Source organism: Onychomys torridus, chromosome 13 (assembly GCF_903995425.1).
Source record: "Onychomys torridus chromosome 13, mOncTor1.1, whole genome shotgun sequence".
In the NCBI taxonomy this organism is placed as follows: domain Eukaryota; kingdom Metazoa; phylum Chordata; class Mammalia; order Rodentia; family Cricetidae; genus Onychomys; species Onychomys torridus.
In genome coordinates, this window is record NC_050455.1 from 44,921,635 (window position 1) to 45,045,373 (window position 123,739).

At 44.6% G+C, this 123,739-nt stretch overlaps 3 protein-coding genes across 5 annotated transcripts; 2 read left to right on the forward strand and 1 right to left on the reverse strand.

Annotated features, from left to right (window-relative positions):
• Positions 1-17,143: 17,143 nt before the first annotated feature.
• Positions 17,144-76,341, reverse strand: Aldh7a1 (aldehyde dehydrogenase 7 family member A1). Of its 2 annotated transcripts, XM_036204262.1 has the most exons (20): positions 76,232-76,341; positions 63,258-63,437; positions 62,814-62,934; positions 61,589-61,642; positions 59,420-59,485; positions 49,367-49,447; positions 48,489-48,612; positions 46,870-47,002; positions 45,763-45,807; positions 41,615-41,692; positions 39,062-39,159; positions 29,846-29,887; positions 28,226-28,320; positions 25,098-25,182; positions 23,562-23,668; positions 21,903-22,019; positions 21,668-21,765; positions 21,450-21,523; positions 18,831-18,906; positions 17,144-17,393 (listed from the first exon to the last, which is right to left on the reverse strand). In XM_036204262.1, exons 3-20 carry the CDS (start codon positions 62,919-62,921, stop codon positions 17,339-17,341), a joined length of 1,536 nt encoding a protein of 511 aa, XP_036060155.1. In that variant the 5' UTR covers positions 62,922-62,934; positions 63,258-63,437; positions 76,232-76,341; the 3' UTR covers positions 17,144-17,338. The 2 variants fall into 2 exon arrangements, with proteins under 2 accessions (XP_036060155.1, XP_036060154.1); XM_036204261.1 differs by lacking the exons at positions 63,258-63,437; positions 76,232-76,341 and having other exon boundaries at positions 62,814-63,073.
• Phax (phosphorylated adaptor for RNA export) lies at positions 76,209-93,191 on the forward strand. Of its 2 annotated transcripts, none has more exons than XM_036204263.1 (5): positions 76,209-76,552; positions 79,063-79,643; positions 83,722-83,842; positions 88,339-88,422; positions 92,128-93,191. In XM_036204263.1, the coding sequence occupies exons 1-5, from the start codon at positions 76,301-76,303 to the stop codon at positions 92,395-92,397; spliced, it is 1,308 nt and encodes a 435-aa protein (XP_036060156.1). In that variant the 5' UTR covers positions 76,209-76,300; the 3' UTR covers positions 92,398-93,191. The 2 variants fall into 2 exon arrangements, with proteins under 2 accessions (XP_036060156.1, XP_036060157.1); XM_036204264.1 differs by having other exon boundaries at positions 76,490-76,552; positions 78,883-79,643.
• A 156-nt stretch (positions 93,192-93,347) lies between these two features.
• Tex43 (testis expressed 43) lies at positions 93,348-100,806 on the forward strand. The gene is made up of 3 exons (XM_036204265.1): positions 93,348-93,807; positions 96,244-96,352; positions 100,495-100,806. Exons 1-3 carry the CDS (start codon positions 93,722-93,724, stop codon positions 100,702-100,704), a joined length of 405 nt encoding a protein of 134 aa, XP_036060158.1. The 5' UTR covers positions 93,348-93,721; the 3' UTR covers positions 100,705-100,806.
• Positions 100,807-123,739: the final 22,933 nt, after the last annotated feature.

Genomic DNA, 123,739 nt, shown 5'->3' on the forward strand with positions numbered 1-123,739 from the left:
AGCCTCCAAGAATGATCTTTGAAGCTTTCTGGTAGCAGAACAGGTTTTGTTTGTTTGTTTGTTTGTTTGTTTGAGACAGCGTTTCTCTCTGCAGCTCTGGTTGTCCTGGAACTTACTCTGTATACCAGGCTGTCCTCAAACTCACAAAGATCTTCCCTACCTCTGCCTCTGCCTCCCGAGTGCTGGGATTAAAGGCTTATCACCACCACCGCCCAGTTTAAACAGTTTTTAAGAAAGGTATATTGTGGAATGATGCCATCGTTTGCACGCCTCCCTGTTAGAATTCCTGCCATCTCACCAGCCCAGAATATCCTTTTATGTACTGCTCCCCACCCCACCCCCACTTTATTACAAGTATCTCATTGGAGGAGGGGGGGATATATACGATGGCACATGTGTGACGATCAGGTGACAACTTGTGGGAGTCGATTCTCTGACCACATGGATCCCAGGAGTCAATCCAGGTTATTAGGTTTGGCAGCAAGCCCCACTTTCCCCACTGAGCCATCTCAGCAGCCCCTCGTGTGCTGCTTTTAAGCACGTACCCTGATACAAATGCTGTGGCCAGATTAACTGAGAGAGCCGAGGCTGCCATCACTCTTGCCATCCCCCACCACGGCTTCCCTGGTGCTGGGCTTTCAGGCATACACTTCCTCATACTGCTTAGTGCAGCATGCTTGATTGCCCGAATTTCCAGGCCATCTTTGTTGCGTCTAGACGCAAAGCCTTTTCTAGAGTGGGAAGAAAGATTCAGTCTTTTTATCTTTTGTGTTTCTAACCACTTAAAGTAGTCTTTCTCTTTTTTCCCCCTCTGTACACACACACACACACACACACACACACACACACACACACACACAGCATCCACCACACCAATAGTCTGTCTACGGTAATGACAAATGGGAGATGAAAGCCTGCAGATAAAGCCACTGTATAAATGGGTCCTTATGACTCACACAACTCATTATCCTTTAGGTCTTTAAGAATCTGGCCCGAAAGCCTCACTTTGACAGGTCTTTCTGAAAGCAGCCTCAATACACAAAAGTATGAGAAAACACCGCGTGAGTATGCATCCATTTGTCCTGCCATCACGCTACCTAAGTTTTTAAAGATGTGTTTATCTTATTTTGTACGTGAATTGTTTTGCCTGCAAGCATGTACGTGAAAGGATGATAAGCAGAGTTACAGAGAGCTTTTTTGGGAAGAAGGAGGGGATAGGAGAGAGGAGAGCCAGGCCTGGAGCGAGAGGGAGATGGTGGAAGCAGAGCAGAGCAGGAAACAGAAAGCAGGAGCGGAGAGAGAGCATGGGGTCTGGGCTCGTATATCCTTGCCAGTGCCTCCTGATGACTCAACATGCCTCCCGAGCTGCGCATGTACAGGAGTGAAGGCAGGATCCTAACAGTGGGCGCCGCTACTTTTTACAGAAGATGAAATCCACACACAAAACAGCCAGGTAACTTTCCCTAGAAATCACATACCTAGTTAAACCTCAAAGCAAACTTTCTCTGAAACCTGTGAAAGTGTCCACTTGAACTGACAACAAATGACGTTTATTTTGTGGGTGAGATATCAGGACAACTGCAGGAGTTGGCCCTGGGGCTGAATGGGTTGTCTGCTCGGCAGCTGAGTGCCTCCTTAGCAGCTGAGCCCCCCCCCCCCATTCTCTGTTTTTCTCTGAGAATTGTGGGGTTTGCCCTCTTCTCAGAGTCCCAGGTACTGGTCAGTCCTGGGCTGCAGGACTAGAGCTCTGCAGTAACTCTCCTACAGCGGCCTCTGCTCTCCCAAACTCTCATGACTTCATTACATGCTACGGACAGAGCTAAGCTGTATCCAGTTCTGCCGGCACCCCGGGACCCTAACCAGTCTCCTTTCTCTCATGCCAACCGGGCTTTCGTTCCCTTCCTCCCAAGGACCTCAGCCCTTTTTAGCCTTAGCTTCCTCAGTACCAAGTCACATACATCCCCTTAGAGACTTTCTTGCTTTTATTCACAGGTTTCATCTGGATCTCTGTAAGTTCGAGACCACACTGGGCTGCAGGAGATTCATCCAGTCTAGGAGAGAAACAGAGTCAGGCTGTGGTGGCACACACCTTGAATCCCAGCACTAGGAAGGTTGAGATAGGAAGTGAAATGGCTGGGCAGAGAAAGATATGCAAGGCGTGAGGAGACAGGAACTAGAGGCCTTTCCGGCTGAGGACTCCGAGGCATTCAGTCTGAGGATTCATGGACATCAGCTGAGGAGCTGGTGAGGTGGGAAGTGGCTGTGGCTTGTTCCTTTGTCTCTCTGATCTTTCAGCATTTACCCCAATATCTAACTCCGGGTTTTTATTAAGACCATTTAGATTCGCGCAATGTTCTAGTACAAGTCTGTATGGGTACTCGCACTTCTCCTGGGAAAACAGCTAAGAATTGAAAGGCTGCATCTCATGACAATTATATGATTAACTTCTTAAACTAAGAAATGTACTGGAGAGATGAAAACATACCATTTTTTCCAGGGGACTTGAGTTCAGTTCCCAGCAGCCATGTCAGGCAGCTTACAACCATCTACAACTTCAGGACATCCAATGCTCTCTGGCCTTCTCAGGCATCTGTAAACACACACACACACACACACACACACACAGAGACAGAGAGAGAGAGAGAGAGAGAGAGAGAGAGAGAGAGAGAGAGAGATGCATACACACACAATAAATATCTTTTAAAAAAATTAAAATGAAACTATATTATCCTAAATATACATTCCCATCATCAGTGTATGGACTAATTCATCCAATCTTCACCCACATGAAGTGTTCAGTCTTAAATTAGTGTGTTAATCCAGTCACTTGATCTCTCTGTCTGGGCTCAGATGGTACCCCATGACCAGAATCCTGTTAGCACACTTGACCATTTCAGGCCAGCACATGATTCTAGGGAAACCTCAAAGGCTACTGTCAGTGGTGACTCATACCCTTTTGTGGATCAGTAGGCAGGGCAGAATACTGATCCCTCTAAGCTCTGCTTCCACTGCCCCTGCACCATGGAATTAAGCTGAGGCAGGTTCCTTTTGCCCAGATGGATTTGTGTTTTTGAGACAGAGTCACATGTGGCTCAGGCTGGCCTCAAACCTGATATTTTGCCAAGGATGACCTTGAACACCTGATTTTCCTGCTTCCACCTCTCAAGACTGGATTACAGGTGTGCAACTCCCACATCCAGTTTACGCAGCATTGTGAGTGGTAGACAGGTACTCTACCAACTGAGCTACATCCCTAGATCCTAAATGGATTTGCAATGGAGTTTTTTAGTTACATTTTCTTTATTTCATATGCATGTCTCTGTGTGAAGTTTTTAAATTGTATTTATTTAGTGTATGCCTATGCACGTGTGTATGTGTGTGTGTGTGTGTGTGTGTGTGTGTAGACACACATGTGCTATGGCAAGTGTGTGGAGGTCAGAGAACAACATGTGGGAGTCATTTCTCTCTTTACAGTGTGTACCATGTGAGTGGCCCGGATTAAACTCAGATCAGGTCATCAGCTACAGCTGTAGGTACCTTTACCTGATGAGCTATTTCTCCAGCCCCTTGAATGAAGATTTTTAGGAAAATGACAGTATATATAAATATTTCGAGAGGCTTGAGTCCCTCAAGTATTCACCTTCTTATATCAGTACTTCAATATCAGCAATAATCATTCATTAAAAAATGGCCCATTTTGGCCGGACGGTGGTGGCGCACGCTTGTAATCCCAGCACTCAGGAGGCAGAGGCAGGTGGATCTCTGTGAGTTCGAGACCAGCCTGGTCTACAGAGCTAGTCCAGGACAGGCTCCAAATCTACAGAGAAACCCTGTCTCAGGAAAAGGAAAAAAAAATGGCCCATTTGCTGGGCGGTGGTGGTACACGCCTTTAATCCTAGCACTCAGGAGGCAGAGGCAGGCAGATCTTTGTGAGTTCGAGGCCAGCCTGGTCTACAGAGCGAGATCTAAGAAAGGCACAAAGCTACACAGAGAAACCTTGTCTCAAACAAACAAAAAAAAAACAAAAAAAAAAATGGCCCATTCAGCAAGGGGTTGGCACACAATATGAGGACCTAAGTTGGATCCCAAATACCTACACAAAACTCCAGGCACAGTGGCATATGCCTATAATCCTGGCACTGGGGAGGTGTAATTAGGGGACCCCTGATGCTTGCTAGCTAGCCAGTCTAGCTGAATCAGTAAGCTCCAGATTCAGTGAGAGACTCCATCTCAATAATAAGGAAGACACACAACACTGACCTCCAGCTTCAGAGCACACACATATACACCTGCGTGCGCGTGCACACACACACACACACACACACACACAAACACATATGGTACCCATGAACACATACAAAAAAATAAAATAACAAATAATACGAAAGTGAGTTTTTTTTAATTTATTTATTTTAAACAGTAAAGTATTTTCTCTATAGAAAATAGTATAAATGATAACATTTCCCAAGAAGCCCTTTTAAACCAAATGATAGCTGAATTATACATATAAATATTGATTAGACTCTGGGATACAGAAGAGACCTATCTTCATCTGTTCAGAGAGCTATGTTTTACTTAAGTTGTGTATCCGAGATTCCTGTTCATCTTCCCCTTCACTGCTTGATTTACAGCAGACATTTTTCTATAGGCTAATCCATAATCTAAAGGAAAGTGCGTTTTTAAAATAAGAATTTGGTAGTCATTTGGGACAAGTCACATGAAAAACGAATTGATTTCCCCTTCCCCGGGGCTCTGTAGTAGCCAGTGGGAATCCCACCTCTACATCAACTCTGGCCTCAGGAAGAAAGGCCTTGGGAATGTCCCCTGCCCTGATTTAGTCAAAGACGGAAAGAACATCACTGGAGAACTGGAACCTTTCACTTGTACGTGGAAATAGTTCAATGTCCTAAATTCTGTCTAGGAAAGAGGTGGTATAAATGAAGGAACATAGCTGGGTGGTGGCGCATGCCTTTAGTCCAGCACTTGGGAGGCAGAAGCAGGCAGATCTCTGTGAGTTCGAGGCCAGCCTGATCTACAGAGGGAGTTCCAGGACTGCCAGAGCTACACAGAGAAACCCTGTCTTGAACACACACACACACACACACACACACACACACACACACACACACACATACATACACACTGTGAGACACTGAACTGTGGCATCAAATTCTGATGGGGATCTGGGGGTGTGGCACCTTTTTCTCTGAGAGCAAAGCTGAGAAGCTCTCAGCTTTCCTCTTGGGTCTCCTCCAGGTAAATATTCCCACATGGCCACACGCCTGCTGTTACAGGGGCTACATAAAACCAGATACATGGTCTTCCTGGAAAAATACAAATCCATGTTTTTATAATCTTTTGTTCTGGCACCGTCAGGCTCTCTGTATATGGGCCACTTCCTGACATTTGGGTAAACTTCAATGAATCAGACCATGACATTTATAAAGGACAAAGTATGCCACCCCCGTCCTCTTCTTCCAGCTTCATGAACAGTCCTGGAGGGCCGGAGAGATGGCTCCATGCTTAAGAACACTGGCTGCTCTTTCAGAGGACCGTGGTTTGAGTCCCAGCACCCATGTAGCTGCTCAAAACCATCTGTAACTCCAGTACCAGGAAATCTGATGCCTTCTTCTGGCCTCCTTGAGTAACTGGCATGCACATGCACAGACATATGCCAGGCACAACACCCATACACGTGAAAATAAAAATTAAAACATTACATAAAATAAACAGTGCCTGAGCTAGCAGAAGTGACCAAACAGCTAGGGTCAGCTAATACTAGACCGACCATTCTGCTTCCTTTCAGGTCTGGAAGCTCTTGATCTTAGATGTTTGTCTTTATGCATATCCATGCTGGTTAAACCCTGGCTATGAGGAAATGCAAGAGCACAAGCTTTGTCTCTTTTCCTGGGTCAGAACAAAGTCCCTGAGAGAATAGCAGGAATGGTCATTTGGGCTCACCAGCTCACCGGGTCCAGTCCATGGTTTCCTGGCCCCACACATTTACACAGAACATCGTGGTGCTAAGAGCATGTGCCAGAGGCTGTTTACCTCATGGCCCAAAGAGAAATGCCAGTCCCCCAGGTATAACCTTCAAAAGCATACATCCAGGAATGTGTACGACCCCCACCAGCTGAGGATAAAACAGTCAGTACATGAATCTGTAGAGACCATTTAGATTCAAATGGCCTAGCTCATGGATTTGGTTTTCATGAACTCTTTAGTATCTCCCAAATACTCCTTATTTGGCATTTGGTAATTATCATTTTTTAATTTTTTATTTATTTTTATTTTATTTATTTATTTATTTATTTTTTTTTTGGTATTGGGTACCAGCCATAAACATCGTACCTGCAGTGGTTTGGATGAGAATGGCCCCACAGACTCACATATTTGAATGTTCAGTCCACGGTTGGTGGAACTGGTTGGGAAAGATTAGGAGGTAAAGCCTTTTTGGAGGAAGTATGTCACTGGGGGTGGGCTTTGAAGTTTCAAAAGCCCAAGACATTCCCAGCTAACTCTCTCATGCACTCCCCCCCCACTCTCCCTCTCTCTATCTCTCAATCTCTCTCTCTTCCTCTCTCCCTCCCTCCTGTTTGTGGATCAGATGTAAGCTCTCAGCTACTACTCCAGCGGCACCATGTCCGCCTACCTGATACCATGCTTCCCACCATGATAATCACGGACTCACCCTCTGAAACTAACGCATACATATCTCACGGTTATTTTAGACTCAGGGACAGAAGCTGAAGCCAGAGGTCCTATCCTAGATCTTAGAGGTAACAAGGTGACTGGAAGAGGAGTTCCAGCTTGGCTGGAGTTGAGAGCCAAGCTTCCCTCAGATTAAATGGGAGAAAGGGCTGAGGTCTCACTTCTCGCTCCCAACCAAGCAAAGCCTTCCAGTAAAACAACCTGAAAATAATTCATCTTCTCTAAGATTTCTGCAAACCCTGGGAAGCGACACACTATGAGTTAATCGGCCCACGATTTGTTTTGTTTTAGGTAAGAACCTGCCACTAAAGTATGCCAAACTTGCCTCTCAAAACATTGCAGTGGTTTTTGTTTGTTTGTTTGTTTCTCTTGAGCCTATGGAATCTGACAGGACGAGACTGCTGCTGTGCCTCTCAATATGGAAACAGCAGCCCATATCCCAGCACGGGCTGGCACATTCCATAGCCCTGAGGTCATTCAGGGGTCAATTGGAAACTGTGACCAAAGGAAAGCAGTGATGTGAGGCTAGGCAAGCACCCCCCCCCACCATGTCTCTGATCTACCTGGGAAGTAAGCCTAAGCAAGTCCCATACACATCCCTATCTACCAGCTGCAAGACAGAAGGCACACTCACGCCAGTATGGAGAAGACTAGACTACTGTTGTGTGGAAATGTGAAGTTATATGACATTCTAGAGGCAACAAGAAACAGGTCGGTATCATGCTTTTAAGGTGTTGTAATTGAATTGATGGTATTAGCATTAGGTACAGATTAGGTTTTGTCTTCTGTGAGTACTTCAAACAGGACAGCCAGCAACAATAACAACAAAAGAATCATTTCCTATAAGTTAAAGGCCCATTTATGAGCTTTCACTGAATCCCAAAGGAACTACTTCCGAACGTTCAAGGACATGCAAGTTTGCTCCCAGTTTGCAGTATGTCTGTGGAGACACCAAGTCTAACTACAAATAACCCAACCCTTTGTCTCTAGGGTTCAGGGTCATTCAGGGGGAAATGTTTTTATTTTAATGACCCACAACTACAATGACATTAATAAAACTCCCAATTATATGATTGTACTAAATGAGAATTCTCATGGGGGGGGGGGATGTATATTCACTTAAAAATCAAGAAAAGCCTTTTCCCATTAAGCTGAGGCTGGGCAATCAGTTCATTTACCGGATAACTCACAGATCGAGCGCCGCCCCGCCCCCCCCATCACCCACAACATTCAGTCACCACCCCTTAAGGAAGGGCATGGCTCAGTTGGTAGAGTGCCCTAGGCTCTGGTCTCCATTCCCAGCACCTCATAAACTATGTACAGCGGTGCACACCTATAATCCCAGCACTCGGGAGGTGGAGGCAGGAGGATCATCAGTTCAGGTCATCCTCAGCTACATAGTGAAGCTGAGACCAGCCTGGGCTGCATGGGATTCTGTCTCCAAAAAGTAAATAAGGGCTGGTGTGTGGTGGTGCACACCTTGAATCCCTGTCCTTGGAAGGCAAAGGCAGGTGGACCTCTGAGTTGAAGGCTAACACAGTCTACTCAGAAGCTACAGGCCAGTCAGGGCTACAGAGTGAAATTCTGTCTCAAAACAAACAAATAAATGAAACCTGTACCACCAACACATCTGTTCCAGTCCGGCCTCATGGCAGGCAATAAACAGAGTGCCAGAATCACAACAGAGACAAGACTGCAGGTCATCTCTCAGGTCAGGAGGGCCTAGGGGTGGGCAGTCCAGAGCTGATGCCCATGCACCTCAGAGTCCTCAGAGCAGAGATTCTTCCTGCTGTTTTCACATGGCCATCCAGCCTAAGGAGCTGGCTTTTTTCTAGCTACGCCCCTACCACAAGAGATGGGAGAATGAAGGCTGAGAGAGGAAATGATCTGTCCTCAACACAGACAGAGTCTATGGCAACCTCCGTGGAGCACCGATTTGTCCCACTAGCCAACAAAGGTTAACCAATTCCAAGTCCTGTGCCAGCCACCTTCTGAAACACAAGGAAGAGGGTAGGAACAAGCTAGACAAGGGTCTGCCCCTGTCCTAGATCAGTATAACAGAAGAGAGACTGGGTCTCTCAGATGATGAAGTCTCCTCTAGAACCACTGTTTAAGAAATGACCCTTGAGCCAGGCAGTGGTGGCAAACGCCTTTAATCTCTGCGTTTAGGAGGTAGAGTCAGGCAGGATGGATCTCTGTATTTATTCAAGGCCAGCCTGGTCTACAGAGCAAGTTCCAGGACAGCCAGGGCTTGCACAGAGAAACCCTGTCTCCAAAAACAAAAGACCCTTGAATCAGGGATGACCCCACCTGCCCAGACTGTTGAGTCTCTCTTGATTGAATGAGTGCCTCTGGGGTGCTCCAGCCCAAACCTCGCTCTACACACAACAGTCTAGAGACCTGTCCCCAAGTCCTACTATCCACCTACTCCACTTCAGACACAAAGCTCTCATGCTCAGTATTACATCTCTGCTCAAACACCTTGAAGATGTGTGGTAGACAAGACTACCACATTTGTAGAGGAGGATACTGTGCCTTAAAAGAGAGATGGTTTCCTGATGTTACATGTATGACCTGGTGCTGGGAATTATAACACAAATCCAGGGCTCCTAGAAGCCAGGGTCTGTAAAAGAAGAAGCACTGGGCACAGCAAATGAAGCAGAGGCAGCTGGAAACAGTGCTAGCCACGACCTTGTTCCGGTTATCCACTTCTCTTTAATCAGCCAGTCTTTTCCAGGAAACCAGGCCTTCTGGTCTACCCAGTAGCCACCACAGGGTTTCCGGCACAGCCAAGCCCTAGCCTCAGCTGCCCACCTTGTCCACAATCCTCTCTTCCCTTTCCCCTCTTTCCTAATTGACCTTGAATTGTCCATGATGGGCTGCTTCTATAAGCAGATGGCTCTGATTATCCTGGGAAATGACAGAAGAATCCAAGTGAATCCAGAGTTGGTGGGCAGTCAGATTGCGTGGCAAAGGTACTCCAGCACATGGCAAAGGCTACTTCCCTCATTCCCACCCTACCCTCTCAACATAAAACAGAGTTCTTGACAAATGGGCAGTTTCCATAAATAAAGTTGGGTTCATAAGGCTGCATGTGCTATGTGACCGGGTTCTGCCCATATGTAATAGTGGAAGAAATGTGTCCATGTCTGCTCATACTCTGAAACAGGAAGTCTGTGCTCTGCCGCATCCACCCACAGAAACACAGACATGGCAGCGAACCAGCCCCAGCTATGCAAGACAGCAACTAGAAGCCAGAGGCCTGGTACAGGCTCACCCCGGATGGTTTCTACCTGGACTAGTTAATAGGGAATAATCCTGTTTCCCCTTTATTTTCTCTGGTCTGTGGGAGCAGTTAAAATATATCTGTATCATATGAAGGTTCTGCCCAGAAGTGCACAGTCTGTTTCGTTCTTCTCAATGGAGTGGCTGTCTAAAGGGAAGTTGGAGGCATGCCTGGCTCATCGGTGCCTGAAGAATAAAGCCATTGAATCGTTGTGTCTGGAAGAGACTCCAAATGTCAGTTGGCATGGAAAAAAGAAATGGGTGCGATTGGAAAAGGTGAACAGAGCTGTGAGCCCCCTGTTGTCACTGGGGGGACAATAGCCTCTACCCAAAGAAACTGAAGTGTGACTTTTTGCATTTTATTCATTCATTAGTATTGTGTGTATGGTGTATCAGGGAAGGTGCTGTAGCTACGGCCTATGTGTGGAGGGGAGAAGACAACTTTATGGAGTGGTTCTCTCCTCCCACCTTTACATGGATCCCAGGGACTAAGTGCAGGCCGTCAGGCTTACTTGCCATGTGCTGGCATGCAGGCTGATTTCCACCCCAACTGACTTCACAGCCAGCCCAGCTCACCTGGATTACAACAAGAAACGTGAGATAATGATGGCAACAGTGATGATCGGTGTACGGGCTGGTTTTGTGTCAACTTGACACCAGCTAGTCATCAGAAAGGAAGGGACCTCAGTCAAGGAAAAGCCTCCATGAGATCTAGCATAAGGCATTTTGTCAATGAGTGATCAATGGAGGAGCACCCAGCCCATGGTGGGTGCTGTCATCCCAGAGCTAGTGGCCCTGGGTTCTATAAGAAATCAGCTGAGCAAGACAGTAAGCAGCACCCCTCCATGGTTCTGCATCAGCTCCTGCCTCCAGGATCCTGCCCTGTTTGAGTTCCTGTCTTGATTTCTTCAATAATGAATGGCAATGTGGAAGTGTAAGCCAAATAAACCCTTTCCTCCCCAACTTGCTTTTTGGTCATGGCATTTTGTTGGAGCAATAGAAACCCTAACTGAGACAATCATCATCATGATTGGTTTTGTTTTGTTTTTGAGACAGGGTCCCTTCATAACTGGCTGTCCTGGAACTCACTATATAGACCAGGCTGGCCTTAGACTACAAAGATCCATCTGCCTCTGCCTCTCAAGTGCTAAAATTAAAGGCATGTGCCACCACACCTGGCTATAAAGTGAGACTATTTCTCTAAGATAATTCAGCCTCCTTTTCTTTTTTAGGCAACTGTACCTGGAACATGGGTGTCCCATCTCAAGGACTTGTGCCCACTATCACCTGGCCCCCTCTTCTTATTGAAGTTACAAGCATCTTGCTCACTGTCACAGCAGACAAGGGACAATCTGACACTATTTTGATTCTGACTCAAAAAAAAAAAAAATCTGTAAATGCCCTACATGATGGTGCACTCCTTTAATACAAATACTCAGGAAGCAGAGGCAGGCAAGTCTCTGAGTTCAAGGGTAGCCTGATCTACAGAAAGAGTTCAGGACAGCAAGGACTACACAGAGAAACCCTGTCTCAAAAAACCAAAATGTGTGTGTGTGTGTGTGTGTGTGTGTGTGTGTGTGTGTGTGTGTGAGTGTGTGTGTGTGTGTGTGTTTGCCTATATGAGTTCATGTCCACCATATGTGTTCAGGAGCCTGTGGAGGCCAGAAGGGGACATCAGATTCCCTGGAACTGGAGTTCAGGTGGTTGTGAGCAACCATGTGGGTACTGAGAACCCAACTTGGGTCCTCTGGACCAGCAGTAAGCACTCTGAATCATGCAGCCATCTCTCTAATTCCTTAATCTTTTTTTTTTTTTTTTAACTTTTTTTTTTTGAAACAGGGTTTCTCTGTGTAGCCTTGACTATCTGGAACTCAGTCTCACAGAGATCCGCCTGCCTCTGCCTCCTAAGCACTGGGATTAAAGGCGTGTGCAACCACCTCCCGACTTGTCTGCATGCATGAACACCAGAAGAGGGCATTGGATCCCCTGGGACTACAGTCAAAAGGGACTAGAGTCAGACAGTTGTGAGCCACTATTCAGGTGCTGGGAATTGAACTCGGGACCTCTGAAAGAGCAGCCAGTGCTCTTAACTGCTGAGCCATCTCTCCAGACCCCATAATCATATTTTTGACTTAAAAGACAGAAACCCACAATTTCAAACATTGTGTTTCTCTTTGGGGCTTATTCCATGGAAGCTCTGGTGATCACCCTGTGGCTAACAGAGTGTGTTGGAAGGTAAGGAAGCTGGTGGGAATGGGGTGGTGAGCTCAGCATTAGTCTACCGACTGGGAACTTCCAGAATGACTTCTAATAGCTCAACACACCCGCTCAAACACAGCCCGAACAACAGTGACACCTACAGGTCAACACCCAAACGACAACTGAGACTCTCCCACTCTCAGCCGCCGGAGGCTGGAATCCAGTTTAGAGTAACTGAAATCATCTCACATGTAGAAATATTTAAAAGTTAAGACATTGAGCTGGGCATGGCGGCACTCACTTGTAATCCCAAGAATTGGGGGGGGGGTAGAAGCCAGCTTTCACTACAAAGTGTGAGGCCAACCTGGGATATAAAACAAACAAACAAACAAACAAAAAAAAAAAACCCTACAAAAATTTTCAAGGAACCTTAAAAATTGGAATATAACAAGGTGCATGTATACAGATTTTTTTAAACACAAGTCTTCCTAGTTCTTACTAATTTATAAAACATCTGCACACCCATGTTTAATAATTCACTATCACCATAGCCAAGGTGATACAATTTAAATGTGCACCAGTTGATGAGGAGATGAAATACGGTACACATACACAATGGAAAATACCACTCAGCCATTAAGGATGGGTAGAATTCTGTTATCTGCAGCAACATGGATGAAAGGTAAGATTTGGTTAAATAATCCAAACTCAGAAAAGGTCTCACTCCTGTGGAATCTAAAAAAGCTAATCTCCTTGAAATTAGGGAATCAAAGAGTGATTTTAAGAAGCTAGGGAGAACAGGAAGAGGGATGTCTAGAGCAGTGGTTCTCAACCTGTGGGTCATGACCCCTTTGGCAAACCTCTATCTCCAAAAATATTTACATTATGATTCATAACAGTAACAAAAATATAGTTATGAAGTAGCAATGAAAGCAATTTTATAGTTTGGGGGGGGGGGTCACCACAACATGAAGAACTGTATTAAAGGGTCAAAGCATTAGCAAGGTTGAGAACCACTGCACTAGAGAGAGATGAGCTATTGCCACTGGCTACTAAGTTATAGGAAGAATAAGCTCATGTGACTACACACAGCAGGCATGTACTATGGATTTTACTTATTTTATGTGCACTGATGTGTTATCTGCATATATATCTGTATGAGAGTGTTGGATTCCCTGAACTGAAGTTAGAGCCACCTGTGAGCTGCCAGGTGGGTGCTGGGAATTGAACCTGGGTCCTCTGGAAGAGCAGCTAGTGCTCTTATTCCCTAAGCCATCTCTCCAGTCCCTGTACTGTGGATTTCAAGCAGTTAGAAAAAAGGACTTTCATATTTTCTCCATGAAGAAGTGATAAATATTTGAGATGTTTGTCCTGATTTAAGCATTGTACAAAGCATGCATGTATCAAACAGCATATGTAAAATTTTTTAAAAAAACTTTTTATATGCTAAAAATAAATGTAAGAAGCCAGGAATGGTGGCACACACCTTTAATCTCAGCACTTAGGAGGCAGAAGCAGGAGGATTTCTGAGTTAGAGGCCAGCCTGATCTACAAATCGAGTTCCAGGGCTCTGTTACACAGGGAAACCCTGTCTTGAAAAACCAAAATTAATTAATTAGTCAACTAAATCTAAGAGGTTGGAGAGATGGCTTAGCAGTTAAGAGTACCCGCTGTTTTTGCAGAGGACCCGGGTTTTGATTTGAAGTACCCACAGGGAGGCTCACAAGCATCCATAACTCCAGTTCCAGGGAATTGAACACCCTCTTCTGACCTCCTTGGACAGGAGGGAGGCACATGGTGCATGGACATAAATGCAAGCAAAGCCCCCAGAAACACAAAACAAATCTAAAAGAATAAAATCAATCTAAAAACATGATGGCAACGAGCATCAGGAAAGGTGATGGTCAGTTGCTCTAGAGAACTGGGAAACGGAGTACAGCTATTGGCCTCTATGGTGGCACTCTCAGCCTTCCTAAAATTTTACTTTCTACCCTGATTTTAAAAAACTCTCTTAAATAAAAAGCAAAGGAAGGGGCTGGAGAGGTGGCTCAGCATTTAAGAGCACTGGCTCTTCTTCCAGAGGATCTGGGTTCAATTCCCAGCACCCAGATGGCAGTTTACAACTGCCTGTAACTCTGCCTTCCAGGGATCCAACATCGACAGACATACAGCAGGCAAAATATTAATGCACATAAAATAAATAAATCATTTTTTGTCCTTGTCTTGCTTTTTTTCATTTTTATTTATTTTTCTATTATCAGCTTGATACAGTAATAAATCATTTTTTTAAAAGAAGCAGAGGAAGACTTCTGACTTGATTCTCTAAACTTGGTATAACAATATATTAATAGATTTAACTCTATAAAAATTAAAGGGGCTGAGAATGTAGCTCTAGGGAGATTGCTTGCCACTCAAGGCCTGGGTTCCCATCTCCAGCACTGCATCAAACTGGCAAGGTGATGTACACCTGTAATCCTAGCATTAGAGAGGTGGCAGTATGATCAGGAGCTCAAGGTCATTGTCAGCTACACAGTGTGAGTCCAAGGCCAGCCCAGACCCCGCATTTAAGGGTCAGGGGTAAGGCGGGGGTGGAGAGATGGCTCAGCATCTTCTAGAGGATCCAGGTTCCATTTCCAGCACCCACACATCAGTTCTCAACTGTAACTCCAGTCCTGGGGATCCAACACATTCTTCTGGTTGGTCCAGACATACATCTAGGCAAAAGACCCAGTCATGTAAAAATATATTGATAGGCAGGGCAGGGGAGATGGCTCAGTGGGTAATGCCCTGGACACACAAGCATGAAGGATGAGTTTGGACCCCTGGCACTCACATAGACACCTGGTGGGGACGGACCTGCCTGTCTTCCAGCAGCTCATGAGGATTACAGACAGGGGATTCCTGGTCGGCTATGTAGACTAGATGAGTCAACCTCAGTATGGAAGGTGGTGAATCACATGCATGTACCTGCATGTGCTTGTGCACACGCATGCTCAAACACACATCCACTCACACACATAATCCTTATTTCTTAAACGAGTTAAAAAAAAAAAAAGTACAGAGGACAACTTAAAAGCCAAAGTTTTAATAAAAACACGACAAAAAAATTGAGTCCTTGTGCTATAAACACATAAAAATTATGGAGTTTCAAAGGAACCTCTGAATCAGTTTTCGTCAATTTCTAGCACCCTATCACCTTCTACACACTGTACATAAATGCCATTGTCATGTGTGGCCACATCATCATAGCTCCTTAAATGTTTAACTGGAGTGTAAGGTATCTTAGGGTGCTGTGGATATCTCTAACTACATTAGGGGTTTTTTATTTTTAGCAAACTGAGTACTGGTCAGGTGTGATGGTAGATGTCTAATTCTAGCACTTGGGAGGCAGAGGCAGGTGGGGCTCTGGGCTCAAGGCTATTCAGTTACAGCACTAATCTTGATTGTATTTTTTTGATTTGTTTTGTTCATCATAACATGGTCTCTGGTTTCCAAGGATGGCCTAGAACTCACAATCCTGTCTCTACCTCTTGAGTGCTGAGAGTCCAGGTGTGCACCGCCACACTCATTTACCTGGTGTGGGGACTACATTCCAAGTTCTTGATTCTCCAATTTCATTTTCCTCTTTAATTTTTTCAAAATTACACATTCTCTTGCTTCAAAGAGTCAAGCTGGGTGGTGACACACACCTATAATCCCAGCTCTCAGGATGCAGGGGGGGGTGGGGGGGCTGTCTCAAGAAAATAGTTCTAATGTAGGGAGTAGAAACTGGCTGGCTCACTGCACACATTCTGTGTGCGCCATGAAAAAGAGCAATCTATGTCTTCGTGGCCACAGCAATGATTGAGACTCCACCTCCGCCTCTTAGTAAGCCATGTCAGTTCTTTACTTCATGTCAATTTTTCCTCGAGAAACAAACTGTCTTTATCCCCCTCCCCTCAGCTCATGCCAACACCCTCTCAGTAGCTCCATCAGTATCTGGCTTGGCTTCTATCCAGTGATGGTAAGATCATGCCACTCAGTGCTATCGCCAGGGACAACGGAGCAGTATGAGCACACATTTGTAGCGGTTTAGTGTGCCACCTGACGCTTGCCCACACTGAACTCAGTCCCCCAAATTCCTTACTATTGTCCCAATCCTTCCACACCATGATGACTCAGGCTCCCCACAAATGTCCTGTTCTCCAGAGGTTCCCACTTGGGCTGTTTGATGGGAGCAGGCCCAGTGGTGGCTGCTGTGCAGTACAGTGACAGCACCGTAGAGCAGGGACGCTGGGCCTGTCCACAGCTTCCCAGGGAGCCCTTAGACACTCTGCAGGGAGGGCACTGTGGCACTCAGACCAAGAAGAAACTCATGAGCAGCTGCACAGACTGTGGCTCTGGCATACGGTCTGAGGTCACTCAAGGCATCCAGATGTGCCTTCATGAGCGGCTTCAGTCCCAGAGTTCCCGGCAGGTGACAGGTTCCGGGACAAGAACAGAGGTCTGTCTCTCCAGACACATTTCTTTCTATTAGACACAGTCATGAGCAGGAGTCATAAGCGGGTGAACACACTTTGTCGTTACAGCATTATTTGTTGTTGTTGTTGTAGCGCTGGGAATTGAACCCAGGACTTCACACATGGTAGACAACCATTCACAAGTGAGCTAAATCCCTCACCTCCCCCCACAATGGCCCACTGTCATTTGGAACACTCCGAGCCATAGACACGAAACTGTGCTGTGGTCCCTAGCGTGTGAGGGGTTCCTCTCTGCTTCCATCCCCGCCAGAGGAGGGGACCACGATATTCACTGCTCAGAAGACAGCCTTCAGCTTTCTACTGCAAAGACCCTTCCCTTGTTACTCCGTTCCCCACATCCCCAACCGCCTATGATGGCACGTACTTAACTAAGAGACAGTTAACTGTGATAGAAAAAGGTAATCAGCCACACAGATCCACCAAACCCATACTTTGCTAAATGTAACTAGGTTGAAAATATTTAATGTGAATTTTTGAAAACTGAGTATCTTGATTTAGTCAGGTTTGGGGATCACTGGAAATTAGCCACTGTTGTACTCGGATGATCAGGGCAAACCAACATTTTCTTGGGCTTCTTCGGAGCAGCCGCGGGAATGGCTAAGTTATGCCAAACTGAAGCATCATCACTCAAACTTGATGCCTTGAGCCAGAGGAAGGTCCCTGCTGTAGTTGATGGTACTGGAGAGAAGAGAGTTGAATGAACGACAGTGCATACAGAATACTTCTGTAACATAAGACATAGGTCTATTTATATTAACAACTTATAAGTTAGTAAAAAAAATATTATATAAAACAATGTCAGTGTGATTCCTTATAAAAGAAAAAGAGAAACACAAGAGTCTGGGAGACGCACATCACCTATTACCCATAGTTTTTCTTTTGATCATAATGTAACATGGGCAATTTAATTTTTTTTCTAAATATCTTATACTGCATTATCAGGGGGGAAATGCAAATATTCCCAAATTAGTAGGAATGTAGTAATTTTTAAAGTTTTTTTAAATTTGTTTAGTTTTTTTTTTTTTTTCCTTTTCCCAAACTAGTCACCATGAGACACCTGGATTTTCTCCCGAGAGGCAAAGCACCCTGAGTCAATGGGCTCTGAAAAGCCAGAATGAAGTGTTTGCCTGCATAGCTCTGAGGGCACAGGAAAAGACAGAGGTCACATGGAAATGCCATGAAAGAGAAGCCAGCATCCAGCATGGCAGATGGCAGAGCTGGAGATGTGAGGGCACCAGCTGAGGCCTCAGGAGCCTCACCCAGAACTCTTCCCAACTGAGCACGACAGTTACTGGGCATCCTAAGTGACTGTACACACATACTAGCCACTTCCACCCAAGTAGGCCAGAGAACACTCTAAAGATAAAACAAATCCCAGGCAGCATCTCCTGAAGCCGCCATGTATGTTCAGGCAAACGCCCTAGTCAACTTGACCTCCAGAGTCCTGCTCATACTTCCCAGCTGGTCCCTAAGCTTGCAGGCCAGACCCCCATGCCCCTCCCTACTTCACTATGCAAGAAAACTCCATGGCAGGAGAAATGGAAGGATGGCTCCTTCCGCCTCCTCATGCTGAGTGACCCAGTGTTCTAATCCTCCCTACCTCACCTCTGGGGTAGAATCCAACAAGGAAATTTCATAGACAGTTGCTAGGCTAGACAAGGAGGCTAGCAGGGATGATTAAAGGTGAGTATCTTTCACTGCAAATGTGTGGGAGTCACCTTTTTAGACCTTTTTCTGATTTGGGAAGAGTTGCATATCCAGGAGACATCTTGAGAATGGGACTCAAGTCTCGACCTGAAGTCCATTCCTGTTTCATGTTCCTCTGTACACACTGCCTGAAGTCAGTTTTTTACATTCCTAGTACACCTCCATATGACTGCCACTCATCATGTGACCAGCTAGGGGAATTTTCACGTGTCGTGCTCCGAAGAATTTTTCAGATTTGGGAGCATTTGGGATTAGTGGTGCATAACCTCTAGTGCAGCACACAACTACAGAGTCTGGAAAAGTCAAACCCAGAGAAACCCAGCACAGAGAAAACAGGAAGACAGAAGGGCAAGAGCCCACTCCCAAAGGCTTCAAGAGCAACCCTCCTCCCCCAGAGCCTTCCCTTACCACGTAGACCTCCGCATGTACTGCTTCCAGGCGTCACTGCCAGACTCCCGGCCTCCGCCAGTGTGCTTCTCTCCGCCTACGGAAATGCAAAATCATCTCACACGTCCCCTGGGGCCCTCAGAGGACACCAGAGCTGTCGGATTACTGATACTGTATTCGGTAGGGTAGTACACACCTATAATCCCAATCTTCAGAGACTGAGGCAGGAAGATTATGAGTTCAAGACCAGTCTGGGGTAAATGAGATATATGAAGTGCCTCCCTCCCCAGAAAAAGAGAAGCAGGAGGAAGTGGAGGAGAAGGAAGAGGTGGGGGCAGTGGCAGCGGGAGAGAAGAAGGCTCCGTGGTTAAGAGCACTGTCTACTCTTGTGTCGGACCCAGGTTCAGTTCTCAGCACCCACGTGGCAGCTCACAACCATCTGTAACTCCAGTTCCAGGGTACCTAGCACCATCTTTTTGGCCCCGGCAGGCACCAGGCATGCAAGTGGTACTCATATATACATGAAGACAAACACTCATACACATAAATCTTAATTTTTTTTTTTTTAATTAAAAAGGAAGGAGGAAATCAACACAGAGACCCAGAGCTGAACAATGAATGTGCAGAGTGACAGACTTTGGAGCACTCGGCCTTAAAAGGGGCATCATCAGAGCCCTTCCCTCAAGGCCCAGGGCTATATGAGGAAGAGGAAGCAGAAAGACTGTAAGAGACGGAGGTGCTGGGTGATAGGCAAAGTGTCTTCCAAACACACAGAAGGGATGCACATACAAAACCTTCACAGGTTCAAGCCTGGATCCCAGCACCAGAGGGGAGAAGTGAAGACTGGGCCCACCCCTCACCAAGCAACTCTTTGCAAGGGATACCCAACGGCAAAGGGAAAATCAATGGCATGTCAATGTGCACATCAACTACGCTCCACATCAGGCCCATGCTCAGGAGTCGGGAGCCAAAACAAAGTGAACTCCATGGGGTTTTTCTGGAATTTTTATTTAGTTTTGACATTTTTTATTTTTATTTTTTTTGTCTTATTGGTCTTTTGCTTATTTGACTTTCATGAGTGTGTTTAACGAGAAAGAGAGAAAGCACAAAGTTCGGTGAGTAGAAAGGCGAGGAGGTTCTGGGAGGCTACTTGTGTTTACTATACTTGGTGTTTTATTTTGGCTTTTTGTTGCCATTTTTCTTTTCTCAGACTGGGCCTTTCTGGCCTGGTACACAGTCCAGGCTGGCCTCAAATCCACAGCAATCCTACTGCCTCAGCAGAGAGCTGGGATTACAAGCATGTGCTACCCCACTCAGCCATTCTGGCTAATTTGTTTCTCATTTTTCTATCACATTAATTTATTCTGTATATGTGTGTTCATGAGTGTTCATGCCACAGTGTGAGTGTAAAGACCAGCAGACAATCTCCTGGGTCTGTTCCTTCCTTCTGCCATGTGAGAGTTGGATCCACATTCTCAGGCCTGACGGCAAAAACCCTTACCCACTAAACCATCTTGCTGGCCCCACTATGAATAAGGTTTAACAGTTAAGCTTAATATATGGAAAAAAAAAAAACTACCACTAAACCATCAATAATTCATAGGGCCCAGGAAAAAAGAATGACTTAGTATTTCATCTAGTGAAAGATAACATGAGGAGGGAGTAGATAAAGTCCTGAATGAATGCATACTGTTGATACGGGCACAGCCATTCCAAGGACCAGAATACCTCATGCCCATGAGAACAGCCAGGCCTTCCCTAGGTCCAAGCATGGGTGCCCATCAACAGTTGACCTTTAGCTAAAATCTGTGTGTGCAGAACATTCAAGCGCAACTCCTTCATCCTGAGGACGGCAGTCTGAGACTGTTCCCCACGGGGCTTCCTGTGGACATTAGCTAACCTCCTCCTGTTCACACTATATATAATAAATGCACTGAGTCCCCAGGCTGCTGCTCGTGTGTCTCCATCAGACCGCAGAGCCCACCAGTTCTCAGCTTGTCTGTCTGTGTGTCTGCCATCTTGATTTCTTAACTCCCACGTCAATTTCTAAGTCCACTCTGCAAGTGTATTTGCAAATGTTTTGTATTTTAAGTTTCCTGGCTTTGAAGTAGAAGTTTTTTAACTTTTCTTGGTCTGGGACCTTCTTGCCTAGAAAAAAACACTGAATTTCCAGGTTCATATATCTTGAGCTGAAGCCCCTCCTCCAACATAAAGCAGAAGATGAGGACCCTGGTAAGAATTTGAGTTGGAGCATAGGCTCTTTCATGCATGCTAGATCACAGGTTATTACAGGACATAAATTGTGTTTCCATTTTTATTTATTTATTTATTTATTTTTTGGTGTTTTGAGACAGGGTTTCTCTGTGTAGCCCTGGCTATCCTAGAACTCACTCAAAGTCAGGAGATTCACCTCCCTCTGATTCCCAAGTGCTTTGCTGGGATTAAAGGCGGGTGCCACCACTGCTCAGCTTGTGTTTCCATTTCCTGACAAACTTCTAAAGGAAAACACTGCTGTTCCTTGGCTGATCCGTGTGGAGAGGGGTAATGAAGGCAGAGGCCTAGCACTCTTGACAGCCTAGGTTTGGACCCCAGTACCAAAACAAACGCATCTTTAAAAAGGAAAAACGAGTCTCTACATACCAAATGCACCGCCAATCTCAGCCCCGCTGGTGGGAATATTGACGTTCACAATGCCACAGTCAGAACCTTTGGGTCTGTGGGTGTGAGGAGAGAGAGAGGGAGAACACAAAGGAAATCAGAACAAACGAGAACAAAGTCCGCACATTCGGGCTCTCACCGTGAACACACTCACTCACCACTCAAACTTACATAAACGTTCAAAACAGACAAAGTCATACCCAAGCCAGCGGAAGATTCTGCCCAAATCCTTGGTAAAAATACTACTCGAAAGTCCCTGCTTCACTTCATTATTCCAAGCAAAAACATCTTGTTCATTCTAAAAGGATAAGATCAGAGCTGTTAGTGTTACTGGTGTTACTGAGCTCAGGTCAAATCTCACTTCATAAGAAAACCAAGAATCAGTGCTTTGCTATATCTGTTTTCTTTCATGGTTTGTATCTTTTCTTTGTTTACCTTGAATTTGAAGACATAGAGAATTGGGGCAAATGTCTCTGTGTGTACAATCGGTGCATCATGGGCAAGACCGGTCACAATGGTGGGTTCTACGTAATTGCCAGGGTGATCCATAACCTTAAGTAGAAAGAAAAATAAAGAATGGATGGAGTTCCTTTTCCATGACTTGGGGTCAGAGGACATCATCCCTGCCTATATTTATGAGGAGAAAAACAAAACAGCATTTACAGGTAAGCTATTTCTGCAAAGCAGCATCCTGTTTGGAATGAGAATTGTCTCCTGCTCCTATCTGTCAGAGTGGAAACAGAAAAGGGCGTTTGGAGAGGAAAACCACGCTGTGTGCCACAATAAAGTTCTGTGGTGGGGCAGACTGCTGAAATGCTATGTTTAAGTGTACTGATTTAATAGTATTCACCCAAATTCGTACACTGAATGTGACCAACACTCCAAGTGATGGCATCTGGACACAGGACCCTCAGGGAGGCCACCAGTGGATTCAACAGAACAGGCCTAATCCAACCAGCCAGTATCCCTTGCCCTTTGGGGGAAGGTCATGTGAGGACTCATCCACAACCCAGAGGGACTTCACCAGAAACCAATTCCATCTGTACCTGCTACTGGTCTTCAATGTCCAATGTTTCTAAACCAGTTTCTGATACTTTGTTATACAAGCCCCAGGGAATTCATACACATTACATAAACATCAAAAATGTGCATTTGTAACCAATCTCCACAGAACCTCTCCACTTAGTGGATGACTGTCTTTTCTCTTGAAGCCCTCTAGCCCTCAAAGGTCTGCATCAACCCTGCACTTGAAATTTTGGTTCACATGCAACTCTATCTGTTCCTCCATGGGTGGACTGAACCATGAACTTAAGTCTCACATAAGGGTGGACCCCACTTCTGTAACGATTGGGTTAAATTCTGTACAGAAAGCTCAATATAAGAAAAAACGTGTGTAAATATACACCCGCATGGTGTCCAGCTGGATGTGAGTGTCTCTACTCTGGGGATGGGAGTATCTCACTCACTCCAATCTGCTTTCAGACTGCCTTGCAGGAACTGGGTCTCCATGAATTTTAAATTAAATGAAACCAAGCAGACTATAAATGAGGTGTACACCTTTTTCACAAATGAAGGCAATAAATCCATGAAGCAAAGACCTTGGCTATACATTGAAAGAACTGAAAATGTAGTTCTCAATGGATGTGATAACACCTGCCTTTAATCCCAGCACCCAAGAGAGGCAGAGGCAGGCAAATCTGAGTTCCAGGCCACCACAGTTATGTAAGATGGCGCCTCAAACTACAACAAAAAACTAGTTCTCAGATGTTGACAGTGACACTATGTGTTTTTGTGATTTCTTTCCTTAACTATCTCAGCCAGTAAACATGAATTCTAACTACCCGGAATATAGTCTTGTGCACACCCGGATCCCTTCACACAAAGACCTAGGGCCTAACTCCGAGGCAACCATGACTGAGTTTCTTCTGAGACTCATGCGATTTCCATCATTCATTCCTCAAACCCCTTTCCCCCTCGTAGGGGCTGCGGAGAAGAAAAGCGTCCATCTGGGACCCTCCCCGGTCCTTCTCAGCACTCTGTTTGTGTTCAAGGGAGAGAAGCAGGCCGCCACGACCCACACACAACTCTCATTACCTTGCCCCCGTAGACCACTGTGCCCCCTTCTTTCTTGGCTTCTTCCACGGCTCTAACAAACATGTCCACTGCCTGTTTGGTATGGAGTGGTCCATAGAGAATATTCGCTGGGGAGAGAAAAGGGATGCTCTTCATTCTGCCCTCAATAGCATCATTTTATTATATAAGTGACTTTCCAAATTAACAAGCTAAGCCCTCCTCCCTAGATCCTCAGTTAAGAGTAGGAATCAGCAACTTTTTCTGTGAAGGACTAGATGCTTAATATCTTACGCTTGTGTGATGGATGTAGTTTCCAACACAACTACTCAACTGTGAGAGCTGCCACCCATGATATGCAAATGAGTAGGGGTGGCAGTGAGGAAGACATAAGCAGACAGTAAACCAAATAGCTAACAAAGTGATACCCTAAAAACACGGGAGTGGCGTGTTCACGACAGTGTGCCCACTCTGGAAGACCACTATAATCTCTGTGGCTACTGTGCATGCAGTTCATGGGGTAGACTAACCAGCTGCCAGAAACTAGAGCATTGAAGTAACCACAGGGAGGGTTAGGCTCCCTGCAAGGATGTAGCAGTCGGCCATGCGAAGACCTCGCAAAGATTGTTTCTAGCAGAGAAAATAGCAGCGAAGAGTCAGGAATGCTTGAAAACACCGAGAGTCGGACAAACTGCAGCTCAGGCCAAGTGGACACGGGTCTAGTGGACAATAAGGAAGGTGGGAGGCAGGTGCAGCATCATAAAAGCCTGGGAGTCTGCCACAGAGGGAATCTTGATTTTAGTCTAAGCACAGTGAGACTCACTGGACTGTCCCAAGCAGAAGGGTGAATTATGGTTCTCTGGAGAGATGTCTCAGTAGTTGAGAGCACTGGCTGCTCTTGCAAAGGACCTGGGTTCAATTTCCAGCACCCACATGGTGACTCACAACCATCCAGTTTCAGGAGACCCAATGCCCTCTTCTGACCTCTGTAGCACCAGGCATGCACATGGTATATATACATACACATAGGTAAAACATTCATACATGTAAAATAAATAAATCTAACTTAAAAACAAAACAAAACACTCTGGTTGATCTGGAAGGCAGCAGTGAAAGCAGGCAGGTCTGGGGACTCTCACACTTTCCCTGCAGATAGTGGTGGCTTAGAAAGGATAATAGCAGTAAAAAGAAAAATAACTCAACCATCACCCCATCAACCAGGACCCCATCCAACCAGGACCCCATCCAACCAGGACCCCATCCAACCAGGACCCCATCCAACCATCACCCCATCCAACCAGGACCCCATCCAACCAGGACCCCATCCAACCATCACCCCATCCAACCAGGACCCCATCCAACCATCACCCCATCCAATCAGGAACTCAACTCTTACATATGTCAAGTACAAGAGCCTAAGCTAGGAAGATGTCATTGAAGGTCCCTCAGACCTCTCAGAAAAAGGCATCCCACCACCACTTCCAACTCAGAAGGTCAGAAATACAGGGAACACCAGCTGTCAAAAGGTAGTAACTTTTAATAAAAGAACCAGCTACTCACGGTCCCAGGGGTTCCCAACACGGATCTGTGAGTAGGCACCTTTCAGTCTTTGTACAACTTCGTCATGGATGCTTTCGTGCAAAAACTATGTAAAGAACAAGCATTCAGGAGAACGGCAAAATGAATATACAAGTCTTGAGACAGTAAATAAATTCTTAACAGTACTGATTAGTAACTACCGAAATACTATAATCTCTGAAAACAAACTAAAACCATGCTCTTAATCATATATTTTCTGGTTTTAATATTAACTACATAAAAATACACCATCTCAGACATACACATAGGCAAAACACCAATGCACACAAAACTAGAGAAGAAATTTAAAGAAAAAAAAAAGTGTGAAAAATAAACCATCTCTTCTTGGTGGATGTTGAAATAGAACCACAAAGCAAAGCTGGGATGCAGGTTAGTTGGTCAAATGCTGATTTTAGCATTCAGGAAACCCTGGTTTTGATCCCCAGCACCACATGTCAGGTGTGGTACGTCACATGCCCATAAGCCCAGTGTTACAAAGACAGAAGCAGGAGGGTCAAGAAGAAGTTCAAAGCTATCCTCAGCTACACAGTATGCTTGAGGCCAGCCTGGGATCACACAGGAGACCCTGTCTCAAACAAACAAAGCACCCCAAAATGCAACCAAACAAAACACCATAAACCATGTCTGTTTCAAGTTTCTAAGAACTTGACCTGCTAAGCCACAAAACTCCACTGTTCCTGTTTTTATACTACAGAACTCATCTATTAATTGACTTGGGTGTATCTGTCCCACACTGTAGCTGTGAGTCAGGTAAACACGGGACTCAGCATAGCTGAGTCACCAGAAGCACTGAGCCTCGGGTTTTGAAGGTCTCCAACCAGCATCAGACTAGGACATCGATGTACTTCATGCTCTATTCCTAGGGACAGAAGAGGACTTACCCAACCACCCAGTCTCCCGTTCTCAGTTTCTCCATGTAGCAAGTGAACTGTCATTCTGGGAACTAGTCATGGAAAGGCTGCTAAGTGACTGTAATTTCTTTTTCATTTGAATCTCTGTCACCATGGAAGTCAATCTATTCAACACTAAACACAGAGCATAGTTACATATATTTGCTCCAAGATTAAAAAGTGAGTCAAGCAAAGAAATGGCTAGCTTTTACAGAATTGTGCATTTTACCATGTAATTATTTATTTTTGAGACAAGGTTTCACCATGTAGCCCAAGCTAACCTCAAACTTACAATCTTCTTGCCTAAGCCTTCCCAGTGCTGGGATTACAGGAATGACCCACCACATCTTCCAAAGGGTATCATTACTTCTAATAATCCTTGTTTGTTTCTTCGCTTGAATGTGTTTCATGTAATTTATATATGTGAGCAAGTTAAATTATAAGTTTATCATATCTGAGATTTTTTAAATTCAGGAAACAATATAAAAAGTATAAGAAAGGTTAAGACTGTTATAAAGATGTGTTGCTGTTTCACTTTGCCTGCCTAAGGCACCTGATTGGTCTAATAAAAAGCTGACTGGCCAATAGTGAGGGAGGAGGTTTGGGTGACCTTCCAGACAGGGAGAGTAAGTAGGAGGAGGAATTTAGCCTCGAAAAAGAAAGAAAGAGACAACAGGGACCAGCCAGCCAGACTCGAAGGGAGCAGAAAAGTAAGGCAAACAGAATGAAAGAAAGATAAAAACCCTGGGGGCAAAACATAGATGAACAGAAACAGGTTAAATTAAGTTAAAAGAGCTAGTGGGATAAGCCTAAGCTAAGGCCAAGTATTCATAATTAGTAAGTCTGTGTGTCTTTATTTGGGAGCTGGTTGGCAGCCCAAAGAAAATGCCAACTATAGACTATTATCAGAGCTGGAGAGATGGATCAGAGGTTAAGAGTACTACTAGCTGCTCTTCTAGAGGACAGAGGTTCAGTTCCCAGCACCCACTTGGCAACTCCCAACTGTCTGTAACTCCAGTCCCAGGGATTTGACAGCCTATTTTTGCTTCCCTAGGTACCGATCATACATGAGGTGCATAGATATACATACAGACAAAATATCCATACCCATAAAAATAAATTACTTTTTTAAAGATCATATTGTCACTTCTTCATCTTGGTCTGATTTAGAAATCAGTCTCACATAACATCTGTTCATAATAGTTGTGAATGAGGGAAAATAACACAAAGTCAGTCCCCCTATAATTCCGCAGCAGCTTTTTAATGTAAATTCAGCCACATTTTGTACCTAAAACTTATTTAGTTCTAGTCTTTCACCATAGTGAGAGCCACAAAATAAATAAGGATGTATTTCTAAATTGAAATCCAACTCAATCTACCTACATTAAACTACCTACATCCCCCACACTGAACACACTGAGGCTAGACAATACATCCTTATACAGGGAGGTGTGTGTGTGTGTGTATGTGTGTGTGTGTGTGTGTTGAAAACACCACCCAAGCTAAACTCAAACTCCTGGGCTCAAAGGACTCTCAGAACTCAACCTCCCAGGTCCTAGGACTGCAGGTGCACAGCTCAAACATATTCTAAGGAAAGAATGGACATGACAGTCATTTGCTTTTCAATAAGCCATGTCACATTAGATGAGGCCCAAACTTAAAATACTGGAAATGTTTATGCAAAAGCAAAGCTACTGTTAGCTAACAGTTTTAGGACTTAACTTGTCTGATCCCCTAGAAGACACTGGGCTTAGTGCACGTTAGCCATGGAGTGTACCTCAAAATTGGCATCACCTCTGCATCCAGCTTCTCTTAACAGGTGTGAGCCCATTGAAGCTTAGGGTGGTTTAGCATCTGCCACCATCGCAGGAGTGGAGGAGGACCACACATCAGACACTCATGTTTAGGGAATATATTCTTCTACCAACACTTCAATGACTCCTACTCGACAGAATCCATTAAACTGGGGTGTTCAGAAAGCAGGAGAGATGGCTTAGCAGTGAAAGAGTTCTTGCTGCTCTTCCAAAAGTTTGGTACCCACACCGGGCAGTTCACAGGCACCTGGAACTTCAGCTCTAGGAAACCTGATGCCCCCTTTGGCCCTCTGAGGGTACACAGCACACAGAGCACACACAGACACATACACACATTCACAGAAAGCAAAAGGACAGTCTCAAGCATGTATGTGGACACACTCACCAGTCGCCTCACACTGGTACACCTTTGGCCGGCTGTTCCCACAGCGGCAAACAGAGCGGATGGAAGAACCAAGCTGAGGTCCGCGTCCTCGAAAGCTTAAAGAAGCACAGTGTGTGCCATCAGTGTGCAGTAGGCAGACAGGGCACTTGTTAAGCAGTATAAAACAATGCCTTTAGAAAATACAGTAACATCAAAATAATCATTGCAAAACAGACGATTCATGGTACGGAGACACATGTCCAAGGGGGAGGTGTGCTTTTCTTCTAGGGAAGTGTATATGATGATAGACAGAGCAATGGAATCTACTATAACCTTTGCCCAATGCACAGGTAAACTGAGGCTCAGCTGGATCACTTCACCTCTCATCTGTTTCAGAGACCCCCGACCACTGCTCCATGAAAACCCATGCTCTGCCACCATCAGGGTGCTCGCTTGTCCCAGGCCACTCCCCACTGCCACAAAGCTTCCTGCTGTCCCCTGCTGCAGGGGACAATCAGAGCCTGTTCCAGCTTCCCTGGAGATGTCCAGGTAAAGTCCCATCATTCCCTTTTCTCCATTCCTCTTCCTCCGCCCTCAGAAGAAAAGTGCAGTCTTTCCAAGGCTAACCTTTACGGAGCTAATTTATTACTTACAATCCCTGCTTCCTTGTGCCTTCTGGACTCTGACAGCCACTGTCTCCTCCTCTGCTGTCACTGACATGCTTCCAACCTGAGCATGCTTGGATCAGGAGGATGGAAGGCAGGCACCTCACACACAGGCTAGACTTCCTATCCATCTCACCACTCCTATTGTCATTGTCCCCCAGTTCTGGGGACCAAATCCGGGGTCTTGACCATGTGAGGTTGTGTACTAGCTGTGTCCTTGACATCAGATCTCAGAGCACAGCACAGTGCTTCACGTCCTTCCTCCCATCCATAAAGGCAGAGGCGTAATTACCCTGTGTTACACACGAGCAGCTGGGGAATCCGCTCAGCAGTGTAAGGGCATGTCCTGCTCTTGAAGAGGACCCAAATGTGGTTCCCAACTCCCATGCCAGGTAGCACACAACCACCTATAACTCCAGCTCCAGGGAAGCTGATAGCTCTTCTGGCTCCTCAGGTACCTGCACTCATCCTCACAAATACACACACACACACACACACACACACACACACACACACACACACACACTTAAAAGTAAAAATAAAATCTTAAAAAACAAAAAAATGGAAGTGTTCCTTCCTAACATGAAAGCCACCATTAAAGGCCAACTTTGTGTGTCTGAAGCCTAAAGAAATCAGCAAGTCACTTAGGAAACAAATGATTATTCTAGAAAAGCACATAGCCCGTTCCTAGAAAACAAGAGGAGGAAAAGCATGAAGTAATGCTATGTTAGAGACAACAGAAGTCTCATGCCCACATTCAAGACCCCAGGTAACATTTTCCCAAAATTACCCTGCTTCTTCTTAGCTCCCTCTTCCTTTAAGCCCAGTGCATGTCCTGACTCCTAAAGAAAATTCCTCAAGATGGCGACTGAGCCCCGAGCACACAGAGAAGGGAGAGGATGAGTCCCCATGGAGTTCTATGTATTCAAGGTGACTGCAGACAATAGACTGAACAAAGCGAAATGGGCAGCCTTACCAATGATGGCATTGTTTCCTCCGAGCTCTAACAAGCTTTTCCCTTTAAAAGAAAACAGACACAGTTATTTCCTATTTCAGTACTCAAGGCACACCCCTCACATCCCAGCCACCCCATCCCCACCCTAGTTATCTCTCCATTTACGTTCTGGGAAGCAGCTTGCCAATGACATTGATTACTGACAGCTACAACACTGTACCACAGTTACATATGATAATGAGTTCTTGGGAAACACACTGAAAAAGGGCTATGCATTAAATACGCACACTGCATGCATGTGAGATCATGCATGTGCATGCTTCTAGAGAGTAAATGACAAAGCATTATGCACATAGCTGCTGCTGCTACTGTCTGCTCTGGTCAGAGAAGCTTCCTTCAGCAATGACTGGAGAGACTCATGACTGGTCAAAGTACTGAGAATTAATGACAACTGAACGTCTGCCAAGAATGGGATTGGACATCTCTAGCATGCCCTTCAAAGTAGTGGGAACAGTCCCGTCCAGGCAGAATGTGGCTATGGTAATCAGCTTAAAGTAGCTGTGTGATTACTCAAATAAGATGGAGCCCATCTCCAGGCAGTGGTGGTGGTGCATGCCTTTAATCCCAGCACTCGGGAGGCAGAGGCAGGTGGATTTCTGTGAGTTCAAGGCCAGCCTGGGCTACACAGTGAATTCCAGGACAGGCTCCAAAGTTACATAGAGAAACCCTGTCTCGAAAAACCAGGAAAAAAAAAAAAAAAAGATGGGGCCCATCAACACACTGCCATGGAAAAAAGAGGAACCCATGGGACCCACAGCTCCCTGGGGAGTTATACATAGTTAATGGTTGATGGGTGAGAGAGAGAGAGAGAGAGATTTTCTTCAGTGGTATAGCAACTGGTAAGGCCCCTGTGAGCCCATAAACAAACCCATCCTTTAAGGAACCCTTAATGAAATTCACTAGGGGTTGATAAGATGGCTCAGCAAATAAAGGTGCCTGCAGCCAAGCCTGAGTTCGATCCCCAAGACCTACATGATTAGAGAGAGCTGACTCCTGCAAATTGTCCTTTTACCTCCACATGTGCACGCGAACACACACACACACACACACACACACACACACACACACACACACACACACACACGAATGAAAACCAAAGGGGGCTAGTTAGGCGGCAAAAGAAGCAGATGTGGGAGAGGAACAAAAGATAATGGGGTAGGTAATCCCCAGAAGTGGGAAAATGAAATCAATGCATGTTATTCTATTGTGACAACACACCAAATTTTATTTATTAATCATTCAGTGTTGAATATATTAGTTGTTTGTTATCAGTGTTATTCATTATCTACTTAGGTCACTGCCCAGGTGTAAGACCAGCAGGACTTCTGACAGCTAATGCCAATTCACTCACATTCCAGAGGACTCACACAGAACTCTCTGAATGCCTGGCTCACCTCACTCTCCCCTGCATAAAGACTCTCTGAATGCCTGGCTCACCTCACTCTCCCCTGCATAGACTCTGAATGCCTGGCTCACCTCACTCTCGCCTGCATAAAGACTCTGAATGCCTGGCTCACCTCACTCTCCCCTGCATAAAGACTCTGAATGACTGGCTCACCTCACTCTCCCCTGCATAAAGACTCTGAATGCCTGGCTCACCTCACTCTCCCCTGCATAAAGCCTAGAGAGCTAACTCAGTGTTACAGACATGTGTTTTGTTCTACTGTTTTGAAAAGGTTTCCTCTAAAGTATTTTCTTTGAAGTAGCAGGGGCATGATACATTGTCACCCCGTGGCTCCGAAACAGTAAGCATCCAGTGGAGATTAAGTAGGAGAGATATGGCTGCTATTGGCAAAGCCTCTGAGGACTGTAACAGCTGCAGCTCCTGGGGCAAGAACTGATTTAAGCCGGCTCACTGCCGACACATGGCACTATGCTAGGTGCTCAGAAGGAAACAGAAGATTCCTCTGTACAGACAAGGGCAATTTCCCCTTCCTGACTGTGAGGGATACCTGGCAAATAGGGGAGGCCCGTGCCTTCCGCTTATGCCCATCAACTGCTCTCTAACCTCCCTCCTTACTGCCAATCCCCAAGCCCCTTCCAAACGAAAGTGCCTATCATTCAAGAGATTGCAGTCCTACCACGCTACTACTTACGCAACAGCATCTATTACTGCTTTGTGTAGAAGAGGGTGAGAAGGTAAACTCTGCTCCCGAGAACAGAGACACAGTGAAGCTGAGTGTCTTTTCCTATTTATTGCACATACGAGGAGCTTATTTGTGGGAGCCCGTTTTCGGGTTCCTCGTGGCTTTACCCAGCAGGTCCGCATAAGAGGATGATTAGGGCCACGGGCCTGAGTGCAGGTGTCTGAGATGGTCTGCACTTGGCTGTGCTGGGGGAGGAGGTCTTTTGCTCCACCCCTTGGCATCTCTATAAATACCCTGGGGCAGAGACAGTCAGGGCCCATTGGTAAAGGTTCCAGGTCCTTTCGTGTTTATCCTTTATTTTCCATCTGTTTATCTCCGCACTATAAATCCTTCTATCTAATATTTCCTGCTGCTCACACTCAAGAGAACTCTGGGGAGCTGTGGGGTTGGTGGGTAAATGTCCCACAGAATGGCACCATGAACAGGGACTAAAGACAAATGAACAGGGACTAAAGAAAAAGAAAAATAATAGTTTTATTACAGAGTTTTTGGTGAAGTGTGAGTCAGCCCTGCCAGTGGAAAGTGGCATGCCAGTGTTATGTAATATATATATATGTATAATATATAATATGTACTATTATATATTACATATAATGTATATATATGTATATACACACACATATATATGTATGTGTGTGTGTGTGTATATATATATATATAGCAGGGGTTTTATCCTCGAGAGAAAAGGAAAATGGACTGGAAGGATGTCCAATGCTGCAGCGCAAAATTCTCTTCTGTCAATTTCCTATCTTCTATCCCTTTTTCAATTTCTGTGAATAATATAAGGTATAGTGTAGTAATATAGTGTAGGAAAAACTTAAAAGTGAAAGATCGTGTAGAAAAAAAGGCAACTAGAAAGAAAAACTCTTCAATCTTCTAACTTTGGGGGCTATGAATGCAAGCTGGGAAATATCTTTCTTTGAGCTTTACAGGTAGTAAAAAAGCTCTTCTTTGAGCATATGGGGAAGAATAGGTTTCCTATGGAAGCTTCTGACAGGGGGACAGCCGAAATGCTAAGTCCAAGCGGCAGGAGAGAGAGAGAGTTCTCCCTGAGGCAAAAATGCAGGTGTAAAAGGCCAAGAAGTTTAAAGTTCTGAAGTTTAAAGTTCTGAAGTTTTGGGGAAAACTTTCTCTTTCTTGGGGGGAAAAATCTTTCTCAAACTATAAAGCTTTTGTTGGAAAAATTTGGGGGGAAAATCTCTCTAAAAAGCCTTAATCTTTCTTTTTTCTTTTTTTTTTTAAAGAAACTTAAAAACTAAAGCCTTTCAGAATTCTCAGAACAAAAATTAGAATCCCCTGAAGATATTAGTATGGGGACCACCTGTGATTAGTTCTAAGGGAAAACAACAAACCTCTTAAGACGGCAAAACCTCTCCAAGTTCTCTTTCAAGCTTTAAAAATCCTCCCTGCAACGCAGGAGGCAGGGACAAGTTCCTAAAAACCTCTTCTAAGCTCTGCCTCTTCAAGCTAGTAAAAGACAGTGGGTCAAAGTCCCCTGAGGAGAATGCTTGGGAGAGTGTGGGTAAAGAGCTACAGAGAGCCCAAAAAGGCAGGAAACTTTACCTGAGAAAAGCAAAAAAGCCAAGCTTTTCAGTTACAGCTGAGCTGAGGCATCAAGGGTTTTGTTTCTGAGTGAGCATTTCAGAATGAAGAGGTGCTCCTAATTGCACTAACGCAACGATCCCCTGAAGTGATACAAACTGTTAGCATTGTATCCTCGCTTTTGAGCAAAAACTCAGAGGCGACTGGCCAGCAGTGTCTCTGAGTTGGAGTGCATTTCGGGGATACTATGGTTCCTGCAGTTGTAAACTTCCTGGAACACAGAGCTGAGGCAGGAAAGTGCAGGACCCAGGGGAAGGATGCTAATGAACAGACACAGCTAAAGCCGGTGGGAACGGCACAATTGTCTGCTTTCCTACAAGTCCCGGGTTGATAGGTCCACAGCTGCAAAAAATCTGAGAAAAGCTTTCCTATCAGAGGAAGGACCTTTCTGGAAAAACAGTAAAGCTGAACTGTGTCTGCAGCAGTTATGCTGCTGAGTCAGAAGCTGTCTGGGAAAAAGACTCTGAAGAAACAGAAGGGACATAATCCTCCCCAGAAAATGCATGACCTGAAAAAGCTCCTAGAATTTGAGGCAGATTTGGGGGGCAAGGGGGAGACCCTACCTCCCAAGGCAGCTAAGCTAGCAGAGGTACAGAGCCACAGATAGATACCTGAAGCTCTGCATCTGGGGGGAAGGAACAAGCAAAATGAGAATAAAATCAGTGGGAGAAAAATCTCTCCGAAGGAGCTATGGAAAAGCTGTTGTACATGTTTTTGCTTATCACTGACTGGCTAAGGCAAAAACAAGCCCAGAGAAAAGTTACTATCAGGAATGCCAGCCTCAATGCATGCTAACGAGGCAGGTGCAGTTCTAATTCTGGGGCCAGTGTCAAATGAAGGAGAGACACCTGTTGAAGCCAGTGCAGAACAGAAATCTCCTGATGTCCCATAATTGATAAACGTAAAACGCTTGGTTCAAATCTCTTGTTGGAAAAGCAAAACTTCTAAAGTAAGCGCAGTAAAAGAGAACCAGTTGACTCCCAGACCCAAAAAGAGCTATGGGAAATGGAGTCCATAGGCTAGCTGATGAAGAGAAATGCATTCTGGGAAATGTAGTATTTCAGCTAAAGATAGTGTTACTGTCCAAAAACTTTTCAGCTCAGAATGAAGTTTCTTCTCAAAGCAATGCTAGAAAGCTTAATCTTACCTCTTGAGAACTCAGATCAGACAAAAAAAAAAAAAAAAAAAAAAAAAAAAAAACCTACCTATAAGAGCAAACAAGCCACTTTAAAATCCGTAAAACAAGGGAAAACAGTTTATACACTGAACGTTGTCTTAGATATGAAGAAACTTATGTTGAAATTAAAAAAGTTCTTTGCCTTTTGAACAAATTGCCTGCAATGAGTAATTCCTTTGCAAATCTAATGAAACAAGGCATTCAAAAAGAAATGACTGCTTTATAGACTGGGAAAAAAACTTCAGAAAATCTAGCTGTCTTACAAAAGAGTTGCTTCACCTGGAAGTTCCTTATAAGAAATCAATGCTAAATATCACAGCTGCTAATAATATCAGGAATTAAAGCTAATGAAGGGAAAATACTAAATCCTGAAAATGCTTTTTCTCAAAGTAAGCTAATAAAGGCTATGTCTCATGAAAGAACATCTATGTTCTTGACTCCTTTGAATAATAACAGTTTTGGTGAAAATATTGGAACTAACAACAATCAAGTCAAAATTTAAACAAATTCAAGACGGTATTCCACAAAAGAAAACTGCCATGCTTTGTGGGCCATATTAGAGCTCACTCCAATCTTCCTGGTCCTTTAGCTGAGGGTATTCCAATGGCTGATAATTTAACAAAGATAGTAGCATTATCCCAAGTGGAAATGGCTCAACAGTCACATGCTCTTCATCATCAACATAGCAAAAGTTTAAGAAAGCAATGCAATCTTACCAAAGAAGCAGCTCATCAAATAGTTAAACGATGTGGGATATGTCAAATATTTTCCTGTCCCTCGCTTAGGGGTAAACCCTCGAGGTCATCTTCCTAATTATCTATGGCAAATGGATGTTACTCATATTGCAGAACTTGGCAAATTAAAATATGTACATGTGACCATTGACACTTATTCAGGATTTTTAATGGCTAGTGCACGACCTGGGGAAGCTACAAAACATGTAATTGTGCATGGCTTGAAGTGTTTTTCGTATATGGGTATACCAAAAATTATTAAAACTGATAATGGTTCTGAATATAGCTGTAAGGCATTTCAACAATGTTGTACCCAATAGGAAATTGTACATAAAACACGTGTTCCTTATAATCCTCAAGGACAAGGTATTGTGGAAAGAGCTCATAGCAGTCCTAAAATACAACTTCAAAAAATAAAAATAGAAAAGGAAGAAATTTACCCTCAATCACCACATAATGCATTAAATCATGCTCTTTTTGATCTGAACTTTTTTAATATGGGTGTCCGTGAGCAGTCTGCCACAGATAGATTTTGGCAGAGTGGCATCCAAGTGACTTTTGCTCAAGTGAAATGGAAAGATCCCTGCTCGGGATTATGGAAGGGTGCCGATCCTGTGCTAATACAGAGTCGGGGACATGTTTGTGTTTTTTCACCAGAGGATAATGAAGCTTAGTGGTTACCAGAGGGGCATTTGGTAAGGAGCCTGGAGCTAAGGAAGGTCAGCCCCAATGACGTTCCTATAAAGAACCAGAATGAAAGTGGCTGGATTAGTGTTTCTGAGGTTTTGTCACTGGAAATAGAGTTCGGAGCTGTGCCGCTTTGGGCTTTACTAGTTCCTTTAAAAAATACTTTATATCACCTAATAGCTGTGCAGTATTTTGCAAATAGCTTTACAGCAGCTAAATACGATAATCTCACCCTCAGGGTGAAGTGAAGTTTTTCAGTAGAACAAACCAAAAGTACTGCTGCAGTAGAAACATTTGTCTGAATTGAAGCACTTAGAGGAGCTATTATGAATTTGAGTGAAGGGACCACCTCTAGTTAAAAACCGTTTACCACTGACAGTGCATCTCTGATGGTTCCCAAACAGCTGAGGGAACTCGGCAACTTTGGGGTGTGGCTTCATCCCGAGAATGTTACAATCCCCTAGCAACAAGTATCAAAACTCTAACGACAACACTCACTAAATCCCAGTGTTGTATAGCAAAGCTGACTATAAACTCTAAATTTTAGAAATGATGGATGTACTTCCTGTCTAGTTAAGAGAATCTTTCTAATAAGGATAGTGATAATAATTACTAGTAAGAAGTAGAAAAAGGTGAAAATAAGATATGTGAGTTTGTAGAAATTCTTCTGTTAGATCTGTGTTAAGAAATCTTTAGGTGTTTGCTAAGTTAAGATATAGGCTAATGGTAGCCCTATATAAGTTTGTAAAATAGATCTACAGAGTTCCTTTAAGAATATAAGCTTGTAAGAAGTATCTAAGGGGGCTGGAACAATAGCTCAGAGGTGTGGCTGCTCTTCCAGAGGTCCTGAGTTCACCACCATCTATAATTCGATCTGGTGCCCTCTTCTGGCATGTAGGCAGAATGCTGTATACATAACAAATAAATAAATTTATAAAAAAAGAAGTATCTAAGGTAGTCTTAAGAAGCTTGTAAGAAGATGCTAGTTGTAAATGTAAGTTTAAATAAGAAATAAGATGGAATGAATATAAGGATATAAGAAGTAAATAAATATATTTGCTAAAGTAGTTCTATAGTTTCCTTAAGGAGTACAAATAAGCAAATGTTAACGTTATATGTGAGTTTGTAAAAAACTGTAAATATTGAATGTGAGTCTAAATGCTTTGCAAGGCAAAATATGTTACATGTGAGTTTGTAAAAAAGGAAAAAAGTGTAAATGTTAAGTGTGAGTCAATGCTTAATGTACATGGTGAAAGAACCTGAGACACAGAAGGTAGTGTCCTAGTAGACTGCAAAGCAGGCAGTCTGAATGGTTTCAAAGGCTCCAGAAGCCGCTGAGAAGCTAAGAAATGAAATGAACAATAGTGATTTCATTGCAATGGGATAATTGGGTTTACTTATAGTAATGACCTGGGAACTGTTTCCTAGAGTTATTTGTGTTAAAAATGGAACTGTTTAAATGAAGAAATTTATTGTTTCTACCTAAAGTCAAGATGCAATTTTGTGTATGCATATATGCTTTATTAACTGGTGAATCATGAATTGTTTTATGGAACTGTTTATGTAAAAATGGAATTACTTTTGGAACTGGTTTTGTGTTGCAAACAGAATTGTTTAAATGGAAAAGTTTGGGTTTTCTAACTAAGCTTGAGACTTTGCTTGAAAAATTATAAAGAAAGGGGAGAATTAATATTCCTTAGTCTATTTAATTTAAAAAATATTCTCTTGTTGTTTGAGTGGATGTCATGTTTTGTTAGTAAGAAATGCAAATGGGGTATATTAAGAGACTACTTTTAAAGTGTAAAGAGTTTTATTAAGAAACTGCTTTTGGATGTTTTGCTAAAAGCTTTCAAAGTGTTAATGGTTAGATTGAGACTATTGCTTTTCAATATGGGTTTGTAGGAATTGTATAAGTTTGGGTTTCTTCTAACTAGAAGAAACTTTGAGACTTTGTTTAAAAAATTTTAAAGAAGCCAGGCGGTGGTGGCCCATGCCTTTAATCCTAGCACTTGGGAGGCAGAGCCAGGTGGATCTCTGTGAATTCAAGGCCAGCCTGGGCTACCAAGTGAATTCCAGGAAAAGGCGCAAAGCTACACAGAGAAACCCTGTCTCAAAAAAAACAACAACCAAGTTATAAAGAAAAGGAGGAGTTATGAGTGAATTAAGGTTGAATTATGTTTGCAGAAATTATGTTAAACCTTTTGGTATTAATGCACCCTAGTTTTGTGGAGTTAAGAAAATATTTAAGTTTGATGTGAACACATCAGAAGTTTTTCCTATGTTCTGTTAGCAAGAAATTCAAATGGGGCATGTGTCTAGAATATAGGAAGGGTTTTTTTTTTTTTTTTTGGTTTTTCAAGACAGGGTTTCTCTGTGTAGCTTTGCACCTTTCCTGGAACTCGATTTGGAATCTAGGCTAACACGACTTTGGGTTTTTGTGTCAGTGTTTTATTTTATTTTTTTTAATGTCACCATAAGTAGAATTGTTTCCTAAATTTCATTTTCAAGTCATTCATTGTTACTATACAGAATTATAATTTTTTAAAGCTAAATCTTGCATCCTACAACCTTACTGACCTTATTATTTATTTCGTTGAGTTTTTTGTTTGGTTTGATGTTTGTAAGTTTTTGGGGATTTTGGAGACAGGGTCACAATATAGTCCTGGCTGGCCTGGAACTCATTACATAGACCAGGCTGGCCTTCAGTTCACTGAGGTCCACCTGCCTCTGCCCCTCAAGTGCTGGAATTAGAGGAGTGCATCACCAGGCCCAGCAAAAATGTGTAAATATCATGAGCTGATTCAACCCCTCATCACAAGCCGGCACTTACCAAACCTCTCCTGCACCATTAGGGCCACCTGCTTGCCCACCTGAGTGCTCCCAGTGAAGGACAGCAGGTTCACACGTGCATCTTTGGCCATTGCTGTGCTGCAGGGAACAGAGAGGGTCACCCACGCAGAAACACCTAGAAATGACGGCTCCCAACAGTACCAGCAAGAAGCATGCTATGGGCCCGTGGCAAGACAGTCAAGGTTACAAGGAATTCTATCCCACGGGCATGAGGTAATGAAACAAACTTTTCACAAGTAGCAGCCCGGGGAAAACAAGCTGACCTGCTCTGTGAGCTATGACAGCCCTTCAGGGAACCTCCTTAGTTCATGAAGAAAGTTCTTCCTGTACTGAGAAGGAGCCGAGACAACACGTTCCTAGCGTGTCTTTCATGAGCACCATCTGCTTCCGGGCTCCTCACCTGCAATACAATTCCTTTAAGAACAGCCAGAGCTGGGGCTGGAAAGCTGGCTCAGCAGTTAAAAGACTAGCTGCTCTTCCAGAGGATCCAGGTTCAATTCCCAGAACCCATATGCTGGCTCACAACCATCGGTAACTCTAGTTCTGGAGGACCCAACACTCTTCTGGTTTCTACAGACACCGGCATGCATGTGGTACACGTGCAGACAAAACACCCACACACATAAAACTAAATCTTTTATTTAGAAGGAAAGAACAACCGGAGCTATGGCACAAGCCTATAATCCCAGCTACTTGGGAGCCTGAGGTGGGAAGAGCACATATTGAAGGCCTGTCTGTGCTAGCATGAGTTCAAAGCCATCCTGGACCACTTTGTAAGGCGCTATCTCAAAAATCCTCAGGATTAACACTGCAGGTCCTTCCAGGACCCAGGTAACAGGCTTTGCTCTTAGGGTTGGGGATGCAGCTGGCTTCATAGCATTCAGGAGGCACCACACAAACTGGATGTGGTGGTGTATATACACAATCCCAGCAGCAGAGGTGGAAGGCAGGAGGATCAAATGCTCAAGTCATCTACAGCTACCCTGAGTTTTCCACAATCAGTCTCTCCCTTGAACCCCCCCACCAAATAAACAATTTTTTAAAAATTAAAAGCTGTTCTAGGATTTCCGGTTGTTTCTCAGGAACGTAGCTCAAACACTACTGATTGAACTTCTTTGTCCAGTTGCTGATGCTCCCATTCAGTGTGAGCAACGCAGGACAGCTGGAGCTAATTACTCAGGTAAAACTCCCCAGGTTCAATCCACAAGCATGAGTGCCTGCATGCCAGGTGGCCTGCTCAGCAAGGTCCTATGTAGACTACTGAGCTATGCCAAGGCCAACAGAAGGACAGGATATCCAGAGTGCAAGAACCGAGTAGGCCAAAGAATACAACACTCATTGTTTCAATGACATTTAAAAACACTTCACTGGGTACTATGATGGTTTGGGGGGGGGGGGGGAGCAGAATAGGGAAGCAGGAGGATAGGTTTTCTATTATTCTCATCTAAATGATCAAAGAACTAAGAGCCTGACATCTAGACCAGCATGGTGATAGACTTGACTCCTAGGGAACCTCCCTGGTCAAAGGCTAAGCTGGTGAAAAATTGACCCCAGCTCTCCTGATGGTTTGGAACAGTATTAGCCAATTCCAGGTTCAAGTGGCTGTGACCTTATGCTAAGCAAAAGAGGAGCCATAAAAGAGCATCAAAAAGGAGCTCACATTCTGATTCCAGTTATACAAAGGGCACCAAAGTTCACAGAGACAAAAAGTATGTCAGTGACAATCAGAAGCTCGGGGAAGAGAGTGGGAAATGGGTGTGGACACATCCTGGAATAACACAGCAATGGTTACACAACACTGAATATTCTAAAAGCTACTCAGCAAGGGCTGAGGGTGCAGCTCGGTGGGAGAACCCTTGCCTGGGCTGTACACAGAGTACCTGGGCTCCCACTCCAAGACCAAACTAAAACTAACAAAAACCCACGTGGTACAGTCTCAAAGGGAGGGTTGTATGGTATAGGAATCTTGTGGCAGTTAAAACAAAACCCAAAAAGCCCTTTTTTTCTGGATAGGGCCTCAAACCTGCCACGTAGCTGCAGATGACCTTGAACTCTTGATCTTCCCGCCTCCACCTCCAGAGTTCTGAGATTACAGGCCTGTGTCACCATACCTGGTATACCCAGTGCTAGCAACTGAACCCAGAGTTTCATGAATGCCAGACAAACACCCTACCCTCTGGGCTCCATCCCCAGCCTCCTTTTATGGTCAGCTAAGGAAATGACCTACGCTAAGTCCTCAGGCATGGAGTGTGATGCCACAGGTTGGCTTTATAGGTCCCTGGATAAATCAGGTATCAGGAAATTATTATCTGTCCAAAATATAAACACTGAAAATCTGTAGGTGGAGAACTAAGAAACAAGTATTTCTCAGGAAGGTTGCTCACTGATAAGCACACAGCAGGACACAGTATGAATGCCCACAGAAGGCAGCCTCGCCTCTTCAGCCATACCAGGTTTGTTATTATAGTAGAAGAGTCCCAGCGATCAACCCAGGGTCCTTCAATGGAAGGATGCTCTTCCTCCCTTCACCTACCCAATATCTGCTCCACCACACGTCAGGGAACAAATGGCACCAGGCAGCTGGTTGTCCTCCAAAACCTTGGCTACGATCCTAGGAAGCAGACAGCAGACACTGCTCAGCCAACCATTTCACTCAGAACATTTTTATGAACGAGGGAGAGAAATCCCTCTCACGTGACCTTCCTTTTCAACCCCCACCCCCACTCCCCCCCACACACACACACCACACCACACCACACCCACACCCACACCCACACCTCTCTCTCTCTCTCTCTCTCTCTCTCTCTCTCTCTCTCTCTCTCTCTCTCTGTCTCCAAACACTCAGACCTGGGTTTTCCTCACAGATTATAGATAAGATTTGCAAACACAAGAAGTGTGGGTTTAAAATACAGTGTTAAAGGAAAAAATGTATGGAACATGAGTAGGAGGTGGGAACACTGCATGGGGGGTTAAAATCGCATTTTCATCAACTATGAAGACACATCGGAGTCAACATGGCAGACTGGAGGCTGGGGCGGAGTCGGCATGGGAGGACATGGAGTCTGCTTTTTCTTTTGTCCCTAACCACACATCCATAAAAACAAGAGTAAGGGAATTACAAAGGAGTAAGGTGCAGGAAGGTGAAGGAAACTAAAGAGACTCCAGAAGCAAACAAGACATCTGAACATCCCCCTGCATCTGCTCACAAGCAGAAGCAGGAAAGGAAAGCAGGGGATGTTTAGCCTGGCTCAGAGTATTTGCCTAGTGTGCATGAAGCCCTGGACTCAATCTCCAGCCCTGCATAAACCAGGTATGCTAGTGTGTGCCTGAAATCCTAGCTCTTGGGAGGTGGAGGCAGGAGGATCAGAACTTCATGGGAGATCAAGGCTAGCCTGGACTACAAGGGACCCTGCTCTCCCACATCCCCTCTCCCCAAAGACAGAAGCAGTACAGGATGAAAGGAGAGCCAGGCATGGTGGTACACGTCTGCCATCCCAGCACTTGGGAGGTGGAGGCAGGATGGAGAATTCAAGGTCAGATTCAGCTGCATAATGAATGTAGGGCAGTCTGACTACATGAGAACAGGCTCAAAAAAAGCAAAAATAAAACAAAAAAGGATGGAATGTGGAAGGAAGAAGTCTCCAGAGACTAGAAGTTTCCATGGAGGTACGCTGGAGAACAGGGCCTGCCTTATGTAACCCTGAAGTAGTGCATGGCTTGCATCCACTGGCTCCTGTCAGAAAACGGCAGTATCCTTCCGTGCCCCAAAGGCTCTTGGACACGGAAATATGTTCTTCAATTTGAGGGCTGCAGTTAAATGAGACCATGGTTACACAGTATCTAACTCTGGAAGTGAGTTGTGAAAATTGGCTGAACTAGCCAGGTGTGGTACACGCCTTTAATCCATGCACTTGGGAAAGCAGGGGCAAGCAGATCTTTGACGCCAGCCTGGTCTTCAGAGAGATTTCCAGGACAGCCAGGGCTACTCAGAGCAACTCTGCATTGAAGGAAGGGAGGGAGGGAGGGAGGGAGGGAGGGAGGGAGGGAGGGAGGGAGGGAGGGAGGGAGAGAGGGGAAGGGGGAAGGAGGGAGAGAGAGGAAGGGGGAGGGGGAGAGAGAGAGGGGAAGGGGAAGAGAGAGAGGGGAAGGGGGAGAGAGAGGGAAAGGGAGAAAGAGAGAGAAAGAAAGAAAGTAAGAAAGAGGGGGAAGGGAAGGCAGACAGACAGACAGACGGCTGAACTGACTCTGCATTTTCAGAAGCATGATTCTTCCTTCCCAGTTTCCAGTGGAGTGTTATGGTTCATGCCTGTAATCCTAGCACTCAAGAAGCTGAGGCAGGAGGCTCACCATGGATGAGAAACTAGCCCAGGCTACAGAGTGAGATGCTATTTCAAAACAAATAACTTTGAGGTTTTAGAGGACAGACAGAGCAAAGTGCCTTTGCTATCAATCCTAACTCGCAGCTCCTTTCCAACGAGGCCAGGACCACTATCTGTGGACTCTACCCACAGGAATGGCATGCCTTCAGCCTAGAGCATGGCGGCCCCTGACTCTCATGGCATCTGCGCGCTGTGCTTCTAGATTTGCTACAGGAGACGGGGGCTCCCGCGGGTGTTAGGCTTTTAAACTCAGGGTGATAGCTAATCTGGATGTCAGCCGGACTGTACTGAGAAGTGCCCGAGAGATCAGAACGCACCTGTGTGTGAAGTGAGCTCCGACCAAACTTAATGGCTTAATATCCTGAGGGATTTGTCTGGTAGTTACTGGGAGGAGGTGAAAGGAAAGAGACGGAGCTAAGCTGAAGGAAGCAGGCCACTAGGGAAGGAAGGGGTCCACAGGACCATCCAGACTCCAGAACTGTCTGAAGAAAAGGAAAGGGCTGAGACCAAACTAGTACCCAAACCAACGCTACTTTACTCAGGAACTCAGTAACAACCAGCAAGCCATTCTCTCACTGAAAACAGCTTACATTTTAAAAGCTGCCTGAGGAGTCTCATCGTGCTCATATTTCCATTTAACATTAATTTGAAAACCCTAAGAAGACATTATTCCTTTTAACTAAATACTAAAATATAATATCTTACCTCTTTTGGTTTTGTTTAATGTTTTGCAGTGGCAGAGATTTTTTCTTTTATAATTACTTTTTTGTTGATAAGCTTTTGTTTGAGACAGGATCTCACTATATAGTCCTGGTTGACCTAGAACTTGCTATTTAGGCCAGATTGACCTCAAAGTCACAGAGATCTGCCTGCTTCTGCCTCCTGAGTGCTGGCATTAAAGGTGTGCTACACCACCACATTCAGCCTTAATTACATTTTTATCTATTTGTTTTGTGTGTATTTATGTCTGAAGTGTCTGTGCACATGTGAGCCATGGTATGCACATGGATCAGAGGAGTCTGATTAAGGGAGTCTGATCTTTCTACCATGTGGGTTCCAGGAACAGAGCCATCTTGACAGCCAAGTTTTTTTTGTTTGTTTGTTTGTTTGTTTTGTTTTGTTTTGTTTTATTTGTGTGTGTGTGTGTGTGTGTGTGTGTGTGTGTGTGTGTGTCTAGTATGTATGTGTGAGTGTTGGTGTACTCATACCATGGTGTATATGTGACGATCAGAAGTCACCTTTGTACAACAAGCTATCAAAACTTCTTAAATCAGAAAGATTATGCAACCACTGGACTGCACGATCCACTCATTAACCATCAGGATTAAATAGGCCAGAAGAAACCAATGAATCTAAATTCTAGATTCCTAAGTTGATAGTATTGATTTTATGACCTCAGAGATGTAAAGGTCTCAAATATAAATAAAAAAGGACTTACAATTTATTTATTTATTTTTTTGTTTTTTTGAGACAGGGTTTCTCTGTGTAGCTTTGCGCCTTTCCTGGATCTCGCTCTGTAGACCAGGCTGGCCTCAAACTCACAAAGTTCTGCCTGCCTCTGCCTCCCGAGTGCTGGGATTAAAGGTACACCACCACTGCCCAGCAGGACTTACAATTTTTAACAAAAATGTAATTCCTTTTACATAGTGTTAAACATTGTACTAATCGGTTCTGTTTTGTTATTGGTCTGTTAACTTGACTGATACATCTCAATGGCAGAGCACTTCCCTAGCATATGTAAAATCCTAAATTCAATCCCCAGCATAGCGGGCAGAGGACTTCTCAGCCATAAACCTGTTGGATAGTTATCAAATACATACAGTCCCTAAAGTGCCAGGGACTGTATTCTTCTTACTGCAGAGGGTTTTATTTTTCAAGTGATAAAATGTCCAGAAGAGTTCAACATGCATGTCAATATCTGGTATCCTTCCAAAGAGGTAAATTAAATGACATGGCTCAGAAAGAGCCATATAAACTGTGAAGTGTTACTACAACCAAAGAGTAAAGTTATCTGATCTCTATGCTGAAACAAACAGGACACTTCCCACCATTAAAAAACCCAGCATCTGGGGAGCTGGACGTGGTAACCCATGCCTTTAATCCCAGCACTCAGGAGGCAGAGGCAGGTAGATCTCTATGAGTTCAAGGCCAGCCTGATCTACAAAGTGAGATCCAGGACAGCCAGAGCTGTTACAGAGAGAAATCCTGTCTTGAAAAACAAAAGAAAGCAAAAAACCAGCACCTGTCAATCACCTTTGCAAAATTACATCATACCAGGAAAAAGAAAGCCACACATACTTACTTTGTGACTGCTATACTAATGAGAGAAGTTGTTGGCGCTCCTTTCCTAGAGACATTTTTAAAAAGAGAGAGAGAAAATTAACTTGAGGAGAGGCAAATACCTTTCGTTACAAAGAAACACAAAGTTCTGGAGAAAAGGTTCTTTCCAAACCACTCTAGTAACTGAAATGGAAACCTGTCCTTCAACTAAAGGGGGAGACCCACCCCAACACAGGGAGCGGCACCCCATGACTGAGTGGGACAGAATAAAATGGAAAAGAGGAGAAGGCCAGATGAACACTAGCAATCTCCTTCCCCTGCTTCCTGACTGAATGGGTATGAGCCACCTGGTCCCACACCATGCCACCTCTGCATGACGGACTATACTCCACCCCGACCTGTGACTCAAACAGACCTCCTCCTTTAAGTTGTCTCTTAGAAAGCAGTTTTTGTCACAGGAGAGATCTCAAACAGAAAGCATAGGATCCTTCAGCAAGTGGACCAAATCATGACGCTTTCAAACTACACTTTGTTTTATAAGAGAGATTGAGAATATTCTATGGAAGGCATTAACTAACACTAATAAATTTGGCTGGGCACACTGCTGCACACCTGTAATCCCTGCACTCGGGGGCTGAGGCAGTATGATTGCCTGGGTTACATAGTGAGATCTTGCCTAAAAAAAAAAAAAAAATTAAAATTAATTTAAAAAAATCCTAGACAAGGTGCCTGTAACCCCAGCACTTAGAAAGTAGAGGCAAGAGTTCAGAGTCTTCCTCTCAAAAATCAATCAATCAATCAATCCATCTGAACTGGGGGCAGTTCTATGGAAGACTGAACCATTAACCTATGGACCCTCACTTTGGGCATTTATATCAGAACCCAGGTATGATCCTTCCACTTAGGGTAAGGGCAGCTGGGCGGGGAAGGGGACACTGCCACATCCCAACATGTCACCAATGTGAAATACAAATTAAAAATGAAGACTTAAAGCATTAGTTGAGAAAGTTTGGAAAACACTGGAATATATCTAAAGCCCTCCCTTTGCACAGTGCAGAGCAATGGCTTCTCCGCTCTACTTATCACAGGAAATCTATCTACTTATCACAGGGAAAAGGACACAGCTTACCAAACGCAGACGTTCCCTGTGATCAGTGATATGGCATTGTTCCAACCAAACACAGCCACCGGGAAGTTGAAGGCAGTGATGATTCCCACCAGGCCTAACGGGTTCCACTGCTCGAGGAGAGCATGGCCAGGTCCTGAGGGGTATAAATATTCACTTAGTGAACACAAATTTATTAAGAACAAAATCCTAAACCCTTCCTTTTCAGGTCAGAAGTGCAGGTACCAGACCAGAGAGGATTCCTGATGCTTCCGAGGATCACCTCACATAGCCGAAGGGTATGAGCATGTATATCACTTAATATAAAACAGAACTGTTTATTACTATGCCTACTTCATCAACTATAACGATGTTCATTACAATGTTCATTATACCTCATACCTCAGGAGCTGCAGAGGTAAGAGCATTATGAGTCCCATTTGAAAGACAGGGACATGTCAGTTTTCCCCAAGAGATGTGAACACCAAGATTAAGATATAAACAGAGCACAGAACACGTGACTCTTGGGTCTATGTTCTTTATGTCATCTCTTGACCTCTCCAACTTCAAGACAAGGAATTTCGTGGTATAGGCTCATGTGGGATGGATCACAAGAACTTCCCATTCACTGTAAGGAAATTAAAAGTCCCAGTAGAAATGTTTGTATTTTGGTGGACTGCTTGCCTAGCATGTACAAAATCCTGGTTTGGATCCCCAGCACACATAAACTGGGTGTGGTGCCTCATGCCTGTAATCCCAGAATTCAGGAGAGGGGGCAGAAAGATCAGTTCTAAGTTTTTCTCAGCAGCTACATGGTAAGTTCCAGCCCAGCCTGGAATACATGAGACATCATATGAAAAACAAAACAAAACAAATAAAAAACCAAAATTCATATTTTAATTGCAAACTTTAAAGCTAATCCCACAAAGGCTTATTTTAATCAATAGCTGGCTGAGCCAAGAAACACTTGACAGACCTGGTTAAATTTCAAACTACTACACGGTAGGACAGCGGCACTTCTTGTCATCATTCACACTGGAAGCAGGCTGGGAACCTCCTAGTGCAGCACCTCATACCGAGGCCATCCTGCAGCCTGGCACCCTCACCCCTGCTTTACAAGGCTAGCCTTCTCTCCTATTCTCCCTTCTTTGCCCTATTGCCATCTACAGCTGCAGCTCTTCAGGATGAAGTCCGGACTCCTTACAACAGAGATGCTTGCACTGCATCCTCCGGCTGTGCCAAAGCAAGGCCGTGCCCACGTGGACCATGTTCCTCCATCCTCAACTTTACACAAGCCTCTTCCCCACCTGAAGCATTCTATCCCCAGTTCCATCTTCTCAAGGCCTTTTTGACAGCATGCCCGGGCTGGGGTAGCAGTCCCCACATGCATATGGTCCTATCCTCTTCTTGTTCTATTGTGGCTACCAGTTCCCTGGCACATATCTGGTGTGTGAGTCTGCGTTCACACATGTGGAGGTCAGAGGACAACAAAAATCAGTTCTCTCCTTCCCTCTATGCTGTGGTCCTGGGAATGGAACTGAAGTTGTCAGGTCTCCTGCCAAGCCATCTCGCTGGGCTGTAGCAGAATTTTTGGAGTTCTGTACCGCAGCACCAAACACGTAGTGAACTGACGCCAGGCTTACTTTCAGAAGGCAAGACAGGTCCTCCGATCATCCTCGACAAGCCGGCGGCGTAATCACAAATGTCCACGTACTCTTGAACTTCTCCTACTCCTTCCACTAAGATTTTCCCCATCTCCAAAGACACCTAAAAATACAAAAATCCAAGCAGAATTTCTCTGGGAGAATCTGTATTTTAAACATTAAGCTAAGGACAAAATAAAACATTACTTTATGTAGGTAATAAACTAAGAAAGTCTGTTCTTTTCTGGTGTTTTTTTGCTTTTTATCTTTTTACTTCTTTATTTACCTGTTTTTTGTCTTATTTTTTAATATAATTTCATTAATCCTTTGAGAACTTCATTCATGCATATAATGGATTTTGCTTCAGTGATTTTTTTTTAAAACCACATAATTTTTTCACTTTCCTCTCTTTCCTCTAAAAAAATGGACTTCAAAATTTGTTTTTCTTAAAAATCACAGTCTTAAGACATGAGTACAAGCCGGGTGGTGGCACACACCTGTAATCCCAGCAAGTGGGAGGCAGAGGCAGGTGGATCTCTGTGAGTTCAAGGCCAGCCTGGTCTATAGAGCTAGTCCAGGACAGGCACCAAAGCTACAGAGAAACCCTGTCTCAAAAAAAAACAAAACAAAACAAAACAAAACAAAAACAAAAAGACACAAGTACAATGTAAATCCTTTTAAACTGATTCAGTCTAGTGGGGAAAGGAAGAACACAGAACTCTAGCAGTTAGGAGTCTGAGGCAGAGGGATCACTTGAGCCAAGGCTGGACAACACAGCAAACACCTCGGTTTCAAACAAAACTAAACGTACATATGAAAACTCTTGACAGGCTGGTCTCTACTCTAGAGATCACAGGCAGACTTCAAAGGTACTTTACCAGTTTTCCCAGTACTCGGATCTTTTTCCGCAAGGCATCGCCAATCTTTCTCACTATTTCTCCACGCCTTGGGGCAGGAACCTAAGAAAAGAGTGGAATTTGGGTGTCAAAGTCTAAGTCCGTGTCTACCCCACTGTCAGACGTGCACCACAGAAGAACTGAGTGCAACTATATCAGAAGAGGCTTTTGGGGTCACATCGGCACTGTGATAGGGCTCAACATCCTTGGAGCTAATCTCTTCCGGGAGGCACAGACGCAAAGGCATCACCAACTGCTGATGGTCTAAAGACAAAGACTGAAGAGAGAAAACGGCAAGACAGGATGCAGAGGGAATCTAAGCTCAGACTCGTGCTGAATCCTGAAGGGTGGAAACAGCTGGCCATGAAACACAGAAAGAATTGTGGAGAACAAAGGGATGGTTGGGAAGGCCAGTGCCTTTACAGCTAGATGTGTTAAAGAGAGGAAATCCCAACTGGGCATGGTGGTGCAAGCCTTTGATCCCAGTACTAGAGAGGCGGTATTATTCTCTATCCAGCAAACGGGAATAGGAATTCTCTATCTCTCTCTCTCTCTCTCTCTCTCTCTCTCTCTCTCTCTCTCTCTCACACACACACACACACACACACACACACACACACACACACACACACACACGCTCTCTTTGGGGGCAGGGCAGCAGGGGCTGATCCCTGTGAGTTCAAGGTCAGCCTGGTATACAGAGCAAGTTCCAGGCCTGCCAAAGTTACTGAGACTCTGAGCCCCTGATGCCCTGCCCCAGAGAGAGAGAGAGACAGACAGAGAGAGAGAGAGAGAGAGAGAGAGAGAGAGAGAGAGAGAGAGAAAGAAAGAAAGAAAGAAAGAAAAGAAAGAAAGAAAGGAAGGAAGAAAGAAAAGGAAGAAGGAAGAGGAGAAGGAAGGGAGGAAGGGAGGGAGGGAAGGAAGAGAAAGGGAGAGAGAGAATCTCACCCCAGGGCAATGTGAAAACTTCTATGTCCTTAAGGCCCAAGATAGAGTGCTTCGCTGTATCTTTCAACATCACTGCTTGCTGTACAGAAGATAAATTAAAGGGAGATCCACTTAAAACAGAGGAGCCTGGAGACAGTTCCGAGTGGGGTGGCTGCCTAGCATTCGCAAAGCCCTGGGTTCCACCCTCAGCACTACAAACCCGGGGTGTGATGGTGGACGACTGTCACCCCAGCACTTGGGAAACAGAAGCTCAAGGTCTCCCTTAGCTCCACAGTCAGTTCTAGGCTATCCTGGACTACATGAGGCACTACCTTTAAAAAACAACCTACAGTAACCTCAACAGAAGAGCCTGGAAGCTTGGTCCTAACGCTGCAAGTGTGTCCCTCTGTTTTGGAAGAGAACTGGCAGGACGCACGAACAGACCAAAAAGCAGGAAATAAGGTCAAGGGACAACTCTCAGGTCTCTGCTTTGAAAAGCCAGTATGGCTGGCTGGTCATGTGGCGCACTCCTTTCATTCCAGAAGAAGCAGAGGCAGGTAGATCTCTGAGCTTCAGGCCAGCCTGGTCTATACAGTGAGTGCCAGGACAGCCAGGACTACACAGAGAAACCCTGTCACAAAAACAAAGTGGGGATAGGGTAGGCATGGGGCTGTTGAGGTAGCTCAGCAGGTCAGGGCTCCTGTTGTCAATCCTGAGATCAATCCACTTGGTAGGAGAGAACCTACTGCTAAAAGCGGTCCTCTGACCTCCACATGCATGCTATAGTACAGTCATGCACACACACACACAAGTAAATTAATTAATTAAAAAAATAAGTTAGGTGGCAGTGGCGGCAACAGCAACACACGCCTTTAATCCCAGCACTCGGGAAGCAGAGGCAGGCGGATCTCTGTGAGTTTGTGGCCAGCCTGGGCTACAGAGTGACTTCCAGGACAGCCAGGGCTAAGTACATAGACAACTGAGGAAAAGGGTGTGCAGATAGAGCACAAGCTGAGAAATGTTAACACTGAGCTGTGACTCACAAACAGTGACACAGGTCCCCGGGAGTGACCACAACCCCCTTAGCTATTCCTCTACCTCCCTTTCAAAGGCAGCTAAGAGGCACTTCACATGCCTGTAATCTTAGTATTCAGTAACCAGAGGCAGGGGGATCAGGAATTCAAGGCCCCCCTCTGCTATGGACTAAGTCCCAAATTAAGCTAAGGCCAACCTGGGCTGCTACATGAGACCCTGTCACAAAAGAAAACAGACAGAGACCGACAGACAGACAGAGAGAGAAACACACACACACACACACACACACACACACACACACACACACACACACGAGCGCACACCTCCTGCAGATCATAGGCCAGAGCCCCATTTTCCACCCCCCTCATAACATCCCTCACACCCCATCTTTCAGAGCCCCCCACTGAGCTGCAAGCTGAAGGCTCCGCTTCGCTTTCTTCTTCCCCAGGACATCCCCACATCTCAGAACGGCTTTTGTGGAGGGCAACGTGGCAATGCATCATGTTGGAAACACTCTTACTCTTGGGGCAGGCAGTTCCACATCTAGCAACTAAACTTACGTGTGTGTTGAAACAAACAGATAAAACAACAGTCACCGTACTTTTTCTAACAGAGAGATCCATCAGAATGTGATGTACTAAGACCTCAACAGCCGTAAGAGGAGCAGTCTCTAAAATGAACAGGCACATAAGAAACGGCAGGAAGAGCTTCACCAGGACAGCAGACCAGTACAAAACAGTACGCCTACAGTAAGTGGTGCTTTGCTTCAGCCTGCAGGCTACACCAAGATGTCTGCAGTGGCAAGCTCTTAGAATCACAGCTGATATTCACTCACTGTTTTTAGAATGTGTATGGGAGGGATGTTTTGACTGCATGTGCATCTGTACACCACATGTGTGCCTGGTGCACTCACAAGGCAGAAGAGGGTGTCTGATCTTTATAGATGGTTAGGAGCCACTGGGTGGAACAGCCAGTACTCTTAACCACTGAGCCATCCCTCCACTCTTGTTCACCGGGGTTTTATGCAAATGCGAGGTTTACCTTTCTAAAAAAAAAAAAAATTTATTTTATTTTTATGTGTATGTCTGCGTGTGTGCACACTCATGACATGTGGAAGCCAGAAGAGGGCATCAGATCTCTGGCAGCTGGAGTTACAGGCCTTTGTGAGCTGCGCAAAGCGGGTGCTGGGCACCAATTCTAGTCTGCTGCATGAGCAGCAGGCACCCAACCACTGAGCCATCTCTCCGGCCCCTAAGATACTGCTTCATTAAGGTGGGGGAGGGGTGCAGAGGACCACCTGCAAACCTGCAGTAGTTGGTCCTCTCCTTCCACCACGTCAGTCTTGGGGACAGATCTTGGTTTGTCAAGCTTGGCAGCAACTGCCTCTACCCACTGTGCTATCTTGCCAGGCCACGCTCGTCATCTTTAGGATGCATGCCCCCACTGTGACGTTACCTGAATTAGCACAGATCCCATCCTTGGCATGGTCTAGCTCATGGCACAGGTGTCATCCTGTTTCTACTGAGTTGAGCTGACAGGGTTGTAAGTGAGGCCAGGCTGCAGCTGAGAGCATGTATACATGACCTCTACCTCTCCTGTGTTACTAACTTTTGTTTGTTTGGGGGTTTTGTTGGTGGTGGTGGTTTTGGGGTTTTTTGTTTTGTTTTGTTTTGTTTTTTGGAGACAGGGTTTCTCTGTAGCTTTACGCCTTTCCTGGAACTCGCTTTGTAGACCAGGCTGGCCTCAAACTCACAGAGATCTGCCTGCCTTTGCCTCCTTTACTTTGCCTGCTGGGATTAAAGGTGTGCGCCACCACCGCCTGGCTCATTTTTTAAAAAATAATTATGATTTACTTTATGTGTTGTCGTCAGTGTGTGTGCCTCAATGTATGCATGTGCACTCCATATGTGTGCAGGAGCCCACTGAGGTCAGCACAGGGCACCTGATCTCCTGAAACTGGACTTCCAGGCAGTTGTTAGCTGCCATGTGGGTGCTGGGAACCAAACCTGGGTCTTCTGCAAGAGCAGTAAGTGTTCTTAACCAGTGAGTCATCTCTCCGGTCCCACGAGGTACACATCTAATTTACTGCAATCCATCTTTCGGTTACTATAAAACTGCCTAGGGACATCACAAGACAGCTACAATTCTTGCCCAGCAGAGAGGCTATCTCAGTGATGGAGATAAGAAGCAGGTGACTACTGAAGAGGAGCAGGCTGTGCAGTTGGAGGAGCTGGGACGTGTCACTGTTCGTTTGCTAAGGGAGGAAAGTCAAAGTGTAGAGCAAAGACTTAAAGGATGACTGTTATCAGCAGGGTAAACGGGCAGAGAAATCCGAGTGAAGAGCAGGGCATATGCAAAGGCCAAAAGGCAGAGAGAATATGGTCATTTTGAAAAGCAGAACAGCTCAGACAGGCAAGAGAAGAAAAGAAGGCACCACATGGCCAAGGGCCAAAGATCCTACAGGCAGCAAGGACCACAAGGTTTTGGCATATCGCTCTAGCTCCATGTGTAAAAAGTGACTGGAAGAAAGGACTCGGGAAGACCATTGGGCCAGGCAAGAGCTAGCACAAATTAGTCCTATACTACCATACATAATATAATACAGAGTGCTGTGGCCTGCACAAAGAAGTACTATACTACCGTATATAATATAATACAGAGTGCTGTGGTTTGCAGTATATCCCCACAACAGATGCTAATGTCATATACCAGTGGTTTGCAGGTAGGGCCTTACGGACACAGATGGAGTTCTAAGGAAAGAACCCTTCCCTATGTCTTCATTAGGGACTTTGTCAGAAGAGTGACCTGAAGTAGGATGTCCAGCCAGTCTTGGGATTCTATTATATAATCTTCACAAAGACTATCACCAGATATGGCCCTCAGCTCTGGATTGCCCAAGGCCCCCAGCACTATACAACAATGAATGATGGTAGAAATTGCCCTGTCTGTAGCATTTAGTTACAGTAAACAAAACCAAACTAAGACATAGCCATGTGATTTAAGATGCTCAAGATGTGACAGTTGGCAATTGATTGCTCACAGGTTCTTTGTCAGGGACCAAGATGTCAGGAACTAAACATGAACCCTTGAAAAGTACTAGCTAGGCCAGAGAACAAGTCATAAGCCCACTGCCCTTTCCCAGAGTAGTAACACCTGTTTACTAACCAGAGGCCCCCAAAGATAAGAAGACATTCCACAGTCAGGTGCCATGACAACCTAACGTAAAGAGCATCCCATAGTCAGGTAGCCTAACAACAGAATAAATGGCCCCTGACCAGTGACCTTAGCCGATATCTCGCAGTTGCATGATCTGCCTCACACGTCTTACACCCCTTCCATGTTCTGCATGCCCTGTTTCCCCTTCCCTCCTTCCTGCCCCTTCCCCTCCTATGCTATATAAGCCTTGCTGAGGAAAATAAAATTTGCAGCTTGATCAGAATCCTGTCTTGCTGTCGTCTCTTGTGTCCCCTGTTCCTTTCATTCCGTCCCGCAGGTGGGTCGCCCCCATTGAAACCCCGCTGGCCGGGGCAGTTCTTGATCAGCCGTGAGGTTTTCACAATCAGACTCTATGTCAGATCACGTTAATAAACAACATCACTTGACATCTTCAGTCTCGCTTCCCAGATCATCCTTAGGAATAGCACAGACTTAGAACACAAGGATTAGGGGTTAAAAAGGACAGTAAGAAGCAAGGAAGATAGCCTCCTTTCTATCTCCTTTTTGAATTGACCAGTCCAAGAAGCGGCTACCAATCGAGTACAGTAGCTGGGATCACAGCTCAGTTGGTAGAACGCTTGCCTAGCATACATAAAACCAGGGGTTCGATACCCAGCATAAAGTCAGACATGATGGCAAAACACTCAGGAGATGGAGGCAGAGAGATCAGGAGTTCAAAGTAATTGTCCTTGTTACACAGTAAATTAGAGGTCAGTCTGGCACACATGAGCCTCTGCCTGGCCCAGTGAGTAAAAGCAATGGCTGCCAAGCCTAAACACTTGAGTTCAATCCCCAGAACCCACATGGTAAAAGGAGAGAAGTGACCTCCCCATGTGGACTAGGGCACATATGCACCCACCCACATGTGCATACACGTAATTTTAAAAGTTGAGGGACTCAAGAGATGGCTCAGTGGTTAAGTGATCTCTTGCAGAGGATCAGGGTTCGATCCTACCATCCACATGGTGCCTGAAAACTGACTGTCACTCCTTCAAGAGCACCAGGCATGTCCCAGTACACACACATAAAATGAAATAAGTTAATCATTTTTTTAAATGGGAAAAGAAAAACCTCCAGGTTCCTGTTTCAAGGTTCACATCAGAAGTCCTCACCCCTGTATACTCCACCCATGGAGTCTCGTCTAAAATTGACATAAGACAGCATATAGAAGGAAATATACAGACTGAGGGTACAGTGGTCCCCATCTTCAGCTCCAGATGTTGGGACGCTCAGACAAGAGAATCCCCTGAGGCCAGGATTTCAAGTCCAGCCTGTACGACACAGGGAGACCTGCTTATAAAGAAACAACCAAATGGGAATATTGATACATAATGTGGGCACACTCATTATGGTGTCTGGTATTTATTTCTCTTTGCAATTAGGAGAAATCCATTTCTGTCCTCAAAAGACAGAAGTCTCTGGCTCTTTCTCACCAGCAATGGAGGGGAAACTGAGGACACACAAGGGACTGGGAGGGGCAAGACAAGGAGAGCCATAGGTAAAGCTCATTCACTGAAAAGAAGCAATGAGTTTCGGTCCTAGAGCCAGGTTCCCTGTAGTATCTGTAATTAGGAGAAAGAAACCTGTTCTCAGCGAAGGCCAGGAGATGCACTCCTGCAACACCAGCACTCAGGATGCACTCCTGCAACACCAGCACTCAGGAAGGCAGAGGCATCAGGAGTTCAAGGCCAGCCTTGCCTGTATCAAGTTTGAGACAACCCTAAGCTACATTAAACCCTCTCTCTCTCTCTCTCTCTCTCTCTCTCTCTCTCTCTCAAAATAAATATATAAATAAATAAAGCAGCCTTTGTAAATTACTTTTCCTTTGAATTTATACTTTGTTTTTATTTTCTTTTAGGAAAAAAATGTTCCCTTTGAAACTTAACTAGAATTAAATGAAACAATGTTCTGTTGCAATGTAGACAAGCCAACAGGAGAGGAGCAGAGAAGCTTGGTGGGAGGGTCCTCGCCGGAGGCTGTAGACCAGGGCAGCCACGCCTTCTCTAAGTCACTGCCACCCTGACCCCAGCCCAAGAGGACTGTTAGAAAAAGCTGTCTCCACACTAAACTTTGAACTCAGTTGCTTAACTCAGATTCCAACAAACAAATCCCCCACTGGTCCAATTTGCTCTCGTCCAAGAGTGGCTCGCCTGACTTATCCAGCAACTCCATCTCAACTTAAAAATGCATAAGCTGCTGGAGGAAATGCTGAGTGCAATCTGGCAATGTGGGGCAAGATGCTGAAGCAACAAATGAGATCCTAAATTCAAAAATAGCAATAAAAACCATACAGCACAACATTTCAGAAAGATTATCATGGCAGCCACCACTGCAGCAAGGGAGACAGACTTAGCAGTCAGCAAAGGAGGGTATGAGATGGCTCGGCAGGTAAAGGCACTTGCTGCTCAAGCCAGGAGACCTGAGTTCGATCCCCAGAACCCACATAAGGGGGGAGGAGGGAACCAACTCCACAATGCTGACCATTGACTTCAATATGCACATTATGGCACACACCACCACCACCACCACCTTAAATAAAGTCTTTGAAATCAGTTTAAGAAAATAGACCCCTGAAACACACAAACTGTTCACAAACATGTCTGTATTTACTCTAGATAAACACACATGAGCATAAATGTTTCTCATTAAAAGACATGTGAATGAGTCCAGCATTTGGGAAACTGAGGCAAGAAGATATCCTCTGGCCTACATATACTATGTCTCAAAAAAAAAAAAAAAAAAAAAAAAGAAAAAAAGGAAAAAAGGAAGAAAGAAGGGGGGTTAAGCAGGTCAGGGTTAGAGAGAGGGCTCAGCAATTAAGAGCATGTGTTGCTCTTGCAGAGGACCCAGATTTAGTTCCCAGGACCCATGTGGTAGCTCACAGCCACCTGTAACTCCAGTTCTAGGGGATACAGTGCCCTCTTCTGACTTCTGAAGACACTAGGCACATGGTGCACAGACATACATTCAAACAAAACCCTCAAATGTTTTAAATAAATCTCTTTTGTAAATGTTTGGCCAGGTGTTGTGGGGCACGCCTTTAATCCCAGCACTCAGGAGACAGAGGCAGGAGAATCTCTGTGAGTTTAAGGCCAGCCTGGTCTCCATAACAAGCTCTAGGACAACCAGGACAAAGAGAGAGCCTCTCAGAACACAAAGTTTACTGTGGCTAGAGAGATGGCTCAGTGGATAAAAGCACTTGCTCTGCAATCTTAGTGAACAGAGTTCTAATCCCAGCATGCAGGAAACATTCCAGGAATCTCAACAAATGCCATGCCAGTGACCTCAAGGCACCGAGGGGGGCAGAGACAGGAGGATTACTGGGATTTTCTTGCTGGCTTCCAACCTAGTGAAAAGCCTGTTTCAGAGGAACAGAGAGTGATGGAAAAAGACACCGATGCCCTCTTCTGGCCTCTCTACATGCATGTACAGGCACATAAGCACTTCACACAAATGACTAAACATCTTTTTAAAAAGTAAGTGGATCAGTGAGATGGCTCCGTGAGTAAAGGATGCCCTTGGCAATGTGAGTTTGATTTCCAAGACCCATGTGAAGTCAAAGAGAATTGATTCCACAAAGGTGCCCTCTGACCACCACCACACACACACACACACACACACACACACACACACACACACAGTGACACACGCCAATACACATGCATCATGTGCACACAGACACACAACAATAAACACCAGCTTTTTTCAAGTATGTATTAACTTTGTTGGCATACCATGTGATGCTAAATGCATGCACACATCACGTAGTATGAATAAAAAAATCACAGCTACGGAGTAGATTGAGAGCTGGGAGAGAGATGCCCAAAGGCAGCTCTGAAAACCATCTGACCTGAAGAGGCTGGAGTTAGAGGACTAAATTTGATTTTCATACTGCATCATGCTTCAAACAAACAAATGAAAACCAAAAAACCAGAGAGCTGTTGAGATGCCTAAGTGGGTAAGGGCACTTGCCACCAAGCCTAATGACACAAGTTCAGTCTCCAACAATGGCATCATGGTGTACTGATGCTTGCTATGTGCCAACTCTGCTATAGACACCTGCAAACAATGCACGATTAAGTGACTTAATCCCCATGACAACTCCAGAAGACAAGCAGCCCTGCTCTCCCCTCTATGAAAACACTCTGATGGAGACAGAGGGATGCTGGAAAATCCAAGTCACTCCTCTCCTTGAGTCCCCACTCCATACCCACCTATAGTGGCAGAGCAGTGAGGCCCAGGACAGCAGAATTCTCACTTTGGCTCTTTTTTATTTGTTTGTTTGTTTTCTTTTTTGAGACAGTCCTGGCTGTCCTGGGACTCATTTTGTAGACTAGGCTGGCCTCAAACTCACAGAGATCCACCTGCCTCTGCCTCCCGAGTGCTGGGATTACAGGCGTGTGCCACCACCGCCCGCCCACTTTGGCTCTTTTAACCCATGATAGATGGCGTTCGAAGATGAAGGAAGGCAGATTCTGCCTCATGGCCCACAGGAACTCCTTAGCCCTGAGAAAATGGTGTAGCTGCTCTGGGGCCAGACGTGCTGTGAAGACATCCTGTCCCTGGTCTGTCTGGGAGGAAAGGCAGGAGGAGCAGAGAACGAAGAGCGCCCCCTAAGTTTGGAGGAAAATATTCATGGCTCCAGTTTACACCGTATCACAATAGTTCTCATCTATTTTAAAGTTACGCATTCGTGTGATCCCAAATGGGAAGGACACTATTTTTGGAATAGCAGGGAGGAAATTAACACAGTCCTCAAGATGGCACATTGCAGCACTGTCTAGTGCTTAGCTTTCTTTCAGCATGACAGCAGGTGACCTGCTCTGTCTGCAGTGGGGACCACAAACGCATACTTACCTCTGCCCACAGTTTCCAAGCTTCCTTGGCTTCCTTTATGGTTTCTTCATAGTCTTCCATGCTGGCCTAAGTTAAGAATTGGAAGAAGAGAAAAGGAATGAAAGAACAGAAGTGAGAGTTTCCAGAAGGAGACTGTGTCTGCAGATGCTGATTAGAACTGCAGAGGTTCTTTAATCCCAGCACTCGGGAGGCAGAGCAGGCAGATTTCTGTGAGTTCGAGGCCAGCCTGGTCTACAGAGTGAGTTTCAGGACAGCCAGGGCTACACAGAGAAACCCTGCATCAAAACAAACAAACAAACAAACAAACAAACAAACACCACCCAACTGCAGAGAGAGGTTGGAATGCTGCAAATCCAGAACCTAATTAATTACCTTACCCCGAGCTAGTTTCAGCCCCTAGAAATTTCTTGCCCACCTTGCCACCTTAGCATCTGTCAGAATATCCTGTGGCTAACAGATAAAAATCTTTTGGAATCTATCATTTTAGCAGACCACTAGTCCCAAAAGTAAAGAACATCATCAGATAACAGGCAGAGTGCCCCATCTTGCTGTAACCACTGATCTGAGGTGCCACCAATATATTTGTATATTGCCTTAATCTATGACTTTCATTTTCCTACAACTATAAAACTCTAAGAAACAGCTTCCCTGAGGGAACAACCTGGGGGAACCTAGCTGTACTTCCCAGGGCATGGTGGTTACTCAAATTTGGCTCCAGAAAAAGCTATCTCCTATTCCCTTTTAGCTGAGAGCTCTGGTTTTTGCATTGACCACAGGATATTTGCCTTCTAGAATATTCATACATCTTCACAAAAGAAGTGGAAAATTTCTGTGTCCCTAAGACTCACAGATGATAATGATTTCAACAGTCTACAATCCTAAAGACTGTTTATGAGGCTGGACTTATAGCTGGGGGCGGGTGGGGATAACAACACGACACCCTTGACTAGAATGGTTGAAGCCTTGGATTCAATTCCCAGCATCATGGGGAGGTATGCATATATAGAAACATTAAAATTAAAATAAACTAAAGCATAAATAGAAACATCAGCTAGTAGAGTCTTCATCCAATAACTGATAGAAGCAGATGCAGAGATCCACAGCCAAGCACCAGGCCAAGCTCCAGGAGTCCAGTGGAAGAGAGGGAAGAGAGATTATATGAGCAAGGGGCATCATGATCATGATGGGGAAATCTACAGAGACAATTGAACCAAGCTCATAGGAACTCACGAACTTTAGATTGACAGCTGTGGAACCTGCATGGGACCAGACTAGAGTCTCTGCATACAGGAGACAGTTATTTAGCTTGGTCTGTTTGAGGGGCCCCTGGCAGTGTGATCAGGATCTATCCCTGGTGCATGAGCTGACTTCCTGGATCCCATTACCTAGGGTGGGACACGCTGCTCAGCCTTGATGCATTGGGGAGGGGCTTGGTCCTGCCTTAACTGAATGTACCAGGCTTTGCTAACTCCCCATGAGAGCCCTTACTTACCCTTTTGGAGGCTGAGGGGAGTGGGAGGAGGGATGAGAGGGGGATCTGTGGTTGGTGTGTAAAATGAATAATTTCTTAAATAACTTTAAAAAAAGAAACACCAGCTAGAATCTAATACAAGGAAAGATAACCCAGCTGTGCTTTAAAGCTTTGTTTTTCAAATCAAGGTCTAGTCTCATCTGGATACAACCAACACATGGCCCATATTAAAAAGTTCAATCTTGGGCTCCAATCCAGATTTGAAAAATCAGAATCTTCATTCTAAAAAAACCAACAACAACAAAAAGCCAACTCTGGAGTGACTTGGAAGCAATACCCAAGAGGGAGACTAGGAATGTAGTCCAACTTGCCTAGCATGCATGAAGCTGTGGGTTCAAACCCCAGCAAAAACCTAGTATGGTGCTGCCATGCCTATGAGTAAGTCCAAAGTCAGCTATCCAGCAAGCTCTAGGCTAGCCTAGGCTACATATCCTGTATCCAAACAACAACAAAAAGACCCTCTGCCTAATCCTCTCTATGACTTACCTTTTCTAGCTAATACCACTGAGCCAGAGTGAGCAGTCTCCCCAGACAGGCTCGCAATGACAAAGAAATGCACGATTCTTCCCATCTGTAACCTTTGCCTCTGAAGATCGCTAGCACAGTGCCCTGTGACAGCTTGAGTTTTAGCAGCTTACCTGTCGGATTCTTGCTATTGGCTCATTGTTAGCAGGACAATAGGTCGTAATCACCTTGAAACAAACAAGCAAAAAAAGATGACAATCATACATAGCAATTATAACCATTCCCAAATTGAGGAGATATCAAATAGAAAACTAAAAGCAAAATAAGAGCCTAAAGGACTAACCCACTCTTCAGAGCAATCTTGGGTTTCTCACCTATGCATGAGGAACTTTCTGTAAGATCCATACACTGGTCATCTAAATACTAGGTTCAAAGGCACACCACACACTCACTCACACAACCCTTAGTGTAACCAGGTACTCAACTGACAGTTTAACTTCCTGCTTTACCACCTTACTCTGCCCACCCTCTGGTCTGGAAACAGAATGCCCAAGTCCAGATAAACTACAAAAAAAGCCTGTGTTGATGAGATTGGAGAGGTTTCCAAATAGAAAGACAAAACTAAAGTGCGGCTAAAAGGCTAGATTTTATCAGACATTAATGACTGATCACACACACACACACACACACACACACACACACACACACAAAGCAGGCTGAGGGCTCAGGTCGATGGTAGAGTGCTTGCCTAGGGTGCACACTGCCCTGGGTTCAAGTCCAAGAACCAAAAAAAAAATTTTTTTTTAAGAGACAACAGGGCAAAGCTCTCAATTTCATAACAATTAAAATCATCTGGCTCTCCTAAGGTCAAGAGTCGCCTTTAAAAGAAGTTGCGTTTTTTGTAACAAAGCAGGTTCTGGTACAGGTGAATGTCATGTTTCTGAAAAAGCTTCCTTTCTTTTTCCCTCGAAAGTATGAGACACTCTCCTAAGTTTGGGGCAGCTATAACCTTACCTGTCCACTGTGTTCTAGAAAAGGTTTTTATTACAGTGCTAAGTTTGGGCAATAAATACTGAAAATCAAGTCTTCAAGTGGAGAAAATTCACAAGATTTTAGCCAGGGTAAGCTTGTGACAGATCCCAAGCAAAACTGCCATATGATTTTAAACCCTGGGGTTTATTTTAGCCTTCCTGGCGGCTCCAAACCTCCATCGATTCCTCACAATGCTAAAATCTAAAGTTCGCTTAGTCTTATCTTTCATCGTTAGAAAACTTCTACTGTATCAACTTCCCATCCTGTCTATACTCCAAGGTTCCAGTCGGGAGGTAGGAATGGGGGCGCCCGCCTCGCGGCCTCCCAGGCAATCCTTGGCTGCAACTTTGCGGGGCGCTCGCATACCTCTCCCCCGCCGCGCCAGTTTCCATTATACACGCCGTCGTTTTCCTCGCGGAGCCCCAGCTCTTGCAGCCAAGCATACTGGGGATGCTGGATCAGCAGAGTGGACATGAGGGCGGTAGGCCTGCACGGAGGGCGGGAAAGCCTGCGGGCCTTCACAGTCTGCTCGCCGAGAGCGCGAGCCAGACGCAACATCCCGAGCTCAGAACGCCAGGAGCCCCTGCCGCAGGGGAGTCCGGGAAATACCGCCCCGCCCCCCGCCCCGCAGAGCCCGCAAGGCAGGCCCCGCCCCCTGCCCAGTCCATTTAAGACCCGCCCCCAACCCCCTTCCGCGAGTGCCCATTGGGCAGACCCTCCCCCGGGAGCCCATTGGGCAGCCTCGCCCCACCCCCCGCCGGCACGCCCCCTGCCCGTCCCATCCGCTCCCGCGGGGTCTCCCTGACCGACCTTACACTCGGGGCAGTAAGACGGCCTCCGGGTCTGGGGGCGGGGCGGGGAACCGAGCCAGCTACCCGCGGGTTCTGAAGTCCAGAGGGTTAGAGCGGAGGAGCTTCCAAACAATATGCTCTTGGGCCGTGGTGTTCAGGGTGTTCTGGGCATGCTCATTCCGTGGGTCTGGGCTGGGACCTGAAAAACCTCAGCATTTCTAATCGGCTCCCTAGAAGCAGTCATGTCACTGGTCTCTGTTGTAGCCCCGGGAGTTTTTTCAGTGGGTGGAGGTTTGAAGAAGGTTATTTTCACTGCTTTGGTAAATTACAGACGTTTCCTAATAAATGAGAAGTATTACATGATTGCATCGCCTTCTAAATACGCTGCCTGAGTATATTCTTACTTTTGAAGAACAAGCCATTTTGATCAATGTCCTTCACTCTCTCCATTTCTTCTGTTTTCTGCAATACCCTTGCCCCTCACCCTCTTAGGGTAACCCTCTGTCATTCCCCAATAACCAGGCCTCTCTGTATGAGGGAAAGCCTAACATCTCATCAGCACTAGACACACGCATTCAAATTAAATAGATGCCTTGGTGATTCCCAGCCTGTTAGTTGCCCTTGTGATTCCCAGGCCATGTTGGGTTTTTTAATGATTCCCTGCCGATGTTTTCAATATACTTCCATTGCTTTCTACTCTACAGTTAAAGTCACAAAAGGATACACATAGAAAAGGAAAAAATGAAAATCAAACTATACTCATTCATATGACACTTTGCTTAATTAAAAATCTGGTGGTGGTGCAAGCCTTTAAATCCCAGCACTCAGGAAGCAGATGAAGGCAGATCGGTATAAATTCGAGGCCAGCCTGGTCTACAGAGTTACAAAGTTCCAGGGCAACCAGGTCTACACAAAGAAACACTGTCTCAAAAGAAAAAAAAAAAAAAAAAAAGCCCTCCAAGATATACCAGATATCTGGTAACACTTGGCAGCAAAGTAGTTAGATTTAGATTCAAAATCAACATAAAAAAAATTAATGGACTTTTTTTTAGACAAAGTCTAATGTAGCTCAGGCTAGCCTCCTATTCATTATGCAGCTAAGGATGACGACATTAACACCTGCCTCTCTCACCTGAGTGCTGAGATTATAGGTGTGTGCAAATGCACCTGACTATATACAGTGCTAGCAACTAAACCCAGGGCATCATGCACGCTGGGCAAACAGTCTACCAATGTAGCTACGTGACTAATTAAGTGGCTTTTCTGTATGCAATAAAAACATGCTGAGATAAGAAGAAAACCACCTCACTGGCCATAGTGATAATGATGATGATAATAAAATACAAAAAAGAACAGCTATGAATAAATCTAACCAAGGAAATAAAAGACCAACAATAAAAACTTTGAAACACTTAAGAACTACTGAATAAAGAATTGAAAAGAGACTGGAGAAAATGAATAGATCTCCCACGCTCATAGATTGACACAGTTGGTATTATGAAAATGCGGCCAGGCAGTAGTGGCACATGCATGCCTACTAATCCCAGCACTCAGGAGGCAGAGGCAGGTGGATCTCTGTGAGTTCAAGGACAGCCTGGTCTATAGAGAGAGCTTCACACAGAGAAACCTTGTCTCCAAAAAAAAAAAAGGGGGGGGGGGATCTGGGGATATAGCTCATTGATAAATCTAGCATGCCTGGAGTCTTAGGTTCCATCTCCAGCATGGCATAACTAGGCTGGGTGAGGTAATGGACAACATGGGAGGTGGAGGCAAAAGATGCTACATAGCAAGTTCAAGGCCAGCCCAGACTGCATGAGAGTCTGCTTCAAAATTTTAGAACTTCTCAAGTTTCAAGATGTTAGTGCAGGTAAAGGCTTTTTAAATAGAATTCTTGTAGTCTGAGAATTAAGAACAAGAATTGTCAAATGGGTTCTAGAAAGATGGTTCAATTGTTAAGAGCATCTAACTGTTCTCCAGAGGACCTGAGTCCAGTTCCCAGCACCCACGGCAGGTAGTTTACAGCCACCTGTAACTCTAGCTCCAGGGAGCTATGATGCCTCTGGCCTCTGCAGGAACCTGCACTCATGTGCACAGACACACACATATACATATTTTTAAAAAGTAAAATAAATCTTTAAAAAAAGGATTTGCAAATGTGACCTGGGAGTATAAATCAGTGGATAGAGTGACTGCCTAGCAGGCAGGGAGCCTTGAGTTTAACACATTACTGTACATCCAGGTGGTAGCACAAGCAAATAATCTCAGCACTTGGAAGGGGAAGATGGGAAGATCAGACATTCAAAGTCATCCTCAGCTACACGGTAAATTGGGGGCCAGCCTGGGCTACATGAGACCCTGTTTTTTCGGGGGGGGGGGGGGACTGACAAGTAGGATTGTATGAAATTAAGAGCCTGGGCTGGAGGTTATGAGCACTAGTTGCTCTTAAGGGGACACAGGTTCTAATCCTAACATGCCTCACAACTCTCTCTAACTCTAGTTCCAGGGAATCAGATGCCTTTTTCAGGATCCAGGCATGGATATAGTACACAGACATACATGTAGGCAAAGACTCATACATGCAAAAGAAAAACAAAGCCAGTGTGGTGGCACATGCCATTAATCCCAGCACTCAGGTGACAGAGGCGGGAGTGTCTCTGTGAGTTTGAGACCAGCTCAGTCTATATGGTGAGCTCCAGGACAGCCAGGGCTACATAGAAAGACCTGGTCTCAAAAAAAGAAAAAAGTAAAATTACTTTTAAAAAATAATAAAACGAATGTAAACAGAGCACAGGACAGAAGAAAATCTTTGCCACCTCTTCATCTGACAGTGTGTTAATATCCAGAATCTATGAAGAATTTTTAGAAGTAAAACAATGTTAAAAATAATAATCCGTTGGGGATTTAGCTCAGTGGTAGAGCCCTTGCCTAGCAAGCGCAAGGCCCTGGGTTCGATCCTCAGCTCTAATAATAATAATAATAATAATAATAATAATAATAATAATACAGTCAATTAAATGGGCAAATGAATGAAAAAGACAGTTCTCAAAAGAAATACAAAGGACTAGTGACTTTGTTTTAAATGTTAAACCTCATTCACCACCAGAGAAATGCAAATCACACCTGCAATCTATCTGACCCGTGAGAACAGCCAAAGGGAAAGGAACAAGGAAACACCAGGAAGATGGAAGACAGGGAACACTTGTACACTTTGGTGGGAGTGTAAATTAGTGTAGCTGCTGGGGAAAATAGAAGAACAGAGGGTTAAAAAATATCTAAAAATATAACTACCACATGATCCAGGTGGGTAACTCCTGGGTAGATAGTTATATACCCAAAGAATCTCAGCATACAACAGGGATATATAACATCTTTTTCTTTTTCTTTTCTTTTTTTTTTTTAGATAGGGTTTCTCTATGTAACAGCCCTGGCTGTCCTGGAACTCACTCTGTAGACCAGACTGTCCTCAAATTCAGATCCACCTGCCTCTGCCTCCTGAGTGCTGGGATTAAAGGTGTGCATGACCACCACCTCCTGGTTTAACATTCATTTTTAAAATGGCACTATTCACAATAGCTGAACTATAGAATCAACCTAGGTGTCCCCTAGCAAATAGATGAAGAAGTGTGTGTGTGTGTGTGTGTGTGTGTGTGTGTGTGTGTGTGTACAAATGGAGAAAACAAATAATATAATCTTCAGGAAAATGCTTGGAGCATGGGGGTTGTTTTTGTTTTGTTTTGTTTTTGAGTTTTACAAAAAAACACTTTTCACTAGTGTGGTGGTTTGACATAAAATGGCCTCCAAAGGGAGTGGCATTATTAGGTGTGGCCTTGTTAGAGTAGATGTGGTCTTATTGGAAGAAGCGTGTCACTGTGGGGGTGGGCTTTGGGATCTCCTATGCTCAAGCTATGCCCAGGGTCACAGTTCACTTCCTGTTGTGTGTGACTCAAGATGGAGGACTCTCAGCTCCTTCTCTAGCACCATGTTTGCCTGCATGCCATCCTGGCCCACCATGCTGATAAGACTAAACCTCTGAAACTGCAAGTGAGCCCTAATTAAATATTTTCCTTTACAAGAGCTGCCATGATTATGGTGTCTCTTCATAGCAATAGAAATCCTAACTAAAACAGAAGTTGGTACCAGGAGTGGGGTATTGCTGTCATAGGTTGGACCATGGTTTTTTTTTTTTGGTTAGTTTGTTTGTTTGTTTTTTGTTTATTGTTTTGTTTGTAAGAATCTGAACTTTGGTACTTTGGGTTACAGTGGAAGGCTTTAAGCACTGATGAATGGGCCATACTAGTAAGAGCATAGATCTGAACTGTGGGGGCCTGGCTCAAGAATTTTCAGAGGAGAAGAATTTAGTTGCCCAGAGATTATTCTTGTGATTTTTGGTGGAGAATGTGGCTGCTTTTTGCCCTTGTCCAGACAGTCAGCCTGAAGCTAAAGTGAAAATATTTGGATTAATTCTGTTGGCAAAGGAAATCTCAAAAAAGCCTAGTATATTCAACTGAATATACCAGGCTCTGCTGACTCCCCATGGGAGACCTTGATTTGGAGGAGGTGGGAATGGGGGGTAGGTTATGGGGGAAGACTGGGAGGCAGGAGGAGGAGGAAGGAGAGGGGATCTATGGTTGGTATGTAAAATGAATAGAAAATTTCTTAATAATAAAAATAATTTAAAAAAAAAAGCCTAGTGTAGACTCTGTTGTGTGCTTATCAGTGTTAACTCAAATGAAAGGAGTAAGTTGAACAAGAAAAAATACAAAATGTACAATTTGAGGAGAAAAGGAGAACCAGGAAGTGGAATGGAGCTAAGTCCCATGTTCAAGGAGATTAACAGATTCAGAAATGGAATAAAGGGCCAGGTGGTGGTGGTACACACCTTTAATCCCAGCACTCGGGAGGCAGAATTAATGGATCTCTGGGTTCAAGGCCAGCCTGGTCCACAGAGTGAATTCCAGCATGGTCAGGGCTACACAAAGAAACTCTGTCTTGAGAAACCAAACTCCCCCCCCCCCCCCCGAGAGAGAGAGAGGAGAGAGAACAAGTTATAGTGAAAATAAAAGGAAAATTGGTGCTAAAAACATGGCTCAGCAGTCAAGAGCGCTAGCTGTTCTTGCCAAAGACTTGAGTTTGATTCCCAACATACAGTGGCCTATTACTCCAGCTCCAAGGGATCTGGCACCTCTGTCCTCTAGAGGCATCTAAACAAGTGCAGCACACACACACACACACACACACACACACACACACACACATGTATATGCACATACACACACAAATTAAAAATGAAAATAAAGTTGTGGTTATATTACCAGTCTTATAAGGGGTAGCAGCTTTTTGCTAGTAAGCATATGAGCCTGTCCCCTAAAAGTGCCTGCCATGCCTAGTGGCTGACATCTTAATCACCATCATATGCAACTAATTCAAAACACTACAGACCTAAAAGTAAGAGCTAAAATTCTAGAACTCTTAGAGAAAAACATAGGAAATACCTTTGCTACAACAAACTGTCTAGTTACACCCTTAGCTATCAATAGAATCCATCCATTGCCACAGTTAGAAATGTCACAGGGACTCTGACGCTGCTATTCCCCACAGCCTTGACTCTTCACTCAGGCCTGCAGATACCCCCAGGATCACTGAATGCTGGATATAGAGGCGTTGCATCTCTGCCTTCACTTCCTATCTGTCTCCTTTACTGCTTTGGCATTTTAGATCAGACTCTGCTCAACTCAGCACTTCAACACATTAATCATTTAAGGTGTGTTTATTTGAAGATGACCTTCCTCCTTCAGTGCTGAGGACTCCAAGACTAACCAAGGTATTTTCCAGATTTACAAGCCTATTATAATCAACAGATTATTGACCTCCAGCTTTTACAATGTCGTCTGCAGACCACAGGAAGGTACCCGAGAGTCTTCAGTTATTGCCCTAAATACTATAGCAAAGGCTTTATTGTACAGCTCACTGACTCAGAGAGAGGAAGCTGTAGGCTCATATCTGCATCCCTAACCAGCCGGTAGCAGAATGTATAGGAAGGAGAAGGGAGATTGTTGGCTTGCACATTTGCTAACTCAGTCAGTTTTTGACAGCAATACTATACCAGAGAAAAACAACTTAAAAGAACAGTTCCTTTTTTTTTTTTTAAAGGGGCTGAGCAAATTTTAATTAAGGAAAAAGAAACTAGCTGGTTAATCCCAGTAGGCTGGCAACCTCTGAGCTCAAATGGCTACATAGGGAAATCCTGTGTCAAAAAAACAAAACAAAAAATCAAAAACAACCAAACCAAACCCAAACCACAAAAGTAAATCAGTGGGGCTATTACTAGAGTGGTTTCTTTGGGGTAGATATAGGATCTTACTATGTAGCTCAGAATGGCCTTGATCTCGCCCTGAAGAACAATTTCTTTTGGCTCACAATTTTAGAGGTTTTCGTCCATGGCTGGCTGTATTGCCTTTGGGATCATGGAAAGACATAATAGAGGACCATGGAGGAGAAAACCTGCTCACCTTATGGCTGACAGGAAAGGGATGGGGGCCAGGGACAAGATAGACCCCTCAAAGTCATACTTCCAGTGATCGATCCACTTGTCCCAACCAGGCTCCACCTCCTCCTAATAGTCCATTCAGCTATTAATTCTTCAATGGTTGTTGAGATTCCGTTTTTTATGATCAGTCACCTCTTAGTAATGACATCAGTTGGGAACTAAGCTTTCAACACATGAGCTTTTAGGGCAATTCAATAGCAACGTCATGATACATGCCTCCTCCAAGTCACATATTTCAGTGGGCAGGGAAATTATATCTGCCCAGGGGATTTTGAGTTTACAGTATAACTAACCAGATGATCACACTTTTCTGGTCATGTCCATTCTTAAAAAGCCAGGTGTAACCAGGCATGATGGTGCATACCTTCAGTCCCAGCACTTGGAAGGCAGAAGCAAGGAGATCTCTGAGTTTGTGGCTAGCCTGGTCTACAGAGTGAGTTCCAGGATATACAGGGCTACACACAGAAACCCTGTCTCAAAAAACAAAAAAGAAAAAGCAGGAAAGGAAGAGAGAGAGAGAGAGAGAGAGAGAGAGAGAGAGAGAGAGAAGAGAGGAGGGAGGGAGGGAGCGAGAAAGATTGGACAGCAGGCAGGCAGGCTGTTTGTCAGAATCCTAGTGAAAGAATTGAGGCTTTGCCTAAAAGATAACTTTAAAACTTTGTTATTTAAGCCTTCACCCTAGAATCTACTTTATATGTCCTGCTGACTGAGAGTCAAAAAAAAAAAAAAAAAATTTCAACACTATTGAAAACAAACAAGAAGAGATGGCCTACAGAGATAACTGTAGCTGCTTTTGCTACAGACGCCTCAGGGCCAGAATGTCTGTGTTCAGTTAGCACATACCTCTCATATCCAAATGTAAAGAATGTACCTTGTAAAAATCACTTTACAATTTCACTTATAAAAAGAAATTCTTTAATGCTAGAGAAGTAAATCGAGCTGGTGATGGTGATGAAACCCTGTCTTGGAAAAACAACAACAATAACAATAAAAAGAAAAAACAGGGCTGGAGAGAAGGCTCAGAGGTTAAGAGCACCGACTGCTCTTCCAGAGGTCCTGAATTCAATTCCCAGCAACCACATGGTGGCTCACAACCATCTGTAATGAGATCTGGCACCCTCTTCTGTATACATAATAAATAAATAAATCTTTAAAAAAGAAAAAACAAAAAACAAAAAACAATCATAAAAAGTAAACTGGACCATACATTTTCACTTATTTCTTGACCTTTACTGAATCTTTAACCCTGCTGTAAATTACCTTTCTTGGCACAATGTAAGAGAAGGTTGCAATCAAATGTATCCACTATGGAGACCCCTACGCACAGCTCTGTTGAGCTCTGACCCGTTTTGAGTATGGACAGCCTTTCTCCCCACCTCTCTCAGAGCCAGCACTTAAATCTGAAGTGCGTACCCCTCCTTATCTTTACTGACCAGGCTTGCTAACTTTGCTTCTCTCTGACTGGTCCTGGAATTCTTTCCTGCTGCGTAGTCAAGAGTTTAACTTTACCCCATTCCATATCCCCAAGGTGAGCAACTCCTCAGGCTGTGGGGAAAACACTGCTGCCCTATGTCTCACCACCACAGCGTGGTGACATTTGACCATTACCAGGGCAATGAGCAAAAGGAAAAGGAGGGGGAGGGCGGGGGGGGGGGTGTCACCTGAATTCCAGAATGCTGACTATCCAATCTCTGAAAAAAATCTGAATATTCTTCCCTTTTTCTAAGCCTCTCCCTCTTCCTCACGTTTTAACGCTGTACCTGTTACTCCTCAAGGCCCAAGAATTGCTAAACCGATTTGAAAGTTTATCCTCCATTTCTCTTGCTCTTAACCAAAAAATAAGTCTCCTTTTTCTGCTCAGGCGATGCTTGGTTCCATAAAACCCGAGAAGGGAAATGGACCCGGATTAGGCAAAAAACCAGTAACACCTAAGGAACAGTCTGTCACATTGGTACATGTTTTAAAAGTCAGACTTGTAGGTCCATAAGCATTTCTTCTCCTCTTTTGTGCACATGTGTATGCATGTTTGCATATGTGTGGCCACATGTGTGTGTTACCAAACTTGGGAGTCACAGTCTGTGCTCCAAGAAGTCACGTTTGATCACTCATCCTTGAGAAGCCAATTGCAATAGGCAAATTAATAGTAAAAATCAGAAAAGGGAGATTTATTCAATGCAGCCACATTGGGAAGATGGACAGAGAGATCCATGACTCCCACTAAAATCCATCTTCCGGTCCCAGGATGAGATTAAAATTTGAACAGAGGCCAAGGATGCGCACATCTAAAGAGTCAGGTCAAGGTGTGGTCCCGCCCAGCGCTCATTGACCCATCACTGTGTGGGCTTCCTTCTCAGTCTATAGTCTGACCAGTTAGAGCTGTGGAAAATCCTTTTTCCCAGTCCCTCCTCTGCTTGTGCCTTGTCCTTTTTCCAGCATGAGATTCCCGGGGAAATCCCTATTTCTTGGGGTTCACTGCTTCAACTGCCTGATGGATTTAAAGATTTAGATAAAGAGAAAGCTCTGTAAAACAGTCTCATTTCTGCCAGGCCAAACTCCATGAGTTCACATGAGTGCATGGGCCTGTTTGTGGAAGACAGAGGTCAGCATCGGGTGTCCTTCTCTGTCATCTCCCCCGTATATATTATTATTAGTGTAAATCTCTCACTTGAACCCAGAGCTTGATGATCCGGCGTGTCAACAGCCCCTGGGAATCTCCTGCCTTCATCTCCTAAGGGCTAGGGTTACGAGGGAGCTGCCATGCCCACTTAGCATTTAGTGAGTGCTCAGGATCTGAACTGAGTACTCATTCCTGTACAACAACCACTCTACCTAATGCGCCTTTCCCTATCCCAGCATTTCTTACATAGCCTAGAAAAAGTCCCCTCGAAACGTGAACCCTGCTTGGTATGGTCACAGAGGCCTTTAATCTCAGCACTTGGGAGGCAGAGGCAAGTAGATTTCTGGGAGTTTCAGTCTAGTCCAGATTGGTCTACATAGTGAGTTCCAGGCCAGCCAAGGCTACACAGTGAGATCCTCTCTCAAAATCAAATCAAAACAAACAAACAAAAAACACCTTTGAGGACAATACCCATATTATAATAGACTTGGACTGGAATTTATATCATAGGTTTTCCTCTTTGTTAAGCCTTCAAACTCACACCAGGAGTATCCCACTAATCTCCCCAGTTTCCAGTCGGCAGATGGAAGATTGTGTGAGCTCCTCTGTCCCCAGAGTCACATGAGCCAATTTACTCAATCATTCTATATTGTAAAACTTTCTCTAAATGTGGTTTGTTGTTTCTCTGGAGAACTCAGACCAATATTAACTATAATCACAAAGACTGATAACTAAGTGCTAGGTTGGCGTGGATTTAGCTAAAATGCTAATTAGTGATTAAATAAAAATGGTAGAAGCATTGGAAAAATAGTTGCCATTCTCCTAAAATCATAGATAAATACTAAAAGCATTACATGAGGTAAAAGAGGCCAGATACAAAATAATACATGGTAAATAACCTCAGGTATGCGATATACTAGAAAAGATAAAATGTGCCAGGTATGGTGGTGCATGCCTCGAATCCCAGTGCTCGGGAGGACCAGGAGTTCAAAGACACACTTGCTGACACAGCTGGGTGTGAGGTGTTGTAACAGAGAACAAACAGGCAGACAGATCCAGTATTGAGCAGAGCACAGTGTGCTGGGGACTTGAAAAAAGCAGGGTTCTGCAGATCAGAAAGCTTGGCCCTGCAGGTATAGTTCAGTTGTAAAGTTCTTGCCTCCTAAGTGTGATTCCTAGCATTGTCCAAAACCAAAACAAAACTGTTTTTTTTCTTTTTAAAACTTTATACTTTGAAAATTTTATACATGCATGCAATTGTTTTAATCAGATCCATTCTCCATCACCTCCCTCCAATTCCCCTTGGAAATCCCAACCCATTTCCCTCCCAACTCTGTGTCTCTTTTTGTTATTAAATCCTGGGGTCCAGTTAGTGCTGACCATTTGTGCACGGGTGTGGAGTTGTTCACTTTCTGGGCCAGACATGTTTGAACATGCCTGTAAACCAGTACTCAGGAGGCTGAGGCAAATGCAAGACCAGCCCAGGCAATTTAGTGACTTTGTAGTCATAGTACGGGAGGCACCGAAGTGGGAATGTGAGGTGGCTGGCCACTTTAAACCTCCACTTCGGAAGCAGAGAGACGAGCACGCTGGTGTTCTCCTTGCTTTCTCCTTCAGCCCAGGACTCCAACCCCATGGGATGGACCACCTACTTTCAGGGTGGGTCTTCCTCCTCAGCAAAACCTTTGGAAATGTCCTCACAGACATGCCTGGGCTCAGAGCTGTACCTCCTAGGTGACTGATTCCAAATCCTGTCCACTTGAAAACCAAGATTAGCCAGAAACCAGGGACATAAGCTTTTTAGCTACTCAAGATGAAAGCTTGGTGCTTTGGGTCCCATCTACCAGTGGTCCTGGATTCTTGTAGCTGTTGTAATTCTTGGCTTCCAAGGGCAGTGAGTGGTGATAGTGGTTGGCAGCAGACAGCTCCTGATTAATGTAGCAGCCCCTGAACCCTCAGGTCCTGCAACATTTAATATCAAAGCTCTTGGGCCTAAGGTGTCTGGGACCATGTTTATATCAGTCACAGGAATAGTGCTCCCTCTCTAGCCTGAATGAAAACAGACCTTGTAGTTCATCTTGCCTTTTGATATCCCAAACCTCAAGCATAGGCTATCTGACCGAGCCATAGCTGGGACAGTACCTTCCAGAGTCAGAGTTTTGCTTTGACATCAAGTGACTGATTGTTAGAGCCGATACCAGACCCGGCTCAGGTTATACCTGCCTGAAGCAATGTCTCCTCCCCCATAGAGATTCTGTCTAAAGGCCCCAGGCTAACAGACTCCAAGGCGAAAGGAGCTATTAGTGACAGAGCCTGTAGGATGGATACACATGAACTAAATGGGCTCATCCTCTGCATGCCACCTTCCTCACAACATAAGACCCTTTCACCCACCACCAGCCCTTGTTGCTGATGACTTAGAGACTGCCTGGTTACAAGGTTACTATGGACTACTCATCAACCACATGGCATAGACCCTTTCCCTTCTGAAACCTGCAGGAAAGGATCCACACTCTGCAACATGGGCTAGGACACTCCTTACCTAGCCACCCTGCTGCTGTGTGTCTATGTAATGTTTTCAGTTGCTGGGCTGGCATGAAGGCAGTCTGTTAAGTTGCTTGGCTGAGAGTCTTTTGCTTCGGTCACCAGGGAAGGGACTAAAACTTTTCAATTATGTGAGAAACGAGACCCTCACTTTGTAATAACAAAGTCAAGAGACTTGGGAAAGTGAAAGTTTTTATTTTACAGTAATTCTACAGGCATGGATATTGGCCTGTGAAAATGACTGGCGTACCACTCTGGAATGAAACAATAATTCTGTTGTTTTGTTTTTCAAGTATACCCGAATGTCTGCCTACTAAAAGGACTGGTGTACCAGTTTGGCACGAAACAGTGAATTTTGGGGGGGGGGTGTGTGGGGAGGGGTGGCTTTGGTTTTTTGAGAAACAGTGATTTTTAAAGGCCCTCTCCCCATAGTCTGGTACTCCAGAGAGCTACATAACCTTTGCTCTCACCTAGCAAAGCACCCTCCCCAAACTCCCCATCCTATTGGCTCAGAACATAAAGGCTTATCTATTGTATATCCTGGGCTTTGGGATCCCCTTTTCCGACCATCATCGGCTGAGTCACGTGGCAGAGTACCTGTAACTTTTCAACTCTAGGATAAACTGGGGTGCCTAGACAAGCAGGCACCAGCTGCCGAGGGAAGCCAGGGGTATGGTGGGGGACAGTGGCGGTAGGCGGTGGGCTAGCGCCTCCTGCTTTATCTGCAATTGAGCGTCAAACCACCTCATACTGAAAATGGAACATGCCTTATTTATTGATTCATTTATTTAGTCAATAGAAGTGGCTTTATTTTTGTCTTATGGTTCCAGAGGGCCAAACTCAGAAAGAAGGCGTGGCAGCAGTACCATGCCTTATTTCTTGCACAACAGAGGCTCAAACAGCCCTGGCCTCCACCAGCTTAGGTTAAAGGGAAAAAAATAAAATAAAATAAACAGTACCATAAAGACCTATCATTACCATTAAAAGCACGTTAAAAATAACTTAGCCTAGATTAGCCAAACACCCCGGGGTGAGGTGGGTGGGCCATGTTATCACCTCTGGAAGAAGCGCTCCGTTAACTTTAGCCTAAGGGTGACTCGGGGTCAGCAGCGGCAGCCGAGGCGGCCGTAGGAACAGCAGCGAGCTAGAGTGAGCGTGCAAGCCGGGAGAGCCGAGGGAGGCGGGGAGCGGAGCTGGAGCCGAAGACCCGCAGCCGGAAGACCCGTCCGGAGCATCCGGGTGAGCGGCGGGGAGGTGGGAGCGGCATCCCGGAGCGCCGCCTTACCTCGGATCGTGGCTGGGAGGAGGAGATCCCCGGGCGCACGGAACTCGCCTCCCAGCGGCGAGTCGGGCTATGGTGAGGCTCTCCAGGGCCTGGCCGAGGCGCGGCGGGCCCGGCCGCACGGGGGCGCCGGAGCACGGCCGCGAGGCCTTCCCTCCGCCCGCCGCCGCCGCCGCCGCCGCCAGCGCCGGAAGCGCTCTCCTGACCCTGCGCGCCGGCCGCGGGAAGATGGCGCTGGAAGCTGGCGACATGGAAGAGGGGCAGCTCTCCGACTCGGATTCCGACATGACGGTGGTCCCCAGCGACAGGCCGATGCAGATGGCGGTGAGCCAGAGGGCGCGCGGGGGACGGGGAAGGGGCCGGACGCCGGGGCCGGGGGTGGAGAGGGGAGCGCGGCCGGGATGGAGGGGCGCGGGCGGCCTCGGGGATGCAGGGAGTCGGAGGCCGCCGGGCCCCGCCGGCTACCCGGCCTCGCGGCCTTCGGAACACGCGTGCACCCCGCTCTCTTGCGGCTCCTGCTCCTGCAAACTTCCGGGCTCCTGCGTAGCCGCCCCTGGAGACAGATTTTTTTTTTCCCCCAAAGGGAGAACGTGGGGACGGAGAGGAGCTGAAACTGTTCCTGATGCTCATTTTTTTTTTTTTTTTTTGACCCTGGCCGATGGGGAGCTCATTGCGTACTCGGGGCCCGGTCTTCAGTGTTTTCCCCCCGCCGAGTTTAGTCAGTTTCCACGTGCTGCATGGACACACCAGGCTTTGTTTCAGCTGCCCAGGGTGGTGGACGGCGTCTCGTGGTGTAGCCCACGGCTGATCTGGCACTGGAGCTGCCGTCCTGCCTCTGACACTCCAGAAGTGCTGGGTGATCACAGAGCAGTAGCACTCCAGGCAGCGAGCTAATTTTCTGAGACTCCTGTTATTCTCCCCGAGGGCTTTCCTGCCAAGCTACCCGCACTCAATCCTTGGCACCGCCGTTATCTGCAAAATATTTAACTGCCCTGTTTTGGTGTTCAGGTGGGACTGGCATGATAGACCAGACCCGCACCCCGGGTGTGAGTAAAGGTATGATGCGGAATGCTGCACACTGTAAGGCCTGGCCAATGTTGGCAGCGGTTATCAGTGGCGAACTATTCACTTACTGGCTTGTCATCTCACTCATTTTAAAAACCTAAGAGGAATTCAACGAATGTTTGGTCTTGTGTTTAGTATAAAAAGCAACGATGGAGGGCAAAGTTAGAGTTAGAAGAAGTAAACTCGGGGCTCTAGTGCACAGTAGGGTGACTAGTTAGCCTGTATTTCAAATTAGGCAGGGGGTGGAGGTGTATAGCTCAGTGGTTGAGCGCTTGCCTAGCATGCAGGAGGCTCTGAGTTCAATCCCCCTGTACTCATAAGCCAAGTGTAATGTACACACGTGTCCTCCCCCCATAAAAGGATTTATTCTCCATAAAGTCTTTTTTCACCATAAAGAAATGATAAATGTTTGAAGTGCTAGATAAGCTAACAACCCTGATTTGGTCCTTGTGAAATATATACATATGTTGAAGCATCATATTATACCACATAAGTTTGTGTAGTTATTATGTGGCGGTTAATTTTCTTTGTTTTTTTCCAGATGGGGTTTCTCTGTGTAGCTTTGGAGCCTGGCCTGGCCTCAAACTCAAAGAGATCTTCCTACCTTTGCCTCCCCAGTGCTGGAACTAAAGGTGTGCGCCACCAGTGCTGGCATCAGTTGTTAAGTTTTTTAAGTGATTATCTTCACATGTAGATGTCTTAGAATATTAATACTCTGATCTTACTTTTCAGCCCCTTTGAAAAAAGTTTACATTGATAATTGGTTAACAATGCTGTGAAGTCTGAATTTTGAGGGGTTTTGTTGTTTGTTTGTTTGTTTGTTTTGAAACAGCGTCTCTTTTGTAGCCCAAAGTGTCTTCAAAACCAGGATCCTCCTGCCTCAGCCTTCTGAGCGCTGATTAAAGGTGTGTTTACTACTACACTAGATGAAACCTGCAGTTAAAAGTAATATGTCTGTCTAGGTGGGCAGAGGCACATGTCTTTAATCCCAGCACTCGGGAGGGCTCTCTGTGAGTTCAAGGCCCCCCTGGGCTACAGAGTGAGTTCCAGGAAAGGTGCAAAGCTACACAGAGAAACCCTGTCTTGAAAAACCAAAACACAACAAAAAAAAGTAATGTCTGGTATTCTTTCCCATAGGAGCTTACCATCAACTCTTTCTTTTTCCATAGGGCCTCACTATGTAGCCCCAGCTGGCCTTGAGCTTAGAGAGATTTGCCTGCCTCTGCCTCCCAAGAGTGCTGGGATTGAAGTTGTGGGCTGCTAACTTCTCCTATCCCATCAAGTCTTAAAGGAGTAGCCACAGAACCGTTGACATACCCAACTAGAAAATATATTTTTGGAGAGAAAGATAACAAACTTTGTCTTTCTTAACTGCCAGTAACAATTATTGTGAAAGTCACTCTCACAAATGTGGTCTTTAAAGGTGAGGAGTACAGGCTTTGGTACATTTTATAGAAGGAGATCTTTCAGAACTGAGTTAATTTAATAGGGACTGGGTTATTTCAGTTGTCTTTGGAGCATGATTGTTTTGGATGCTCCAGTTGAATCTCTACTACATTCTTTCTCTCTCCTCTTTCCTCCTTAATAAGGCCTTGCTGTGCAACTCCCACTGTGTACCCTAAGGTGTCCCTAAGCATCTGATCCTCCTGCCTCAGCCTCTGGGATGCTGGGATGACAGGCATGCGCAGTACCACATCATTGTAAAAGATAGCCTGTGGTAGGTGGAGTGAATGTTTTGTGGAACTGACTCTGATTTCTTTGGCTTACAGAAAGTACTAGGGGGCAATGTTGCATGCCCAATGGTGTCAAACTACCGGACAGTTAAGAATGTGGATTCGAGTGAGGAGAGCGTGGATTCAGATGAAGAGTGCTCTCCTTGGAAACACAAGCGACAAAAATGTTTCAATCCTCCTCCCAAGCCAGAGCCTTTCCCGTTTGGCCAGAGCAGTCAGAAAACCGCTCTCAGTGGAGGAAAGAAGGTGAACAACATTTGGGGTGCTGTGCTGCAGGAGCAAAATCAAGATGCAGTGGCCATTGAACTCGGTATCTTGGGGATGGAAGGCACCATTGACAAAAGCAGGCAGTCTGAGACCTATAATTATTTGCTTGCTAAGAAACTGAAGCGGGAATCTCAAGAGTATACAAAAGAATTAGACAAGGACCTAGATGAATATATGCGTGGGGACAAAAAACCTGGGTCAAAGGAAGAAGAGAACGGACAGGGTCACCTCAAACGGAAGCGGCCCGTCAAAGACAGACTGGGTCACAGACTAGAAATGAACTACAAAGGCCGCTATGAGATCACAGAAGACGACGCTCAGGAGAAAGTGGCTGATGAAATTGCTTTCAGGTAAGCACTTGACTACATAGCTGGTCTTTGCAGGAAGTAAGGCAGATGCCAACCTTTTTGGGGATTTTGTTTATTTGTTTGCTTGTTTTTAGGGTCTCTCTATAGTCCCAGCTGTCTGGAGCTTGCTCTGTAGACCGGGCTGGCCTCAAACTCCGAGATCCACCTGCCTCTGCCTCTCAGAGCTGGGATTAAAGGTGTGTGTTCCACACCTGGCTGAGGGTTTTTTGTTTTGTTTCGTTTTGTTTTATTTTATTTTTCTTAAAGGAATTAACCCAGGGCATATTTGACTATGAATGCATTTGTGTCTTTTCAAAGATAACTTTGAGCTGGAGACATAGCACAGTTGGTATAGTGCTTGACTGACATGCATGAGACCCAAAGTTCAGCACCCCTGTAAACTGGGCATAGTGTTCCATGCCTGTAATCACAGCACTAAGGAGATGGAAGATCAGAAGTTTAAGATCATTCTCCGCTACATAGGGAGATGGTGCCAGCCTGGGCTAGATGAGATATTGTCTCAAAAGGGGGGAAAAATTAAGGGGGGCCTGGCAAGATGGCTCAGCTGATAAAGGCGCTTGTCACTAAGCCTGGTGCCAGTTTAATCCCTGATCTGATGTGGTGGAAGTGGAAAACTAACTCCTGCAAGCTGTCTTCTGACCTCCACATTTGTGCCATGGCATGACCCCCCACCTCACCCCACCCCACACATACACACAAATAAATGGATATAATTATTTTAATGTTATTTCTAAGATGAAAAATAAAATAACTGATATGTCAATATGATAATCACTCATTTTCAGGTTTTTTTTTTTTAATGGAGACAAATTATCCAGTTTTACAACCATTGCTTTATTATTATTATTATATTTTTACGACCATTGCATTTAAAACCTTTTCTCTCCAGTAAAATTCTTTGTCTCCATGTCCATATATCCATTTACTGTTAATATCCTTGTTCTCTTTCCCAGACGAGCATACTTCCTGTTCTTGTAAATTTGCCATACAGATGCAGCCATGTAGTATACCTTTTTTGTAGTTTGTTTGTTTTCAAGACAGAGTTTCTTTGTGTAGCTCTGTAGACCAGGCTGGCCTTGACCTCAGAGATCCACCTGCCTCTGTCTCCCAAGTGCTGGGATTAAAAGCATACACCACTCACCATGCCTAGTTACTTTTTTTTTTTTTTTTTTTTGGTAGGGGGTGTTGAGACAGGGTTTCTCTGTGTGTAGCTTTGCGCTTTTCCTGGATCTCACTCTGTAGCCCAGGCTGGCCTCGAACTAACAGAGATCACCTGCCTTTGCCTCCCAAGTGCTGGGATTACAGGTGTTTTAATCCTGCCCAGCTTATTTTCTTAATTAAATGAGGGGTGTTGCTTTTTGTGTGATTTGGGGGTTTGGTTTTGGAGAAGGGTTTCCCACAGCCCAGGCCAGCCTGAAACTTACTATGTACCAAGGTGGGTCTTGAACTCTCCTTCTGCTTCTACCTCCCGTGGCTGAGATTACAGGCATTCACTCAATAGTCTGCCCTGCGATTTTATTGGATGCGTATAGATTTATGTATAGCCAGACTGATGGATAGTCTACATGTATTTATTATGAGTAATGCTGTTAGTGAACCTTTGCTTGCAAATCCTTTGACCATATATTTTTATTTCATTTGGGTAATTGGAATTGTTTGGCAGATACTAAATTGGAAACTCATGCATTTTTCACAGGTTCAGATTCTAATTAACTTTTTTTTATTATCATATTTGTGTTTTAATTTTACATATCAGCCATGGGTTCTCCTATCCTCCCTCCTCCCGCCCTCACCCCCACCTTCCCCCTATCCCCTCCCCTCCATTCCCATCTCCTCCAGGGCCAAGACTCCCCTGGGGATTCATTTAAACCTGGTGGATTGAGTACAGGAAGCTCCAGTCCCCTCCTTCCAGGCTGAGCAAAGTGTCCCTGTATAAGCCCAAGGTTCCAAACAGCCAGCTCATGCACTAAGGACAGGTCCCGGTCCCACAGCCTGGATGCCTCCCAAACAGTTCAAGCTATTCAATTGTCTCACTTATCCAAAGGGCCTGATCCAGTTGGGGGCTCCACAGCCTTTGGTTCATAATTCATGTACTTCCATTCGTTTGGTTATTTGTCCCTGTGCTTTTTCCAATCTTGGGCTCAACAATTTACGCTCTTACAGTCCCTCCTCTTTCTCAACAATTGGAATCCTGGAGCTCCACCTGGGGCCTGGCTGAGGCTCTCTGCATCCATTTCCATCAGTTATTGGATGAGAGTTCCAGCACGACTGTTAGGGTGTTTGGCCATCTGATCACCAGACTAGGTCAGATCAGGCTTTCTCTCAACCATTGCCAGCAGTCTACATCTAATTAACTCTTATTAGCTCTAAGTCACAAGTTAACATATTTGAAAATAAATATTGCTGTTAGGGAAACTGTTTCAGGCAACACCAGTACTGGTAAGTTTTGGTTTTAATGGTCAAGATGTTTGAGGGCTGGAGAGATGGCTATTATTTAGGAACACTGGCCGTTCTTCCTGAGGATCCAGATTTGATTCCCAGCACCCACATAGCAGCTCAGAGCCATCTGTAACTCCAGTCCCAGGCAGTCTAACACCCTCTTTAGGCCTTTGTGGGTATTGAGTGCACATGGTACACATGCATACGTGCAGGCAAAACACTCATACACAAAAAAGTAAAAATCGTCGGGTGGTGGTGGCACACGCCTTTAATCCCAGCACTCGGGAGGCAGAGCCAGGTGGATCTCCGTTAGTTCCAGGCCAGCCTGGTCTACAAAGTGAGTTCCAGGAAAGGCACAAAACTACACAGAGAAACCCTGTCTTGAAAAAGCAAAGTAAAAATCAGGCCTGGGTTTCAAGTCCAGTGGCAGGGAACCAGCATCCTCTTCTGGCCTCCTGGGCATTAAACGTGAGACATACATGCAGGCAATGCACTTACACATACAAAAAAGTTTAGAAAGAAGTTTGCATTTGGAAAAGAAATGTAGACTTTATAAACTAAAGTCTCCCTTAGAGATAAGGAAGCTTAGGCCCAGTAGTTACCTGGCTTGCACAAGGTTGTCAGTTTTGTGGGGGTCAGACCAGAACCTTGGTCCCTTGCTCCTCCTAGTCTGATACCTTTCCCACAGTAGTGCATTGCCTCCTGTGAGGAGAAACCAAGGTTCTGGGTCTGATTGGAAACTGAAAAGGCTTCTGCACTGTTTTTCTTCTCTCTGGGGACCATGGGCTCTGTCTGACCCAGTTAGTTACTTACTCAAGCTCCCTGGATCTCTGAAGAGTAGAATGAAAATAATGTGTCTAACACTGGAAAGAATTGACATGTGCAGATAAGGTTAGGCTGTTAGGATTGAACTATAAGAAACCATTTGTAGGTTAAGGATTTAGCTCAGTGGTAGAGCGCTTGCGTGCAAGGCCCTGGGTTCAATCTTCAGCTCCACATTAAAAAAAAAAAAAAAAGAAAGAAAGAAAGAAAGAAAGAAAGAAAGAAAGAAAGAAAGAAAGAAAAGAAACCATTTGTAGATATTGGAAGGTTAATTTTGAAGCATAATAACTGAAAGCATATTATATGTTTGTTACTTGGTTTAGCAGAAGTGAACGAGTTTATTGTCTTTACATTTAGAGTTGAATTCATTCACCTTGCTCTGCATGTTTATTTATTTTGAGAACTGCCATAATCCAACAAGGCAAATGAAGGGGCTTAGTTTAAGAGTTAATATAGGCCGGGCAGTGGTGGCTCACGCCTTTAATCCCAGCACTCTGAGGCAGAGCTAGGCAGATCACTGTGAGTTAGAGGCCAGCCTGGTCTACAGAGAGAGATCCAGGAAAGGCGCAAAGCTACACAGAGAAACTCTGTCTTGGAAAAAAAAAAAAAAAGTTAATATAGAATTGAGTTAACATCGTCTGGGGACTAAAGAGCAGGTTGTTCCATGTCAGTGACTCCACAGTTAATGGATGGCGATTAGAAAGAAAAGCAGGTGTTAGCAGTAAGGTTTGGGTTCTAGTTGAGAACTATACTGGGGAATAGATTTCAACAAGTAGTAATTGCTTTGTGTCCTCAACAGGTTACAGGAACCGAAGAAAGACCTGATAGCCCGAGTAGTGAGGATAATTGGCACCAAAAAGGCCATCGAACTTTTGATGGAAACTGCGGAAGTTGAACAGAATGGTGGTCTTTTCATAATGGTAAGACTGCTTTACTGGTTCTAGGTTTGATTTGGGGTTTTTGTTTGTTTGGTTGGTTGGTTTGGGTTTTGGTTTTTTGAGACTAGCTGTCCAGGAGCTTTCTCTGTAGACTAGGCTGGCCTCAAACTCACAGAGATCTGCCTTTGTAAACAGACGTTTCCTGTCCCCACTGCCCGGTCTCAAGTAACCAACTCAAAGGCTGAATGTGAATTAATAGATGCTTGGCCCATAGCTCAGGCTTGTTACATCCTAACCCTTGGTTTTTTTTTGAGACAGGGTTTCTCTGTAGTTTTGGTGCCTGTCCTGGATCTCGCTCTGTAGACCAGGCTGGCCTCAAAGAGATCCGCCTGACTCTGCCTTCTGAGTGCTGGGATTAAAGGCATGCGCCACCACCACCTGGCCTACAAGCTAACTCTTAAATTTAAGTTAATGTATATTTCAATTTTATTTTGCCACTTGGTACATGGCTTATTTCCTCAGTTTTTGCATGTCCTGCTTGCTCGGTGGCTGGCTGGGTGGCATCTATCTGACTCTACCCTCCTTCCTATCATTTTTAGTCTGACTCTTCCGCCTAACTTCCTGCCCAGCTACTGGCCTGTCAGCTTTTATTAGCCAATGAGAATAATACATATTCATAGTGTACAGGATTATTCCACAGCATGCCTGCCTCTGCCTCTAAGTTCTAGGATTAAAGATGTGTGCTACCACCGCCTGGTGCCTGTGTCTGGTTTATAGTATCATCTGGCTTTTTTTTTTTTTTTAAAGCAGAATAAACTTACCTCTCTGTTGCCCTCCAACCCCTACTTTGATGACAGGTTTCACAGTGTGACTCCAGATACCCTCAGACTTGGTATTCCCTCGGCCTCATCAGTGCTGAGACTGTAGGCATGTGTCATTGTACTCTCTTACAGGAATAAGTTTAAGACAACGGTCGGGAAGGAATTGAAAGGTCAAGTTTGAAGGGTTTGGTTTTGGAGCACAGCTTACTATACTTTAGCTAAATTATTCGATTCCTTGTGCTCCATTTCCTCAGTAGAAAATGAAGATGAATCCTGTGCCCTAAGGATTAGATGAGATGGTACACATAGGGTATATAGCTTAATGCCAGGCATCATGGGTGCAAGGCCTGCCTAGTTTACAGAGTACGGCCCTGTCTTGAAAACACTGAAGTTATAAAACCCAAATAGAACTTGGTGTGATGGGATTTGTCTGTAATCTCAGCATTCAGGAAGCCAAGGCAAAAGAATTGCTGGGGGTTCCCAGACAGCCTGGAAAAGACCCTGCCTCAGAAATAAGTCAGATCACAAATGGATAAACAGTATACCTGTGTGTATTAAAAGTTCAAGGGAGGTCAGGGTAAGAAGGAATGGTATCTGATAAAGCCCCTGGAGTGGGAAAGGGGTTGAGAAAAACTGTTCACTGTGTCTTCTCTGTCAAGGCCAAGGGCAGTATCACTTAGAAGGTGGTTTTAGATTCCATTCATTCATCTTTCACTGTGGAGTAAGGATGAAAGTGTGACTCTTCCTTCTCTCCTGCTGTTGCTCTTGGTTTGGTGTGTTACCCAGCAGGACTTCACAGGAAACAGATAAAAAGCTGTGGGAATAGAGAGGAAAGAAACCTGCAGGATTGACAGGTTAAGAGCACATAGTGTTCTGGAGAGGCCACAGTTTAGTTCTCAACACTCACGTTGGATGGCTCACAGCCTTCTTTAATTCCAGCCCCACAGGGATCTGATGCCCCTGGCCTCTCTGGCTACCAACATTCATACTACCACATATAATATTTTAAATTAACATTTTGAAAAAAGATTGATAGCATTGGCTGAAAAAGCAGCCTATAAACTTAAAGAAATCAGCAACAAAAGATAAAATTAGTCATATCACCTGTCTAGATTTTCATTTACTTAAACATGAAATTAAAGGTTTATTATAAAAAAGAAAACTATATTCAAGTGGGTTAATACTGGTCTGCTGAATATTGAGATGTGAATTCAAGTGTGCTTTTTAAAAAAATTTATTTTTGTTTTACGTGCATTGGTGTTTTGCTTGCATGTGTGTCTTTGTGAGGCTGTCAAATCTTGGGAGTTACAGAGAGTTGTAAGCTGCCATATGGGTGCTGGAGTTGAACCTGGGTCCTCTGGAAGATCAATCACTGCTTTTAACCACTGAGCCATCTCTCCAGTCCCTCAAGTGCACTTTTGATATATCCTCTTTGATTAATTATTGAATTCCTACTTTGTACTGAGAGTTGTTGAGGTTGAAGACAAGAAAAACTCAGTTTAATTGCAATAATTATAAAGCCAGGCCTGGTGACACATGTGTATAATCCCAGCACATGAGAGGCAGAGACGGGAGGATCACTGAGCTGGCCTACCTAGTAAGTTTCAGACTCATCAGCCTACATTGTGAGACCCTGTCTCAAAAAGAAACAATAAATAGTGGCCTTTGAAATGGCTAGGTGAGTGAAGGCATTTGCTGCCAAGCTTGTTGATCTGAGTTCCTCCCTAGATCCACTCATGGTGCAAGTTGTCCACTGAACTCCACATGTATGCACACCTTTCTTGAAAGAAATTAATGTAAAAAATTTTTAAGAGTAATAATTATAATTTTGAGTGTATTGACAGGTCTATGCACCAAGGGGAAATAAATAGATCAAATGAAGGTGTAAGGAAGAGGGCAGAGGTGTGTAAATAAGTGGTCAGGGTAGAGATCAGAGCAGGCTTAAAAGGCAAAGCATTAAGTGCTGCAAGACTAGGCCATGTGTGTGACAGCGTGGACGACAGGAGAGGCACCTGCTATGCCAGAAATGCTCCAAGTGAGCAAGAATTTGCCTTGGGTACAAAGTTTGGCAGGATGCCAAGAATACTCAAGGTACATGGCATTTCAATGTGATCTTTTCAAAACTAAAAAATTGTTTTTGTTGTTTGTTTTTAAGATGGGGTCTTTCTATGTATCCTTGGCTGCCCTTGAACTCACTATATAAACCAAGTGGCCTCAAACTCAGATCCACCTGCCTCTGCCTCTGAGTACTGGAATCAAAGGTGTGCACCACATATCTGGCTCAAAACTAAAACTTAAAGCAAGAAAATCCACATTGGACTAAATAAAAAGGTGGGCTTGAACCTTGCACATGTTGACCTAATCTCTTCCTGGTGCCTGATAGAAACGGGGTCTTTGTGGCTGAATAAAATTAACGAGAGAATAGGACATAAGATGCCTCTGTTACTGTCCCAGTGCTGTGCTGAAACACCATGGCCAAGGCAACCTATAACAGAGAACATTTAGCTTGGGGCCTAGTGTTTCAGGTTGGAGTCTGTGAGTATACTGACAGGCAGGCATGGCACTGGAGCAGTAGCTAAGAGCTCACATCTGAAGACAGACATGAGCAGAGAGAAACACTGGGACTGGCCAGGTCCCCAGTGTCCGCCAACAAGGCCGTGTCTCCTAAGTCTTCCCAAACAGTTCCACTAACTGGCACCAGCATTCAAACATGGGTGGTGGGGCCATTCTTATTCAAACCACTGCATAAGACTAGAGAAGGTTCTAGTGGGGAAGAATTTGTGCTCAAACTTGACTTTCACTTTTAATAAAATATAGTTCTTGGAGGTCTTTGACTGGTTGAAGTGCACATTTCATTCTAGAATACACTAAGTCAGAGTTTCACCTCTTCCCTGTGTGCTAGTGTCCTTCTCCAGGTGTTTTTACATAGTGCTGTGTGTGTCACGTTTCTGTGCTGTATTTTCTGGTGGTTAGCTGGCTCCCATGGGTAGTCTGAGAGTACTGACTAACACTTGTAAACTCAGGAGGACTGTGGCATGCCTTAAGGGAAAAACTATATTCAGTAAGCTTCATTTAATAATGATTTGTAGTGCTTTTGGTCATTAGTCCAGTATCAACCAATCTGTAAGTGTGTGCAAGCAGTTTGGTTGGTTGGTTGATTTTTAATTTGTTGTCATTTCGGTAGTTGATTAAAACCCAGTCTTGTGCAAAATATGCCCTCTTCCACTGAGCTACACCCTTAACCCCAACAGATTGTTTTAAATAAAGTGTCTTTAAACAGGACTCAAGTTTGCCCATAATGCTATATTACATCTAGAGCTGTGTTTTAATATTTGCTAATTCAGTGTTTGTGAGAACTTTATAGAATATGTCCATCATAGATACATATATCTCGATGTATATATTTAAATCTAAAAGTCTTAAAAATAACCAGAATCACATCTGGGTTTCAAATCTGATACTGGCTGTCTCCATATGCATACCTCTATTCAAATATGTCCTGGTCATTCATGGAGCACATGGTCTGGGAGCTGGGGTTGTAGATCAGTGACTGGGCACTTTCCTAGCATGGCAGAGGCCCTGACTTCTGTCTCAGCATTGTTAAATAAATAGTCTTCATGTATGAAATTGTCAAAGAATAAATTTGAAATATTCTCAAAAAATTACCTAAGGAAGTGTGTGTAGTTTAATTTTTTTTTTTTTCTTTCCTTTTCATAGAATGGTAGTCGAAGAAGAACACCCGGTGGGGTTTTTCTGAATCTCCTGAAGAACACTCCTAGCATCAGTGAAGAGCAAATTAAGGTAATGACAGTGGCTATGTCCTTAGGGCCCACACCTGTAATCCCAACACCCAGAAGCAAAGACAGGAGGATGGCTGCACATTCCAGGAGAGATACCATTTCAGAAGATAGAGGGGAGCCAGGCTTGGTAGTGCACACCTTTAATTCTAGCCCCAGGGTAGAGGCAGGGCCAGGTGGATCTCTGAGTTTGAGGCCACCAGAGTTACATAAGATCCTGTTTCAGAAAGAGGAGAAAAAAGATGCATAGTACTTTTTGGACTTCTACTCAGTCTCTCTTTTCTTTTTGTTTTGTTTTGTTGTTTTGTTTGTTTGAGACAGGGTTTTTCTGTTTAACAGCCCTAGCTGTCTTGGAACTCGCTTTGTAGACCAGGCTGGCCTCGAATTCACAGAGATCTGCCTGCCTCTGCCTCCTACATGCTGGGTTTAAAGATGTTGCCACCACTGCTGGGCTTTTTGAGAATCAGTTTTTAAGAACATGCAGTAGGGCCAGTGAGAGGACTCAGTGACTAAGAGAACTGGCCACTAAGTCCTACTACCTTGCTGGGAGCTATCCCTGGCTATGGACAGGTCCCAGCAGAGGATGTAAGGAGTTGGCCAGGATGGTGGTGAGAATCTTGCAGCCCTGACAGACTAGCAGCCAGAGTGCTTCTTTATTTATACAGAATTTAATAAGCAGGGATATATTCCTGTTGTTCCAAAACATCGATCATACCATTTTTGTTTTTGGACATGCGTTTCACTTTTTCTTACTCATCATTAATAAACCTTGACAGGACAGAGTTCTCATTTCCAGTCGTTTCCCTTCAAGTTTTGACACTATTGATGGAGTTAACATTTTTACTTATTAACCCATAACCTAATTTTTAAGAATCTAGAGGCATATGACAGCCTGTTCTCAGGTTGGTAGCTTTTGTGGCTACAAGGATGCTAGACCAAAACAAAATCTTCAAGCCAGCCCAGGCATATTGCCATGTCCCAGGCAGTGTATCATTAACTCTTAAAGATCAGAGTGCCCAAGGAAAGTCCTCAGGCCAAAGCTGCTGCAGTTATTCAAATTCTGGCATGGTAACTTCAGCTAATGGAACGAATTTTGTTGCTGTACATATCACGTAATTGCCTGAGTGTACAGTGGGAAGAGGCTTGCTGAACTGTGACCAGTTCCTATAATAGCCCACCAAATCTTGTTGACCTTTTAAAGTTTCCTTTGTTTTGATTATCTTGTTCCTGAGTAAGTACAGGGACAAATGTTTCATAGCCTCATGAAGAGAGCTCTGGCTTCTTTATGTGTGTCACAGCCTCGAAGGCCTAAGCAAGACCTTCCAATAGATAAGGATATCTCCCTCAAAGTGTGTGTGTGGGGGGGGGGGGGACATTATGTTCAGGACTTTCCTGGGGAAAGTAATACTCCTGGGAGAAGGCATAAATGATTCCTAAGAAATTTTCCATCAATCCAGTATCCCCAAATTGTGTAAATATTAAAAGTCTCCCAAGTATGTAGCTAGTGGAGAAGAAAACCAAAGGTGGCATGGCAGCCATCATGTGGCTCAGTTCTGCTGGATCTTTGTCCAGTGGCTGTGCTGGCTTTATGGCTTCTACCGTTCCATCAGATAAGGCTGTGCCACAATCTAAATTTAGTCCTAGGACCCACACAGTGGAACTGCAGAACTGACCTCTGCAAGTTGTCTTTGGCTACCTACCACACATGTGCACAAGCATACACACACACACAAATAAATGTAGTGAAAGTTTTTACAGGTGCAATAAAAGTGAATTTGAGAATGGGGTACAGCTCAGGGTGTAGCATGTGCTTAGTATGCACAAAAACCGAAGTTTGAAAAAGAGGAAGACCGAATTTGTTTTGTTTGTTTTGCTTTTCCACACAGGGTTTCTCTGTGTAGCTTGGGAGCCTGTCTTTTAATATCACATGTATGGCTGGCTAGATGTCCCCAGTGGTAAAAGCATTTGACAGCAGACAATATATTCTGTCCATATGAATTGCCATATTGGTGACAGTCAGTCTAGAGTTTGGAGGCCAGACCAGAGGAGGGGTTTTTGTTTTGTGTGTGCACGCATGCGCAGGTCCTTTCCACCATGTTGGTCCCGGTGGTTGAACTTGGGTCGTCAGGATTGGTGCCCACTGTTTCTCTCCTCCATTCCTTCATCCCTTCTTTTTTCTTTCTCTTCTGTTTTCTTTGGGTTCTTGTTTATTGTTTATTATTTGAGGACCGTGTAGGTTAATATTTATGTTGTAGAAAATATAAAGGAGACAGAGGTAGGCAGATCTCTGAGAATTTGAGGCTGCTGGAGCTACATAATAAAATCTATCTCAGAGAGAGAGAGAGAAAGAGAGAGAGAGAGGGGGGAATAAGTGTGTGTGTGTGGCGGGGTGGGGTTGGGATGGGGAATGAGACAATAATAGTCTGGTTTTGGTCTTTGAGACAGTGTCTTACTGTGTAACCCTGGCTTGCCTCTGTTTCCTGGGTGCTAAGGGTTAAAGGTGTGCACCACCGTGACCCACTTCCTTTTAATAAGACTTGCAGTGTTTGGTGGGAAAGGAACTTTTTGATCATTTACTGCATTGCCAGACATTAGAGTTTTTTAAGATCAAGATGCTTAATAAGTTAAAATGTGCTTCTACACAAAATAAAAATGCATCTTACCTCTTGAAACTGGGATATGGTTTCAAGGATTACAGGATTACACACCTGTAATCCCAGCACTTGGGAGGCAGGAGCTGGAGGATCCTCACAATTTGAGACTAGTCTGGTTTACATAGAGAGTTCCAGTCTTACCATGGCAGTATAGTGAGACTGTCTTATAACAAGCACATATTTATTTATATTGGTTTTGTTTCTCAAAAAACATTTTTGATTATCACAATTTGGGATGGGGTAGCTATTGACTACAAGTAGTGGGTAAAGGCTAGATATCCAGCCTGGGATTTCAGTAGTGCAGTATTAAGCACCATGCTCCTTTGTGTGTGTGTGTGTGTGTGTGTGTGTGTGTGTGTGTGTGTGTGTGTGTGTGTGTTTGCGTGTGTTTGCCTGCATGTATGTATTTGCATACAATGTGCATACGGTGCTCTCAGCCCAGAACAGAATGTTGGATCTCCTGAAACTGGAGTTACATGTAGTTGTAAGCCAACATGTTGGTACTGAGAACTGAACCCAGGTCCTCTAGAAAAGCAGCAAGTGCCTTTAACTGCCATCTTTCCAGCCCCTACAATAATATTTTGAAGAGATAGAATTGTTACATTTTGCAAGTAGCATGTTCTTACATAGGTTAGTTTAATTTCATAGCACATATATTGTAGTCATATATAGTTAGGATGTTTCAAAGTTAGTAGTCGTTAATCTTTTATTCTGGTTGTGTGTGTGTGTGTGTGTGTGTGTGTGTGTGTGTGTGTGTGTATCAGTTATAGTTTATTTAAATTCTAAACAAATTTCCCCATGGTAGTTTCCTTTAGCAAACAGATATGTGGGGTGATGTGTTACGGCAGAATAAGCATGGCCTACCTAACAGTAGATTGGTTCCCAATATAGCAGTTGGTACTTAATGTCATGAACTCTGTTCTGGTAATGAGATCACTAGCACTTTTTTTTGTGAGAAAAAAATAACTATAAAAGGCCTGCCTCAATGTACCTATAACAAATAATATGGGATGGTTTTTGTTTGTTATTTTTAGCCAAAATTCTTTTTATTTCAGGACATTTTCTACATTGAAAATCAAAAGGAATATGAAAATAAAAAGGCTGCTAGAAAAAGAAGAACACAGCTGTTGGGGAAAAAAATGAAACAAGCTATTAAAAGTTTAAATTTTCAAGAGGATGATGATACATCACGAGAAACTTTTGCAAGTGACACTAATGAAGCCCTGGCCTCCCTTGATGAAGCCCAGGAAGGAGCTGGTGAAACCAAGCTGGATGCTGAGGAAGCCATCGAGGTGGACCACACTCAGGATCTGGACATCTTTTAGGCACATTTTGGGCATTTTGAAGAATAAACCTTTGTAAAAAACATAGTTTCCATTTCTACTGAGGTTGCTGTACTATGCACTGAATCTGGAGAAAGGAGAGCTGTTTCTGTTGCTGCTTGAAGTAAAGGTGTATGTGGGCCGTCGAACGCCACGATGGCAGAGTTGAAGGATGGATGACAGTGTCTGACAGGCGTACAGCACGGCTTTCACTTCTCACCCTGCCGCATGTACTGACTGGTAACGCCTCGTTCCACCTGCAGTCCCTGTCCAGCTCACTGTTTGAAGCCTTTAAGAAGCTTTTTTTTCTGATTTATCTTTGCTGAACTATGCTTTGGTTTCAACACATTCCATTAAAATATGCTATAATATGCATAAATTGTTCTGCTCTGACATCCAATTGTTCCTGCAGGGTGGGCAGGGTCTTGGTATAGACCGACGTCTTATCCTTCTGCCTCAGCCTAAGCAGTGCTGAGATTATGGGTTTATGGCACCATGCTCTACTACTTTTTGGCAATTTTTAATAAGAGCTGTGTATTACTATGTGCATGAGAGAGAAGAGTGAGGGGCCGTGCATGTGGCCCCAGCATACATGTGGCCCCAGCATGCATGTGGTGGTCAAAGGGCAATTCTGTGGAGTCCGGTGTCTCTTCCCCTTTAAGTGGGTTCTGGGTTGGAAGGCCTACACCTCAAACAGCTTTATCTGCTGAGCCATCTCACTAGCCCCTTCTGAGCACTCTTAAAGACAGAAACTTAAGTCTGTACAGAAGCTGCTTACCATTTATTTGCTGAAAGCAAATATCAGAAGCTTTTTTCTTTTTCTTTTTTTTTTTTTTTTTTTTGAGATAAGATCTCAATATGTAGCTCTGGCTGTCCTAGAACTCATTATATAGACCAGGCTGGCCTCAAATTCCCTATGTAGCCAATGATGGCCTTGAATATCTGATCTTCCTGCCTCTTCCTCCCAAGTGCTGAGATTACAGGCCTGCACCACCACCCTTGGTTTATACAGTGTTAAAAATTGAACCTAAAGTTCAGTCCTGCTAAGCGAATACCACCAACTGAACTGTATACTTAGGTTCAAATCCAACAATGTTTTCCTGTGTTTGTAAAATATGCAGGGTCTCCAAGTGTTTTCATGTTCTAATCAATAATGTTTTTCATGAAGAGACTTACAGACACACTGAAAATAGCTCTGAGCTGCACATTCCTGGCTCCCAAGGGTTGCTGTGGCGTTAGCAGGATGATTGTTACATCAGCAGCAGCAGTTTCATCAGAATTAGGCTGTATGAGGTTCTAAGTGAGAATTCTGTCATTGCTGCCAGCGATGGCTTTGGAAAAAGATGCCTGTCCCGCTTTACCGAAACTGGACGACAGTGGTGCAGCAGAGAACGAATCTAAGCCTGCCAATAAGTGAGGACCTCAGGGTTCTGGGATGGTGGGTCGTTGTGTTGTCTTAGACACAGTCCAGGGCCTCACACAAGCTAGGCAGGTGCTCTCCCACTGAGTCTCATCAGCCTGCCCTGCTACACCCCCAGGACAGGCTCTCATGTGGTCTGAGCTGGCTTGACCTCCCTATATAGCTGAGAAGGACCTTGGACTCTATCTGCTTCTACCTCTATAGAGTGCTGGGGATACTGCTGTGCACCACCAAGAAGTGCTAGAGATGGGACCCAAGCTTATGCGTGCTAGGCAAGCTCTCTACCACCTAAACTGCATTCCCTGCCCTTGTCAGCCCCTTAAAATTGTTACTTTTCTGTTTGTTTTTGTTTTTTTTAATTAAAAAACCTATTACATGTATGTATGTATCTGCATGGGTTTATGGGTAAGCACTGTGTGTGTGTGTGTGTGTGTGTGTGTGTGTGTCTCCTTGGAGGCGAGGAAAGGGTATTAGATGTGGGAGGAACTGGAACCACAGGCAGTTGCCCAGTGTGGGTGCTGGGAACTGAACCCCTGTCCTCATGACAGAATATTCACACGCTCTTAACTTCCCAGTCATCTCTGCTGAAGACTTTTTTTTATTTTATTTGAAAATAGGTTCTCCTCTCACACAATACACTTTGACCATGGTTTCATTTCCCTCCACTCCAAAGCCCTCACATCAAGGCTGGACAAAGCAATCCAATAGGAGAAGAGTCAGAGATACACCTGCTCCCACTGTTAGGAGTCCCACAGAAACACCAACCATAACGTGCAGAGGACCCGATGAGGATCCATGTAGGCCCTGTGCTTTCTGCTTCAGTCTTTGAGCCTGTGTGAGGCCTGCTTAGTTGAGTTGGTGGGCCATGTTTGCCTCGTGTCCTCCATCCCCTCTGACTCACAGTCTTTCCTCCCCCTTCTGAGACAGTGTCTCCTTCAATTACCCATGCTGGTCGGCAGTTTGTGAGGCCTCTGCCTCAGTCTCCCAAGTGGCTGAGGTCACAGGTATGTACCACCGACTCTCAGTGAGTCCTGGGGTTTCTGTTGCTGATTTGTTGTGCAGTCTGAGACCTACACGAGCACAGGAAATTTGAGTTCTGTCTTAGCTACTTTTCTATTGCTGTGAAGAGACACCATGGCCAAGGCAACTTGTAGAAGAGTTTCTAAGAAGGTTATGGTTTCAGAGGATTAGTCTATGACCATCATGTCAGGAGCATAGCAGCAGGCAGGCATGGTCCTAAAACTGAGAGCTCACATCTCATAAACAAGCACAAGGAACAGAGACAGAACTGGGAATGGCAAGGGCTTTTGAAACTGCAAAGCCTAACCTCTAATCCTTCCCAAACAGTTCCACTACCGGGGACCAAGTATTCAAACATCCAAACCTATGGGGGCCATTCTCATTTGAACCACCACCACATGCTTCTCCTTAGCATTTATAGAGAAAGCTTGATGTTCCATAGAGAAAAGCTGGTGCAGGGATAGTGAGCCTGACTTAAATATAGAGCTTGGATAAATCCAGAATCCAAATTAGTCTTTCCTTCCTTCCTTTTCTTTTCTCTGGCTGCATATTTCCTTTGGACAGTTCATAGGTCTGAAGCAAATTGCGGTGTACTATAATCACTCTTTAAACTAAACTGTAGGGCTAGAGGGATGGCTCAGTGGTTAAGAGCAGCTGCTGTTCTTCCAGAGGACCGGAGTTCATTTCCTAGCACCCACACTGAGCAGCTCACAACTGCCTCTAGTTCCAGCTCCAGGGGCTCAAATGCCCACTTCTGGCCTCCGAAAGGCATCTTCGCACACACATACACACACACCAAATCAAAATCAGAGGGTTGTGTGTACATTTGTAGTTAGGGTACACATACCCAGCCCTGACTTGATCTTGGTGATAATTGGGTTTGTTTGTTTTGTGGAAGGGTCTCACTCTGGTCCTAGCTGGCCCAGTACTCAATATGTAGACGCAGCAATCCTCTTTTGTCCCAACTGTCGGGATTAAAGGCTTGAGCTCCCATGCCCGGCTGGCTGGCTGCTGAGCTATTTAAAGGGCTGGCTTGCTGTTCGATGCACTTCAGCAGCACGGCTCTCTCTGTCCTGCAGGTGCAGGATGTGATGAACACAACTGCATCCATTTCTTAGAGCAGTGGTTCTCAACCTTCCTAACGCTTGACCCTTTAATACAGCTCCTGGTGGTGTGATCCCAACCAGAAAATTATTTTCATTGCTACTTCCTGTCAATTTTCTACTGTTGTGAATCACAATGTAAATGTCTGTGTTTCCCAATGGTCCTAGGTGACGTCTGTGAAAGGGTTGTTTGACACCCCGCCCTCCTCTGCCCAAGGGGTCATGACCAACAGGTTGAGAACCACTATCTTAGAATGACGTGGGCACAATTTAACTCCATCTCTTTTCTCCTTTCCTAACCTTCAGGTGTGATGACATTCACTTGCCACGGTTCTCAATAAAGCAAGGCATGTTCCCATCACGTTACGTTATGCCTTGGAAAGAAAACATGAAATTCAGGAATGTGAATCTGCAGGTATCTTCTCACAAATATTCAGGTTAATGCCTGCCTATGGCTGGCTGTTAGAGATAACGGTGCTTTCCACCAAGCCTGACGGTCTGAGACTGACCTGTGACCCACAGGATGGAAGGAGAAATCTGATTCCTGCAGGTTGTCCTCTGGCCTGTGCACACACACAGGCTCACTAAATAAACTAAACATGATAATAAAACTAAAGCCAATTTAGTATAATCTCTAAGATATGTATGGCTATGCAAAAAAAATCATTTTCATGTATTTTCACGTATGCATGTAAACAAAAATAACCCAAGTGCAAATTTAAAATGGACAGGTGACAGCATTCGAGGTCACACACTCCCGTGCAATGTTGGAGGCTGAGCAGGCATAGGTGTCAAGAGCAGTGAAGCTTCAGTTCAGGAGTTCTGTTTTTAGATGATGCTGACTATTCAAGGAGAGAGCCATAGGAAGAGTTGGGCTAGGTTTGCAGGTTAAGACTTGCCCACTCAGTGCTACGAGCCAATTTGAAAACGTTTTCCAAATTCAGATTGACCATTATAGATCTCTTCTTTTCCCTGCCCTCCTTCCCTCCCTTCCTCCCTCCTCTCTTTCTCTTTTCTTCCTTCTTCCTACGACCCCCTCTCAAACTGAGTCTCAAACTCTGGAGCCCAGATTCTCCTAGAACTCACTATGTAGCCCTAGCTGGCTTTGAAACTCATGGCTTTCCCCCTGCCTCAGCTTCGCCAGTACTAGGATTACAGACATGAGCCACCGTAAGTTATTTCATTGAAGAGTTAAAATGTATTATAGTATAAATAATTTGAAATTTCAATAGAATAGTTAATGTTGAATAGGAATATGTTTTGGCAAGACAAAAAGAAGTCTTAGAAATTATATTTACATGGGATAAAATAAATTATAAAACATGGCTCAATTATTTCCTTTAAAAATGCTCATGCACAATGCTATAAAATAAAAGAAGTTATGTTTTCCTTGAGATATATGGGGGGTTTTGTTTGTTTTGGTTTAGTTTTTGTTTTTTGTTTTGGAGACAGGGTATTTCTGTGTAGCCCTAGCTGTCCTACCTGCCTCTGCCTCCTGAGTGCTGGGATTAAAGGCGTGTACCACCACGACCACCACCCAGCCTGGAATATGAGTTTTTACCTAATACTTAAAACAAACAAACAAACAAACAAAAAAAAAAAAAACGAAAGAAATTAAAATACAGGTATGAAATGCCAGTCTACATACACTTATTATTAACACTTTCTTCAATTTTAAGGTGTGTGTGTGTGTGTGTGTGTGTGTGTGTGTGTGTGTGTGTGTGTTAAAACCTTGTTGTATATTCCTGGCTGTCCTAAAATTTGCGTATAGACATGCTGGCCTCTAACTCTCTTGTATAATAAATAATTGAGGAACCAGCTTCAATATTATACATCCCAGGGGTTCAAGGGGAGAGAACTACTAACGGCGAGGACTGTTTTGGGAAAATAGAATCTCAGCACACCATAAGCTCTATAGTCCACTTGCTTTAATTCCTCTGGCATAACATCCTATATACACAGCTTCAGTTCTGTTCTCGTGCCTAGCTCCTTTCCTGCCTGATTTCTCTCTATACTTATCTACTGCTCCCTCTAAGTTCTATCTTAATTCTTTCGTCTTGATTCTGCCTCACCTTGTTCTTACCCAGCTAGTACTTCCCCATCTGGCTCTTCCTCATCTTCCATCTCATTCCTCTAGTCCTCTCTTCTAGTCCTTCAATCTAGTTCTTCCCCGTCTCAGTTTGTTCCTCTCAAGTTCTTACCCACCTAGTTCTTCCATTCTCTTTTCTCTTCTCCCACCTGTGCCCTGGAAGTCCCGGTATATAAAAGGGAGGGTCTGAGCTAAATCGTGTAAAGCTATTGCTTAATGTCCACCTGTCCTAGGTGGTGTCTCCTTGTGCACTTTACTTTAAGTCAGGAGACTTGTATGTGGGCTGCTATCACTGTTAGTCCTTGAAAGCTGGGCGCCCACCTGGGCGGTGTCTCCTTGTGGAATTTAAGTCAGGAGACTTGCACGTGGGCTGTTATTGTTAGTTCTTGGAAGTTGAGCGCCCCCTGGGTGGTGCTTCCTGTAGTCCTTGAAAGTGGCTAAGGGAGATATCTGATTCCAGAGAAAGCCTTTCCTGAGGCTGTTCTCCAAATTCCTGGAATGTGTACATCCAGTCCACACTGTTAGCCCTTCTAGGGGAAAAGTCAATTGGGAAAACTATGAAGGCACACATGATTTTCATAACAGAATACAGCTGATATATAACAAGCTAAGTAACACCAAAACCTCCTTGGGATTTGGCTTCCTCTGGAGGAATTCCCTGATCCCTCCAGGTAGTGACTTTGCCATAACCAGCTGAGTTCTTACGATATATTCCTGCGGCCCACAGCATAACTCAGATCCACCTGACTGCCTCCCAAATGCTGGGATTAAAGATGTGTACCACTGTGACTGGCTTTTCTTCAGTCTTAATATTGGGGTTTATTTTACATAATTTGATAAATATTTAATAAATAGCATTGCAAAGTCTGGAGAGATGGCTCAGTGGTTAAGAGCGCTGGCTGCTCTTCGGGTGGACCTGGGTTCAGTTCCCAGCACCCACATAGCAGCTCACAACTGTCTGTAACTCCAGTTCTAGGGGGATCTGACACCCTCACATAGACATACATGCAGGCAAAACACCAATGCACATGACCTAAAAATAAATAAATTAGAAAAAATGAATAGCATTGCACGGTGAGTCACTACTTTTAACTACTTATTAGAAATACAAGATACAAACCTTACGAACTGAAATTGGAAAAACTGAGTGTATTAAAGAAGCTCACTCACTGTTGTTATAAAAAGTGTGTTTCATTCTGTCTTTCTATTGCTATGAAGAGACACCAGGGCCATGGCAACTCTTTTGAAGGAAAACATTTAACTGGGGTGGTTTACATTTTGAAAGGTTTAGTCCATTATCATCACGGCAGGACATGGAATGCATCGAGGCAGACATGGTGCTGAAGGAGGAGCTGAAAGTCCTACATCTTGATCTGCAGGCAACAGGAAGCAAACTGTGTACCACACTGAGGATAGCTTGAACAAAGGAGACCTCAAAGCATCCCGCCACAGAGACACACTTTCTCCAACAAAGCCACACCCACCCCAACAAGGCCACACTTACTCCAACAAGGCTAACTGTGCTACTCCCTATGAGTTTATGGGGCCCGATTACATTTAGACTAAGACTACCACACTTATTATGTGTAAGTGTGTGTGTGTGTGTGTGTGTGAGTGTGTGTGTGTGCTCTGGTTGCTTTGCCATGTAGGTCCCAGGGACTGAAGTCAGGTCATTAGACCTGACAGCCTCTGCCATCCGAGCCATCTCCTCAGCCCCTCTTTTCCCTGTGTTTTGTTTTGCTTTTGTTTGGGTGTGAGGGTTTTCCTTCAGGCTTTCCTGTGGTGCTGAGCACACTGTACCACTGAGCTGACATCTTCAGCTGGATCTTTAGCGATTTTAAGGGTATTTCACTTTTACAGTGTAGTTTAATGTGTTCCCAACAATTTTTACATGACTCTGTGTGTGTGTGTGTGTGTGTGTGTGTGTGTGTGTGTGTGTGTGCAGAGTTCTACCTTAAGCAGTTACCATGAACTATAAAAAGAATGAAATGAAACAGCATGCTCACACTGTTAATACTCTTATTAGCTTATTCTTCCCTTTCCATTTTTCCTTAGATGCCGACACACTTACATAAATGTAATTTAAAAATTAAAAAGAAAAGAAAAAGCCAGACATGGTGGCACACACATTTAATCCCAGCACTTGGGAGGTAGAGGCAGGAGGATCTCTGTGAGTTCAAGGCCAGCCCTGTCTAGATAGCAAGTTGCAGGCCAGCCAAGACTAACTAGTGAGATCCTTCCTTTAAAATAAAAGGAGGGTAGAGGTAGGGGTAGGGATCTGGAGAGATCGCTTAGCAGATAAGAGTGCTGGCTGATCTTCCAGAGGACCTGGGTTCAATTCTCAGCACCCACATTAGTAATTCATTCTAATATAGTCACTGGGGTGGGGAGGAAGAAAAGAAAAAGTCTTTTAAACCTAACATGAAAATAATGTCTGGTGCTGTTCAGCAGAGTATTTTCTCTCTTAGCAAGCAGATGCATGTGGGATCTATGCTGGCCCCTTGGAAGATTCTCTGTTCTGGGGTCATAGTGAGCGGCTTTGCCATGGGGAAGATCGGAAAGTCATCATGAAGAAAGGCCCACCAGAGATAAAGATTGCCGACATGCCTTTGCATTCGCCTCTCTCCAGATACCAGAGCACCGTGATCTCCCATGGCTTCAGGAGGCGACTGATCTAATGGGCTGACCTGGGGGTAGTGGATCACTTGCCCAACACACAAGAGGATCAGGGTTCTAACCCCCATTACTACTAAAAAGAATAAAATGATAAAGTAGTTCAATCTCTTGCCCTCTCTCTCGGTTCTGATGTTTAATTTGAGCTCATTGCATTTTGCCTAAAAGTTTAATTTGTTTAACGATAATAAGTCTCTAGCATAATATAGAGAGATCTTCGAAGCTTTGGAAAGGGCATCAGTTCTGAGGCTATCCGAGGTCAAGCAGGAGTGGAAGGAAACTGCCTTCCTGGCCCCATTTCACTCCGGGTGGGTAAAGAGCAACCGATGGGCCCAGCCTACTGCCTTGGGCATGCAGCTCCAGCCACTGTGAGTCCGTGGGTGCAGCTGAGCCGCCATGTCCGGCCAAGACTGTTTTGCAGCAGACATCCTCGGGCTTTTGCAATCTCTCCACCCCATCTTCTACTTTGATCTGAGTGTTAGGGAGAGGAGAGATGGTACGGATGTCCTATTTATAATACATGAGCTCCATAGTCTCTTATTCTCTACACGTTGACCAGTTGTGGGTCTCTGTATTAAGAAGCTTCTCTGATGAGGGTTACAAGATGCACTAACCTATGGCTATAAAGGTAAGAAGTTGGGGGCAGAGGTTGCTTACCCCCATGGCATATATTCCACTGTAGCAACAGTGGGCATGTCTTACAGGGTTCATAACTGGGTAAGACTGTTGCTTACCTCTCTTCTTGGGAAGCACGCATCGACCCTCCCAGGACTCAGAAAGCTAGCCAGCTGTGATGAAGCTTCAGTACCAAGCTCACCATGTCCTGTGATTCAAGTATGAGGTTTTTACTATCCACTTCTGGAGGGCAACTTAGAACAAAGGCAACAGGTTTAATATTAGGAGAGGTGGCTGTGGGACCTTGCTGGACAACAACTTGGAAAGAGGTCGCCCATACTTGGAACTGGGTTATTCGATCACCTGTGGTGTCTGGCAGAGGCACTGTTCCCATTAGAGAGGACCTCCATTTAAACTCCTTTTCTATATGTGTGTTTATATATGTTAGCACGCTTCTACAGTAGGTTTCTGTCTTAGGGCTTCTATTGCTGAGAAGAAACACTATGACCCCAAGCAAGTTGGGGAGGAAAGGGTTTATTTGATTTACACTTCCACATCATAGTTCATCGCTGAAGGGAGCCAGAACAGGAACTCAAAACAGGGCAGGAAGCCAGAGGTAGGAGCTGATGCAGAGGCCATGGAGGGGGTGATGCTTACCAGCTTCTTCTTTCTGACTTGCTAATCCTGCTTTCTTACAGAACCCAGGACCACCAACCCAGGGATAGAGCCACCCACAATGGGCTGGGCCCTCCCCCATCAATCACACTTAAGAAAATGCCTCACAGCCAGATTTTTATGGAAGTATTTTCTCAATTGAAATCCATCCTTTCAGATAACTCTAGCTTGCAAATCAACTTGATACAGGACAAGCCAGCACAGCTTCCACGTAGCATTTAAAAAGGTTGTTCAGTTAGTTATTACTACCTTTCTTCCCCATTCTGTGACCTCCCATTCCCCACCCTATGTAACCCTTCCTCTTCCATTATTCCTCCCTTTATATCACCTGAGTTTTACCTCCTTCCCTAGAAATCCACTGCTGTGTGCCCTTACTCTTTTCCTCCCTCCTTTTTTGACAGGGTTGGGCAGGAACGCATTATCAGTATTCTTAGTTTCTAAACATATTTACAAAGGATTCTAGGAAGGAATTACCTGCCAAAGCTCACCCTGGCAGGTTCTGTTATCTTTCTTCTTTCTAATATATAAATTGTTCTTTCCTAATTTTTCTTCCAATGTCTCAAAAGTTTTTGATAGGAACAGATTATTTTAGAAAATATACGGTAGCTGGGCATAGTGGCTCACTCCTTTAATTTCAGCCCTGGGAAAGCAGAGGCTGGCAGAATCTCTGCGAATCTGAGACCAGCCTGGTCCATAGTGAGCTCTAAGACAGCAGGGGTTACATTGTGAGATTCTGTCTCAAAAAGAATAAATAAACAAAATGAAAGAAAGAAAACATTTTGTAGCAACTTCTGGCTCCTTAGAGCCCACTCCACGTGGAGCTTCTTACTACTATTAGCTTGCTATTTTAGTGACATCTAATCTCCCCTCACCCCATTCCCACGCCTACCCCCTCATCCAGCTGCAGTGTTGAGTGTCCAAGTGGATTTTCAGAAAATCAGCCTTGAGTTTGCCCGTAGCCCGCTCCTATGGCAGAGTTTTGGCAGCCTTCTTCCTGGGCTCCTGTGACCTTCCCACCACAGTAGTCCTGTGTCCTTGAAAGTCCCTTAAAGCTTAAACTTCTCTACACACCATTGCAAAAGAGGCCGTGAGAAGAAACCAAGAGTGGCTTGTGAGCAATTTCAGGAACGACCTCCAAGCCTGCCCCGAGCGGGGGAGCAGATTCGAGAACAGTGGCACACTTCTTCCTAGGTGACACCCGTGTTACCAATGAGGAAGTATCGGAGATACCAAAAAGGGTTGACACAAAATGACCCTTCAGAGCAAGCTTTATTAGGAGAGAGAGCATTGTGGCCATGGGGCTTTGAGGACACGATCCAGCCCTAAACGGGAGGGCAATTAGGAGAGCTACACCGGACACAGCGTGATGATGGGACCTTGAAGGGAGAGAGGGATCTCTGCAAAATCCACGAGGAGCTGCGTTAGGAGAGAGAGTGGCCGTGTAGCATGATGGTGAGCCTGCAGCAGAGTCTTCAAAACCGCTTCAGAAACAAACAAAACTGAAGAAAGCCGGAGACTGACATTTATAGGGTTTTAGGGTATAGCCACAAGTTCTACTCCGAGTGGGCTAGCCTGTCCTAGACTGTGTGCCGGGAATCAGGACACGCTGAACAAACCGTAATTTAGTCTCTTTCCTGGGCGGGATGGGGGAGGCTGGGCTTGGTTTTCCCACACAGCAGGGAGCTACCAGCTCTTTGACAGATGGCAGGAGAGGTATATAGTGATATTTTATTTGTATTGAAATGTGATTTTATTTGTATGTCAATAAAGTTGCCTTGAGGTCAGAGCAAGCCAGAGCAGAAGCTGAGCAGTAGTGGGGCACGCCTTTAATCCCAGCACTTGGGAGGCAGAGATAGGAGGATCTCTGTGTGTTCAAGGACACAGCCAGCATGGCAGACACATGCCTTTAATCTCAATACCAACCATAGAAGACCTGGAGGTCTGTACAAACAGGCAGTGACGAGGAGGTCATGTGGCTGGGTTACAACCAATGAGGGAGGAGAACAGAAAGCCTTTAAATAGACAGGACGCACAGAAGTAGGTCTCTTGCGGAGAGGAGGAACCGCAGAAGCAGTGGAGGGTAAGGTTTTCCGCTCTTGCTCTGACCTCGTGGTTTTTAACTCTGCAATTGGTTCTGTGTTTCTTATTTAACAAGCCGGATACATCTACAATTGGCGCCCAACGTGGCAAGAATTCATTAAAAAACCGCTTGCCTTGGCAGTGGGTCTGGCTTCCCGCCCGGGCGGGCCCGGCTCCCTAGCCCCGGCCTAACCTGGGCCTAACTCAGCTTAGGACTCAGGCCCAACCTGCCTTAGCTACGGGTGGTTACAGCCGCAGCTGGAGTTACTTACTTAAAAAGCCGGTGCTACAAACAACTCAGGCCTGCGGGAGCTACCGCTAATTGCAGGAGCTACACGCAACTGCAGATAGGCTGCTTTTGGCTGAAACGCCAGCGCACGTGGTTGGTCGGAGCTTAAGGAAGCCGGAGCCCAGGCGCGACTGGGCTCAGACCAGAACATTGAAGCAGTTGGATTCAAGCTTATTAGATATTTTGAAGGAAATTATTTAAAAGAGATTTTTTTCCACATTAAAAAAAATGGGTTTTATGTGTACACTGGAAGAAAATTGGGCTTTGTTTGAAATTTTAGGCAGTATGGTAATGGAACAACTATATGAGAAGATTAATGTTGATCGAATTATGTACATTATTATTCTTCTTATTCTTATTTTACAATTTAAAAAGACAAGTGCCAGGATAAAAAATTTAGAAAAACTTGTTAAACCTGTTAAAATGAATTATAGAGAAATTCAGATTCAGACAGAAGAAATTAACAGTGAAGTTGTTTCAGGATTGGATTATAAGGTTACAGAAAGAAAGCCTGTTTTCACACAATCACCCTTAATTTATCCGGTAACCATACAACAGCAACCTGGTCAAGTGAATATTCAAAATATTTGGACTCCAGTTGAAATGTTAGACTTACGAAGGTTTAAGGAAGCAATAGTATCTTATGGCATGCATTCTCCATATGTAAAGCAAATGTTAAACTCCTGGTCCACTTATAATAGGATTATATCACAGGACTGGCAGGAGCTGGCACAGGCGGTTCTGGAACCTGGACAGCAGCTTCTGTGGCAAATGTGGTTCAAAGAGGAAGCTAAAAACATTGCAAAACAATGTAGGGATAGAGGTATACAAATCTTCCAGGATCAGCTTGTTGGTGAAGGCCAATATGCTGCAGTACAAACACAATGTTTATATGATATGCAAACTCTAATTCTATGTCAAATGGCAGCCTTGAATGCATGGGACAGAGTTGAGGAACCATTGGATAATAGAAAAAACTACAGAATTAAATCAGCCTATATACTTCAAGGATGTGCTGACCTCAGAATGGAAACCAGAGTATGTGTTACGTTGGGCACGAGGTTTTGCTTTTGTTTCTGCAGGAGAAGATAAGCTGTGGGTACCATCAAAATTGATAAAGGTTCGATTTGAACAAGAGAGACCTCTTAATTAGAGGAGGTGATAGTTCATCAACCAACATGACCATCCAGTTTAAACTCACTTATCACATTAATACATGCCTTTTCATTTAATCAGATGTAACTTGCCAAAAGGGGACCTCCCCAAAATTAGTCTTGGGGAAGGGTTTTTGTTTTTGTCTTTTAGGAGAATGAAGGCTAAGGAATCTGAAGAACACTGGACAAATGAGACAAATCATCTGTCCCAGGAAAAAGAGTAAAATGGCCTATTGGTATATATCATCTACAAAATTTCATAAATCTTTCTAAATGTTTGTTTCTGCTCTTCTCTAAAAAATTAATACTCTTAGTCTTCTTGTAGTCCCAGTTCAATTAAAGCTTCAAGCTGATTTTGGAGTTGGAGAATGGCTCTCTCCTCCTTTAAACTCAAGCATGTTAAAAGGAAAATGAAAACTCTCTGTATCATACCAGAAAAAAAGAGCCATCTTCTGACATGGGACAGGAGAAAAACCAAATTAATTAAGGGACTATTCTATTACTAATCTCAATTCTTTGATTCTATTCTGATTCTTTAAACTTTTCTTAAAGTATGAATTTTATATCAAAATTTACAAGATATATATATTTTAAACTTTGTTAAGATAATAATGGTCATATAGAGTACTAATTAATTCTAGAGAAAAAGGCTTCAATTAGCTGCCTATATGTGTCTTTGTGTTCGAGTCTCTTTTCAGTTTTCTGCAGGAAATCACGGCCAGGCCTAACTTCAACTGAAATCTCCAGGAAGAAGATGGGGCCCCACAACGACAATTCCACGTGGAAAATAATATCACTAAGCTGACAAACATCATCTACAGATCAGCTTTGGACTACAAGTGCTTAGAGCAATTCTGAGATGGCTAGCTGAGATGATCCAGTTTCAAAGACTACTTGAATAAGGACTTGAGATAAACCCTGAACTTTGGCATTATGGATAACAAAGAATATAGTTACCTTTCCTAGAATTTTGTCAATTAACCCAAAATTTTTCTTTTCAGAATAAAGATAACTTCGCCCATACCCAGCAGGAAGCAATTTTAAGAATTCGACGCCCACATTCCCAAAGGGGTGGTGTGTGGTGGGTGGCTTTTTTTGGTCTTTTTATGGGTATTGGGTCTGGGATAGTTTTCATTGTTTAGGAGGGTTGGTTACAAGTTGTTGTTAAGGGTTAGGAAAAGGGCTAGGCAAAAGGTGCTTGTTTAAAAAAAAAAAAGAAAAAGACAATTACTAGTTTTAAATACTTCACATTCAATTGGATTGTTTTATATTGTATACAAATTATTATTGAGATTGAGATTGTTAGAATATACCATACACATATTTCTAATCTTGCTCGATATTTTATTTACACCATTCATTTAACAATGTAATTCAATTTGCTAATCCTTGCATGTTAGTATTACCAACTATTAGGATATATAGAAATGAAAGTTAGTGGTTAGACATTACAATTGAACTTGTAGTCATATTAGGTGTGTTTTCAAGATCAAACATATATTTTAGATAGACAGGTCATCTTCAAACCCTTCAGAGATCTACAGAATATGGCATTTAAAATGTTTTAATAACTTAAGAATTTTTCTTTTTTGCTATGACTATGAGACATGACGGCTCCTGGCAGTACCAATCTACTTCAGAGAAAATATGGGCATTGAAGAAACTGCATATGGAGTTAACTTTCATTGTGGCAAAAGTTAGCCACTGGACAACAAAGTATCCTCGAATCAACTGCTGACAAACAGGACAGACAGGACATTAAACCAAGGACTACCAATTCTTGCCAAAATAAGTGTGGTTGTGGCTTTAACAAAAGGCATCTTCTAAAGCCAGGACAATATGGCACCATCCCTGAAGTGAGTGACCTTTGCAATCTATAAAAGGTACCGTGCCCTTTTCTTCGAAGGCAGCTGAACAGGGAGTGGGCCAATGGCTTCTGATGTGCAGTGGAACAGCAGATGAAACAGTTATTCTTGAAGAATAACTAAGCTCACCACTCTCAATAGTAGACTGGCTTTTAATAGAGGGATGTGGAGAAGAAAAGGATGCCAAGATGAAGCCACATATACACAGCCAAGAAAAATGGACAGCTGAATTGAAAAGACATCAATAATTTCCAGAATTTAAAATCCTGAATCATGACATGACATTAATGGAATTCAGGTGTTTCTGGTACATGGACTGCTCTCACCAAATGTGAGGTCAAACTGTTGACCTTATATACATCCTAGTTCACAAAAAGAGTCTGTCAGATACGCTAAGCCTATAGGCTGAAGATGATGCCCCAACACTGCGGAGAAACCTCAGGTGACTGTCCAGGCAGCTGGCTGTTTCTGTCAACTCACATTTTTTTTTTTGGAAGCTGCTAGCATGCACTTCTTGTTTTTTTTTATTTTTTATTAGGTAGTATTATTTCCTCCTTGGGTCTCTGAGGGAGTTGAAGATCAGTTAGTTATAGTTATAATTATCTTTGTTAAGGATTTCAGAAAAACTCACTAAGAGCTGTAAGTGTATAAATTTGAAAGACGTTATAAGACAGTTCCGTTAGCAATATAAGTTAGGATAAAAGGTGAATCAGGTACATTCTGGACTTACCAAAATAGGATAGATAATGGAATTATTTTCTCTGAATTTGTCAAATACAAATGGACTAGACATTGTTTAAGTATTTATTGTTTGTATATATGGTATATATAGTTATACTTTTGTATATAGTTTTTCTTATATTAGTTATAACTTTTTCCTTTTCTTTCTTTTTATTAAAATAGAAAAGGGGAAATAATAGTGATATTTTATTTGTATTGAAATGTGATTTTATTTGTATGTCAATAAAGTTGCCTTGAGGTCAGATCAAGCCAGAGCAGAAGCTGAGCAGTAGTGGGGCACGCCTTTAATCCCAGCACTTGGGAGGCAGATCTTATTTAACAAGCTGGTTACATCTACAGAGGTACAGCCTGATTTTAGGTTTGGGGGAGGGGACGAGGAGGGAGCAGTGAGAGGGTCTATAATCTGAAGACCTCTGTGGGCTTTGGGTTAGGTTACACACCCTCCAACTGCCGCTCTCCCAGAGGCCAGCCTACACTCACTGGACCCCACAGGTCCCTGCTCTGAAAGAAAGCACACAGACAGGGCCAGGGGAAAGCAAGCCTAGACCCTCCCTATCTCTCTTAGCTGCAAGATAAACTCATGGTCCTATCTAGTCAGACCTGGCTCCTTGGCATCCAAATTTACTTGGCGTGGAATTTTCCATCATACCCTGAAATTTTAGAGAAGTCGGAAAATCCCCTTTATTGGGGGGGGGGAGCTATGTATTATTTCTGAGGGGGCACACATGCCATTGCATGTGTGTGGAAGTCAGAGGACAACTTGCAGAAGTTGGTTCTCTCCTACCAGGTGGGTCTTGGAGATGAAATGCAGGTTGTTCAGCTTGAAGACCCTGTAACGAGCATGTTTACCTGCTAAGCCATCTAGATCATCAGTACTGTTCAGGGGATTTCCCTGAACGTACTCTGTGACTGCCTGCCTGCCTGCCTACCTATCTATCTATCTATCTATCTATCTATCTATCTATCTATCGTGTGTGTGTGTGTGTGTGTGTGTGTGTGTGTGTGTGTGTGTGTGTGAGAGAGAGAGAGAGAGTGATCTTGGCTTCCTTTTTCAGGTTACCTCACGGTGTGGGACACATACCTAGCTTCTCTTCCACATGAACCTATGTTCCTTACTGCTCTCCCACCCTAAGGCCCAATCATGGCCTCAAAAGTCACAAAGCGCTCTTTCTCCTCAGACAGCTCATTCTGAAGGGTGCTTGGTCTGGGCCATTCTCTGCACTTGTATAATAACACTGTGGTGGGGGTAGGAGGCAGCCGGTTCTCTCAGCTCATTAACACCGGAGCACCAGCCTTGGGATTTGAGCAAGGGTGAAGGAGGCACTCTTTCTCTCTGGGGCTCTGTGCAAGGGACATCTTCCATCCCATGAATTGGACTTAAGTACAAGGAGGAGGCCCTACCTCTTGGTCACTCGTCGGGAGTGGAGAAACAGGTTCAGGGAGTTGACATCCTTCTTGTCATGGAAAGTTAATGTCATCAGTGTGCTATCAGAAACATATATGACCACTTGTGTCTTTCTACAATGCCAGAATTTATTGAGTGACAATAAACTTGCAAGGTATGGAGGTTTCAATGGCAACAACTTGGCTGAGGCAAAAACTTATTCTGATCTTAATACCAATATTAACTCTCAGCACATCTATCACATGTCACATAGCAAATCTATCTCTTTATAAGAGTTATAATATAATTACAAAGGGCTAAAGCAAGGGGTCTCAGGGGTAAATAAGGCCTGTATTGATAAGACAAGAAACCCAAGCCCAACTTCAGGGAAAAGGCTCAAGCAGCCACAGCTGTGTGCCAGGGGCTTGAGAGCACAGCTGTAGAGCTGAGTCCAGCTGCTAAGGTGGAAGGGCAAGATTGGGTCCTGATGAAGGACCAGGGAGACAGATGAATGGCAAGGAAAGACAGGCAGGCAGGCAGACCAAAGATGGCAGTTGAGTGGGCCACATCAACAGGGACAGAGCCTAGCTGAAGCCCCAGGGACAGTAGTCAGGATTTCTCTGCTTGTCAGTTCACACACACACACACACAGATGAGAGAGAGACACACAGATACAGATAGAGACAGAGATGAGGGAAACAGAGGTGGGATCTAAAGATGACTATGAGGGAGGGGTCTATCTTCAATGGCCTTCAAGCCTGCCAATGCCTGTAGCTACCTAACAAGATGACAGGTCAGTGGGGGCGTCACCTCAGTGCTGAGTGTCCACCTCTTCATGGAGTCTAGGAGAAGGGGCTGTATCTTTTTCTTGGCCTGGTGTTTGCTAAGTTCACGGACCTGGTTTCCTTAAAATGATTGGAATACATCCTTGTCCACCAGCAGCTCCAATTCTCCATGAGAAATGCATAGGGCAGAGTCTTGCTACTTGCAGTCTGTGCTGCATGTGGTCCCAGACAAAAGGTGGTGTTTACATGTCCACCCAGGGGCACAGCCATCCTCCTCCCTCAAAATGGAGTCAAACGCTGCTTGTCAAATGGAGTTTCCTAGAATAAGTACAATGTGAAAAATCACAGCTGGGGGATGGTGACACACAACTTTAATCCCAGCACTCAGGAGGCAGAGGCAGGCGAATCTCTGTGAGATTGAGGCCAGCCTGGGCTACAGAGCAAGTTCCAGTGGACACAGAAAAACCCTGTCTCGAAAGAGAAAAAGAAAGGAAGAGAGAGAGAGAGAAAGAAAAAAGAAAAGAAAAAAGAAAAACCACAGTTTTGCACAGTATGCAGTAACTGAGGGCGGGGTCAGCCTTCAGTTCAAAAAGTAGCCATGTGACTAGGGCTGGGGAAAGGAGGCTGGCCATCATCCTTGGCTGAACCTGTCAAGTCTCCATCATAAGCTGGAAGGAATGAAGGAAGGAGTGGGTTCTGGTTCAAATGTCTTCTGAGCCTTAGAAGATTTTATTTTCCTAAAAGTAAAACTTTCTCCATTTACTCTGTACACCCCCCCCCAGGTCACGTGGTTTCTCTTTTCAATTATCCCTAGTAGTGAAGAAAAGGTTTGCATTATCACCTTAGAAGTAGAATTCTAGATTTATGCCTTTTTTTTTTTCTTTTCTTTTCTTCTTTTTTTCTTTTTCCAGACAGGGTTTCTCTGTGTAGCTTTCCTGGAACTCACTTGGTAGCCCAGGCTGGCCTCAAACTCACAGAGATCCACCTGGCTGGGATTAAAGGCATGCACCACTACCGCCCGGCAACTTGTGTTATTTTTAATTAAAAAAAAAAATTTATTGAGATGTTCTTTGACAGAGGCTGGAGAGATTGCTCAGAGGTTATGAGCACTGGCTGTTCTTCCTGAGGTTCTGGATTCAATTCTTAGCACCCACATGGTGGCTCACAACCATTTATAATGAGATCTGGTGCCTTCTTCTGATATGTAGGCATATGCAGACAGAACACTCCTTACATAATATAAATACATAAAAAAATAAATAAATAAATCTTTGTTTTTAAAAAGATATTCTTTGACAATTTCTCTTTTATGCTCATAACTGCCCATCACTCCAGTTAGAATCTAGCCTCTGCTCAGGCCGCAGTGTCTATCTAGCTTCCTCTTCCCTTTTCAGGTACTGACAGGCAACTACTGAGTCCCCACGGTGCCTGTGCCAGGATCCCACTTGGGAGGTGAGTTAACATTGAAGTTACATATCCTGTCCCCCCCATCCACTTCCCTGCCTCCTGCCTGGGACTCAGAGAACCACTTTCTGTGGAATTCTCCCCCATCCTCAGACAGCTGTAAGAGACCCCTTCCTCTGCCCCACAGGCTCTGGTATCTCCAGAAACATGCCCATGCTGTCTTTCTCTAGGGTTGAGAACTCTCCTCGAAGCCCTCACCACTGGGTTACCTCTCTGTCTGCCGTGGATTGAATGACTCTTCTAGTCAATTCCTTACTCCCCAGTAACCCATCTCAGTGTCCTCTTGAAGCCCCTCCTCCAAACCTGACAAGGACCCCAAGCCCTCTTCTGACATCATTGGGCACTGCATTCATGGCATGAACCCATACATAGACACATACAGGTGCACATAATTAAAAAATCGAAAACAGAAAAAGAAATCTAACCAGACATGATAGCACATGCCTTTGATCTCAGCACTAGGGAGGCAGAGGCAGTCAGACCTCTGAGTTCGAGGCCAGCTTGGTCTACAGAGCAAGTTTCAGGACAGCCAGGACTACACAGAGAAACCCTGTCTTGAAAACAAACAAACAAACAAACAAAAAATAGACCTTGTGCGCGCGTGTGTGTGTGTGTGTGTGTGTGTGTGTGTGTGTGTGTGTGTGTGTGTAAAGAGGGGTTTTTTGTTTTGTTTTGTTTTGTTTTGATACAGGGTTTCTGAATAGCTTTGGCTGTCCTGGAACTTGCTTCTTAGACCACACTGGCCTTGAACTCACAGAGATCCACCTGTCTCTGCCTCCAGAGTGCTGGGATTACAGGTGTGCATCACCACTGTCCAGCTTGAGACAGAGATATCTTAAGGGAGAAAGGACTACAGACTGTAGAACACTGATGGTATAGTCAGGGGGTTGGGGGATCACAGAGAGGGAGAGTTTAAGTAGGAAGGGAGGGAGATGAGGGGGCAGAGGAGAGGGGGAGAGGGGTAACTAACACAAAGGAAGGATGGTAGGAAAAGCCATCTGAAAGCCTCCTACTTTGTAAGTTTCCTTAAAAAAATATATTAAATAAAAAGCTTACATGGAGGATAATGTCCCTCTCAAAAGACAGAGGTTATCAGACAAAACTCTCAGTGCCAGGTTATGGATCCCTCCCTTTGCTGTGGGATTTTTGATCGCGCTGTGAAACTCTGAGACTGTGAAATAAATTAACCTTGCATCAGGGGGCAGAGCCAGCGACTAGTTGGCAGGAATTAGCCATAGAGAGGACGGAGGATCCAGGAAGATGGATAGAGAGATGCACAGGAAGGAGTAGGGAGGGACTTAGAGATTCTCAGTCTCTTTGATTTGGGACGAGTGGAGAGATGCTTCTCTTGCTGGATCTCTGGCCAAAAAGGAAGGTCAGTGGTTGCTTCTTGGCTTCTTTGAGCTAGCAGTTCTTCACCCCAACATCTGATTCCCGAGTCTTCATTGGTAAATAGAATAGAGATTTGGTTAAAACCTCCATTGGGTGGCCTTGGCTGAGCCGGTGCCCTCGGGACCAGAAATCTTACCAGGCTGTGGTCTGAGCAGCATGGTGCTGACTGTAGGTCGTGGGGCTGTTGTGCCCAAAGTCCAGATTCCCAAAGGATCCCCAAGAGACCAAATCTGATGTAAAAACAAAGTCTTTAATACGAGTTAATTCTCCGTCCAACTGACACAGCAGCAGAGCAGCAGACACCCTGAACAGCATGGGGCGAGGGTTTTTATAGTGTCTAGACAAGTTACAGAAATTGGCTCAAGCACTGGTTAGGAATACCTGGACTGAGCTGATTGGCTCTCTTGGGTCTAGGGAATTGCAACATTGTAGCTTCAGCACCTAGAGTTGTGTCCGCTTGTAATTGGCCCTCCCTGGTGGGGTGAAGTGTTCATGGCTCCTGATAGGCCCTTCCGGGTAAGGCGTTCAAGGCTTCTGATTGGCCCTTCCCTATGGTCAGGGTGTTAGCTAGGGCAAAAGGTCAGAGGCAGTCAGAAGGTCAGGAGTTGGGGACCCAGGCCTCAGCAGCTGTGGAATATAATTTACATAACTGCTGAGATCAGACTGGCCCCTGCTCAATGTTACTCTATGTTGTACAAACACTGACTTTTCTGGCTGTGCCCTGCCCTGGTGACTCCATGTTACAAGTAGCCTTTTGCTCTGGTTTGAGAGCAAATGGGGGCAAGAAAGACTCGGTGGGCGTGTAAACAGTACCCCCAGTCTGGCACCACCCACAAGGCATAGGTTATGAATAAGTTAAAGTAGAAAGGACACCCTCCTAGAAAGTGAATTGGGGGGAGGGGCTGGAGAGATGGCTCAGTGGTTAAGAGCACCGGCTGCTCTTCCAGAGGTCCTGAGTTCAATTCCCAGCAACCACATGGTGGCTCACAACCACTTGTAATGAGATCTGGTGCCCTCTTCTGGCCTGCAGTCCTACATGCTTATACATAATAAATAAATAAATCTTTGCCGGGCGGTGGTGGAGCACACCTGTAATCCCAGCACTCGGGAGGCAGAGGCAGGTGGATCTCTATGAGTTTGAGGCCAGCCTGGTCTACAAAGCTAGTCCAGGACAGGCTCCAAAACTACAGAGAAACCCTGTCTTGAAAAAACAAAAAAACAAACAAAAAAAGAAAAAAAGAAAAGAAAAGAAAAAGAAAGTGAATTGGGATCACAAGAGCACGTGTATTTAAATAATAATTAAATAGTAGGAGAGCCAGTCCTGAGAACTTACCAGACACACCAGACCCAGGAAAGGGTACACGTCCCTCACTTTCACTCCACAAAGAGGAGAACATCTAATAATATCATGGCAACAGTCTGTCATAGGGTCAACTGCTGCGTGCATCAAGGAACAGACGGGCTTTGGTCCTTTGCTGTTGACAAAAGGCTACTTGTAATATGGAGTCACCAGGGCAGGGCACAGCCTCAAAAGTCAGTGTTTGTACAACATAGAGTAACATTGAGCAGGGTCCAGTCTGATCTCAGCAGTTATGTAAATTATATTCCACAGCTGCTGAGGTCTGTGGCCCCAACTCCTGACCTCCTGACTGCCTCTGACCTTTTGCCCTAGCTAACACCCTGACCATAGGGAAGGGCCAATCAGAAGCTGTGTTTAGATTGCTGTCCATTCCATTTGCCCATCTGTATTAGTCAGGGTTCTCTAGAGTCAGAATTTATGGGATGGATATCTCTCTCTCTTCATGGCCATTCCATAGCACACATGTGCACAGACACACACACACACACACACACACACACACACACACACTCATACTCACACACATACATGGGGGGGACAGGGAAGTGGGGGTGGGTGGGGATTTGCTATGTGACCCAGAATTAACCTTAGCTGTTAAGAATGGAATAAGAAACAGGTGTCTCCATGACGGGTAAGGTGACTTGCTGACGTCCCACACAACCTAAGTCAGAAGCTCATTTTTTAGTAAAAGGGGAGGACCTGTAAGGCCCTGGCCCCCATTTTGGGTAACTGTAGCCTTGCTTGCTGACCTTGACCTTGATATCCTCCCTATGCTAATTCCCTGCAAGATTCCATCCTGAATGCTTAAGGGAAGCTCCTTGTCTATGTATCCAGCATATTTGGCGTTAACAGCTTAGATGCAAAATTGTAAAACATCAGAAGCAAACTTCTGCCCTCCGGGGTTCTCCCATTGTGCTATAAGCCTGTATTTAAGACGTCCTCTCTCCTTCAATAAATGACATTCGGCATTAAAAAAAAAAAAAAGGAAAGAAGGAATTTGAAGACAACGATGTTCTAAAACAGGAAGTGGTGATGGTGTCATGGGCCTATGAGGATGCTGGACTAAAGTCTATCAAGTTCTGCAAACAGGAAAATTGTATACCACGTGAATTATCTGTCAATAAAGATCTTATATGTAAATTTTAAAAATGGAATAAGAATGTATGTTTACCAACACTGCTATCAAGGAAAACTACCACTGATGAGCCCAACATGGCTTATAGGCCTGTTGTTTTATCAACCCTGACACTGTGGAAAAACACAGACATTTATTTCTGTTCATGACATCACACTCACGAGAACTGTCATTCTGCATCATCAAAACTTAAGAAATAGCTGGAGTTCCCTCCATAAGGGAAAATAGGGGACTTATTTCCTACATCTTCTTGGTAGTCTGTAGTACATTTATATAAATTACATATCTAAGAAATGAGAGGTTAGTGGTCCTGGGGCATCTAAAGGCTGTTTAGGACAAGTAGGTTTTTCACTTATAATCACACCATACTGCCTTTGCCTCTAAAACAGGTCTGAGCCAATTAAACCACTCTCTAGAGCAAGCTCTCCCACCCTGCTGACAATCAGTCCAGTGGCCTCTCTGCCGTGGACCACAGAAGCAAATTCAGCTGAAAATGGGAAAAGTAGAGGCTTTGTGTCAACTTCCATGATAGCCTTTATATGTATGCCACTCAACTGGAGTTTAAAACCTCGGAAATCACTGAAGCCCAGACAATTTTACAGGAATGAGGAATGGGGACTCCACCAGGCATCTTAAAGAGCCCAAGCCCCTCTGTGAAAGGATACCTTGGGCCTGGGAGCTGATGTGAGTTGGGATCTTCATATACATCTAGGACTAGGGAGGAAAAAAAATCTTGAGTTGAAATGAGCAGTAGACACGTGCAGAGACCTCTGAATAGATTGCTCACAGCCAGTGGTATTTATATACTGTGGTTTGAGTCCTCCCATCCCTACAAGTGTTCGTGTGTTTGTGGATAAGTGTGGTCCCCACAGTGTCAGTGTTAAGTGATGAAGTGTAACAGGAGTCTTGGGTAGTTGGGCGGGCACCCTCAGAAGAGACTGAGGTAGCACCTGGGGGACCCCTGAGTTAGTTCTTATGAGAGTAGGAACCCTTGAATCACTCCAGTCCCCTGATTGATTTGTTAATGTTGCTTTTACTGTGAGGGCTCAACTCCAGGGTCTCCCCTGGTAGGGTGGTAGGCCTGTCTTTGGATAGAATCTCACCCTTGACCATGCTCAGATTATGATGCTACTTCTCAGAGGCCGGATAACTGGATCTACCCTATCTTACTTTCAGCCTTCAAACTATGAGCTTCATAAAGGGGCTTCTTTCTCTTTCTTCCTTGGTGCTGGAGAGCAAACCCAGGGTTTCACCCATGCTAGGCTAGTGCTTAACCACTGAGCTATGCCCCCAGCCCAAATTTGTCTTTTCTTTTCCCAAGATGTAGTCTCGCTGTGTAGACCAGGCTTGCCTCTAACTCACACAGATCTATCTGTCTACATCTGCCTCACAGGTGCTGGGATTAAAGCTGTGCACCACCACACCGGATTCAACCTATCTATCTGTAGACATACTGTACAGTAACCAGAACAAGCTAGTAACTTATTTACCCTCTGTGAAGTCTGACTCTGAGACAGCAATTCTATGACATCAAGTTTCCTGACTGTTTCAGTTTGAATCTGAAATATCTTCCACAGGCAAATGGTTAAACACTTGATCTCCATTGATGGAGCTATTTTGGGAAGTTCTGGAAACTTTAGAGGAGGGAGACCTAACTGGAGGAAGTAGGTCACTGGGGATGTGCCTTTGAAAGTTTTATCTGGGCCTCAGTCCTTTCTCCTTTTTCTGGTTCCTCCACACCTCTCACTCCCATGATGCTCTGCCTGAGTTTATGGGGCGAAGAGACTTGGGGCCAAACTCCCTGAAACCATGAGCGCAAATACACCTTTGTCCATTAAACTGTTCCTTCGGGCATGTTAGCCACAATTGTACAAAAGTAATTAACTCTTCATCCCCCTGGATTTTCCTTCCATTTCTGTGAATACCAAGTTCTCCTCCAGTGAGTGTCTCCTTTCAGACTGTCCCTTGCCTGGTTTCACGCTCAGCTCCTTCCCATGCTTTCCTCCTCTACTATGGGTTAGTGTGAGGTCACGATTTCCCTCCCAGCAGAAGGCAGGCTCTTAGCCCAGTTAGGTCCTTTCCAGTGATTGTGAATCCCTGGGACTTCCAAGGTCCAAACAGCCTGTGGGTATAGCTCTCCTATACTAAGATCCCTGGTGATTGGGTCTGACCAGCACTGACCAGTTTCTCTCCATCCGAGGGCCCTTGAGGACCAGCTGTGCAGGCATCTAGTCCACGGGGCAGGGGGAGGCAGGCAGAGGGTGAGCAGTGTCTTGAGTTGAAATTGTTTATTTTGCACCTACTCTGCATCCTCTGGGCTCTGGCAAGAGAGGATCTGTGTATTCGGCAAAGAGTGTGGGGAATATATGTGCAAGAACACTGAAGGATGAGGTCAGTTTACCTGTTTTGTTGTTGTTGTTGGTGGTGTCTGTGTGTGTGAATAATAACAAAGTATACAACCAGAAACAATGCTGGAAGCCAGAACACCAAAAACATCCTGATGTTAATACTTCTGGGTGTGATGCTGATGTCATTGGTGATGATGGCGTTGATAATTTTGGTCTTTTTTTTTTTTCATTTTCATTTATTTCTTTTTCTATTATCAGCTTGATACAGTATAAATTATTATCCTAATAGTGAAATGTTTCATTGAGGCTTGCCCAGTAATTGAGTAAACCCAAAACTTATATACAGCCTCCCTGGTTCTGTGGGTTGCAGTGATTTTGGTATTTTGAAATAACTCTGTAGCCCAGACTAGCCCAGGAGTGCTGAGAGTACAGGCGAGCACAGACAGGTAATTTATCAACAGAAGCTCTTCCTTGGGCTGCTGTCCCAGTTCCAAAACCAACACCACTGCTAACTCCTCTGGGACGCTGTTTCACACTCAACTCCATGGTCCACTTTTCCTGACAGGTCCATCTTCGTGGGCTCAGTTCCTCACTGCGCCAGAAGGGGGCTCTGTTGCATCACTTAAAATACAATTCGATTTCTGAAGAGAAAAGGGAGGCGAGTCTTGGGGAAGAGAGGTGGTGGGGGTAGCTGGGAGGAGTATAGGGAGGGGAAACTGGTCGGGATGTGCCGCATGAGAGAAAAATCTATTTAAAAAGGAAATGAAAAAGAAAAAAAACTTGCATTGTGGAGAAAAGAGGAGCTAATGGCAGTGGGTGACTGCTGGGGAGAAAGAGTCTTCTTTTGGTGGGGAAGAAGCTGACGGTAAGTTTCCAAGACCCAGGGGACAATCCCACATGCCATGCACATAAAGGCAGCACGAATTGAACTTCGTGGGTTATTGAGGAAAGTCAAGCTGGAGGAAGATGGGGACCCTGTTGGGAGGGTACAGGATGATGGAGGGATGAAATGGATGACGGATATGACCAAGACACATTGTACACATGTATGAAATTGTCAAGGATTTCAAAATAAATGTGGCCTGGTGGTAGTGTGTAGGTAGAGTTGTCCTGCCTGGCCCACAGTCAGGACAAATCTCTCTCACCCACCAGGCCCATAGACGCTCAGAGCCAACCAAGTAAGCACACAGAAACTTACATTGTTTACAAACTGTATGGCCGTGGCAGGCTTCTTGTTATCTACTTCTTCTATCTTAAATTAACCCATTTCTATTAATCTATACTTTGCCACGTGGCTTGTGGCTTACCAGTGTCTTTACCTGTTGCTTGTCAAGGCGGTGACTGGCGGTGTCTCCCTCCCCAGCCTTCCACTTCCCAGAATTCTCTTCTCTCTTGTCCCATGTATACTTCCTGCCTGGCCACTGGCCAAACAGCATTTTATTTATACAGAGCGATATCCACAGCCTTTAATCCCAGCACCCGGGAGGCAGAGGCAGGCGGATCTCTGTGAGTTCGAGGCCAGCCTGGGCTACCAAGTGAGTTTCAGGAAAGGCGCAAAGCTACACAGAGAAACCCTGTCTCAAAAAAAAAAAAAAAAAAAAAAAAAAAAGTGGATTGTGGTAATATTTTGTTTGTACTCTAACAGATAAATTTTGCCTGAAAATCAGAGGAGAGAGCCAGCCACTAGATTAAACATAGAGGTCAGGCAGTGGTAGCACAGGCCTTATCCTAGCACTTCAAAGCCACCCTGGATTACATGAGATTAATCTAGTCTGGAAGAGAACCAGAGCCAGGCAGTGATGGCTGGGTAGAGAAAGGCTTATAAAACGGGAGGAGACAGGACCTCAGTTCCTTTCAGCTGAGGACTCAGGGGCATTCAGTCAACTTTAATATATATATTCTTTAAATTTATGTGTAGGTGTGTGACTATTCATATGTGGAACTCTCTATGTAGACCACGCTGACCTTGAACTCACAGAGATCTGACTGCCTCCTGAGTGCAGGGATTAAAGATATGCCACTGGCCTGGGCCTATTTTACCTTTTTATGAAGGTTTACTATTGATAAGTACCATCAGTGTGAGGCATCCCCTCTATTTTTAGTTCTCTGGGTCTCAGAAATCACTTTAAACCCCCGCCCCCCACACTCACCCCACCAAGCTATCAGTGGTCCCTATAGGTGAACAGGAGTGCTGTTTGTTTTCTGTTGGTGGTTTTAATAGGCACGTGTTTTCTTTTTGCCAGACATTGTTTCTCTGTGTAGACCTGACTGTGTCCTGGAATTCCATTTTCTACAATTTATTTATTTATTTATTATGTATACAGTGTTCTGCCTGCATATATTACTGCACTCCAGAAGAGGGCACCAGATCTCATTATTGATGGTTATGAGCCACCACGTGGTTGCTGGGAATTGAACTCAGGACCTTTGGAACTTTGGCCAGTGCTCTGAACCTCTGAGCCATCTCTCTAGACTCCTACACCCGGCCTTTAATAGACACTCTTGACCATTCCCACCAAGGCACTACGTTTCTCTTTGCACTGAGTATAAAGCTCCTACTGTGTCCCCTCCTTTTCATTCCCAATGGTAAACTGGGTCAGCCCAGTCAGTTGGGCAGTTGCCGATACAATGATCTTGCCGAAGTCCCCAGTTAAAAGCTTGATGTGGTTGATACACGCTTGTGATATCAGAAGTGGCGGGGTGGAGGCAGGAGGATTAGGAGTTCAAGATCATCCTTAGCTACCTAGAGACCACCTGGGCTACGTCACACTATGTCTCAGAAACGACAAAGAGAAAGGAAAAGAAAGAGACGGCTCAGGTTAGATCTTCATCCTCAAGGCCGAAAGCCCTCAAGAAAGGTTTAAGTAGAGGGATGGCGATGGGGTCACCCAGCACTGTGAATGGCCATGGTTGTGCTTAATGCCATGGACTGGACACGGAAACAGCTCCTTGGAAAAGTTTGTGTTATCTGTATCTTAGTACAGAACAGTGCTCTGGAAAGACCGTCCACATTCGGTCCCAATCAATCTCCATTCACACAGCTTCTGACACCCTCGCCGTGAAAGGACTGTCTTATTGCACATTCCTCTCATACCCTCCCACTGTGGGTGCGTCCTCACCCCGTTCTCTGCGACAACGTCCCTGCAGGCTCCTGGGCACAGCTTGTACCTTTTCCTGGATGCTCACAGCCCTCTCGTTTCCCCTACATACCTAATACATCCGTACGCTGGTCTTCCAGCCACTCAGAGGCCGGTTCAGCGGTGGTCTGTGCCTCAAGCCTTCCTTTGGGTGTTGGAAACACTCCTTCCTGCCTCTGGGCCTCGGCTTCAGTTGTCTCTGAATTGCTATTCTTTCCGCGGAAGGTCCTCCAGGGACCGAGGCCATCCCCCATCTCTCGGTGTTCCCCTTGGCTTTCACCATGCTTTGCAGAGAGCAGTCCTGAAGTGGACGTTCATTGAAGGGCCAACGTGGAAGACAGAAAGGAGCCCCGTAGCTCACCTAGGATTCTTGGGGGTGCTTTGTACCACTGCTGACTCATACTGCCAGACCCCTGCGGGCTCACACAGATAGGCGACAGGCTTTGTACGCTCTGGTGTGACCCTTTACTCAGCTGGGTTTTAGAAATACTAGTTTTCCTGCTTTCTTCATTGAATTTGCCATCCAGTCCCAAATTGTGAGTCTTCAGTTAATTGTCAGACTGCCAGTTTTCCTGAGATTCCTGTTGCCACCTGTGACGAAGAGTTCTGCAGGTGTAATTCCACTGTCATTCCACAAGGTGGCAATAGCTTGCCATTTCGTAGTCCAAAGACTTGATTATCAAGAGTGATTACATGACTGTTTGTGTTCATACTCAGTTATCTGTGTGTGCAAACACATGTATAGTGTGAGTGTGTGTGTGTGTGTGTGTGTGTGTGTGTGTGTGTGTGTGTGTGTGTGTTATAGTGGGATAGAGATCAGGTCCGGAGTCTTATGTATATTAGGGAAGCATGCCTGTCTCTGAGCCTTCCTGCAGTCTCTGTCCGTGCTTGTATGCTGAATGAATTACTGCTGAGCAATGTTTCAGCTTACAATCACTGAAGAATTTTCTGTGGTTGTGATTCAGCTTTGCCCCGATCACAGAAAGCAGTTAGCATTATGACACCATGGCAACATCTCCCCCTTTGCTTTATGGTTTAAAATATGTTATGTGTGTGGGTATTTTGTCTGCATGGACATTTGTGCACCACATGTATGTAGTGCCTGCGGAGGCCAGAAGAGGGCATCAGATCCCCTAGAACTGGAGTTACAGATGGTTGTGAACCACCATGGGGTTCTGGGAATTGAACCCAGGTCCTTTAGGAGAGGGGCCAGTGCTCTTCACTGCTGACACATCTCTCCAGCTCCCTTCTCCCTTTTATTTTTTAGTAGGTTTTTTAAAATTTTTAAAATTATATATATAGTGTTAGTATATGGTTTAGTATGTATATGGATTAGTACATAGTTCTGCCTACCTGTTTGCCTACAGGCCAGAAGAGAGTGGTTGTTGGGAAATGAACTCAGGTCCTCTGGAAGAGCAGCTTAACCGCTGAGCCATCAGTCCAGCCCCATCTCCCTTTTAAAGACCAATCTTCATTGTGAATGATTTGTTTGAATTGATATTGGCCTCTGAGAAGGAAAGAAAGCCATTTTTACATTGGAGAAGATTAGCTGTTTTCTTCCAGCTAAAATTTTGTTTTAGCGTGTTTGTATGTTTGTGTATGTGTGTGGTGTGTGTGTGTGTGTGTGTGTAGTATGTGTGCTTCTGTGTATGTGTGTGTGTGCCTGTTTATGTGTATGTGATATGTGTGTGCCTCTATGTTTCCCTGTGTGTGTATGTGATGTGCTTGTGTGCGTATGCCTATGTGTGCCTCTGGGTGTGTATAGTGTGCTTGTGTGCCTTTAGACTTTACTCTGAACAGAGGTGTAGATGCCTAGAGGGAAGAAGGGTTTTGTGAACACTGGTAAGGACCAGACGCTGAGTAAAGGTTGTGTGGGACAGGCCTATAACGTTTAATCCAGATCAGAGACAGCCCAGCCAGATCTAGGAAGAGATCAATATTCCAGATTGATACTGGGCCAGTAGATGACTCCTCATCCAAGAATCTGTGCTTCTTTTATTTCTTTTAGATCAAAAGCAAGCATGGTAAATATAGTTAAGAAGGGGGAAAAAAAACCTTTGGTCTAAAGTAATATTGAAAAAATATTTTTATTAGTAAAGGAAGCTGTCCACCCACCAGCCACTTAGCTTCCTTTTGAAAAGAGCTGATATACGGTTACTTATGCATTACAGTCTACACATATCATTTACTCAGTACAGCTGGGCTTGTCGGTGCTAAAGCTGGTAAACTGGCCCAGCTCCCTTTTAGAGTACAACTAAAATTTCAAGAGGAAAAGTATTAGCTCCAACTGCCCCAGCAGGCTAAGTGTGGCCACGTGTCCAGTTGCAGGGACAGAATAACAAAGGACTAAGGCAGTCCATGTGACCATTTGGAGAAACGAATGGAGGCGGCTGATGACTCTAGATCCGACTTTGTTAGAATTAACATAAGTCTTTAAATTTAAATGTAAAAATTATTTTTAAAAGAAAAAATAAAGCCAGGCAGTGGTGGCGCACGCCTGTAATCCAAGCACTCAGGAGGCAGAGGCAGGTGGATCTCTGCGAGTTCGAGGCCAGCCTGATCTACAGAGCAAGATCCAGGACAGCCAAAGCTACACAGAGAAACCTTGTCTCCAAAA

Bases quoted from the DNA above. Each gene is read 5' to 3' on its own strand.
- Phax (XM_036204263.1), top strand. From the start codon at position 76,301: ATGGTGAGGCTCTCCAGGGCCTGGCCGAGGCGCGGCGGGCCCGGCCGC. The intron at 76,553-79,062 runs GTGAGCCAGAGG...TTTGGCTTACAG, and splicing joins ACAGGCCGATGCAGATGGCG to AAAGTACTAGGGGGCAATGT. The intron at 83,843-88,338 runs GTAAGACTGCTT...TCCTTTTCATAG, and splicing joins ATGGTGGTCTTTTCATAATG to AATGGTAGTCGAAGAAGAAC.
- Tex43 (XM_036204265.1), top strand. From the start codon at position 93,722: ATGGCTTTGGAAAAAGATGCCTGTCCCGCTTTACCGAAACTGGACGAC. The intron at 93,808-96,243 runs GTGAGGACCTCA...CCTAACCTTCAG, and splicing joins GAATCTAAGCCTGCCAATAA to GTGTGATGACATTCACTTGC. The intron at 96,353-100,494 runs GTATCTTCTCAC...TTTCTCTCTTAG, and splicing joins TCAGGAATGTGAATCTGCAG to CAAGCAGATGCATGTGGGAT.
- Aldh7a1 (XM_036204261.1), bottom strand. From the start codon at position 63,005: ATGTTGCGTCTGGCTCGCGCTCTCGGCGAGCAGACTGTGAAGGCCCGC. The intron at 41,693-45,762 runs GTAAGTATGTGT...TCTGCTTCCTAG, and splicing joins ATTAGTATAGCAGTCACAAA to GATCGTAGCCAAGGTTTTGG. The intron at 39,160-41,614 runs GTAGGTGAAGGG...TGTTCCCTGCAG, and splicing joins TGTGGTGGAGCAGATATTGG to CACAGCAATGGCCAAAGATG.